Raw genomic sequence first — 107500 nt, 5'->3', positions numbered from 1 at the left:
TAGCATCAGACTGATGTGAATGGGAACAATGAGATATAAGATTGGGGTGGTCTGGATTTCCAAGGTACATTTTTAATGTCAGATACGTTGGGGGTTCAAGAACCTGCACTGAAGCCTGCAGCGATGACTGACCCTCAGAACTACCTGAACACCGAGACATCGTTTGGTCAGGCATTTGAAATCCGCCACATAAAAAGTCTTTTGGTATGTTCCAATGTCCTTGGAGCAAATTAAAGTTGTTGCTGTTGTTAATCAATGATGAAAGTGGTTGTGGCGTGTCAAAGTGGAGCTCCGGATATTCAGAAAGCAGTTTCTTTGTTTCACAAAGATCCTGCCTCGTGTAACATTTGATTTGTCTGGAATCCTTTAGACAGTGCTCCATCTGGGAAACCTCGTATGACTCTTCCATTATAGCACTTCGGATTTGTCTGGAAATCTGACCGAGTCCATCGCTGTCTGGTGAAGGTATGTATTTATCGTTGTGTTTCCGGTAAACAGACAGTCCTATTGCACTGCTGGTGTCTTCAGACTGTGTCGCTCCACTGTCGTCACTGACTGATACCACATCCACTTCCAGCTCTTCCTGGCTTTCTGCTTCCTCTTGTTCATCAGCAGACAGTGAAGGTTCGTCTTTGTCGTCATGCCTTTGGACCTCCAGGTGACAAAGCCTTTCTAGGTCACTCTCACTTGCAGAGAGACTTTTAATGTGGAGGCCGGAAATCTTCAATCGTTTTGTGGACTGGGTTTCTGCCCCTGACTTGTCTTCGTCAGATGTTTCGTTTTGTGGATCTAAGAAATGCATTTGTTTTCTTTCAGTTGGAGTACCCGAACAGGGACGTCTTTTTCTAGAACTTTCTGTCCATGTCATTAATGTGTTTAATCTACTGTCAGTCCTTTCGACATCGAATATGGATATAAGATCTGATGTGTTGCCCGCCTCTGTGCCACTGGAGCAAATGGCTGTCCTTTCTGCTGTTGGCAGGTTGTCAGAGTGCCAGGTGACAGCTGGCGGTAATGGTGGGGACACCACAATGACACTGCTTTCATCGGATGGAGAAAGAGCGCGTGACTTGCTTCCGGTGCACCTCACTACGCCTCTCTCTGAGGAGGTGGTGTGGCTCAAACTGGTCCTGACCATCGTTGGCTCACATGGCTTCCATTGTATTTCTGTGGTGCGTGTCTCTTGTGGCACGTGTGTGCGTGTTGATGATGTGGAGCAACCGCCCCTGTTGCTCACAGTGGTGTGGTGAAGCGGGTTGTTGATGTCACTGGTCCAGCAGAACGAGTCTTCGTGTCTTCGTGTCAAATATGCTTTCGTGATGTTGTCGGCATCAGCTGCGCCGATGGAATGTATCACCTGCAATGGTGATGGGGTTGAACAAAAACCCGATTTGATTTTATTTACAGCGCTTCTTTCCCTTTCCAGCTTCAAACAGCTGCTGTGCGAGGCAGACAGCAGAGCTTTGCAACAGGAATAAACATCACTGACGACTCTGTCTGATTTTGCCTGCGCTGTGCAGAACGCGAAACAGGTTTGAGCATCAGGCTTCACAACTCTGTCCCTGACGTGGATTTCCCCGGGCCTGGCCCCAGAAAGAGGAGCCGAAAGGCTGCCGAGATGTGAACAACAGCGACACTGGTCTGGAACCTTGGCGCCACTGACAGCTTGTGAACTTGGTCGACGGTTGACCTCCTTCAGAGGCCTGGTGTGGACCAGGCTGCGGTCCGAAGCAGTCAGTTCTTTGCCAAGGTCTGACAAGGACTGACATTTGCCGTGCGCTGACCTCCCGTCTCCTTGACCATCGGCTGACGACGACTTCAGAAGCGGGGCGCTGTTGACCTTAGGAAAGCGGGACGTTCTGGTCCGCTGAGTGTACGTGTTACACGTTTCGCCGAGCGTCGCAGACGCGACAGTTCGCCACGGAGCGTGGTACGGCGAGTCGTCCCTGTGAAAGGAATGCCCAGACTCAGCTTCCGGGACACTGGCACGGTGTCGGGGACAGGAACTGGCAGCTCTTCCGGGGGATGCGCGCTGGGCACGGGCGTCTTTCTCGGTGTCTGGCGGTAAGCGGGGTGGCGCCTGGCTGCAACCACGTTCTCCTCCGTCCGCTGTGGGCGTAGGGCGGTGAGCGTGGGGGCGGGGGTGGTGGTAGGACAGGAAGTAGGACGGGTGCGGGCGCAGCGGCAGGAGATCGGCTTGTCGCTTCAGGCTCTGCCAGCTGGCGGCGTGGGGAGGAGTGGTGGTGAGGGTGGGGGTGAAGGTGGAGGCCCCGTCCGCCGGAACCTGCATGGTCCCGCCCCCAGCAGCAAGCAAAACGTCTGCACAACAACGACAGCGATGGCTTTGACACGTTCTGGTGAGGTCATGGCTGGTTCTGGAGTGCTTGGTGTGAGGAATGCCTCGGGCAGAACGTTTAATTCTCGTCAGTTGATTTATTGGTCTGTTTGTCAGTCAGCCAGCCAGCCAGTCGGTCTATTTGTCATACGTTCAGCGTTCATTACAAAAATGGTCCAAGAAATTTCAGATCAGCACAATATAATACAGACACACCGGAGTCAGCATTATCTGTTCCTTTTTTCAGATCAGCACAATATAATACAGACACAGGGGCCAGCATTATCTGTTCCTTCCGCTACAAAAACTATATAGTGTTCATCTCGATGGGCCATTTCCAAGCTTCAAGGCAGTCATTCAGTGTCGTCAACATGTTTTCACTGGAGATATTAAAATATCCCCCAATAAGATGTCCTACTTTTCTACTTTATGATCCGGCTAAATCTAGCAGGAATGTTATGTTTTTAAAAATATTTCATTTGTTTTAGCTCATACAGCGGAATCCCAAAATCGCCAGTATTTTCTCCCCTCCACTAGACTTTCAGTGGTGGTCTGGATGCTAGTCATTCGGAATATGCGATAAACCGATGTCCCGTGAGCAGCATGCACTTTGCGCAGGTAAGAGAACCCATGGCAAAATTCTGTAGAAAAATGCACTTTGATAGGAAAACAAATAAAATTGCAAGCAGGAAAAAACTACCAGAAGTGGGGGCGCTCTCGTGTAGTGACGCGCTCTCCCTGGGGTAAGCAGCCTGGATTCAAAGCAGAGAAATCTGTTGTGTTTTTATGTCAGCTAAGTGGTTCTTTTCAGGGTCGTAGAATTCTGTTTATCATGATAAACGTTTCAAAGCACGTTTCGATTGATACACGAGGGGCTGTAAAGTCTCCACATTCTGTCAGGGAAGTATAAGCAGTGAACATCGTAACATCATCTACTCCTTTTCCTCTCTTCCTCATCCATTTTCTGGAAAGATTAAATCGGAACACCTATCATCACTTACTCTTCCACTTGGACCATACCGTTCTGTTGTGAAGAAATGAACCGTTGTTTTGTTGTCTTTGTTTTCTCCTCCGTTAACCACCTCCAAACAGTCATTCGGATGAGACGATAAACCGAGGTCCCGTGTGCAGCATGCACTTAGCGCACGTAAAAGAACCCACGGCAACAAAAGGGTTGTTCCTGGCAAAATTATGTTAAAAAAAAAAAAAAAAATCCACTTCGATAGGAAAAACAAATAAAAACTGCACGCAGGAAAAACTACAAAACAAAATGGGTGGCGCTTTAGTGTAGCGACGCGCTCTCCCTGGGGGAGAGCAGCCCGAATTTCACACAGAGAAATCTGTTGCGATAAAAAGAAATACAAATACAAATATGTGCGGAAAATGTTATCGATAATCTACAGGGCGCATAATTAACTGTCAACATCCAAGAAATCCCGGAGGAGGGAGGGGGGTAGAAAGGAAATCGCGTTTCTATTCGTATTTTGTCAGAAAAGCGGTGGGGGGCGGGGGGCGGGGGGGGGGGGGGGGGGAGACGGAAGAGGAAAAGAAAAAAACAAAGTTACGATCGACAAGAAATGGGAAGAGTGGAATTCAAAATAAGTCTTACCTCCAGTTTGATGTTTGTTGTTTCGCCCACGTGATGACAATCCTGACATGGTATCAATTGTCAGCACTGCTTCTGGATCCACTGACCACGACTGCTGTGCTTCTCATTTTGTCTGTTCTTCAGACGAGAAACAACGGATATTCCACTTAGTTTGGAATCCATTCGTTTTCAAAATTTCCGAATATTTCATATAGCACTAGTGAACTGATGTTGAATTGGGTCAGTATTAAGTTTTTCACGGCGTCAACGGTTCTTCGTTTTGAGTGATGGCATCGCTGCACGGGCTTCTTTCGTGTGCATTTTCCGAATGCACGTGCAGAGAAAATTCTCAGTATCAAACGCCACATGTTTTACTCGGATTTCTTGTGCGAACAAGACGCTGTCGGGATCATCTTGGGACTGTTCAAAAAGTTGCTGATAACGTTTGCAACGGAGGAATGGAGAAATGTTTTCTAACCTGAAGGAGAACACTAATAGTATTCCTACCTGGGGGGGCCGGAGAACGTTTTGCTATGAGAAGGGAAAACGTTTTTTCTGTTTGAGTTTTTCTTGACGATAAGGAGAAAAGGGAGAGAAAAGCGTGTTCCTACTTGAGGGGAAAAAAAGAGAAAAAGAAAAGAAAAAAAAGTCCTCCTTTGTTCGCAAAAACATTTTCTGTTTGAAGGAAAACCTGATGTCCTGCGATCCAACGTTTGTATTATGTTGTATTGTTTTGTACTGAAATGAACTATATTGTATTTATTGTATTGTGTTGCATCGTATTGTGTTGTGTTGTACTGTATTGCAGTGTGTTGTATTGCACTGTACTGTATTGTGCCGTATTGTATTGTCCTGTATTGTAGCGTATCGTATTATATTACGTCGCGTTGTGTTGTATTGTACGGTCTTGCATTGCGCTGTATTGGTATTGTGTAGTTTTGTGTTGCGTGGTGTTGTATTGTATTTTGTATTGTATTAATTTTTCATCATAACAGATTTCTGTGTGTGAAATTCGGGAGGCTGTCCCTTGTGAGAGCGCGTCGCTTCAGTTCAGCGCACCCTTTTTGGTAGGGTTTTTCTGCCTTCAATAACAATACTTATTTTGCAATTAAAATGAATTTGTCTACAGATTTTTGCAAGGTACAACCCTTTTGTACCTGTAGGTTCTTTTACTTGTGCTAAGTGCATAATGCACATGGAACCTCAGTTTACCGTCTCACCCCGAATGACTAGCGTCCAGACCACCACGCAAGGCTTAGTGGAGGGAGAGAAAACTCTTCCTTGGTGAATGCGTCACTACGCGTATCAACACTCTTTGGGCTTTGAAGCGGGCTGCTTTTCGGAGAGGAGATATATATGGAGACAGAAGAAGCGATCAGTTGTCGGGTCATGGTAGTCGGTTAAACGTGTGGGGTGTTGCTAATTATTGTCATTCTGTATGTCAGCCGTAACGCTGGGGACGGCGAGTTTAAGTGGAAGTGACCATGCCGAAAACCACAAGGTATCTCCTACACTGAGCACGTCACGAACACTAAGGTCCGACAGAAGATCACCCAAGCCACTTGGGCCCACGATGACCTCACAACCGTCATCATGAGGAGGAAGCTCAAATTGTGCGGACACGTCACAAGATCCGACAGGCTCTCAAAGACCATCTTGCAGGGCACCGTACCAGGCAGTAGGAAGAGAGGGAAGCAAAAGAAAATGCGGCAGGACAACATCAAAGAATGGACAGAATTTCCCAGAGCTGCGAGAGACAGGAACCGATGGAGAGAACAGGTCTGGAAATCATCTGCGGTGCCCCGACGACCCTCCACTGGATTATGGGATGGGTGAAGGTGAAGGAACCACTGCGGGTTTCTGGTCACCGTATGGCGCCCCAGTGTTCGTTGTGTATCAACGTTACAGCAGACGGGCGTAATAGCCGAGTGGCTAAAGCGTTGGACTGTCAATCTGAGGGTCCCGGGTTCGAATCACGGTGACGGCGCCTGGTGGGTAAAGGGTGGAGATTTTGACGATCTCCCAGGTCAACATATGTGCAGACCTGCTAGTGCCTGAACCCCCTTCGTGTATATATGCAAGCAGAAGATCAAATACGCACGTTAAAGATCCTGTAATCCATGTCAGCGTTCGGTGGGTTATGGAAACAAGAACATACCCAACATGCACACCCCCGAAAACGGAGTATGGCTGCCTACATGGCGGGGTAAAAACGGTCATACACGTAAAAGCCCACTCGTGTGCATACGAGTGAACGTGGGAGTTGCAGCCCACGAACGCAGAAGAAGAAGAAGGAGAAGGAGAAGAACGTTACAGCAGCGTCACGTCGAGCAAATACACTGACAACGTGGCAGAACGGACAGTGAACTGTTGATTTGCAGAGACCCACACTTTGACACACACAACCGACAAATCTCAAGGAATCTGGTGAATAGTTCTTCAGTGTGACGCCCCCAATGAGTCTTCACAGATTTAAGGGAGAAGAAGGAGGGGGGGGGGGAGATAGAAGAAGAGGTGGTTGTTATACAAACATGCTTTTTGACTCACTTGTGTAAACAAAGTGAGTCTATGTTTTAACCATGTGTTCAGTTGTGTGTGTATGTGTGTGTGTGTGTGTGTGTGTGTGTGTGTGTCCATGGTAAACTTGAACATTGCCATTTTCTCTCGAAATACATTGTCTGCCAATACCAAGTCTGGCTAAACATAGTATGAAAAACATACCAATAACAGGTTGTAAGTCTCCCGAATTAGCCGTATTTCCCAATCATTAACGGTTTATTTCGTTGATATGCGTTCCGCAATCCGAAAATTCTAAAAGCCGCTTCCCACTGAGTTTGGCATACTAGAAGGTAGGTTGTGTTCGAAGACGACGACCTCGTTTTTCTTGTTCACAATTAAAAGAAAAGAAATAGAAATTCTGGACAGAACACATACAGTGATACTAACTACGCCATCAACGTGTTTACTGCATATAAATATTCTAAAGTAGACACTGAATAAACTGGAATGAACATAAAAGAAGAATTGATCGTTTCTTTCAGCCCATTTGCAGACTGGTTCGTCAGTGCAGATCTGAAGTTTTACCATGTGTTGCGGTGGGCTTAAAGCGATGGCAACGTCTCATTTACCGCCGAAATAAAAGAATAATCGAGATATAATAAAACACCAAAAAAAACATGATTTAAACGACGTTATTTCGTCCTCTACAATCACACCTATTTGTCGCATGAAGAAGAAAACGTTCGTCTAATATCACTTACAGTGAAAAGACGTTAAACTAAAGAACGAACAAGAAAACGTCAGTTTTGCTTTAATCATAAATTCAGTCAAATGACGTCAGATGCGCTGCAGCAGTGGAGATTAGTCTGCTTGCTTCGGAACTGAACATGCACGGTTCGATTCTGCTCGCGTGCGGTTTTGTTGTTTTTCTTCTAAACTTATCTTATATATCACATTTCATACAGAGCACTTTTCAACGATTTTTAAATCTCTTTTTTTTTGTCTCCTCATGATTCCTTTCCTGGACAAAGCGGGAAGCACAAGCGAGTCTTGAAGGCTTTGCCTCTTGTTTATCTGTGAGAAATGATCCATAAGTGACGTCGTGGCTGATGAGTTTCACTAATTTGTGTGTCCTTTTTTGTTTAATACAAACGTGAGACAAAAAGAAATGCACACACACACACACACACACACACACACACACACAAGAAGGAAGAGAAAAAAAACCCACTTTCTCTAGATATTACAGAACCCGCCCAAACTCTATTGAATTCCCCTAACTGCTTTCTGGAAAAGGGAACAACCACCACCACCACCAAAGAACGTTTTTAACTCTCTCCATACGAACGGCGAAAGAGACGACGTTAACAGCGTTTCACCCCAATTACCATCATCAAAATATTGCAAGCGGAAGGCTCTTATACTGAAGAGGTGAATGTTGACAAAGAATACCACAATTCTGACGACGGAAGCTAAAGGTTTGGTCATTCAGACACCCACTGGACATCTGTGTAGAGAAGAAGAGAGGACTGGCCGTACTGAGTGAGTTAAAGCGCAAACCATTCATTTATTCTGTTTGCAGTAGTTTTCGATGAAATTTTGTCTGTCCACACAGAGTGGCTGAATTGTCATGTACAGTTGTGTTCTGAGTTGTTGGGTTATTGGCTTGGTACAGACTTTGGCGACTGTCACTGTCATGTGTTCCAGTCATGTTGAAACTTTGTTGTTGTGTATTTTTTCCAGTCATCAACCAGAAAGCATTTCCAGGTAAGACCCATTCATACAGACACACACAATACTTAAATATGATCATCACCTTTTCCTGTTTATTACTGCTCTTTTTCGTTCTTTTTTTTCCTTTCTTTCTTTTTCTTTAAACTTCCAATCACATGTGACAGATCTAGATCGTACCATTTGCGGAATGATGATTACGTACCTTGTACGCATAAAAATAAATGTTTCGCGAGACAAAGATCACACGTTTTGCAGAATGAAGACCAAATATTTCAAGGATAAAATCACACCTTTCAAGGATAAAATTACACTTTTTAAAGGAGAAAGATGACACCTTTTTCAAGGATAAAATCACACTTTTTCAAGGATAAAATCACACTTTTTTGCCGTCAGCAATGATCTGTTTTGCAGGAAGATGATATCAAACCCCACACCAAGATATCGATCACATATTATCGGAGGGGATGGGGGGTCACATCTTTTGCGTCAAAACGATCACAACCCTTGCAGAATAAAGATTACACCTTTTGCTGGTTAGTGATCATACATTTTGCATGGGGATAGAGATCGCACTCAGTAAATAACGTTTTCAAGAATCTTTTCTCCCGTCACTACATATTCAACGATTTTATCATAGCTTATGCATCACTAGTTAACAGTGGTTTTAAAGTCAAATTGTACAAAACAGACAGTTACCCCCGACATGTGCTGAAGAGGACTTCGCTAGAAAGGCTATGTTCAGAAAACGTGAACTGTTCAATTGAAAACAGACAGTTACCCCCGACATGTGCTGAAGAGGACTTTGATAGAAAGGCTATGTTCAGAAAACGTGCACTATTCAAATGTCTTTGGAATCTGGGAAAAGTTCCCAAGGAGGTCATGGTTTACTATTCGGCGCAGAAATATGGGGCAAGCAACATCTTGATGTTCTTGAAAAGACACATATTTATGTCTGCGTGTAAACGATCCTTAAACCCTTTCACTGCCAAACTCGTATTTATGCAGCAGCTAGGTAGAGGACCCATGTCACAAAATGGTGACCAGATTATGGGTCTGTTATCCATGAACCTACTGTTCTTTATGTTCTGTGGTAGGATAGGCCATATTTTCTACACATCACAGGGAGAACCCCTAGCTATTCTTAGACACCATATTTTCTGTGTTTATGGCACAAGCGAATTTTGCATTCTCAATTGACTGGCAGTGAAAGAGTTAAACGTCGAAATGCAAACTCCAAACAATATGGCACTCGGAGATTTTGGCCACAATCCAATGCATGTGTTAGCAGCCAAAAGATGCACGCATACAGTTCGGGCTCAGTGTGTGCAACATACCAGTGGAAAGACTACTCAGGAAGGCCTACAGCATCTTAAATCATTTCCAAGAGTAGGGCAAAAAGACGTGGGCATTTCATGTCAAGCAATTGCTGTGTGTCAATAGATTTGGAGATGTGTGGCTACGTCAAAATATTAGTGACATTCGACGTTTTCTTTCTGTATCAAGACTGTATGCACAGACATGGCATGATATTCTTGAACCAAAAGACAACTTTAAATTTTACAGTACTTTCAAACAAACCCTCAGAAGTGAAAAATACCTGTACTGTGAAATGCTTTGGTAATCCAACGACACAAATACAAAATTCAGACTTGGTATTTCCTATGTATGTATGTATGTATAATATACACAAACTACGATATGAAAAAGATGTAGCAACGATACATTCATTCATTCTGTCCTGTTCATCAACAACAGATCGAAGATGAATATCACGTGTTGTTTAACTGAAAGGCATATATTTTCAGGATAGATGCAAGTATTATTCAAAAAGCAAATGGCAGTGTGATGATGAGTTATGTTATTCAGTTATCAGGATTCTTGTAGAAAGCGTTCCAGAAAAGACCAGAGTTAGGAGTACAAGAACGGACGGACTGATGAGTGTTGGAAAAAGAGAAATCAAAGTTTCGAGTTTGAAAGTCTTTTGATTAAAAAAATCAAGTCCAGCTGGTTATTTATAAACACATCAGTTCATGTTTGTCATCAGTATGTATGGAAATGATTCCCAGTAGGAAACTTTTTCATTTCGTACCAAATTGAATTGACTGATGTGTTCTAACCCCTTAAAATGAAGGTTTTGTTTATTCAATAAATTGTCCTTGTGTATGTCCTCTCTCTCTCTCCCTCTTCCTTTGCCAGCTCTATAACACCTATCTTCATGACAACCATAAAATAGACTAAAACACGAATCCAGAATATTGCACATATATCTTGTGTACATTTTGACAACATGAATATTTTTGTATTTTTCTGTGTCTTAGGTATGGACATCTACACCACCATGACAAAAAAGAAAAACACACTTCTTTGCCAGCGTACTATATATATATATATATATATTGTCTTAATCAATAAACGGTACATTAAACTCAAACTATTGAATCAAATTTCTTCTGTTCAGCATCGTTATTATCTTGGACAGTATTCCATTTATCAATTATAGCTTTGCCAGCTTCCGTCGTACCACATGACTTACATCATCAATGTCAACAATCTGACACATCGTTTCGGAGACATGGCCTTTCACCTTTCTGAAACGTCACCCTGAGCGTTAGCAGATGGACAGCGGCCTTCAAAAGACTTGGACGTTGCAGACTGACCAGGGATGGACAATATAGTTAGCAGGTCAATCCGTGTTTGGCAAAATACTCGTCTGGAGCATTTTTAGTTTCGTGGAACGTCCGTATGTTCTCGGCAATATCTGTGGGTCATTAACAGGACAGTCCCTCCAGGCATGGTAAAGATATGGTCATGTTGACCTTCCAGACACAGCCTTTTCGAGAGGTTTCGTCCTGACATTTACATGGTCCCTTTCCTGGTTCTGTGAGTATTCCCAGGGCTTGATTTCTGAGCGTTCTGAGACTTACTACGCGGTTCGTTTTTCCGGCGGCGCGGCGCCTGAGCTTTCACTGGTGGGCGAAGCTTGAGGCGCCGAGTTACCAGACTGACTGAAACTGTCCAACAGAGATCGTCTGGCAGCGGGTTCTCGGGACGGCCCGGGCTGCCCGGAACAAGGTCCTACCTGGGACTGTGAAGGGGCCACGGGAGTCACAGGGCTCACTGGGGTCACAGGGTCTGAGGGAGAACGCTGTTTGGTGGGCGGGCACTCGCTTGGAGAAACTCTGCTGTCCTGGGCGTTCCGCTTCCTGGGAGACGGCGTGGTTTCGTCGTACCTGGCCAGGCTCATAGAGGACAGCTGCCACCGCGCCGCCTCCTCCGTGTCCGCTTTCTCGGGACTGTGATGGCGGCGGCGCGGCTCGTAGCTGGAGGCCTGTCCGAGGTCTATGGCGATGGAGGCCATATGGGTCCAGTTGACTATCCGATTCAGCTGTCTCAAACCCTCATCCGAAAAGTTTTCAAGCATCGCATCTATTACGGCCGGTGTCCACGGGTTCTCTGGATCCAGGGGTGCAGAAGTTCCAGCTGTGGCCATTGCGTCAGAAGGGGTGGTGGCGGGGTGTTTGGATCTTGTATTCTCTTGAAACACGGGTGCAGAAGTTCCAGCTGTGGCCATTGTGTCAGAAGGGGTGGTGGCGGGGTGTTTGGATCTTGTATTCTCTTGAAATGCGGGTACATAAGTTCCAGCTGTGGTCATTGCGTCAGAGGAGGTGGTGGCGGGGTGTTTGGATCTTGTATTCCCTTGAAACACGGGTGCAGAAGTTCCAGCTGTGGCCATTGCGTCAGAAGGGGTGGTGGCGGGGTGTTTGGATCTTGTATTCCCTTGAAACACGGGTGCAGAAGTTCCAGCTGTGGCCATTGCGTCAGAGGAGGTGGTGGCGGGGTGTTTGGATCTTGTATTCTCTTGAAATGCGGGTGCAGAAGTTCCAGCTGTGGTCATTGTGTCAGAAGGGGTGGTGGCGGGGTGTTTGGATCTTGTATTCTCTTGAAACACGGGTGCAGAAGTTCCAGCTGTGGTCATTGTGTCAGAAGGGGTGGTGGCGGGGTGTTTGGATCTTGTATTCCCTTGAATCACGGGTGCAGAAGTTCCAGCTGTGGTCATTGTGTCAGAAGGGGTGGTGGCGGGGTGTTTGGATCTTGTATTCCCTTGAATCACGGGTGCAGATGTTCCAGCTCTGGTCATTGTGTCAGAATGGGCTGTAGCTGGGTGGTTGGGTTTTGTAGTGTTCACATTTTCCCCCTCTTTAGGTGGCTGTGGATACTGCAGCGAACTGTTTATATATTGACCGCCTTCAGTTGACGATGGACACCGAGTGGTAAGGTTTCCATATTGACCGTCTTCAGGTGGCTGTTGATGTTGCATCGTATAATTCACATTGTGACCCTTTTCAGGTGACTGTGCATACTGCATTGTAGGATTGACATGTTGGCCCACTTCGCTTGACTGTGGACACTGCTTCAAACCACTTGCACTTTGACCCTCGCTTGCTGACAATAGATGCCGAATTGCGCCGCTTGAATATTGACCTACAGTTGACTGTTGATGGGCATGCACATATTGACCCTGTTGAGTTGATGATGGATACTTCACAGTAGGGTTCACGTATGGACTCTCTTCAGTTGACTTCGGATACTGCATCCAGGTGTTAGTATTTTTACGCCGTGACTGTGAGTAACTCTCTTCACTTGATGATGGATGCTGCACTGTAGGGTTTGCATTTTGGCGCTGTTCAAGTGATAACATAAACTGCACTAAAGGGTCTTCAGTTTGACTTCCTCCAGCTGATGATGGAAACTGCAATGTAGGGTTTATATGTTGAACTTCAGTTGATGATGGAAACTGCATCGAAGTGTTTGCATTTTTACCCCATGACTGTGAACATTGCAGCGAACTGTTTCCATGCTGACCCTCTACACTTGATGATGGATGTTGCACTGTAATGTTTGCATTTTGGCGCAGTGCAAGTGATACTATAAACCACGATATAGATCCTGTAACGTTCAGTATTTCAGGTGTATATAGATCCAATTTAGGGTTTATATTTAGGCAATCTTGAAGTGAAAATATGAAGTCATTTACATATTCGACAATTTCCTTTGATTCAGCTGTAAGGTTTATAATTTGGCGTTCTTCAAGTGATGACACAAACCTCTCTATAGATTCTACAATTTGATGTGTTTCAGCTGATAAAGGATGCCGAAATGTAGGGTTTACATTTTGGCGCTCTTCAAGTGATACTACAAACCTCGCAATAGATTCTATAACTCGATTTGTTTCAGCTGATGGATACTGCAATGTAGGGTTTATATGTTGGACTCCAGCTGGTGACGGATGCTGCAATGTAGGGTTTACATGTCGGACTCCAGCTGATGACGGATGCTGCAATGTAGGGTTTACATGTCGGACTCCAGCTGGTGACGGATGCTGCAATGTAGGGTATACATGTCGGACTCCAGCTGATGACGGATGCTGCAATGTAGGATTTACATGTCGGACTCCAGCTGATGACGGATGCTGCAATGTAGGGTTTACATGTCGGACTCCAGCTGGTGACGGATGCTGCAATGTAGGGTTTACATGTCGGACTCCAGCTGGTGACGGATGCTGCAATGTAGGGTTTACATGTCGGACTCCAGCTGGTGACGGATGCTGCAATGTAGGGTTTACATTTCGGACTCCAGCTGGTGACGGATGCTGCAATGTAGGGTATACATGTCGGACTCCAGCTGGTGACGGATGCTGCAATGTAGGGTTTACATGTCGGACTCCAGCAGGTGACGGATGCTGCAATGTAGGGTTTACATGTCGGACTCCAGCTGGTGACGGATGCTGCAATGTAGGGTTTACATGTCGGACTCCAGCTGGTGACGGATGCTGCAATGTAGGGTTTACATTTCGGACTCCAGCTGGTGACGGATGCTGCAATGTAGGGTATACATGTCGGACTCCAGCTGGTGACGGATGCTGCAATGTAGGGTTTACATGTCGGACTCCAGCTGGTGATGGATGCTGCAATGTAGGGTTTACATTTCGGACTCCAGCTGGTGACGGATGCTGCAATGTAGGGTTTACATGTCGGACTCCAGCTGGTGACGGATGCTGCAATGTAGGGTTTACATGTCGGACTCCAGCTGGTGACGGATGCTGCAATGTAGGGTATACATGTCGGACTCCAGGTGGTGACGGATGCTGCAATGTAGGGTATACATGTCGGACTCCAGCTGGTGACGGATGCTGCAATGTAGGGTTTACATGTCGGACTCCAGCTGGTGACGGATGCTGCAATGTAGGGTATACATGTCGGACTCCAGCTGGTGACGGATGCTGCAATGTAGGGTTTACATGTCGGACTCCAGCTGATGACGGATGCTGCAATGTAGGGTTTACATTTTGACGCTCTTCAAGTGTTAACATATGCTGCACTAAAGATTCTATAGTTTGACCTCCTTCAGCTGATGATGGAAACTGCAATGTAGGATTTATATGTTGAACTTCAGCTGATAATAGATGCTGCTGTGACTGTGAATATTGCAGCGAACTGTTTCCATGCTGACCCTCTTCAGCTGACGATGGATTCTGCAATGTAGGGTTTGCATGTTGAGCTTCAGTTGATGATGGAAATTGCATCGAAGTGTTTGCATTTTTACTCCGTGATTGTGAATATTGCAGCGAACTGTTTCCATGCTGGCTCTCTTTGGTCGATGATGGATGCTGCACTGTAGGGTTTACCTTTTGATGCTCTTCGAGTGATAACATAAACTGCTCTAAAGGGTCTTCAGCTTGACCTTCAGCTGATGACGGATGCTGCAGTGTAGGGTTTATATACTGAATCTCTTCAGGAAGGTTTGGATAGTGCAGTGTGTCGCTTACGTATGGACCCTCTTCAGTTGACAGTGGACAGTACATCGTGGGGTTTACAAGTTGACTTACACTTGACTCTGGATTCTGCCTCAAACTGGTTGCATTTCTACCCTGTGACTGTTGACACTGTAGCGAACTGTCCACATACTGACCCTCCTCAGTTGGTCGTGTTTGTTGCCTCGTGCCACCTACACTTTGACTGTCTCCAGTTGCCTGTGGATGATGCGTCGTACTGCTTCCAGCTGCACCCTCTCCAGCAGGCTGCGGACGCTGCATTGTGCTGCAGACTGCACCAAAGGAATGAGGAGGGTGCCCTGATGAACATGGACTGAATCCAGCTGTGGCCGAGTCGTTTCTCCTCACGCGCGTTGAAGAGCAGACTTCCACACGTCAAGTAACCCAGACCTAGTGCAAAACTGTTTGAAACGTGCAAATGACTTCGGTATGTTCCGTCCTGTAAATGTGGTCGGATCCACTCCACTGGCGTTACACTCCAGGCCTGTGTATTGACTGACCTTCTCCTGTCCTGTCCTGTCCAGTGAAGCAACGTTTGCTCATGTCCGCGGTCCGTCTTGCTTGGCACCTGCACGGGCAGACTGGGAAAGTGCTTCAGAACATGTCAGCAACTAAGGCTGTTGGGCATTTTCGTGGTGTGTTTTTCTCCTTGTCACATAATTAACCTCTCTCTCTCTCTCTCTCTCTCTCTCTCTCTCCCCCCCCCCCCCCCTCTCTCTCTCTGTCAATGAAGAAGATGATGATTATCATGATGGTCATGAGGCGCAGAAGAACTAGTAGTAGTAGCAGCAGCAACATTATTATTATTATTAGTAGTAGTAGTAGTAGTAGTTAGAAGTATGAGGGGGAGGAGGAGGACACACTGCGGTTTCCAAATACACATATTTCTTGGTGTATTCGTTCATGACACGATTCTTATCCATATGCCCCATCGGCACTGCCCTCATGACGTTCACCCGAAGCTCCACACAGGCTACATAACCACACCCATGACGAGCCCCGGCGGTTCACATGGTGTGATACAAGGGACGTTCGATAAGTATCTGATAGCAGTCACGTGGATACACTTGCACATAAGATGACTATTCCATCTTATCAGCAAATTTCACGCATCTTTCCCCATTCTTTCAAATCACATGTCCATGGCGTCAGCTAGACCGCCTTAATTTAGGTATGCCCAAAAATCGCCGCGCCCTAAAACGGCCAGGAAAGCTCGAGCATCTTCACAACTCTAGAACTGCCTTCCTCTCAACTGCTGCTTAAAACCCTTTCAATTCTGGAACTATTGTGATTTTTTTTTTTTTTTTTTTCAAAATAATCATCTACCTCAAATTTTTTTTTTAATCACAAAAATTAAAAGCCGGTATGTAAAAGTGTACTGATGTTTTCTGGGGAAGATAACTTATTTGTAGAAAAACAACAACAACAGAAAAACAACAGAATATTTTTTGGAAAAAAAGAAGAAAATTAAAATTTATTCATTTTACAGGTGAAAAATAGTGCTCATGTATAAGCAAATATATTAGACACAGCAACACCGGTGCAATTATGTTGTTTCCTGCACTACCATGTCGTTTTAAACATAACATTGTACATATCCAGTCACATAAATCCACACACACACACACACACACACACACACACACACACCTGCAAACACTATCACACAATATTACGACACAAAAACTCCGAGTCTGTAAACAATAGTTCCACTGAAGCTTTCATCTGGACCGGGCTGCTTCACAGCCGGTGATGAAAACCCCAAAATGAAGGATTCAAGCTAAAATATTGGGTTTTTTCTATACCCACTTCTGACACGACCCCGCCCCCTTCCTGTTGATGCACCTGGTAGCATGTAATCATCATCAGGATAGCCAGAATCACTTCAGTTGATCAACAACACCATTACTTTCGTTTTCGATCACGTTTGCTATTGTCGACGTTGTGTGGAAAAATCAAACAAAATTCTAGCTAACTCTTCTGTACTGTACGTTCTGACAGCCATGTTGACACACTCAACAGCTTTTCGCATTAAAAAACACCAAAAAAAAATTGCATCGAAATCGGGCCAAAACGTGTCGAGGAACAGCTTTGTACACCCATCTGGGAAGTCACCATTAGCAAGGGAGGTAAACGTGTGCAAATGTGTGGCTGGATGCCTAATTATGCAGTTACCCCTAAACCGCGGATATAACCGCAGGAAAGAGTAGAGATTGGTATCAGTATCAGTATCAGTAGCTCAAGGAGGCGTCACTGCGTTCGGTCAAATCCATATACGCTACACCACATCTTCCAAGCAGATACCTGACCAGCAGCGTAACCCAGTGCGCTTAGTCAGGCCTTGAGACCTCCCCCCCTAACCCCCCGGCCCACCCCCCAAAAAAACACACGCCGGTTCACCTGACAAACACACATGCATAACACGGATATGCAACAAGCATGCAGTTTCACAGATATGAAAGCACGATCAAATACACATAAACGTACATGAGCACACACACACACACACACACACACACACACACACACACACACTGATTACCCTGCACCCCCCCCCACCCCCCTACCACCACCATCCCCCAGTACTCGCCCACTGATGATCGTTGCATTACCCCCTCCTTTTCTTGAATTGGTAAAGAAGAAAACACCGTGGCACACATTCACACAGACACACACGGCCGACGGGACACACACTCACACCGCAGACACAGACAGAGACAGACAGACAGACAGACACACACACACACACACACACACAGAGACCAAGCTTCGTTCTTTAAGTAGGTATGTTACAACATACCGTATCCATTTAGTGCAGATGAGCTGGCTCAGTCATTACTTGTCAGGACAGAAAATGCTTCAATTGCCGACGTGCAAGAACGTGAGTATTGCACTCAGTTTTCATTGACCTTTGTCAGAAAAGCCATGACTACAGCACAACATGTGTAGAAATTCAACGTTGGGTGTAATCAAAATCTGCCAGGTGCAAGTCGCTCGGATCTTCACCAAATTGATTGGCGAGCTCGGCTACAAAATGTTTTTGACTGTGGAGGTCAGAGGTCAAAGATCTAGGTCACAATGTCGCTGACGAATTAATGGGAAAATAAAACTGAGACTTCAAGACGCATCATGGAGCTTGAGCTTGGGATTTTCACCCAGTTTCCTGGATTCACAGTTGGCGCAAATGGTCATGAAAGTGTACATACCAGGTTACAACAACATGCTGGCAAAAATACCCTATTCAAAGGAGATAGTTCGCTCAGTTTTTACTGTCCATTTTCCCACCGTCGAAGTAAACATTTCTGAAAGCTTCCTTACTCCAGCTAAATCACAAAAAAATAGAGAAACAAAACAAAATAAACAATTCGGATCATAGAGATAGACAGAAAGATATAAAAGAGATATGATATTATTGAGGAGATGTGGGAGGAATGAGGCAGAGAGTGGATAGCAATGCGCATATTTCCAACATTATAACTGAGTCGTTAAACGTTAATTTAACCTCTCACCTTTTCACTTAAGTGCGTTGTTGAAGGTTACATCATGTACTCTGTGTTGGCGGCAGCGGTTGCGGTGATAAAAGGCGCACTGTGAAAGACATGTCCTCGACACTGAGGCGAGAGCTGAGCAGTGGTCACTGCAACGTCTTTTCACTCACTGTCTGCTGTCTTCTTGCACTGGACATGACGTGTACGGTGGTGGCCGAATGGTTAGTGAGTCCGTTGCCGGGATTCTCGCCCGAATATCCACGAGTTCGATCCCCGGTTTGGACGCATCTGGTGGGCTTAGAGGTTGAGATTCCCCCACCCCCCTCCCCTCTAATCTCCCGGGTCAAGTTATGTGCAGACATGTCAGTGCCTGAACCCTCTTCGTGTTTGCAGGTCAAAATACGCACATTTGAGATCCTGTAAATCATGTCAGCGTGAAACAAGATCATACCCAGCACCCACACCCAAGAAAACGGAGTATGGCTGCCAGGCATGCATCTGCTCAGCAGATGAGGTGTAGCATATATGGTTTGAGGAATGCAGTGACGCTTCCTTTAGAAACTGAAACTGGGTAGTTGTATCCATGACAACGGCCATGCGGTGAATGTCAGAATGTATGTCCATCAGTATGCCCACAAAGTTAATACATACCTCTCTCATTCCCCACAGACATCAATTCATGACATACGCAAAACAAGCACAAGCAGATTTTCTCCCATCCAAGTCCATTGTTTTAAGTTTTTGGAGTCCGTCATTGCTCACTGAACAGTGTATACAGAAGACTGGTTACTGAAATTCATTTTTATTTTCAATAAGGATGCGATAAATTTAATCAATTCTGTCTCTGTGTTGTAATGATACATGCATGTTTAACGTTATTTGGTTATTAGATGCATTGCTTTATTCAGTTTGTGGATCTCAACCGCATGCAGGCTACGATAATTCCAATTTATGATTTGGGTAGTCGTTTTTGTTTGTGTTTTTTGGGGTTTTTTCTTTTTCTTTTTTTGCCTCCTTCCATTTTCATCCATTAGTTTATTTGTCCTTCTTTAATCTTCAACTATGAACAATGCGCACACATATATTTTCATGTATTCCTTTGCTTGCGGCATGAATTTGCACGTTCTCTCAACAGTTGATAATTGCACATGGTTTACCATTTTCATTTCATATATACTGTGTGTGTGTGCGTGCGTGTGCGTGTGCGCATATGAGCAAACATGTGTTCGTACGAATTGTGGGAGCTTGGTTTGAGTTGGTGGGATCGACCAAATGCATGTGTGTATGTGTGCGCACATGCTCGTGTGTATTGTATCTGAATATATCTATGCTTCTGTGTATTCAGAGAGTGGAGTCTGGGTATATTTTCGTTGCAGTAATTATTTTAGTTTACATTTTATTCTATTACAATTTGTTTTTCTCTTTTATCTATAAGTTTCCACAATGACATTGTTTTAACACAAATTTTAATAATGAATATAAAAAAAGAAAGAATAATATTCCCTACAATATGATCACAGCTGTAAATATAGTTGAAAACTTTAGGTATCATATATTTCTCTTCAAAACTAACCTTTTATGTAATTAAATAAAATTGGCACTGAAAGGGTTAACAAATCAAGCTCAAGGGTTTCAGAAAGGGTTTCTGCCAGTCTGAAAATGTTCCAACACCTGTGCAACTGTCTTTGGAAAATGGCACAGGTGTCACATGTAATCTGCACAACTATCCTGCACCAATCCCCATACCAGTTGCCTTTCCGAACATAAAGTGCATTACGCATTTGTGATGTGTGTGTGGTGCATATTTGTAATTAATTTGCACTTGAGATCAACACCGATTCCTGGGAGGGCCTTGCAGATGACCGCAACAGATGGAGAAGCACTCTCAAGAATCAGCTACGGATTGGTGAGGACAAACTGTCAGCTGCTGCAGCAGAAAAGCGAGCTCGCAGAAAAGGGACGGCAGCCAACAGACCAGCATCAGCTTACACATGTGACCGCTGCGACAGAGACTCTCTCTCTCGCATTGGTCTCTATAGTCACAGGCGACACTGCTTGGTCCAAGCAGACAGCCCAATTGGACATTAGGTCGAGTATACTCTATCCATGGTCAGCCATGACTGAAGGAGGCCCACTACTACTACTGCATATGTGTGTTTGTAGGCTGGAAGATGGGATTATAGGGGTGGCCGCATGTGTTTGCCTTAGCATGCATGTGTGTGTGTGTGGTTGGTGACTGCTTCAGGGAGGGGCTAACAGGGGAGAAAGTAAGGGGGTTTTCATGACCCATTAATGATCCACTGATTATCATTTTGTCATGAACTGGTCAAATGATCTGTCATAAGCTGAACCAAATAAAGTTTTTCTCTCTCACACAGACAAGTTGGACCTTATTTCAACATACCCTCTTCACAATCTTGGTGTTTGAATACTTTATAGATCATTGTTTGACACCTAATTGCATATAATACACAATTCATGTACAACTGCCCCATACTTTTCGTACTATAACTTCATTGTTGCAGCAGAATGAACACATAAGTCTAATAGGGGAGAAAGAAAGTGGTTTTTCATGACCCATTAATCCACTAATTTTGTTGTGAACTGGTCAAATGATCCATTGTATGCTGAACCAAATAAAGTTTCTCTCTCTCACACACACACTTTACAGAAAGAAATTTCTTTTTTTAATTGTATGTACATGACAAAAATGGATGTTTTTAAGAGTATCCAGATGCAGTTATTTCAAGCAATGTATCTTGTCATAAAAGATGATATTTCAGCTTGTATGAAATAACAAGAAAAAAACCCAAAATCTGTGGAACACTGAGACCTATCAATTAAATTGTACATTGGACAAAGCACTTATGAATCACATATTTACATATGCACATTTCAAAACTTGGGGCAAACTGATTTCATATTGTCGCGACACACAGGAAAAAATGGAAACAAGTAAATGGAGCATAAAAATCTTTTATTCTAAAAAAAAAAAAAAAAAAAAAAAAAAAGAGAGAGAGAGAAAGAAAGATATAAAACTCATGGCCCATGTCTGTGATTTTTGCTCTTCAAACCCAATTATCTGTAAGATTCTGGAACACAGAAACTCACTGAGGCTATTGCACACATCAGTAATATAATATACAACAATGGACCTTAATCTCCAGACAAGTTGGACCTTATCTTTAAACATACCCTCTTTACAACAATGGAGTTTGAATGCTTCATTAATCATTGTTCGACACCTAATTGCATACAATACACAATTCATGTACAACTGCCCCATACTTCTCGTACTATAACTTAACTGTTGTAACAGAATGAGCGCACATAAGTCTAAACATGAACAGACACAGACCACACAGCAGCACAGAGTATAGGATGCTGTACATGATGTATGCTACTGCTCAAGCATGTACCTGGAACATCAAACAATTTAGGTCTATTAAATCTAGCTTAATAAAAAAAAAAGAAAAAAAAAAGGAGATTTAAAAGAAAAGAAGTACATTAATTAGGCTGAATAAGAATAAAAAATCAGAAATTGAACACTAACAGTCAGTACTTTTCACAATGCCAACTAGACCATCCATTTATTCAGTTCATCTCATCACAAAGTACTTTATATATACTGGGAAGATTTCTCCTTGAAAACAGGACAAATGGTTCCCTTTCCACAGCTAAAATTTCAGCATTTTCCTGGAAACTGACCAGGTTTCTTTCTGAGAAAAGAATGAAAATGTGATCTCCTGTCTCTTCCACAGAAAAAGAGTAAATAGTTTTTACTTCACAAAAGGAACAAGATTTCTGATATTAAGATAGAAGCCTTGAAGTACATACCCAGTCAACACCATGGAAAAAAAAGAAAGAAAAACAATAATGCAGTTAGCATACATAATTATGGACAAGAAAGGAAATTTTCTATCTAAAATTACGTTTAATTACACATACTTAACCGTGACCCAACTAGTGCAGACTCCGGCAGGGGTCTGACATTCCTGTCCTGTGCAAACTACTATCCGCCTATGCGGAGAAAACGAAAGTACTATGGCTGATAACCTCCCGGAAGTAGGTAACCTCCCCTTTGTCCCCCTGGCTAGCGTCCTCTTTTTCTGGCAGCCATCTCGACACCTGTTCCTGTGCACTTCATACGGCTAAGTTTTTTTTCGCATTTTCTATCTATCGGTTCTTTGGCGTTTCTGTTTTGTGTCCAATTATGTATTCAAACAGGTCGCAAAATTATGTGGCTTGATTGGGAGATCGGGCTAAAATTAAGACACGATCGCAATCGATTCGCGATCACTCTGGGCCCTCTACCTCTGCCTCTCTCAACAACGCCAACCCCACGCCACCTCCACACTGAATTTTTTCATCTTACCAGGTGCCAACAAGGAGGGGTGAAAAAAAGAAAGAAAAGAAGCAGTGGATGGAAAGAACTCTGGCTTCACATTCAGTAACACTGTCAAATCCACTGGGGTAGGGATGGGGATGTTACGTATTTGAAATAGCGTGCATTCTCCAAACTATTTAAAAAAAAAAAAAAAAAAAAAAGAATCTTATTCACCATCAATGGAATTGATTTTCAAAGTCCCAAAATCACCTTGGTAGATTATGACATGTAATATTTTTCAGAAATGATTGCAAAGGACTACTCGAACATGACACACTCACACATACATCAATCATTGTTCCCCCCCGCCCCCAACATTACACTTTGTAATTCACATGCACTGAAAATGAACAAATCAATCTTAATTACGTTTAGACATATAATACCAAACACACGTTGCTAAACCCCCCTCCCACCCCCCCTCAGGGTCCTATGACATAATGTACATCAGTAATCAGGAACAAATGCTTTGCTCTCAATGTTACAGTAAATAGTGAGAGTGCCTTGTGAGTGAATGTGTCCTGTAAGAATGCGTGTCTGCAACATTTTGAATCTATGGGAGGGCACTAGGGCCTGTTCAGACTTACACACACTGCCAGGAAAAACTTGGTTCAGCGGCGTCTGATGTTGTTGTTTTTTTTACCTGAATACAGCTTTGTAACTAACCTTCAAACATACACCATACACAGAGCAAGCAATCTTTTACATGCAAACATGCTGGATACAGTCCACAGATACACTTTATACTTTGATCCCTCTGAAACTAAGGTGATAACTCCGCATAACTTACATCAAGCTGACTTTCTACTCTGTACATGGTACTGACTTTACCATTTTCCTCAATAAATCAGGAATAACCCTCCTTCAATCTAGCCTATACATAGCATAACATCTTTACAGAAACCAAACGATATTTCAAGCTTTTACTCGGGGTTCACCCAGTTAATCAATCATGGATCCAACACATATAAGAAAATATAAAAAGCAAATCTGTTGAGGCAAACCTGCAAAACAGCCATTCATGGTTCACACATTCTATGAGAAAAAAAAAAAAAAAAAAAAAGGAGAAAAAAGAAAACAATAATATTCAGCTTGGTCTGAAAATCTATCTTAAAAATGTTTGAGTAGTATTTTACAAGCTCATGAACTTGTACCTTCCATTATGCCTTTTGCCAGCTAGGAAATGCACTCATGCACCAAGAGGGGGGGAAAAAAAAAGAAAAAAAGAAAAAAAAAAGGCATTGCATTTTCGAAGGTTCACACATTTTCTCAAGTTAATTTTTTCCAATACCTTACTTATACCCATTCTTTTCTCGACATTTTCAACCTGTTACATATTTTTGTTGTTGTTGTAATCATTCCACATCATTAATAATATAAAGGAAAAAAAAAAGAAAAAAAAGAAAAAGAGAGACAAAAAAACCCAAAAAACCCTCCACACAAAGACAGACCAGACCAGACCCTATGCTAAACTAACATGCACAGCCTTCTTTGGGCTTGTTCTGGTCGTTGGACAGCTTGATCTGGTCGGGAAAGTCATTGTAGAGCTCCACCTCGCTCTCCTGGGCCAGGGCGTTCTTGGCCACCGTCTGGAAGGCCTGCTCCACGTTGATGGCCTCCTTGGCACTTGTCTCAAAGTACGGGATCTCCCCCTTGCTGCTGCACCAACCCTGCGCTCGCTTGGCCGTCACCTGGGAAGGAGGAAGAGAGATGATAATAATTTATGATTAGTATTTACATAGTGCTAAATCTTGAGACAAGGAGTCAATGAAAGGACAGAAAAGTAGAAAAATTGAAAAAACTTAGCCACAAATGTAGGACAGGTCTGGAAAACCAATGGCTGCCGTAAAAAAGAGGACGCTGCTTCTGCTAATGCAAGGGATGTAAACTACCCAGGGAAACTATCTGCTGCAGCTTCTTTCGAATTTCTCTGCATAGCAGACCAGTAGTTTAGACAGGACAGGAATCCAGACCCCTGCCGAAGTCTGCACCAGTGGGTCACGGTTATGTATGTGCAATTAAATTAGTATTTATATAGCACTAGATCTTGACAACAGAGACAAATCAAAGCTCTTTCACACCAGTCGAGTCACACATATGCATAACTCTAAACTGGAGGGGAAAAAAAGAGAGAGAGAGTGACAATTATGTGAAGAGCAATCGGCAAATATTTAAAAAGGAAATTTTCAGACCTTTATTCTGGTGACAGGATTCGTAATGGTAATTGTAAAAAAGCACACTCACACGCTGACACATCTACATAAAAACACACACACTGACACAAAAACATGAACATGTGCACACATACACACACTAATACACACACACACACAAGCTGATACATGCACAATGAAACACACACAAATTTGGTTATTTTCTACATAAACAAGACATCTCATAAACACAAGAGAAAAAAACCATTTGTGGCAGCGTACAAAAATCTTGACACTGTTACTAACACAGTGATCATCCAAGACAGACCATAGATACACCACGGCTAGCAACCTACCGCTCTGTTTTCCAAATCAATCTTGTTGCCAATGACTACAAAGGGGAAGTTCTCAGGATCTCGTGGACTGGCCTGGATCAGGAACTCGTCCCTCCAGCTGTCCAGAGCTCGGAAGGTGTTGGGCATGGTGACATCAAAGACCAGAACACAGCAGTCAGCCCCCCGATAAAAAGCCACACCCAGACTCTGGAACCGCTCCTGACCTGCAGTGTCCCATATCTGAAATCACACCAGACATGGATCTAGAAAATACAAGAATTTGTTGGCTGAATTTTTGATTGTGTACAATTTATGATTGTGTGTTATGACTTGTGTGTGTGAGTGCACGTGTGTATTGTGTGTGTCTGCTGTATGCACACAAAATACGGTTGAAATTTCAGAAGTTTCTACTCTAGAGATTGCCCTCCGCCAGTGAACAACAATGATACAAAATGATGAGGACATATTTCACTGCAGCTTTTGATTGGTCTGTGCACAACTTCAAAACACAGGACAAAAGCAACAATGCCAAACTTCAAGACACTGCAGGTCACCGATGTATAAACAACTGCTTCCGTGAAACTGTGCCAATCCATATGTGCAACTGCTTGTAAGGTTGTGAATTGTTCAGAATGGATATCTTTTAATATTCTGGATGAAATCTGCTTAATATACTTCTTACCTTCAAAGTTAGACAATTTTAGAAATTATCTTTTTTAGAAAGATCAAGATAACAGTAAACCTCCAGGTTTCAGAATTTTTTAAAAAGGGGACAAAAAATGAAGAAAAGCAGGAACAGAGAAGTAAAAAGTTCATTCTAAGAATACGCAATCAAAGGACTGGCATTCATGTTATTTGTTGTACAGTTAGTGGGACGGTTGAGGTAGTGATTGTAGTGGTTATTCTTTTTTTTTTTTTTTTTTTTTTGCTGTGCCCAAAGTAGTTCAAAACATTTAACAAAAACACTGAAAAACAAACCTGCATTGTGACTAATCTGTCATCAACCATAACTTCTTTAGTAAGAAAATCGGCACCAATGGTTGCCTTGTACTGGTTGCTGAACTTTTTGTTGACATACTGGTTCATCAGGGATGTCTTGCCCACACTGGAAAAATAGAAGCAAATCTTAATGAATATTCTATACCCAAACGCAAAGCTGTCTTCAAAAGAAAAATTAGCAATAGAACAATGGAAACAAATCATAGATAACAGAACACTCTATCAATTAACTCCACAATCAGAGAAAACTGCATGCGACACAACAGAATAAAAAACAACAACCCCCCCAAAAAAAAAACAACAACAACAACAAAAAACAAAAAAATCATGACAAGTTCCAAAATGATAAAAATTAGTTGACATTTTTTTTTATAACAATCTTTGTTTTTTGGGTTTTTTTTTTATAAATCATACCATTGTAGTAACAGAGATGAATAAGGTGTGTTTAGTTATACAGATCTTTGAAGCTGAAGTGTGTGTGCATTCAGGAAATTCCAATTAACAGTAAATCTTGTAGACGAAACATTTTAGTAAAATCCTGGCCTTTGTTGTCATTCAAAGGCCAGAGACAATTAATGAATTATAAACAATACCTTTATCATTATATAGTTTGTCAACTTGTGAAGTCTCAAGTCCATTTCTGAGAAATTGTCCATGTTTAATGTTTACTTTATCCAAATCCTATAGCTTATCAAAAACAAGCACATAGTGTTACCCTTAAAAAAAAAAAAAAAGAAAGAAAAAAAAAATGTGTGTGTGTGTGTGTGTGTGACTCAAAATCATAAAGCACACATGATTAATGAACAATGATGGCTGAACAAACACAAATCAAAAGAAATTAGAAAGAATCAATAACTCACCCACTGTCACCGAGTATAATAACTTTCAACAGAACTTTCTTTCTGGATGCCATTCTGATACTTTATTTGATCTGAAAAGTCAAACAAATGAATCAATGAAACAGGAGGAGCATACAGTATATGACACCAAATAAAGCTTTTACTTAGTATCTGCATATTTTGCTTTCAAATATCAAGTAATTAAACTGTATCAGTAGTAGTAGTACTAGTAGTAGTAGGATATGGACAAAGTAAGCTTGAAGCTTTTCAACAGTCCCTTCTTTGTTTTATTACATATTTTGTTAGAAATTTATTTTGGTTCCATGCTTTGTTTTCAGTTTATCTATTCATCAAACTCTCTAAAAAAAAAAAAAGTTCTGAGTTTTGCAGAACCGTCCAGTTGATTCTTGAATGAGTTAGCAGATGGTGCTTGTTTTAGAGGCCGTGGCACTCGATTCCATATGTTAGTAACTTGATTACTGAAGCAAATCTTTCTTCTAATAGTATTTGAACACTGCACAATTTGTTTTCCATCAGTATTTCTTATGGAACTGTACTGAGGTGGAGAGAAGAATTCACCCCAAGACACATCAACCACCAATGAAAAGTTTAACATCACCAATGAAAAGTTTATATTCTCAATGAGATTACCATGTATCCTCCTAGCCTCAAGGGAAAATAATTTTAAGCAAGTTAATTGAACATTATGTCATGTGCCTTCATTCACGTAAACGTTTTGTGGCTCTTCTCTGTACTTTCTCAAATGCAACGGATTGTCACTTCTGAGAAGGACACCACACAGTGTTTCCATACCTCAGTGTGGTCACACCAGAGCTTAAAATATTAAAACTAAAATAAAGATCAAGATAAGTAAAAGTTCTTTTGATTATTCCAATCATTTCTTCTTCTTCTTCCACATTCCCCTGGTCATGCTGTCAGATGGTTCATCTGGTCTGCAGTGCAAAGTCCACTGTCTTCTGCAGTGCAGCATGTGGGTCCTAAGAGCTTATCAAGTTCCTCTGCACAGGGCCAGGTTTTCCTCCTCAATGCACCAAAAGTTGGGCAGAACTGAAGCAAATGCTCTGGTGTCTGCAAACGCATGCCGCATGGGCATTCATCAGTAGTGGGCAATCTCAGTCTGATGAGGTGGGAAAGAAGCCTACAATGTCCAGTTTTCAGTCGGAAGAGGACTACCTGCTGTGCTCTTTTTATTGACCAGATAGTATCCTCTTCCGATCCAGCTTGGTATTTGTTTCTCCATTGTTTTCTGAACTGGCTCTTCAAGATTGCTCGTGCTTCTCTATAGATATAAGATAGGATGGTCAGTCTGTTCATTTTGCTGCCCACCTCTGACAGCCTGTCTGCCTCCTCATTTTTGCTGACTCCACAGTGCTATGGGATCCACTGGATGGTCGAATCATTTGATTTGCTTTAACTATGAATTGGTCCATGTTTGATTGCACTTCAAACATTTTTACACTAGTGAGCAAAAGGCAATCTAAATGTAAAAATGTGTTTCAATCTGATTTGTAAGCTACAGATGCATGAAACAATTTGAGTTTGGAAGGTGTGGCTGTAAAGTGTACAGCAGGAGGGAGAGAGAGAGAGAGAGAGAGAGAGAGAGAGAGAGAGAGAGAGAGAGAGAGAGAGTATAGTAGAGAGAGAATAGTATAGTAATACTGTACGACTGGGTTTCCGGAAAATGGAAAAGAGGCGTGACCTGACCACCACCTCGATGCTGGCTTTGCTAAACTGTGCGAGTGCGACACGTCACAAATAAAATTCGCCCACCAAAACGTAGCTTTTCATGATCAGAAAGTTGTGATTGTGTTCTCTGTCAACATATTAAACTAGCAGGAACTTTCAATATTCTCGTTCCGTAGAATTCCACTGATAACAACGGGCGTATGCCTCAGTTATATTGTGTGGCTGTGGTTTTCACAGCTGATAGTAACTGCCACACAAATACGTCCTTTCCAGCAAACTGGATTTCTGTTTCAAACAGAAAAAGTAATCAATGAGTAAACATACCATTGCTATTACAGATGTATATTTTGAAATGTACTCACCGAAGTCACTACGCTGTTTACCACTGTCGTGTTTTGATTTATTGACCACCCGAGTCCCAAGATCTCTCAATATGGCGTAAAATCTCGTGACCACTTACGTCATGTAGTCCCGTCATGCAACTGAACTTCCGAAAACATTGAGCAGACGAAATTGATCATCCGCTAGCCCAGAGAAGAGATGAGATGGTCGCCATCTCTCGTTTTAACTGACAAAGTACGGACTTGTGTGCAGAATTAACCCCCATTATGTCGGGTTGGAAAAGGCTGCTCGAGATGGATTGCGAGACTGACTTACGGTGGAAAATACTGCTTGTAAAAATGCCAGAAAAAAAGAAGCCATTAATTTTTTTCAATTTATTTCCAAGAGACAAAGAACGATGAAAGATTGATGCTTTAGTAGCCATTTCAACAAAAAGAAGCAGAAAGTTTTAGTTGAGAATCTTGACCGATTGATTCAAGGTAAGCTAAAATGATATTTTCCTTTTTTAAGGCGAATAAATGTACTTTGTTCACCAGAAAACTGCTGACACAAAAAGTACGACTGAACAAAGGGACGCAACTTGTGCTGTCCCGACTTGCCTTGTGACGAGTAAAGGGTTAGAACTGCGTCTTTTTGCAATGTATCGACCAATGATCCATCTTGATGTTGAACATGGCCTTTGGTTCCGTCTATAGTCTGATCTATGCATACTTAAATAGGACATTGCAAATCTGCTCTCCCTTTCTATTTCAGTGAATGTGTGTGCGTGTGTGTGTGCGTGTGTGTCCATCAATAAATTTGTATGGCGCATTCAATTTGTCTGCATGTGTGGGGTACAAGCATTTCTATTATTCAGCTTGTGTTATTTTATTTTTTGTGGTAATATAGCCATCATTAGATACACAGATGATGACAATGCTCTTCATGATCTTTTCTCATTCTCATTCAGCCTATTTGCAGGAGGTTGAAAGTTCACCACCTGGTACAAAAATGTTTATGAGAATTTGAATGTTCAAAAGACACACACACACACACACACATATATATATATATATATATTATAGGAATCTAGCCATTGTTTCTGATTCCATTATTAAATGGAACATCTGAGTCAATATCAAGGAACTGTTTCAAACAAGCGGACATTCCATACCAACACCGACAGTTAACAAAACTGCCATTGTATTGGGTACAGATGCTTTGTTCTCCAAATCTGTTGGTCCTGGGTTCATTTCTCAGATCTTTTAATGACTCTTCTTATCTTCGATATTGTGTATTGGTATGGTAGATTGTGTAAAGAGTATAAGTGTTCTTGACAGGATGGTGAAGTGTGTGGGAGAGTGCTGGTTGAAAGGCAAAAGAAGTCTGGCTGAGTCAAGTTAGTGTTTAACTGTGAACAAGGTGAGAGTGATTTATATCAATTTAACACTAGCTCTGGCAAAACATTCATGGAATGGTCAATACCAGAGACATGTCATAGGTTTGTGGGTGCATGATTATGACTGTACTTGTGCTTCACTTTCTTTTCCAGTTGTTTTCAAGTTCTACGGATAGACAGTTAGTTATTCAGCCCTAACATGGCCCAGTGTGGTCGGCAGGGCTATTAGCAACAAAGATAATTAACAGATGTATGATGTGGCACTGTACTGGGTGCATGTCACTCTGATGACTACCAGCATGAAAATCTGTGTATTTTTTCCTTTTTAAGTAATTTGGTCAGTATGGAACTGCAGTCATATATTCTCAGATTATTTTTAATTCATTTATCAGTGAAGCTGAAACAAAATCTTAAAATTATTTCCTAACTATATACTGTCCACTTATTTTTATGTATGTGTTAAAAAATCTGTTGAATACACTGGCCACAGTGGGACACATAACAGAGTTTCTGATGTCATTTTTAAAGTATTCTCTTGGGACATCGCATAATGGAATGCACTGGCACTAATCCCACACTGCTCATTCCGAGTCCCCCATACACAGCCACACCTGGATTCGTCTGTCGCAGTCCTAGCATCAGCAGTTCACAGGGAACTAGCAATATCAAGTCACCAGGAGACCACTCACAAGGAGGCCCTGCACCACTTCTATGTCACTTTGGTGGTGTTCAGAAGTGCCTGCTCTGATTTAACATACTTCAGAGTGGACACTTATCACCACATCCCTTGAACAGTCTCTCATGAATCCATCCACACCTAAGACCTTGACAGGACTCACCCAAAGCATGGAAGTGGAGGGGGATAGGAACTGAGGTCACCATGAGAGCATGGCATGAAAGACCACAGAATTTAGGACCTTTTTCCCATTCTTTTGAAATTAAAAAGAAAAAAAGATAATGAAGGAAGGGGTAGGATGTTGATGACGGTGTTGCTTTGGAGGTCCTTTTTTAGATGTGGGACTACATGACAAGTCATTACTCTACGCTTCCTATCATAAAGATACCCTGGCGTTGACCAGACTCTAGAGATACAGACATCCGCAGTGTTGGTCAGGAAATTTGAGCAATGCTCACAAAGATGCACTCATGAAATGGATGATACTTGATTGTGTGGTCTTCCCATTTAAACCCATATCACACTCAACTCTGGGTGGGAGCTGGACGAGAGCTGAAAAAATCCCTACTTCCCTTGCAAATCAAACCAACGACCTCCCAGACTTCAGTACATGACGTTCACCACTTCGCCACAATGGCTGGTCGGCTACATTAGAATTAAAATTTTGTTTTGTGCCACTTGCTTTCTTATCAGCCAGGCAAAACAGCAGGTTTCCTCTTTTACGGAGTGTTTCGACTAATGTTTTTTCTACGTTATACAAAGATTGCATCATATTTTCATACAATTTGGACAAGAATTTTGCCTCTCCACATCACCTCAGAACTTGTTTAAGGTACCAAACATGTACTGTAAAGGAGCTCTAAACATCATTGACTTTTCACATACAAATTATGAACAAATCTATGAAAGCTTGCTCTCTCTCACACACACACACATGCAGAAAACAAACCAACCAGACTGTGACCAATCATTTTTTCACACAACATTTATTTCAAAACTTCTCGCGAACGGCTTCAGACATGGGCTTGATCCTTCTCTGATAGTAAAACAATCTCATCTCCTACGAGCAAAACCTCAACAGGAACTAATCCAAATACTGGTATCAGAAATGGAAGGGACCAAAAAAAACGAAAAAAAAAAAAAAAGAGATTTGTATACTGTGTGTATGCTCAGTTTTTAATTCAAAGATAAATATTTAGGAAAATACAAACTTCTACTTTTTTGTTTTCTTTCTAACATGCATAACAAATCCTCAGAATATGCCTAAAATACCATTCAAGAGAACTGATGGGAAAGCAGTTCTGAAATCATCCTATTTCAAATGTTGTATGTTCTGAATAACATGCTGTGATAATGCTCTCTGACAACATGAAAACATTTAATCTTTACAATTACTAGTACAGGCATGAGAATGCACGCTTAAAATTCATACTTTCCTTATACTTTTTTTTTTTTTCCTGTTTAGCTTCAAATGCTTGATTTCAAATAAATTGTAATGAGTAATACTAATAATCAGATCCCCGCCCCTCCCCAAACTTCACAGAGTACTACACTTACACTGAATCAGTGTCTCTGGTGATGCTCTGCATCAAGCTGTTTGATTCTCATGCCTGCTGCTAGTTCAGGAAGTCCACGGAGTAAGAAGTGAAACCACAAACCTCTTTTGGGCTACAGAAAAAGGATACTTTTTCACAATATTAGAGTTCAACATGCAAAGCTAACTTTACGCAAGCTGTAGCACAATTACTGGTGCACACAATAGTAATTACAATACACAACAAAAACAGGGGGGGAAAAAATGACTCCTTTTGTCACTGCGCAAAGACAACATGAGAAGTTGAAATTATGACTGTTAGATCATTGGCAAAGCTTCCCTTGCTTTTTATGTTTTGTTTTCCACACAAACCAGACAATATCTAATGACAAAGATAATGTCAAAGTGCAATAGATATCTGTTAATAACCAATGAGGAAAACAAAAGAATCTGGTTACAGTTTGTGAAAAAACAATCCATGATGAAGACTGATTCAATAATGTACCAAATTTTCATACATAGTTATGTCAACTGAATAATAATATCAGTAATTTTGTGTGTTCCATTTAACTTTTTTCTCTCCATATTTACTTAAGATCTTCTGGACTTCTTCATGAGCCCTGATTAGGTGTTTCCCACAATTTTTTTTTCTATCACTTTATATATATATATATATATATATATATATATATATATCTATCTATATATATATATATATTAAAGTGTTTCAGTGAAAACTTTCACTTAACCATATATATATATATATATATATATATATATAAGTGTTTAGTGAAAACTTTCACTTTACCACTTACAAGTGGATGGGGAAAACTTTTAACAACAGCAGAATTGTTGCTGACAACTAACGGTTAAGAGAACCAGTAAAAGCACCTATCAGACCAAACTGTCCACATATCAACAACAAAGTGAACTAGTTAAACCACACCATATGCACTTATGATTATAATCATAATAATAATAATGCTGATAATCAAGAACCATAGACAAACACTGAATACATCTTCCTAAGAAATTACAAATCAACAACTATCTGACATGAACAATCCCTGTGTTGAATTACGATCTCTATCTCGCAAGACAACGGTCCACAGCTGACTGCCTGCAAGACCCATAGGTCTGTGTACAAAGCAAGTGGTCATGGGAAGGTGCATGAAACAGATTCTATGTTGTGTCCACTGGAGTCCATCTGTATAATAAGTTTGAGGTAATTATACAATTGTGAGGATTCAGCAACAAAAAAAAGAAGAAAAAAAAAGACAAGAAAAAACAAACAAAAAAACCCCAACAAAAACCTGAACTGATCCACATTTTAACCTTCACAATTGAGACCTGAATGTTCAGGGTGGATTAACAATTATCTCTTGCAGCTGGTGGTTCATACTAAGTTGTTGGATGACACATTCCTGGCCTTCCTTTTTTCTTCTTCTTCTTCTTTTTTTTTTTTAACCTTTGTGTCACAAATTTGTATACAAAACCATTATGCAAATGGGCTCTAGTGGATTATCGAAAATATCTGACAACAGCACTGCAGTCATTTATTAATATTATCCATGAAAAAAGGGTGCAATCAAGACAGAGCATTTAATGCATACAGAAAAAATCATGCAAAGCTTTTAGTAGCCATATAGTTTTTGTTTTTTTTTAATAATATGATCCTGCTACTTTTTATTTTAAAAAATCTAATTAACATAAACAAAAATACATTTCATTATGAACTGAAACTAAGAACTCATTTGAGAATAAAGTCATTCTCATTTCATCTGCATTTCGAAAATACATAAGGTGAAGGAGGAAAGACAAAATTATTTATCTCATTTAGCATTATTATTCAAACAACAAAAAGCAACCACAATAAAGATCAGTAACTCTGAAGAGAAAAGAAATCTGAACAGACCTACGAAAGCGATGTGGGGAAGTATTAAGAGGGGACCCGAAAAAAATAAACCACTACTGTACTTCACAATTGATAAAATGAAACATAAAATGTCTTTGTACAATGTCGCACAGTGGTCCTGTAAGGAGCTATATTCCATGACCACTGGCTGAAAAAGGCTATTTTATTCAAAGATAGAGAAACAATCCCCACAGAAATCCTCTCAAGACATTACACAGGAAGGACCATCAAGGCCATTTCCTGTTGTTTTCTTTGTTTTGTTTTGTTTTCTGTCATAGAAGCCCAAGTAAACATTTAATGTTGACCTCAGGCCTTTGATTCGTGTCATTGTCATCAATTTTACGCAGGCTCAGCCAGGATCTGGCTTCTGCAATGAAAAGTGGGCAAAACACAGTTTGCGTCAACTTCACGATTTCCTGCTCTTTCACATACAGATTGCCGACATCACTGGAGATGCCGCTGAAAGTCACAGAGAGCTTAAAAATTAAGCAGATATATTACTTTGTCGTTTTCCCATATCTCCTACAAGAAGTCACTTGCTTGTGAGCAGACAAGCTGCCCAATGATTCATCAAGAGTACAAATTTGTACCAGTGTATACCCAGAGAAACTGGAAGTTTCTCACATGGACTCTTTAAATACTCACCACCTTAATCTTTGTGAGAAGGAGCCTTCTTCCTCAAGTCTTTTTATTAGAGAAACCAAGCAAAACTGCATGTGTGTCATTCACTTAATAAATTTCAAATATAAACAAATAAATAGATAAATAAATAAAAGAAGAAAAAGAATACTCTTCTTTCTTTCAGGCTTGATGAAAGTCTGCATCCATTTAACAATCAAGGAAAGTAGCCATGAATTCTGGACTGGTTTGATCCTAAGTGTCACCATCTATATAGTCCATAAAGACTTTCCCAAACTTTTTTTCCTACCTGCACCTGTTCTCGTTCATTCCAGCTTGTGATCCTTATTTCTCCCAAAGTTCTGAGCACACAACATGTACTGGTGTGTATCTTATCTTCCTTTGTTTCCTGATTGCGTGTCACTGCACTCGTTATCCTCAGTTTGAGTCTCTGCACTCATGCAGCCTTACATACTCAATGGCATTTTGCTGCTTTTTTTTTTTAATTTTTTTTTTTTAATCCAAATGAGCTGGAGTCAGCATTTGCTTTTTTTAGAAACCAGATCAGGTCTGCCCAACTTTCCACATTCCAAACGCCCTGCCATGTCTGTTTAAAAAAAAAAAAAAAAAAAAAAAAAAAAAAAATCACCATCATAAAAACAGGAAATGTACAAAAATAATACATTTCTCTCATATAAAAAGTCACTCAAAAATAAACCAACACTGCCATGCACACATACACACAGTTGCTTGCTTCCTGTCCGTACATGCTGTAATGCATGGGAGGGTAGTGTGGAGAAACGTCCTCTCTCCAACACTGTCGCTTCCACATCTTTGGCTTTTTGGAGGCTTTCCAAAGTGGTTCAAATATTTCTGCTGGAATGATGGTGGCCATTTTTCATGAGCTCTTTTCCATCCACTTCTTCGTGGAGTTCGTAAAAAAAAAAAAAAAAAAAAAAAAAAAAACTCCAGCAAGAAAAACCTTGACATGCACCCAACAAAATTTGCACACCATCAACAGTGAAGATAACATGCTGTTGATGGGGTGCAAGTTTTCCATGAGAAGCGTTCCATGGGAAGTAAAAAAAAAAAAGAAAAAAAAAGTGAAAAATAAATGCATATAAAGGGCAAAACCACCCTTTATAAGACAGCCTGCCCACACAGTATGGTGTAGACAACCTGAGCACGTCAAAAGGGACTCAGCAGGGGGGAGTCAAAAAGTGGACAACCGCGTCCCCGCGAACAACGAAGGTAAAAGGTCTGGCCTACCCACATCCCAACAGCATACTTTTAGCACTGCAGCAGTTAGTTGTATCAGCTGTGAGTTCACCTCGCCACATGATGCAGTTCCGGAACAAATTGTGGTGGGTGAGGAACTGGGCAACAATGAGAAAACAATTGCAGCACTTCAATGTCAACAGGTGCAGCAGCACCACCGTGAAGTTTGTGTTTTTTGTCTTTAAGTAACACCACACCATGCTGATTCAAAAGTCACCATCAACATGACGCTCTGAGCATCTTTCTGTAGTCTTTTGTGTAAAAGTAGAAAAGTTGCGTCACCAAACTCTCCCGCTTGGCGTAAGAATCATTGTCCACTGCAATCGTTGCTCCTAGCTGTTGCCTACGCTCATGTTTTGTATGGGTTTTCAGTAAAAGACAGAGGCTTTGAGAGTTAACCCCAAGTAAGTCTGTTTTAGTATTTTGTATTGAAATCAGAAGTACCTGCCACCCATGGTAGATGCCATGCCAGTGTGGTTTGCTGGAAAAAAAAAAAAAAAAAATCTTTGCCTCCTTTTCACCTTCGTAATGCACAAGTATCAGCAGTCTGCGTTCTACTGAGTGATGAGGAAGCCAGTTACCAAAACGTCAGTGGGTCCTTGACAAGCAAGAACACCGACAGCAAACCACACTGCAGGGGGCATCTGCTGACCAAGCTGTGATCTTCTGGTGCGCACACTCCTGCTCTTCTTTATCTAAAGGAAAAAAAAGTATTCACTAGAAAAATTTGGCCAAACAGAGCAAACTGATAGGCCTAGTTTGCATCAGTTTGACATGATACAGTATATGACACCAAAAAAAGTATTCACTAGAACGACTCCAAGTACTGAGGCTGCTTACAAATAGAAGGGAAAAAAATTATCAACAAGAGCAATTCCATGTACTGTGTATGCTGAGGCTTCCGCCAAATCTATTGGCAGTCACGGTACTGCTCCATAACTCGGCGAACTATTCCTAACAGTGGCAGAGTCGGAACGAAAGGCTGCGAACTCAACAGTCATGGTGAAGGAAGACATATATTTCTTTATCACTGAATCAAAACATCCACTTCCTGATGGTCTGATCCCATCTTCTCCCCTCCTCCTCTTGGAAGATGGTCAACCAGTCACACAGCAAACTGGCCTACTACCAACAAATGTGCTTATCCATTCTTCAAGTAACAACCAGTCACAGAGCCCTGTCAGTCTATCCTGCAAACCGGCCTACTACCAACAGAAAGTGCTTATCCTTTCTTCAATTAACAAAACAAAATATCAAAGAAACAGGAAGTTGTTCTTCAATGCAGGGAAAGAAAGGAGCAATGAATTTACTGCAGCCATTCTCCTTAGCTATCAACTTTCTTCAAGACTTTCAAATTTAAGGCAACAGCATGGACGAAAACCCAGTGCCTTTTTAGCCCCTCTTTCTTATCAGACTTTTGACTTCTGTTCCAAATCAGACATTTCTCTTTCACGTTATCTTTTCATTTCTGACCAGGACCTCTAACTGAAGAGACTCAAAGGAGTTGATAGAATGACAACAGATCCTGCAGAAGATTTTTTTATTTATATCTTATATATACTGAATATGGGTAAAACCAGTGCTCCAAACTAACTTTTTTGTACCAAAAAAAAACAAATTCATAAGGGTTTAAATGTTACTGAGCAGAGCACTGACACAGCTTGGCCAGCTGGGTGGTGATGTTCAGTAGTAATGCCCCACTGGATGCATGAGAGGGCAAGTCATGCCACCCAGTCATCAGCACATTTTGTTCCTCCTTGAGTCGCTACACAAATCAGCAATCAAATCTGTTGTGGAAAAAAAAAAAAAAAAAAAAAAAAAAAGGCAAATGAAATCCCTGGACGTCTAATCCAAGTTTGATGAACTTTGATTTCCTCCTGAAAATAGCAAAATTGCTTTGAGTGGTAATACCATTTTCAAGGAAAATATGAACTGAATCTTTGTTTTGGACTGCAGTATGTTTTGTGTGTGTGTGTGTGTGTGCGTGTGCATGCGCATGCACGTGTGAGTGCATGCATGCTTGCTTATTGGCTTCTCCCCCTCCCGGCTGCCATTTGTTCGAGTAGTTCACTGGTCAACCCCACCCCCCTCACAGTCAATGCAGGAAAACCCTTTCTCTCCTGTGTCGTTACAAGGTTGATTTCACAGCCTCACAACGCAGACCAAGAGAAAAGACCTTCCCTATCACTTGGTCACACTTGGAAGGCAAACTAAGCACTGGCCTCAGTGCCGTTCTGGCCCGACTCTGAGTCGACAAAGTCGCCCTCCTCGTTCTCCTCCTCCTCCTCCTCAGCCTCCTCCTCGTCCTCTGCATCCTCATAGATGTCAGGCTGCTCCTTCTCCTTCTTCTTATTGTCTCCTCCAGCCTTGGAGCTGCTGCTCCTTTGACAGACAGAAGGACATGATTAGTTCCCACCCAATTCTCCCATTCAGGATCGGTCTTTTTATTCTTTTTTTCTCCTTCCCATTTTTCCATTAAAATCTTGTCTGTTTGTCTCAAATGCATAGTGTGGAAAGTTGAAAGGTACACAGTTAAAATCAAAGCAGTTCAGACACACAAAAATCAAGAGTTTTGATCAGGCAGAAATGTTCAATATCAGTCCAGGGTGAGATCTAAACAAATATATATATATATACATATTTCTCTCATTTATATATATGACGGTAAATTATGTCTGACAAGGACAATCAGAACAGAAGAGGAGGCAAATGATGATATTACTATCTGGGCTAGAATTTAATTATTGTGGAGAGTGTCTTGCCCAAGTTACATGCCCCACTGTCTCTGCCAAGAGGGGTTTAGGACCATTGGCTATAGAATGATCCCCAAAGGCCGACAAGCCCCCAAGGCTGCAGCACTAAGAGCCAGAGCAATCTTGCCTCCTAGTTTGAGAGTCACTGTCCTTCTTCTTCTTCTGCGTTCGTGGGCTTCAACTCCCACATTCACTCGTATATACGCGAGTGGGCTTTTTACGTGTATGACCGTTTTTTACCCCGCCATGTAGGCAGCCATACTCCGCTTTCGGGGGTGTGCATGCTGGGTATGTTCTTGTTTCCATAACCCACCGAACGCTGACATGGATTACAGGATCTTTAACGTGCGTATTTGATCTTCTGCTTGCGTATACACACGAAGGGGGTTCAGGCACTGGCAGGTCTGCACATATGTTGACTTGGGAGATCGTAAAAATCTCCACCCTTTACCCACCAGGCACCGTCACCGTGATTCGAACCTGGGACCCTCAGATCTAAAGTCCAACGCTTTAACCATTCGGCTATGGCGCCCGTCGACTGTCCTTCACAAAAGACTAAGCTGTAAATGAATTCCGACTGCAGTGTAGAAACCACTAACTGTACAGCTCTCATTTGGATTACAACTACGTCTGTACTCACGTGGCAGAAGCATCCACAGTTATTCCCCGGCCTTTGGAACTGGCTTTGGCCCCACGACCCCGGCCGGGTCGAACGGTGACCCGGACAGGCCTGCGCACCAAGCGTGCACCCCGCACACTGTAGAAACCTCTCATTGGCGGCTGGTAGTGCACAGGGCAACAGAAAACAACACAGCGTAAGGTTCCACATCATACAGTACAATGCTGTTTACACAGCGTAAGGTTCCACATCATACAGTACAATGCTGTTTACACAGCGTAAGGTTCCACATCATACAGTACAATGCTGTTTACACAGCGTAAGGTTCCACATCATACAGTACAATGCTGTTTACACAGCGTATGGTTCTACATCATACAGTACAATGCTGTTTACACAGTGTAAGGTTCCACATCATACAGTACAATGCTGTTTACACAGCGTAAGGTTCCACATCATACAGTACAATGCTGTGTACACAGCGTAATTACAGTGTAAGGTTCCACATCATACAGTACAATGCTGTTTACACAGCGTAAGGTTCCACATGATACAGTACAATGCTGTTTACACAGCGTAAGGTTCCACATCATACAGTACAATGCTGTTTACACAGCGTAAGGTTCCACATCATACAGTACAATGCCGTTTACACAGCGTAAGGTTCCACATCATACAGTACAATGCTGTTTACACAGCGTAAGGTTCCACATCATACAGTACAATGCCGTTTACACAGCGTAAGGTTCCACATCATACAGTACAATGCCGTTTACACAGCGTAAGGTTCCACATCATACAGTACAATGCTGTGTACACAGCGTAAGGTTCCACATCATACAGTACAATGCTGTGTACACAGCGTAATTACAGTGTAAGGTTCCACATCATACAGTACAATGCTGTTTACACAGCGTAAGGTTCCACATCATACAGTACAATGCTGTTTACACAGCGTAAGGTTCCACATCATACAGTACAATGCTGTTTACAAAGCGTAAGGTTCTACATACAGTACAATGCTGTTTTGACTGATATGCATGGGCATAAAACTCGCTTTTTCCACACACTGTCTGTACCACATTTTCCAGTGTACGTGGTGATAACGTACATACTGCTGAATTTAAAAGGGAAAAAATTGAAAATTGTATACACACATCTGATTAACTACATCTGTTTTTAACAGAAGCTTGCTTTTTCATCTGCTGGTACAGTTTTTGCCATTCTAAAGCCTTCACCTGAAGCCATTACTGTTTAGCGCTTCCCTTTATCAAGCATACAGCTAATTAAGAGACAGAGAAACAAATCCAAAAAGAAAGCTCAAAATCTGTTCATTTACCTTTCGTTCAACACATTTTTTCACCCAAAACTGGTTTTCAATTTTTCAACCGGATGTGAACAATTCCTAAGTTTAGGCACAGTCTGAGTTATTTTGCGCACTTTTTTGTGTTCAAGTTTTGTTTATGATAGCTTGAAATTTTGTTTCACTACTCAAGAATTAAACTGTTGCATAATGCATAGAGCGCTTTCGATCCTGACAATGATGTTGAGAATGACCGCTGGAAGCACTGGCATGTGAAGAGATTTGTGAATGATCCATGCCAACCTTACGTTTTTAATTAAATCATCTAAAAAAAAGAGGAAATTTTCTATCTAGCAAATCGACTGCGATCACGCCTTAATTTTAGCATGATTCCCCAATCGAGCTACATAATTATGTGACCTGGTTGGAGACATAATTTGACAACAAACAAGAATGCCAGAGAATCGACAGACAGGCAGAAAATAGGAAAAAACTTAGCCGTATGAAGAGCACAGGAACAGGAGTCATGATGGCTGCCGGAAAAAGAGGGCGCTAGCTAGCGGGACAAAGGAGAGGTTACCTACTTCTGGGAGGTTATCGGCCGTAGTTTCATTTTCTCCGCATAGGCGGATAGTAGTTTGCACAGGACAGGAATGTCAGACCCCTGCCGGAGTCTGCACTAGTTGGGTCATGGTTAAGTATGTGTAATTAAAAAATTTTTTTTAAAAAGACTGCTAGACTGCACAAGTGGAAGTGAAAGGGTGAAAGCAGAGGGTAGAGTGAAAGCAAGACAGGACTCACAGCAAAGCCACGTCCTGTGATCAGTGCTGGGGGCCGGCCGCGCAGAGGGCGGGTGGGCATGTAGCTTCTCAGCGGACCCATCCCCCTGCACACAGCGAATGCTTCTGTCCAGCAACCTCCCCCCACATGTGTTCACACTCCTCACCTTTACACCACCTCCTCACTGCTTCTTAACTGTTAAAGAGTCCACTTCTGAGCTTCATGTGATGAAGTTTTTTGTGGTTGAACCCCTCCCAAAGTACATTTAGTCATTAGTGAGGGTTGAAGTCTTGAGAAATTTGACCTATGCAAAATATGCAATTCTGAGGGTGAACTCTGAGACAAACAATATCACTGGCCAATCACCACATGCATTAATCATCAACACTGTGCATGGTCTCCCAGTCTTTTTGCTTTTGACTTTTCATACAGCTCTACTAAGTAGTGTCCAACTCAAACAAACGTTCGATGCTGCAAATACTTTCCTGGGCAAAATAAATCGGTGCACCTCATTCACTACAACAATCATTTTCTTTATCTTGGAAACAGCATAAAAAAAATAAAAAGTTCCCATGCACAAAATTAAACAAAATTAAATTTATCATTGATATGTGTTTGGAATATCCTAGAACTCTTGCAGCCTGACAGGTTATGTGCAAGTTTAACATTTTTGTTGTTTTTTTTCAGTAAATCAACCTCTTACATCGGGAACTGTGACTGATTCTATCATTACAGATTAAAACTAAAAGCATGGTGACAGGCAACAGGGGAAAGGGGAGAGGTGCTGACCTGCGAGACATGGCCATGACCTGTGGTGAAGGCCCTTCCCTCCCTCTCCAGCTCCCAACCACCACTCCGGCAATCTCCAGCTGGCCTCCTCGGCTGTCCACTGGACTGCGACCTGAACACCAGACATGTCTCCGCTCATTTAGGCATCGCGCACAGCATCTCAAACTGTTCTTCCCACTATCTTCCATCATTACTGACACATGTATCGCACCTATATTCAGTCAGAGACCACGGTCCAAAGTGCTTTTCACACACAGTCATTTGCACAACAGGCTGCCTGACTATTCTCCATAGTTATTGCTATCGATACTTAGCAGTACCTATCTTGGGTCAGAGACCAGGCTCTAAACGCTTTACAAACATGGAGTCGCTTGCACAACAGGTTGACTACATGTTTTACCAACTGACAGCTGCCTTTAGGTGCTAACAGTCATTTCCTCCGTCATTCTGTTGAGCTTTAATAACACACATGCACACAAATGTAAATGAGAGTGGATTTTGATTCAGAATTTTGTCAACAACAACCCTTTTGTTACCTTTTTTCTTTTCATGTAACAGGTGTAACTTTTTCTGAAAGTATAAATATTGTACAGATAAAAAAACAACCACCTAGAAGTGGGGTTTAAGCTTGTCTCAAATTACAACTTTTGCAAGCCATCACACCCAAGTCCCAGTAAAAAAGAAAAGAAAAAAAAAACAAATTGTGTGCTGGAATGTGAATGTTTCGATCTGGGCAGGCAAAGTGTTTATAAAAAAAATAAAAATAAAAATAAAAAAAAAAATTCTGATTTTCAACTTCAAACAGAGAAATATCAAAATGGTCTTTCCCTACTTGAAATCTGATGATTTCTCTTCTTCTTTTTTTGTTTGTTTGTTTATTGTTTTTTGGGGGGTGGGGGGTGGGGGTGGAGGGAGGAGGGGGGACGTTGTTTTGTTTTGTTTGCAATTGCAGATAACCATGAAACTTGTGAGATTCAATGACAGCAAGTACAACAGAATATGGTGTGTGACAAAGCACATACCTAGTATTCCCCGACCACGGCCTGGGGACTTGGGGCCCGGCGGAAGCAAGGGACCCATGGGCCCACCGCGTCCTCTGTACATGGGGTCGGGTCCTGGTGGCCCGTAGGGTCCAGGCCCCGGAGGCCCGTAGGGTCCGGGCGGGTAGTGGGGGCCCGGGTAGAGTCCTCCTGGCAGCAGGGGCTTGGCAAAATCCACCCGCAGGTTCTCCAGCACCGCCTGCCTGAGCCGCTCCACGCGCATCACCTGCTCCATCTGATCCACCACCACCACCACCACTCAGGTGTTAAACTCACCCACCCACCCACGGAAACAATGTGTTTTGATAATGCGGTGAATCGCTACTGGTTGATGAAACCGATCCGAAACTCAGAACAGAGAACAGAGTGCAGCTTTATTCCTAAATCAAATGCATTCTAGAGTCCATGTGTGCATGGCATGACACCTTAAAATACTGTTAAAAAGCATGTTATTACGTGTCCCATTACAGTGTGACATTTTGGGGCAACAGCCATAAAAGTCATAACTGCTCTGAATAAATCAGAGTGGTTGGCATCCCTGATAGGGTCTCTCATGCAAACAGACTCTCTTTTCTAATTAAAAGAAAAAAGAAAAAGAAAAGAAACAGAAGTGCGTGTGTGTGTGTGTGTGCGCGTGCACGCGTGTGTGTGTGTATGCTGTTCAACATGCAAGGATGGTGAATGTTCCTTCATGGTTGATACTTTTTCTCGATTGTTGCTTCAAATGTGTAACATGTAATTTGTGAAGCGCCATGAGTGTTTGGTTGTTATTCTAATTTTCTTGATAACTGTTGTCAATTACTGATTTTTTCTTTTACCGTTACATTTAATTTGTGAAGCGCTGTGAGCCTCTCTGTGAGGGAACAGCGCTACAGAAGAGCACCTCACTACTTATTGTTATCATCATCACAGACACAGATCCACCCCCTGACCTGGCCGTCACAGATGTCAATGAGGGGCGTGTTGTTGTTGGCCTTCAGCAGCTTGAAGTGGAAGAGCTTGCCATCAAAGAAGAGCCAGGGGCAGCACATGGGGGCAGGGATGGGTGCGCCACACACGTCGTTGGCCGCCTGGGCCGTCTCCACGCCCGACATGAACAGCGAGGCCAGCTGCACTCCACGTGGGGTGATGTTGGGCAGCTGGCGAGGACAGGGCAGAAATGAGGAGTTACTCATGAATGCCATTTCATTTCACCATTTCATTTCAGGTGGGGTAATGATTCTTTGTGCAAAAATCGATTTCTTTACCATTTCCGCTTGCAAGAAAAATGCCAGTGTTACCACAGACACACAAGCACACAGAGGTACAATCAAAACAGGATTATACAGTAGTACTTTAATTCATAATGTTGTTTTGTATCCATGTATACTGTCATATATAAAAGCTAACAAAAGAAATCAAAAGACAGACTGGTGGCTGTGCTCACCTTGAGGTCCTGCATGGTCTGCACGTCATGCAGCAGAGGGGACACGGCCATGGCCAGGAAGGCGTCCAGTTCATGTCGTTGCAGCACACGCCCAAACTGCACCATGTACCTGCCACCACCACACACACACACAGAGCCAGTGCATCAGTTCATGCCTTTGTGTCCCTCTTAAACTGTAGCATTCTTTTTGCAAGTAATGTCATTTGTGAAAACATTTATCGTAAAGCGCTTTGGGCTCCCTCATAGGAAGAAAAAAAAAAAAGAAAAAAAAGCAGCTCAACAAGCATCCATTATCATCACTATTATCAGACACCCCCCCTCCCAAAGTTCAGAGTTATGTATGCATGTGACTGACTGGCGTGAAAGTGCTTTGATTTGTCTCTGCCATGATTAAGCGCTATATAAATACCAATTATTATCATTATCATCATCTCACCTTAGCACACAGGCCATCAGCAGGCGGGGCTGGGGAACGTGCTGCGTGTTGAGGATCAGCGGCGTGTCGCTGTGCATGATGGTCAGGAAGGCACGGAGACGCCGCGTCTTGTCATCGGCGTTCTTCCCCAGCCACATGCGCTCAATGCTGGGCGTCTTCCAGTCCACGGGCTTGGCCACCGTCACCTCGAACGACGGGCGGGTGGCACCCCGCCTAACCGTCCACTCCTTCACGGCCACGTCAAACGACTTCTGAGGAGCTGGCTCACCTGACAAAAGAAACGTGGACCCATCTCATTTTGCTTGGCTCTGTGTGGTGGATCTCAGTTTTTTTATATACCACACACATGTATCAGTGAGATATGAGGAGTTTTTGTTTTATACTTATAGTTTGGTGTCCTAGACTTACCATGTCAAACTGATGCACACCAGGCCTATCTGTTTGCTCCTCTTGGCCATAATTTTGCAGTATACATTTCTCGCTATTGAGACCGTAAATGGACTAATGGACTGTAAAATACTGAACTGTTCATCTTTCCCCTTGTAAGAGTTCTCGTGCACAATCTTCAGTTTGATGCCTGTAAAATACAGAACTATTCACCTTTCTCCTTGTAGGAGTTCTCGTGCACAATCTTCATTTTGTTGAGATTGAAGAGCACAGAGTAGATGGTCTGTCGGACTGGGCGGTACAGGTCCACATAGGACGGCAGCTCTCGGCTTGTTTCGTCTTCCATCGTCACTGGCAGTTTCACTTCACCCTGCAGAGACACACCTACACCTTCCAGTAAATGGGTATATGTGTATGAAAATATGTATCTGTGTGCATGTGCATGTGCATGTGCATGTGTGTTTGCATACATGCATACAACAGATGGAGATAGTGAAGAAAGAGTTTGGCGAAACTAGGAACCAGGATATCACCTTATCCTTCATGCCCCATTATTCTGAAGTCTTATTCTACATTTACACAGCCCAGTTTTCAGATGTGACCCATGCACTACATGTGCAATATGGTTTTAACCAAATAAAATATGATTAGCTGGCAAACTTCCTTCTTCCTTCTGTATGAAATTTTGCCAGAGACAAATGTCTTGCTGCCGATGGTTCTTTAGTCAAACTTCTCTCACTCACACACACAAGTACACTACCTGTGTGAGGAGCTGGTAGATCATGGGATGCATCAGGCCCTTCTGGTGACGTTCGCTGGCAATGCGGATGATCTCTGTGGTCAGGGTGGGCAGCTTGAAGTCCGTGCCTGGGAAGGCACCTGGAGCTGCTGCCTTGTTCCCTTCCCCTGGATACACACAGGCCCACCTCTTCATCACCCCACAACGTCACACAATGCATCCCATGTCTTGTTAACTCATTCTACCCCACCTCTACATCATCCCACAACATCACACAATGCATCCCATGTCTTGTTAACTCATTCTACCCCACCTCTACATCATCCCACAACGTCACACAATGCATCCCATGTCTTGTTAACTCATTCTACCCCACCTCTTTATCACCCCACAACGTCACACAATGCATCCCATGTCTTGTTAACTCATTCTACCCCACCTCTTCATCATCCCACAACGTCACACAATGCATCCCATGTCTTGTTAACTCATTCTACCCCACAGCTACATGCCTGTTACAACTCCCGGGGACCAGCTCTACATGAGACCATTACTGTACACAGCAAGGTGGTTCACAAAAACTGATGGGTTGCTTATTTAACTGGTCGAACAAAGCTTTATTTCCATGCTTCCGGAACCCGTAAAAGGTTCAGCTTAGAACACCAACTGTACCAAGCAGGAATAAAAGAAATTAGAATAGTGTACAGTCTGTTGGTATGAGAATACTTGTACCTGGTCCACAGGGGAAGTAATTATGCTGCAAGTTAACTCGTATCTCGAGTAAAATGAGTTAAAATATGTCATCTTCAAATACATGCTGTATTTGTATAAAGTTTCATGTGCATAAATTCGCAAACGGCAATATTCCAAGCACATGAATATTTATCACCAGGTACTACACCTACTCTGTATAAAATCTACTAAATCAAATAAGACACAATTGTATCAGCCCTTTTTTTCAAGTTACACGCTTCTGCGTTCACTCGTATGCACACGAGTGGGCTTTTTTACGTGTATGACAGTTTTTACCCCGCCATTTAGGCAGCCATACTCCGTTTTCGGGGTGTGCATGCTGGGTATGTTCTTGTTTCCATAACACACTGAACGCTGACATGGATTACAGGATCTTTAACGTGCGTATTTGATTTTCTGCTTGCATATACACACGAAGGGGGTTCAGGCACTAGTAGGTCTGCACATATGTTGACCTGGGAGATCGTAAAAATCTCCACCCTTTACCCACCAGGCGCCGTCACCGTGATTCGAACCCGGGACCCTCAGACTGACAGTCCAACGCTTTAACCACTCGGCTATTGCGCCCGTCAAGTTACACACACATTCATTACCCATTTGGCTGCCAAGGAACAGGTGGTGAAAGATATGTCACAGCAGTTTCATGACATTCTCAGTTTGAGCAAGTTCTCATTACATTTTAATAAGAAAGTTTTAAGGTATGCAAGAGGCCATGCAACTGTACAAGTGTAAGTGTATACCTGTTAAATAACTACTGTGTGTGTGTGTGTGTGTGTGTGTGTGTGTGTGTGTGTTCTTGTCATGGTGTAAATTTTGATGTAAAAGACAACAGGTGTCTTCAGAACAATCAACGCAAGGAAAAGAAAAGAAGGAAAAAGGCAAAGAAGATGAAACAGAAAAAGAGGTTGTAAATGACAGATCAATTTGACTTTATCACAGTTTAGTGGAAACATGAATTGTTGGTTTACAACACAGTGCAAAAAAAAAAACAAACATAAAAAAACAACTATACAGCAGAGTGTTAGAGGCCAATTAAGTGCTCAAAGTCAACTGTTATTTTTGTGTTAGAAGTACAAAGCCACACATAGCATGTATCTATAAGGAACTCCCTGAATAATAATAAACAAAAACAATTACAAGAAAACAATTTTGGGAGGTGAGCTCCACATTATGATCAGAAAAAAAATACTGCCTTCTAGTCAAAGTTAACTACAGCACAAGCCCTTCAGTACAAAGCCACAAACACATACAAGAGAAGCAAAGTCTTTATGACTCATGTGTGATTCCCACTAAATTTGCAACACACACGCACACACACAAAAAAAAGATGTCTGGTAAGCCACAATGCTCTTTGGGAAGGTCACAGTACTGTTATGAAATAACTCTGGAATGGAAGAAGTGATAGATTACACGCTGTTATGGAGATATAGTTTTTAGGTATGGGGCAGCTGGACAAAGCTGTACTGTACATTTCCTTTCATAATGTATCAGGTGTCAACCAGGCCTGAGAGATACAACAACTGCAGTGTTGGTCACAAAATGTGAGCAACACTCCCAAAGACGCATCCACCAGGTGGATGACCCTTGACTGTGTGGTCTGTCTTCCCATCTGAGCCCATAGTACCCTCAACTCTGGGTAGAAGCTGACCAAGGACCGAACCCTCCACCCAAAGCAAGAAAAAACAACAAACAAAACAAAACCTTCACTGGAGTACCACAGTCCTCTGACTTGCAATTCCACGAAGCTAATCACTAAACCAAGGTGGCTAGTGATAAATGCAACATCTCCATCGACCATAGAAAGTGATAGCTTGATAGGTTTCATCAATACCTATCACCCTGCCTGGTTTAGTTTCTCTACCACAGATGGTGGACCACTGTTGCTGAAAAAAAAGGCCAACGTTAAAATTACCATGCATCCACACAGAGAACTGAAACAGGGTTATTACACAAACTCACTTTATATACACACATGAGCCAATAAAAATCAGGAGAAAGTATAAATGGTAACATATTTGTTACTTCTTTTAGAGTTTTTAGAGACACACTTTATGTACATACTAAGTCAATAAAAACTGGATGAGATACAAAGTAAAACAAACAAAAAACAACAAAAAAAGTGTTCATAACCTGGCTATAAATGTATAAAACTGATTATATGTGAACTAATAACCAATTAAAAGGAGACAGCTTTTACTGTTAACTTGAATTCATGCAATTTCTGATCAATTTCAAACACTACCAGCATTACTTTGCTCAAACAATTTCCCACATCTAAATCAGTTTGTGATAATTAGGTGCAATCATGAATCCACATTCACAAGCAACTGTTTTCATGTTATGTGTATTAGCCCTGCTAAATGAATGGTTGGTGGGGTTTATGGCTTACCTTCTGACTTACACAGTATGCCTGTTAGTCGGAATTTTCTTTCATGTTGACACATGGATTTGCCACCAATGTTCTACTTCCACTCTGTATTTTGTCTACCTCAACACCAGGAATAATCGGGGTGGGAGGTGGGGGGAGGGGAGAACCATGTAATTATCATCAATAGTCGACTGTGCATGAGAAATTGAACTGAACACTTTCCAGACATCATACTCCATTGTTTTAAAGGCAAACAAACGTGTGACTTCCAAAAACAAACATAGACGTTAGTAAATAACTCAAAACCCACCAATAATGTCAAATGAACTTCTGATCAGTTAAAAATAAAGCACCCTTCTGCACAAGTTGCAAGAGGCCCCTTTTCTGTTTTCTCTTAGATTTGCCATTGGTGATAATCTCTTCTTGCTTCCCCTCTTCAGCCTTCTGCTTGCCAAGTACTGTGGCAAGCCCCAAATGAGTTGTTTTTTGCAAAGTTATCTTTGTCATCGCACCTGAGCTTCCAGAGTCACCGTAGGAGTCCCCCTGAAAAAAAAAAAAAGAAGAGGTAAATTTGTAAGTACAATACTTATCTAACTATAAACAATAATACTTATGCAAATGTGCATACATGCAAAATGTGAATGTTTCTCCTGACATACCGTTAATGATCAAAACAGCCCACATCCACATGCATTTAACTTTTCACCGTTTGATATAAAGGCAAACGTTTAAGTCACATCCATTCACATTTGAACCATGACATAAGCACAATACCCTTGCCAAATGCTTCACACATAAAGTGATAAACCAACAGAAGACAAGAAAACTAAAGAGCACTAAATTATGTCATCTGATAAATCAAAGCACAGATCTTTCCCTGTTAATTCAAGCCTCTTGTTTTATTTGACATTTCTGTTTTCTTCTTCCAGATGAGGCCATTTCTCTTCACATCTCTGCTCTGTCACTCCTCAGTCTGAGCTGGCTGAAGAGCCTGAACTGACAGCTGTCGAGGAGAACTGGCGGTCACTGTGGAAATTTACTTTTATTTCTTTACTTCTTCTTCTTCTTCTGCTTTCGTGGGCTGCAACTCCCACGTACACTCGCATGTACACGAGTGGGCTTTTACGTGCATGACCGTTTTTACCCCGCCATGTAGGCAGCCATGCTCCATTTTCGGGGGTGTGCATGCTGGGTATGTTTTTGTTTCCATAACCCACCGAACGCTGACATGGATTACAGGATCTTTAACGTGCGTATTTGATCTTCTGCATGCGTTTACACATGAAGGGGGTTCAGGCACTAGCAGGTCTGCACATATGTTGACCTGGGAGATCGTAAAAATCTCCACCCTTTACCCACCAGGCGCCGTCACCGTGATTCGAACCCGGGACCCTCAGACTGAAAGTCCAACGCTTTAACCACTCGGCTATTGCGCCCGTCTTCTTTACTTCTATTTTGGCAGAATCAGAAAACGTATGAAAAAAATTCCGGTTTTTTCCCCCCCACTATTTTACCTGAGAATATATTTTACCTCCAAATGAAACAAAAACTAACAAACAAAACAAACTAGATATTGTTGTTTTACACCACTGTACTGCTTATTTGTAATGTCCAGTGTGCACCAAACAACTGCAAGAATGATTCCAAAGAGCTCAAAATAAAAGATTCTGCCATCATAATGTGTTTATCTGTTATTACTATTTGAGGTTTATTTTCATAAACTAACATTTGATGAACATAAGCCAATTTTTAGTTATTGTTACATATATGATTATGAACCATGGGTGTCACACAAGCAGCAAGCTAAACGAGAGCAGGTAATGAATGGTCAACACCATCTGTGGGATCAATCAGTAAGAAGGCAGCAACATGAAGTGCAGCTCACCTGTGAGCGCTGGCCATTCTGAAAGCTCTGGTTGGGGTACACAGCACCAAGTCTGGACACACCTGGCACTGGAACACACAGCACACGGGACACTGACAATGTCTTCTAGAGGCAACACCTAGCTCTTGCATACATTTTGCAAGGTGTTTTGAAAATGGGTTTATACGGAGCTGACTGGCACACAGTGGCAAAACCCATGTCTCGTTCAGTTTGGATAGATCTGTGTAATGTTGGGAAGAGGAAAGATTTAACATAATTCATCACAGATGGCTTCACACTCACTAAATGACTATCAACTGATCAAGTTCACTATAAAGAATTGTTACATAATCTAAATGTTCCGCTTGGCAGAACTACTTAAGCAAAGACAACTCAGTTCCCTGTATTCTTCTAAAAAAAAGAAACTCACTTTTGAAACGAGGACGGTACTTGAGGAAGCCTCCTTCTGTTCCATTGAGATAATACTGGACACACTGTTTGAACTTGTTGATCAGATCAGCTTTGTTCCCTTTGGAGTTCCTTAAAAAACAAAAACAAAAAAATAATAATAAAAGATTAAAACTGAATATTTCTGTCATGAATTATCAAAGATACATTAAAACATGTTTACTAAAGTTGTACTGCTACAGACAGAGTTTGGGGAAGCACTGAGATAATGAAAATAATAAAATAAAAGATTGAAACTGAATATTTCTGTCATGAATTATCAAAGATACATTAAATTTAAAACATGTTTACTAAAGTTGTACTGCTACAGACAGTTTGGGGAAGCACTGAGATAACAGGGTGAGACACAACCAGAAACCTGACTATACTTCTGTAGCTGCTGGACACAGAACAAAGAGGAAACAAAGAAGGAAACCATCCCATAAGTTGAAGCGTTTGGCCTGACTGACGGACTGGGACTGGAGGTGAACATGGGTTTCCTCCCCATCAGGCAAGTCTAAAAAGGACCAGGTGGCCACTGGAATGAAACACTGTGACTGTGCATCCCTTGTCCTGGGGAAACTTTTACTCTAACTCCTTTTTTTTCTCCCAGGTTTGTCTGGCTCCTCTGTTGTCAAAAGCCCAGATGCTACAAAATCTGTTCTTTCGTCAGTTTTGGCTAAGCAGGTTGAAAAGACTGGGGTGAAGTGGAAAGCGGGAGATCTCTTTTTTCTGCAAGAGATTATGACGTTCTTCCAAAATAAACTCATCTATCTATCACTGAATATTTTTTCCCCAAGGAAAATTACACTTAAAACTTAGATTGTCTTCAAAACACAACCATTCAACCAATGAATTGAATAATATTTATGAAGATTCATTTCTCATAGGTAAATGAACAACATACTATTCAAAATGACACAATGTAACATTAACAACCACATATATATATATATATATATATATATATATATATATATATATATATATATATATAAATGCATCATGTCATGTTTAAGAAAATATATAGACAAAAAACGATGACGATTTAACGGACAATTTCATAACTTACCCAAAAATCAGTTCTCCGACTTGATCAAGGTTTTCAACTGTTTGCAAGTTGCGGACAAAGTCACAGGTTTTTTTGATGGTCGCAGCATCCAGTTTGACAGGGGCACGCTGAAACACCAAGGTACATGTGTGCAATTACTCTGGGGGAGATATAGTCAGGCTTGATTGTTGATTTTCACCCTCAGTTTTAAATCATTATTTATATGATTACCTAATCAACTTATCTGGCAAGTGAACCTAGTGGATGAATGAACAGATGGATGTGGAGAGAGAGAGAGTACAACCTCTTTAGTACAAGTCTACAAATGTTTTCTTCTCTTATGTTAATTACAAATAAAATGCCATACGATGTAGCAATCTTACCAATCAAAATCTTACCCTGAATTTCAACAAGGATCATTCTGTCAACTCAGCCAGTCACAACACAAAGTTTGATAAAAAAAACAGGGTCTAACTGACAAGTGTGACATGGGACATCTATTGAGCTTCTAATTTTCTATTCTGCCACATAATAACCTTTATCTCTGACCTTCTCCCCATGTTTAACTTTTACCAAGTAATTACCCCCATCATCATAAATGCGGTGACTGGAGTGGAAAGCCTATATAGGTTCAAGCACGTATACCTACCACCCTAACAATGTAGTTCCTTTCGTACTTCCAGAGAAAATTCCAGGGTTAATCCTGAAGTTATACACATGGGTCAAAAATGAGGGAATAACAGAAGAAAAGCCCTTTTGCAAAAGTTTTTTTTTTTTTTTTTCCAAATGACTATGTTACAAAATTCAGGCTGTAGATGAACACAACACATTGACAAACACTGTAACAACTGATTGGCAAGACTGGACATTAGCAACTGCTGTATACAACACATGCAATGATGTATGCATTTGTATCAATGTACACACATGTATGTAAAAATGTATATTTTGTAATGCACATTTGTACCTTTTAAAATTTCTTAGTTAACACACACACACACACACATTGACACAGAGTGAAGTACACACAGGTTTGAAAACGGTACCTCTGTACAATGTATATTTTGTAATGCACATTTGTACCTTTTAAAATTTCTTAGTTAACACACACACACACACAGACACACACTGACACAGAGTGAAGCACACACAGGTTTGAAAACGGTACCTTGGGTTTTGGGGTGTGACCAGGAAACTGACTGCGGAACTCCTGCAAATCTTCATCAGTCAGGATGTGGTTTCCTGCATCAGTCAAAATGAAATAACTTTGATGAAGTCATACGACTCATACATGTACAATGTCATTTTTCTGTTAGTGAACAACACACAGGCAGCAGAACAGAGACAGATGATGGGGAGAGAGAGCTTGAGAGAGAGTGAGATATTAATATTTCATTGACCATTCAGCAAAGCGGGAAATAATTTCATTTACTGATTTAGCGACATTATAGTCCTAGAGATGCCATACACCAGCACCCACACCCATGCATGTCTAACACATGCGCACACTCACTTGACCAGATCATCTCAGGATTAATCAATGTTATGTTCAGAAATCATCTTTTTTTTCTTCTTCTTCTTTTTTTTTTTTTTTTTTACTTACATTGCTTCTGCAATATATCTAGTTACATTAATTTTGATTTAACTTTTTTGTTGCTGAAAACATTATTGCAGTATTTGTACTACAAAGCTTGCGGTTTCTGTATATCCAATGGAATATAAAGTGTTCTTCATATTCATAATCATTTTTGCAAAATGCTACATGATATTGATATTATCAATATCATTTAAAATCAAATATTCTTCATTTTAAAACCATTGCTTGAAGTTAATCCAATGACCCTCAGTCTAAATACTATCAAGATGTCTGTCAGTCCCTGTCATTTATTTGTTAAATTCATATTTTTTTCTGCCTGAACAACTGAGAAATTATAATATATCAATCTCCCCCCCCCCCTCCCCCCATATGCTATATGATGAATGCTCCATCTGCTCTGAACAGAAAATGGGTTGATCTAAAACCATACAGATACAACCATAGCCAGAACCTTGACTTAGCCAAACAATACACAAACCATTTTCTGTCAGTCTTCTGTATACTGTATGATAGCCAGTTAAAATACCAGAGTCATGCTACAACAAAAGCATTTCATATACAACTATGTAATTGTATGCATGCATATTCTTGACAATAGTAATTTAATTTCTGTCAATACTTAGTAAATGAGAGAGAGAGAGAGAGAGAGAGAGAGAGAGAGAGAGAGAGAGAGAGAGAGAGAGAGAGAGAGAGAGAGAGAGAGAGAAACAAAACTAAAGAAATTTTTATGATTTTAATGATGAAATATCAATATAATATGTTCAAACGATACCTTATCAACACATATTGATAATCACATGTCTACAGATTATTAAAATATCTAATTACCATATTGTACAGAAAATTTGTTTGGTTTTATGTGATCACAACCTGAATGCATGCACACATCATTACATGTACATCACATGCAAATATTAACTTAAAGTAATTAACCTTAACTTTCCGAAGGATTCATGTCTGGCCATAATCCAATCACTGCATCTAAAAAATCAAGACCAAGAAGACTGAATGCAAAATGCGCTTCTGCTGTTGAGCTTTGTTAAAATCACTGTTGTCTTACCAAAGTTGATAAAGATTGAATGCAAGGCCCAAACTTGACAAATCATAAAATGAAACTATTCCATGTCTGATTAAGACTGGAACTTGGAAGCAAAAATAGCTCTATACTATGGTATCATGCTGATCAGCTGTTATGCTGTGCTATGGGTGGCCTTGACCTTAACCTTGAATTCCACAAAGGTTCTTTATCTTTATGGCTGATCAAACTGGGGTGGGGAGGGAGGTAGATTTTTCTGTACACCTTACCAAAAACCTAGTATAATTTCTTTACTTTGTTTCCTGAACTGATTTAACAAATTACCATTCATTTTAATTTTTATCATGGAATAAAAAAACAAACAAAAAAAACACTGATCACATATAAAATACTTTTGATAGCTGGATTTTTGTTATTTAAAAAAATCAGATATTAAAAAACACCACATTTATTTCCAAAGAGAGAGGGAGAGAGAGAGAGAGAGAGGGAGATTTGATTTGAAAATCATTTATTCTAGTTCAAAATTCACACACACACACACACACAGGGACTATTAGGTACACAAATATAATACTGCACAAAAATCCTGTCAAGCAGGTTGGGTTTTGCTGCTGTTCAAGAATCCAACAAGCAGATGTAGTGTGTCATAGACATGGATTTGCCCTAACGCTGTGCAACGTCTTAAAGTAATCAAAATTGATAGCAGGGTGTTACTGGTTTGAATTCAGTTACCTCTCCTCGAGAATCAAACAGAAAATGACATTCATGACGTACACTCGTACGACGCGGACATTCCTGCACACAATACTATTACTAATCGGCCACCACGACTCACACAAAACACACACACAAACACAGAGGAAAATGTAAATCCTGCTAAATAACTCCCTGACAGTGTCTTGAACTATCATGCATACCATCTCAAATGTGATGATCGTTTTGTGTGTGATTGCTGCTATCTGAACTCGATATCATCTTCTTGTGACTTCTACATGTTTTTATTTCTTTCCACTTTAGAGAACTGGAAGAATTTCATTCCCACATCATTTTTCAATTCCTTGATCATGTGAAGAGTTGTTGCAATCTACAAGACATCAGCGAACTCACAGCTCTGAAAGCATCGACAACGCTTACGATCATGGATGTGCAAGTTTGTTTACACGTTGCGTATTACCAGAATGGTGAACGATCTCACAATCCATTGCGTGCGACGTCATTCGCTCGTTCCCTATTGTCATAACTCAATTTGAACTAAAATAAACAGCTGTTAATTTTGATTAACAACACACACACACATACACAAAAAGAGAAACCCCCCAAACAAACAAAAAACCCTGTAAGTATCACATTTAAGTGGTTTTCTTCAACTCCGACTGACACAGTTACAGTATCAATTCTAGTACTATCATCAAACTTATCATTTATCATGGCACTTCATTCTGATCGCAACTGTTCCAATTTCTTTTCTTTTTTTGTACTTAATCAGAATCTTTTTTTTAAATTTCATGTACTGATGCAGTGATGTATGCTGTGTATTCAAGGGTTTTAGTGTTTTTGTTCTACCGCAACTGATTTACCCTATGTACCCTCATGACTCAACAGTTAGGAGATGTGGGTAATTTTGAGTTAAAAGGCATCAAAAGAAAAAAATAATCAAAATCAAATCTGTTATATTTCTACAGTATTTTCATATAATTTCTTCTTCTTTTTTTTAAATTTTTAAAAAAACTTTCTGCTTCACCTGAGATACGGCTTTGGGAAGCAATGCTTGGAACTAAAGCTAGCTACATGTTATTTCTATTCTTTTCCTCCCAAATTATCAACATTGTGATCTATTCATACCTGATTCATTTTTTTCATCTATTTATGGTAAAACTTTACTGCCACACCAGTAAAATCTAGAAGCAGAATCATTACAAATAAACTTCTTTAAAATCTTTAAAAGTTATGTACTCATAAAAATTAGACAAACCTTGGCAATGACACAGACTGATGAAATAAAGGTTTTAAAATGATCATTTGCCCAACTGTTAAAAACAAAAACATCAAAAAACTCAACAAGAAGTAAATTTCAGTAAACAGGTTGGGGAGAGAGAAAGAGGGAGAGAGAGAGGGAGAGAGAAAGAGAGGGAGGGAGAGAGAGTGAGAGCAAAAACCTAATGTAGTCATCACTATCTGACATATTATACATGTTTAATTTAGCCTGAGTTACCATGGTAACTTATGATACAAATTGAAATTTCCGTGGTAACTAAAGATACAAATTCAATCTATGGCTTCTGAAACTTAAAAAAACCCCACATGTTTAAAACTTTAAACATTACTGCTAACATAAACGATAAAAACAAAGCAAAAATAAAAGCCAAGGAAGGAAAAGACTGAGAAGGGGAGGGGTTCCAGTTATAATGTTGTATCATTATATTATAGATGGTTGGATGGATGTCTTCATCTGTATAGAAAGTGGTGTCAGAGTGTGTGTGTGTGTGTGTGTGTGTGCGCGCGCGTGCGTGTGTGCAAATGCATGCACATGTGCATGTGCATATTGATCCACAAAAACAAATGATAAGTCAGAGACTGGATTGTGTGTGTGGTGAATTCTTGTGCTGGTGTTCTCAGGCTGTTTCCTGTCTGACTCACCAAGAAGTGCTGCAAAGATGCAGAAACGGTTGGGATTGAGGTTCAGGCACTTAGCAATTTCATCCATGATGTATTCCTTTGTCTCCAGAGAACCTTTGTACGTAAGTTTCAGATTGTTGGATGAAAAATACCTGGGTGGGTCAAAGATCGTATACACAGATTCTTGTGCAATTATGCCCTGCAAGTTGTGCTCGCGGCAAAAGCCAATGACCTCTTGATGATGGTCATCCATAGAGCACGCTACTGTCACACCCAAATGTGCAAGCGCCATCCTCAAAGCGCCTTGGACAAAAACAGGAGCACTCCACCAAACTTTGGGCGGTGGGGTGCCTTTGTTAACAATGTGACGAAGAACGTAGCGCACTTTGTCTTTCTGCTCCAGCTGATGCGCAAACCATTCGTTCATCTTCTCTTTCTCCAGCGCACCATTGAAAAAAACAATCAACTCCATGTTCGCATTCTGGCAAGCCTGTATCAGACTCGCAAGGAATGCAGTCATGCGATTCCATTGTCCTCCGCATACCCAGTCCGAAAAGAAGCCCCCGTACAGTCTGTCCAAGCAACTTTCACCATCAACAACAAGACAAAAACGTCCGTTTCCGCCATTTCTCCCAACACCACGCCTCTTCGTCTGTACAAAGCCCCTGGAGATTTTTAGCAGGTCCACAGAAACACAAGCACTTGAACAGTCTGTTTCTAGGAACTCCTGAAAATCTGCAATGCCCATCTTGCTGTTTGCTGCCTAGCGCTTTACACCGTGATCATAATAATGCACAATTGATTGCAGCGTATGGTGCGAGCACACGAGGCCGAGTACGTGAGGTCACGCAAATACAAGACGTAATAATTCGCCAGCCCTGTCAGCCAAGCATCCACACATGTGGCTGGATGCGCCGGTGATGGTCACGTGACAGCTCCATAGTCACTTGCCCGTATGATATCCCAGGCATCATTTCGAAAACATGGCCGACGCGGCAACATTTCAACCTGGGACTGGTGTAGCTCCAGCTACCCTTGTCGAGTTATCAGTCTCCTGTCGGTAAGAATATGTGCTTTTATTTTTCTTTAACATATCACCTTTATTAATAGAGCATAATTGTGCGTTTTCATACACAGATTTTGCCATGACATTAGTTTATACCAAGAGTAGGAAGTGTGTTCTTGTTGTGATCGTCTGCTTCTGGGATTGTTTACAAGTTGGGCAACATGCAGAAAACTTACACAAAAGTACGTCTGCAGCAATGAAGCATCTTTTCTTCTGCTAGATAAGTTTTGAACGGAAGGTAGCAGATTTTCGGAAGTTTTAAAACTCTGATTTTTGTTCTCATGTATAGTTAATATTTAGAGAATATAACTTGTTTTCAATTCAACATGCGGATCTTGTCCTAATTTCGAAATCAAACATTTCATTGCGCAATGGAGCAGAACTCGTTGATAAATTTAGTAACTGACAATGAGTGTGTGCATAGAAAAAGCACAAGCTCTGTGTACAAGTCTGTTTCAGTGTTACTATTACTGTTAGGGTGGCTGAGCATATGCGGCCATATGTCTGAATTATTTTCTCAGTTCTGAAGAACAGGTGTGATTGGTAATGGTAACAATTAAATAGCATGTTGCACTGCAGCATGTTGTCATGCAAACATAAGCTACTTTCCAAAATGTTAACTCTTCTCAATCAACATCAAAATTTCAGACAGAGAAAAGAATATGGTCAAGAAAGTGTACTTTCCACACACACTTATGAAGTGCATCACTTATATGCACTGCTTTATTTGAATATGCATATACATACTCGTTGAGAAGCTACAACTGTCACTTTTGTTTTTATCAGTGAAATGTATTAATGTCCTGTTATGTCACCATGGACAAATATATAATAGTAATACATAATGGGAAAAAAAATCATAAACAGTATCATTATTTTTTACTGATATGATTGAGTCTGCACTTCTTTTTTTTTTTATGAACCTCAGCTGGTCAGAAACAAGGATGATAAGATTTATGACATCAGAAGCAGAATCAGAATACCATTTATCTTGTAGACTAATTAATTGTGGTGAAGACAAGTAATGGTCTTCAGCTTCTTCAATTGACAATCCACAGAAGTTAGTAGAATAAAAAACATGAGCACATATGGTATATGATCTCTTGTATTAGTAATTGGCATATATAATGTAGACAGTTTTCAGTGTGTGTGACAAACAGAATGAGTTGATACCTAAATATCCATAAACAGGGTTTAAGTTTTATGTCAGTTATTGGTCATTGATGCATAACTATTATGAAATGACCCATTGATTTGGCAACCAGTTGGTCATTTGATTTTTTTGGTTTTTGTAAAATCAGTCATGCTAGGTTATGTTGATTTCTATTATTCAGTTTTTTTTCTGCTGCAAAATGATCCTGATTGCAGTTTCAAACTCTGAAAACTGAAAATATAATTGTCACTGTCATTGCTCTGCAGTTCGACATCAAGTAGACAAACATTGTGAACAAAATCAAAATTTGTACCTAGCTGGGAAACAAAATGAGGTACGTTTATGGAAAGGCATCGTCACCTGAGCATTGTGGTGGAATACAGTACCAATTATTTTTTTTAATTTCCCACCAGTCTTCTCAACTAGGGATGGCTTTGATGCATGTGGAACATTTCCAATTTTTGCGATAAGAATTCATCATTCGTATTGTGGAGCATGCCGCTGAAAGGAGCTGCCCAATTTTGAGAAAGATAAAAATTTATGAGTGTTCTGAACAGCTGTTATCTCCTCTTATGCAAGGATCTGGAGAAACTGAATCTGAGAGATTTCTTCAGCATTTGTAGGCAACTGATGCTTTTATTACATATATGTTATGCACGAGTGTGGCCCTTTTGAGTAAAATTGAGATCAGATCAAGATGCATACAAGTGCACTTTTGTGTGTATGACTTTTAATTTTTTGTCATTTGAGTAGCCATATATACTTTGTTTTCAAGGTTGGTTCATATTTCCATAACCCAATATGCACGTGCTGATTTAGATGACATTATTTTGTGTACTTGGTATTCTTCCTGTATATATATATATATATATATATATATATATATATATATATATATATATAATATAAAGAGAGAGAGAGAGAGAGAGAACAGAATTAAACACAGGTCTGCACATTATGCTGTCATGGAAATTTTAGAGACACTTCGCAATTGTGAAGGTTTGGATTTCCACAAAGGAGTTTAAAGTGCTGTCCCAAAACAAAGACTCATGTCTTTGAGCTGTACTGCTTTGCTTTTGCTTCTTCTTTTTCCTTTGTATTAGTTGGACCATATATATGAACCTTTGCTACCCAGAGCAGTCAGCATAGACCAGTGTGTCTGCATCGCCAAGTAAAGTTTTCCATGTGCATCATGACACAGCAAACATTAACACATCATCTCTACACACCCTGCCACCCTCAACACTATTATATTACTGTCACATACCAACAAATTATGTGATAGACAAAGTATGTTTTCAGTTACATGTTTTGGGGTGTGGGATGTCTTGATTAGGGCACCCTGGTAGTGGCTGGAATAAAGGATTGTTTTTCTGACCCATTGATTTTTCAAATGACCCATTGAATTTGTGGTGAACTGGTAAAATGACCCATGGTGTCCTGAACCAAACCTAAACTCTGCAAAGTTTTTGTAAACTTTGATTCTTTCATTGCATGGTGCAAGATTTGGCCAGGTACGTTGCGCAATCAATATAAATGGAAAGAAACTTGTGGCCTTGTGACATGCACATGTTTAATCTTCATGATGATCTATTGTCTGTTTTGTGTGTGGATGACTGGTGGGTGCTTGCGAGTGAGTATGTTTGTTTTAGTTTGGCAGATAGATGGGGTGGTGGGAAGAGAGTATAAGTGTTTCTGGAACTGTGCCCATGATTATTTGTAATGTCCCCTTGTGCAGAGCTCTTCATTGTGAAATGGACTCTAAACATTGCCATTGTCACTCTCAGTCTCAGTACCTAACCATCAGCATGAATTACTAAAAACTAAAATGATCACTTTTAAAATGACATTATAGTAATTATTGCTCTCTCTCTGTCTCTGTCCCTCCCTCTCTCTCTCTCTCTCTCTGTCTCTCCCTCTCTTTCTTACTCTTTTTCCCTCTCTCCCTCATTTTTCTCACACACACCCCCCTCTCTTCCCCCCCTCCCTCTCTTTCTCTCTCCCACCCTGCCCCCTCTGTGTTCATAGTCATTGTCTCATTTTATCTCTTGTCAGAGTGTCTATGTCTTGTCCTCTTTGCTTTCATAGTTTTCTTCATGATGTTGAGGGAAATCTTATTAAATGAGAAAGATAGAGAGAATATAGATCAGATGTATTTTGCAATACTGGCTCTAGCATTCAAATGAGTTACAATCTCATCAGTCATCAGTTTCAAGATGTCTGTTGGTCGGTCGGTCAGTCTGTCTGTGTTTTTCTTTACTCTACAACTAAAAGAACACATTCTTTCACTGTTTAGTATTTGAGTGGCTAACTGAAAAGATTTTCAATTCTTTTTCAGAAAATTGATTGATGCAGATGTGTTTTCAAAGTCTGATCCAAGTGAGTATTTAGCTATTATGATTCATCTGTTTCTTTCTCTCCCTCTCTCCCTCTCCTGTGTTTGTATTGCTTGTGTGCACAATATGGATGTGTGCGCATGTGTGTGTGTGTGTGTGTGTGTGTGTGTGTGTGTGAAGTTTTCACAGATGACAGATGTTCACAAGGGATACAGCTATTTTGTGTGTGCAAATTTGTCAGGTATACACATGCTCTTTCTGGGCCATCTGGTTGCTTCCCCACCTTAAACTACTTATCTGGCACATAGACTGTGCTGTAGCATAGCAAAAAAACCCAGTGTGACAGTTAGAGGAAAGTGTGGGAAGATATATATGAGAAGAGATGGGTCGGTGAAACAGAGAGGATTGTAGGGGGATGTGTGGCGGAATGGGGGTGGTTGAGGGAGAGACTGTGTGAGGAGAGATGGGAGAGGCAGTGGACAGAGGAGTGTGGTAGTCAGCGTAACATGTGTTGTGAATAAATCTTTTCATCTTATACTGTTACGATATTTTCCTGTTCTGTTTTCTGTTAAATCTGCCTTAGTTACAAGCTTAGAAGTTAGAGTTTGCTTTAGCAATTTAATTGCTGTAACTTCTATATCGCTCTGCAAAATAAGTTACTATTGTATTACCAGCAGTTATAAGTTAAAGTATGTTTACTGCAGGTTGGTAAGGAAGTGTGGCAAGTAGTTACTATAAGTAGGTAAGTGTGGTATTCTTTACATTCACATATTCTGTGCGTATTCAAACCATTGATTTGATGTCCACAGCATTTGTATATGTAAACGCGCACACACACACGCATGCATGCATGCACTCCAGCACTTATAATAGCAATACTCCAACAGCATAACAGCAGCAATAGAAGAAGAGAATGAAAACCACTGCTACCATCACCAGTTCACCAAACAACAATAGTGATGACAAAAATAATTGCAGTGATATAATTATAACAGTTGTCATCATCACTGATGAAATATGAGAATACCAAGAACAGAACTTTTTGTGTTCTTTTATTTTACGCTTGTTTAGCTAACAAATAATGTAGAGATAGATTATTATGAGCTTCAGTTATTCTCTTACTGGATATTGCTTCCAATGTTCCATTCATTGCAATCCCATGCACATATGTGCCTGTGAGGAAATATGACAGCAAACTGCTATTATTGCATACTAACTTAAGATACAGATGATGCCAAATTGTTTTTGTTTTGTTTTTTTTCTTGAAGATAACCATGATTGTATGTTGGAATATGTGTAGTGTATGTCATTTTCTTCTTTATTTTGTAATATTTGCAATTTTCTTCTTCTTTTTTGTATTTATTTATTCATTTATGTATTTATCATTTCTTTTTTTTTTTCTAGTGGTTGTGCTCTTCATGCAAGATGCTGCTGTCAGAGGCTGGAGAGAGGTGGGTCTTTTTTTTTCTTCTCTTTGTTCCTGTCTGTCAGACTGCCTGTCTTTCTTGTTTTCCCTGTCTTTTTGGCTTTTACATGTATAACTGTTTTTACCCCACCTTGTAGACAGCCATACTCCGTTTTCAGGGGTGTGCATGCTGGGTATGTTCTTGTTTCCATAACCCACCGAACGCAGACATGGATTACAGGATCTTTAACGTGCGTATTTTATCTGTTTGCATATACACATGAAGGGGGTTTGGACACAAGCAGGTCTGCACATATGTTGACCTGGGAGATCGGAAAAATCTCCACCCTTTACCCACCAGGCTTACTCAGTTACTGAGATTCGAAACCCGGGACCTTTAGATTGAAAGTCCAACACTTAACCACTCGGCTATTGCAACCATCTCTTCTTTCTGATTCTCCCCTCTCCCCTGATCCCCCACCCCTGCCCCTCCTGTGAAGAGCTGGTTCATAGAAGTATTAATTTTTGTTCCATTTTGAATAGATTGTTGAAGATGTAAGGCAGGAAATAGCCATCTGGGGATTTTACATTGACCAAGAAATGTCAGACCTGTGTAATTGTGAAGGTATCATTTGATTTGATCATTGGAACGGTGTGCGAAGAGTGGTGTATTGACTGTTTACACAGTCATGTGAGTTCTTTTACATGTCCTTAGAGTGGACACTGCACATTCTCTGTGTTTATCATTTCATCCTAAAGGTCATGTGAATATGCTTAAGACAGCCAGAAGGATGTGATAGTTGTTTGTAAGTGCCTGTGTATAATCCCGTTCTTTTTTATGTAAAAAGATATGATGTTTAATGTATTACACATCTGTAATCTTGCTCTTTGATGTAAAAAAAAATGTAATTTATGAATATGTTGATATTTTTTTCTTTCCAGTTCGGACGCACAGAAATCATCTGGAATAACTTGAATCCAGATTTTGTCAAGAAATTTGTGCTGCACTACTACTTTGAACAGTCACAGAAGCTGAAGTTTGAAATGTAAGTTTGACAGGTGACTTTATGAGCACTGCAATTACGTAATTGTAGCAAGTATAGTTACTGCAAGTGGGTAAGTGTAGCAAGTATGGTTACTGCAAGTGGGTAAGTGTAGTAAGTATAGTTACTGCAAGTGGGAAAGTGTAGCAAGTATAGTTACTGCAAGTGGGTAAGTGTAGCAAGTATGGTTACTGCAAGTGAGAAAGTGTAGCAAGTATGGTTACTGCAAGTGGGAAAGTGTAGCTAGTATGGTTACTGCAAGTGGGAAAGTGTAGCTAGTATGGTTACTGCAAGTGGGAAAGTGTAGTAAGTATGGTTACTGCAAGTGGGAAAGTGTAGCAAGTATGGTTACTGCAAGTGGGAAAGTGTAGCAAGTATAGTTACTGCAAGTGGGTAAGTGTGGCAAGTATAGTTACTGCAAGTGGGTAAATAAGTGTAGCAAGTATAGTTACTGCAAGTGGGTAAGTGTAGCAAGTATCATTACTGCAAGTTGGTAAATTAGTGTTGCAAGTGTAGTTACTGTGAGTGGGTAAGTATAACAGGTGTAGCTATTCAAGGGGGTAAGTGGCAAGTATAGTTACTCAAGTGCTGAAGTATCGCAAGTATAGTTACTGCAAGTGGGTAAGCATAGCAAATATTGTTAATGCAAGTGGGTAAGTATAACATGTATGGTTACTCTGTGTCAGAGCATCAGAGACATGTTCTGAAACCCTGGACTTAGACTGAGAGACTTCATATATATACAATTGGGTGGGGTTTGCATTCAGTGCATAGAAAGACCAGTGCTTTGCAAAGGATGCCTGAAAGATGATATTACATTTTGAAAGAAAATAAAATGGAGAAATATTTTGAGAAAAAAGAGGGACAGTAAATGTAGACCAGACCCTAATTGAAAGTTACACATATAATGGTTGAGGACGCAGAGTGATGCAAGCGAAGTAAAAGTGTGAAAAGCCTAAGTTGTGTGCTCAGCTTTATCACAATTTAGATATTGCCAGGCAGGCAATCACTGATAATGGTGCGTGTGCATGTATGTGTGTGTGTATCTGGTGTGCATGTGTTTGCAGGCATACATGTATGAAATCTTTTCATTTCAACTGTTCATTTTCAGACCGTAATTTGAACTGCTTTAGAGGTTGTGAGGTGGAATTGATTAATGCAGTGAATTACAACAACAAAATCTGCAAATGGTTTTCTTTCCTTTTTTTTTAATTTATTTTTTTCTTATTTCTGTGTGTCAGAGTCCTGAAATATTTTCATCTGATTTTTTTATATATTTTATATACATGTGTTTATTGGAAAATATGATTGAAGGTGTGTTCTTTATTTTGTAATACAGAATTTTTTTTAACCCAGAAATAAATGTGCCTTTTTAGTTTTACTTTTTTTGTTCCAGATACGATGTTGATTCTGAAAGCCCTGACCTGAGCAAACATGTAAGTTTTTTCTTTATTAATGTCTTTTTCAGTTTTATTTTTGTAGGAGATTTGCAAGCTAAATTTTAAACGGTATAATTATGACTGATTTTAACTCACTCAGTACGGCCAGTCCTCTCTTCTCCTCTACACAGACCCCTCGGATGTCCAGTGTGTGTCTGAATGACCCAACCTTTAGGTTCCGTCGTCAGAATTGTGGTATTCTTTGTCAACATTCACCTCTTCAGTATAAGAGCCTTCCTCTTGCAATATTTTGATGATGGTAATTGGGGTGAAACGCTGTTAATGTCGTCTCTTTCGCCATTCGTATGGAGAGAGTTAAGGAGTGGTATCTGTCCCATGTACTGATTCTTCTAGAGTGGTATATTGCACAGTGCATGAAATATAAAAGTGATTATTTGTTCTTGGGTGGTTGTTGTTTTTCTGACATGTACTGATTGCTTGTGTAATTACTTCTGATTCTTTGATGTTTGTACTTGTTGAGACTTTAATCTGTTCAGTGCCAGACAATAGTGTAAAAAAAGAAGGAAAAAAAACTGCACCAGAAAACCATATTGTGTGGGACTTTTAGGAAGTAAATTCTCTGAGAAAAAAGAATGAAATGTTACATTTGCTGTAGTGAGACACAGTGGGCTATGTAACACTAACAGCGTGCGTGTATCTTTCCAGGACTTCCTGGGAAGAACTGAATGCACTCTTGGAGAGATTGTGGCATCGAACAAGCTGGTCAAACGACTTACGTAAGCTGGGATTTATATTGGTTACAGCTCTTTGTATGCACGTAATTTGGGTTGCTTTAGCTTATTTGTTTAACTTTGCTTGACTTTGTTTAACATTTGCAGCCAAATGGAAAATTCTGTTGTACGGATGTTCAGATTGTCACACAGAGATGCCAATTGTTACGATTTCGCTGTATTTTTTTACGGTTCGATCGCAGTTTGTTCCAACATTACGTCAGTGTCAAATTCATTTTTGACTACATAGCATGGTCACATGCTTTCCTGGTGTAACATTACCAAGACGATCTAGACCTATCGATCACGAGGCCAGGGCAGTCACTACTAATCTTGGTCTCAAGTGATGATGCTCAGCTAATCGTGTGCATGTTTAATTTGAAACAGCATTGAGTGGACCAGTCAGGTTAAACGTTTGCTTGAACAAGAGAGAACGTGGTTTAATCAAGTTAGTCTCGGTCAAACAGTGTCTGTGCCCGGTGGATTAAGCTATGGAGTGTAAGGAAGCAACAGGCTGATTTGGTTGGGAGTCCCAGTGTTCCTGCCAAATTCAGAATGTTCCTACCAAATTTCCTGACTGTTCCTTCAAACGCTCGACAGGGGTTGGCATCTCTGCACCTGAGCCTTTTTCAGCTGTAGTTTGTTTCTGTTTGTTAGACCATGTTAGTGGTAAAGTGTTATTGCTTTCATGGTGTTAGTTTTAAGTGCTAGAAGTAAAGCAGTATTACTTTCATGGTGTTACTGTACGTGTTTGTGGTAATATCACGTGTACAGTAGTGCTGTTATTGCCATTCCTGTTGTTTTCATTCTTTGTGTCATCTTGTGGAAGATAGTTGAATCACTGTCTAATCACAGGCTTTTTTTTTCTCTCTTTGTCATTTCTAAAGGTCATCTTGATGATGTGCGTTCACAAAGAGTGAATGAAAGAGAGAGAGAGAGAGATGCATATTTGTTAGAGAGAGAGAGAGACTGAAAGACAGAAAGAGAATGTGTGTGTATGTGTGTGTGTGTGTTAGAGAGAGAGAGAGAGAGAGAGATGCATATTTGTTAGAGAGAGAGAGAGACTGAAAGACAGAAAGAGAGAGAATGTGTGTGTGTATGTGTGTGTGTGTGTGTGTTAGACAGAGAGGAAGAAAGAGAGCAAACCTGAAACCTGTCTCTTACATAAGTGACTGCTTTGTATTCCTCCACAGGGGACCAAAGAAAGACAGTGGTTCAATCATCAGTAAGTATAATGTTATGTAATTTTTTTCCTCCTTGTTGACTCACTTGTGTAAACAAAATGAGTCTGTGTTTTAACCCGGTGTTCGGTTGTCTGTGTGTGTGTGTGTGTGTGTGTCCGTGGTAAACTTTAACATTGACATTTTCTCTGCAAATACTTTGTCAGTTGACACCAAATTAGGCATAAAAATAGGAAAAATTCAGTTCTTTCCAGTCATCTTGTTTAAAACAATACTGCACCTCTGGGATGGGCACAAAAAAAATAAATAATGAAGCCTAATTATATGCAAACTGCATTTACTGTTATATTTATATTTTTTGTAATCTCTAAACTTGGCACTTTGATCTGATATTCTGACCCAACAACAAGAGCAGTCATTATTATCATTTTTTGTTCAAACAGGAACTTCTTTTGCTAAGCATGGAAGTTTTATTTATTTAGCAAACGTTTTGGTGCAGATAGTAAAAAATGGAAATTACTCTGTAATTAATGCTAGGGGACTTAATTTGTTTTAAACTGATCTTTCTCATCTTAAACATTACATTTTGAAATTATACTCAATACATAAAAAGCTTGTGTGTTTTACTCTCAGTCACAAGTGAGTCTTGAAGGCCTTGCCTCTCTTGTTTCGTTTTATGTGACGATATACAGCTTGTGGTCTCTGTCTGTCTGTCTGTCTCTCTCTCACGTTTCATCCGCTCTTGCCTTCTCTTTCTTTCTTTCTTCTTTTTAATTCTCTGTATTTGGTAATAATGTTCTGAAATTGTTAGCTCAGGAATAAATTAGCGTATGAATACATTTTTTGGGTTTTTCGCTGAAATTGCTTGCCATATCATACTTTACAAATAAGCATACACATACGGTATACACACTTATATATTTTTTGCATAATGTGAGTGTTTGTGTCTGCACATGCAGACACACATATATAGTATGTAAAAAAATAATGCTTTCACACATAAAATCATGCATCTGCATTCTTCTGCGCACACACGAAACACACAGACACGCTCAGACACAGACACAGAGACACACACAGACACACACACACACACACACACACACACACACACACACACACACACACACACACACACACACACACCCATGCACACAGCATCCGTGTACGCACAAACCAGTCTGAATCTACAGAACAGTTGATGTCTGCACCTTCATGCAACAGTACTTTTATTTCTGCATTAAAGAGATGCACGGCAGCAGGGGCAGATTGGAAGACTAGGCCCTGCTTAAAATCTCAGTCCTTGAGTTGATTTAAGATCTGATTTCTTTATTTCTCATTCTAAGATTGCCGGTCTGTCTGACCCTCTAATCTGTTTCATGGTTCCACTAATTACTTCCTGAACCCTTTTTTTTTTTTTTTTTCGGTTATCCATGTCTCTCTCAACCCTCTTTGTTCATCCCTGTAAGGCGTTTGATGTATTTGCTTTGTTGCTTTGTTGCGATTGATGTTTGGTATGATACTGTATGTACTAATGTCTTCTTGTTAACCTTTCAGTTAGCGCTGAGGAACTCAGTAGCTGTAAGGTAAGTCTGTGTCTTTATTTCTTTTAGTATGTTATGGCTTTTGCATGAAGCGTTTATAGTTCTTCATGCTTACAGTGCTTTATATGCGACCGTTTTAGAATATTCTGAATAAACTTGGTAGTTCATTTCTTCCCTTTAATGACCGTAAGCAACCACTGTAACCAGTAAAATTTGCATTCATGCCATACTTTCTGTTAAATACAATATATATGTTAGAAATACCCCATTGCTCTCCAAGAAAAGTGAAATGTGATAAACTTTTAAAGTCCAGTTTCCGTATTTCATTGTGCTATTTTAGATTGTTGGTCTGAACTGGTAACTATTCAGATTATATCCAGTCGTGTCGTGTTGGATGCATTAGTGTGGAGCTCTGCATTGGAGTGAGCATGTGTGTGATGTGTATGTGGGAAGGGGTGTGGGGATGACTCTGTGTGATGTGTGTGTGGGAAGGGGTGTGGGGATGGCTGTGTGGGAAGGGGTGTGGGAATGACTGTGTGTGATGTGTGTGTGGGAAGGGGTGTGGGGATGACTGTGTGTGATGTGTATGTGGGAAGGGGTGTGGGGATGACTGTGTGTGATGTGTGTGTGGGAAGGGGTGTGGGGATGACTGTGTGTGATGTGTGTGTGGGAAGGGGTGTGGGGATGACTGTGTGTGATGTGTGTGTGGGAAGGGGTGTGGGAATGACTGAGTGATGTGTATGTGGGAAGGGATGTGGGAATGACTGAGTGATGTGTATGTGGGAAGGGATGTGGGAATGACTGAGTGATGTGTATGTGGGAAGGGATGTGGGAATGACTGAGTGATGTGTATGTGGGAAGGAATGTGGGAATGACTGAGTGATGTGTATGTGGGAAGGGATGTGGGAATGACTGTGTGTGGGGTGGGGGGTAGTGGCTCTTTTTATTTTCTTTCTGCATATTTGTGACACAATGTGACTTTTTTTTTTTTTGGTGGGTAACATTTTTTTTTTTAATATCTTAGTGCCTTTTTTATTTTTTTATTTAGTGGCATTTTTCTTATATCTGTCATTTCACACACACACACACACACACACACACACACACACACAGGAACAAGCAACAATGCAGTTCTGTGCCCACAAGTTGGACAAGAAGGATTTCTTTGGGAAATCGGATCCATTCCTCACGTTCTCCAGGTCCAATGAGGATGGCAGGTAGGTGTCAACATGACCGCACTGTTCTCTTGTTCTGAGTTTGTTGTGTTGTGTTGTCTGAAGGCACAGAACTCGGCCTTCGGTGTCTTAACCTGTAATGTCCAGTCCATGCGTATGTTTGGTCATCTCTTTCCTCCTCTTCCTCCTCCTTCAGTGTCTAATCTTCTTCTTCTTCTTCTTCTTATGTCGTCTTTATTTCATTCACTCACACGCAGATGCTCACATGCACGCACATACAGACTGCTTCTTTTTGGTTGACATGGAAATCCTCTTTTCCCCCTTTCCTTTGACCTCTCATTGTGATTTTAAGTGCGGTGAGTTGGGAATGTTTTGGACAGGAGCTGGGGAAAAAGTAGGGGCCAGTTTATTTGATAATGATGATGATAATAATAGTAATAATAAATGAATAATGCTGATGGTATGATGATAAGGATAACGATGATGATGAGTACAATGGTGATATTATGATAATGATATGATAATTAGAATGATAATAATGATTTGTACAATTAATGTATATTTGAATAGCGTTCTTTCTCTCTAAAAGTTGAGGGTGGTTTAACTTGAAAGAAAAAGTTACAAAATTCATGAACCACTCATGACCATTCTCTCTCTCTCTCTCTCTCTCTCTCTCTGTGTCTCCCCAACCCTCTCATACCTTATACATATAAGGTGAGATGTCAGGCATGTGGCAGTGTTGAAGAATGAAACCAAGAGTTCTTACACATCAGTTTTGAAAAGATGAGGTTTTAGTGAAGAACAAAGACAGAGTCAGATGAATGTTGGAGTTTGTTCCAGATCAAACATGATATCAAGGAAAAGATCTGCTAAACTGGTCATTATTATTGACTCACTTGTGTAAACAAAGTGAGTCTATGTTTTAATCCGGTGTTCGGTTGTCTGTGTATGTGTGTGTCTGTGTGTCCGTGGTAAACTTTAACATTGACATTTTCTCTGCAAATACTTTGTCAGTTGACACCAAATTAGGCATAAAAATAGGAAAAATTCAGTTCTTTCCAGTCATCTTGTTTAAAACAATATTGCACCTCTGAGATGGGCACAAAAAAATATAAAAAGAAGCCTAATTATATGCAAACTGCATTACTGTTATATTTATATTTTTTGTATTCTCTAAACTTGGCACTTTGACCTCTTATTTTGACACAACAACAAGAGGAGTCATTATTATCATTTTTTGTTCAAACAGGAACTTCTTTTGCTAAGCATGGAATTTTTATTTATTTTGCAAACGTTTTGGTGCAGATAGTGAAAAAGGGAAATTACTCTGTAATTAATGCTAGGGGACTTAATTTGCTTTAAACTGATCTTTCGCATCTTAAACATTACATTTTGAAATTATACTCAATACATAAAAAGCTTGGATTTAAAAAAAATTTTTTAAGTGTATCACAAGTGAGTCTTGAAGGCCTTGCCTCTCTTGTTATTTTATATATTTATTCATTTATTTATTTATCTGTTCAGCTTCACAGTGGTGCACAGAACGGAGGTGATAAAGAGGACGTTGAACCCCACATGGAAACCTTTTGCCATTTCTGTCAGAACGCTGTGTAATGGGGACTACGACAGGTGAGTGCTTCAGTGTTGTGCTGTGCCGCACCGAGCACTTTTGATACAATGCAAAATAATACAGTGTAGTGCAATACAATACAGTCAGTACTACAGTACAATGCAATACAAAACAATTTGGTGTCATATACTGTACCATGTCAAACTGATGCAAACTAGGCCTATTGGTTTGCTCTGCTTGGCCAAATTTCGCGCGGCTAACGGTGAAAAGACGAGCCGTCTTGCCCGGACCGCTCTTAGCCAAACACCTCTAAAAGCTATAAGCGCTGAATCATTCCTTTGGCCAAGGCTGACGCCTTTTTCGGCTATTAAGCGTACTCATTTGGCCTTATTTTGCTGCATGCGGCTTGTGTTTATTGTATTCTTACATTCTGTGTACTTGATTTGACTCGGCCCCCTTGATTCGTTCGTTTTTCTCTACCTGTAAGTTGATCCTGTCTTTCCTTTCTCTGTTGGGGATCGGATTTTCGCTGGGTGCCTAAGCGCGGGTACCATGCCTCGTATGCCATCCTACGAAGGCAGGAATCATGAGGCTGGGATTGAGAAAACAGTTCAATACTGCAATGCAATACAATGCAACACAACACAACACAACACAACACAATACAACACAACACAATTTTTAAGCTGTTGATGATGTGTACAAACTTTTTGAGCTCTGACTTTGTGGTTTTAAATCAGCCTGAGTGGGACTTACTGTCATAGGGTTTTATGCACTTGAATCTTGAATGTCTGCCTTTATCTCTGTCTCTCTCTCTCTCTCTCTCCCCTGAGGCATGTGAGAGTGGTGTCTGCTGATAGTTGTGGACAAGGTTTGACAAGAAATCAGTGTACAGTGAAAACTGTTCATTCTTTAGTTTAACGTCTTTTCACTGTAAGTGATATTAGACGAGGGTAGGAAAAAAATCGAGGGGGGTGGGGTGGGAATTACTGTGTACGCATGCGAGTAAGTGAAAGAGTGTGTGTGTGTTATATATAGAAAATGATTTAAGTTGTGTTAAAAAACAACAACAAAAAAACAAAAAAAACAAACAAACAAAATAACAGTATAACATATTTCTAATGAAAAACTAACAACTATAACAGTGAACCAACTGGACTATTTGATAAGGAGTTGGAAAAGTCATACATTAGCAATGGACTGCTGAAGATCGTCAACAGTGAAGATGATTTAAGTTCAGGGATTTGAGACTTAACATATCGCAAGTGAAAACTGTTTTGTCTGCAGGTGCATCAAAGTGGACTGCCACGACTGGGATGCGGATGGAGGGTGAGTCATGCATGCTGCTGCTCTAAGGCTTTCTTATTTGTATGTGTATTTCTTTTTATCACAGCAGATTTCTCTGTGTGAAATTCGGGCTGCTCTCCCCAATGAGAGCACGTTGCTATACTGCAGCATCACCCTTTTTTTTTTGTATTTTTTTCCTGCGTGTAGTTTTATTTGTTTTTCTTATCGGAGTGGATTTTTCTTCGGAATTTTGCCAGGAACAATCTTTTTGTTGCCGTGGGTTATTTCATGTGCACTAAGTGCATGCTGCACACAGGACCTCGGTTTACCGTCTCATCCGAATGACTAGCATCCAGACCACCACTCAAGGTCTAGTGGAGGGGGAGAAAATATTGGCGGCTGAGCCGTGATTCAAACCAGCTGGCTCAGATTCTCTCGCTTCCTAGGCGGACGCGTTACCTCTAGGCCTGTACCTGTGGAAATCCTTAGTTGTCCACAGAGAGAGAAAAATGGTGAACAACAAAAGAAACAAAAACAACAAGAGAAGAATGGTAACCCCCACTCCCCCACCACCACCCCCTTCCTCCCCCTGCCACCAAACCCAGCCCCCAGCACACATGCGCATATGCTCACACAGACATAGACACGAACTTCAACATCCATATAAACAGTGAATGGTTTGATTGAGAGTGGGAGCGTGTGAGATACATTTTATATTATTTAGTATACACTAGAACGAGGAAAAACCATCACTATAAATGCACACATATTAACATTTAAGTGTTCTTTTCATGGTTGTTTTCTCTCTTTGTTTTTTCTTCTTCTTTTGAATTTTTTTTTTTTTAATCAGTGATGAAAGTTGCATGCAGAGCACAAACAATGTAAAGAGAGAAACAGAAAGAAAAATGTGCTTAGTGGACTTGCATGCAGCTGCGGGAAATAACAGATAATAACAGATTCCTCTTTTACTCACTCGGCACGACAAGTTTTCTCCCTTGCTTTTCCCCACAGACAGCCCATTTGTAAGGGTTTGAAAAAAAATTACAAAAAATACAAAATACAGAGTAAGAAAATGAAACTTTCAGAACTGGTTTATTACGTGTTCAGCTGTTACATAAAAAAAAAAAAAAAATCAAATTTCTCATCTTATTTTAACAGTTTTGCCATAGGTAGAAAATACTGCCAATTCTTCACCCCAAATCACCATACCCATGCTCGCCTTCTGCAAATTCACTTTCTTCTTCGTCATCATCCACCTCTTCAATGTCCGACCCTTCAGTTTGCAGCATTTCGAGTACTTCGGCAACACTAAAACGTTGCCGTCGCTGCCTTGTTCACTCCACAACATTTTTAGGAGAGCCCGCTTTGCTAACAGGCTGGCATCCTAGCAGACGACCAGTCAGTGACTTTGTCAGTGTGTGTGCGAGACGGGCCACACATGGCAGGCTGGCCAATCATACCATTCGATTGTGGAGTGACCCAGAATAGCGCACTCTGCTTGGTTAATCACAAAATCATGTGTACAGCACGTGATGGATTTTTATTTCTTGAAAATGCTATTCCATTCCGTTGTCTGAAACCGAATACATTTTATGTAGGAATGCTCACGCATTCCTTCGTCCGGAGAGAGTTAAGTAAGATAAAGGCACAAAACATCAAGCTATTACAACTCAGTGCTTTCCACCAGCTTCGTATTGATACTACAATTCAACATATTCAGGGACATTTTAGAGAACGAGAATATGCTGAAATTTGTTTTTTAATTTTAAAATTTTTAGACAAGAGTTGATTCAGCAAGGTTTTATGGTAGATTTTGCAAAAAAATTGAAGAAAAAGATAGTGAAACAAATATTTGCTGGTGAAGTTTTGCTCTTCAGATCAAGGACTTTTCATTTTTAGGTTTGCACTTCACGTTAGGCTACCATGAATCATACATATTGAATGTGTGTGGGTGTGTGTGTTTGTGCGTGTGCATATATATTGAGTAAGGTTTTATCATTTTGCAAACTGTCACCTGCTAAAAGATAGTGATACATATATTTGCTGATGAAGTTTTGGTGCTCAGACCGAGGACTCTTTTCTTTTTAGGTTTGCTCTTCAAGTTAGGTTATCATGAAAGTGTGTGGGTATTTGTGTTTGTGGAGATATGTAAATATATTTCTCATTCTCTTTTTGTGTGTGCATATATACATATATATTTCTCATTTTAAAGACATTGTTTTTTGATTTGGGCATATATTTGTCACACTTGCTGCTGTGTGAGTTGTAACGGTGTGTCAATGTGTTGTTTTACAGGCATGACTTCATTGGAGAGTTTAAGACCACGCTTCGTGAGTTGTCCCGAGGTCCAGGAGAACACAACAGATACGAAGTAAAGACAAGTTCCTCTGTGTGTGTGTGTGTGTGTGTGAGCATTTTCATCCTTGTGTGAGTATGCATGTGTGTGTGTGGGGTGTGTGCACAGGTTCACTGAACATGGCCCATTTTTATTCTTATTTTATTTCAATCATTTGTCTTCAGATGTATCTTTCATATTTTTTTATATTGAAATGTATATACTTATTTGTTTATTTTGTTTCATTATTTTTATACATATGTATATATATATATATAGAGAGAGAGAGAGATAGATAAACCTAGGGTAGGCTATCAAGGCCTGACCAGCGTGTTTGGTTTGTGAGTAGGTCATAACCTGACATGTTTGGTCTTAAAACAATCACCTTTCATCTGCAGATCAAAGAAATGTGTATGTGTATGTATATATATATATATATATATATATATATATATATATATATATACAAATGTGTGTAAGTGTGTTCAATTCATCTTCCATATGCAGATCAAAGAAATGTGTATGTGCATATGTACACAAGTGTGTGTATGTGTGTTATGCAGATTAGTTTTATGGTAGTTTCATATCTTCAGAATAACTTAGTGTGGGTGAGATCAAGAACAGAGACATGTCTGTGTCTGTTGCAGTGCATCAGTGCCAAGAAAAAGGCGAAGAAAGGCAGCAAGTACCAGAACTCTGGAGTGGTGAGTAGCCTGAACCATGTATGACATGTAATTATTGTTAATATGAGCATTCGTTACGCCTGATCTTAAAGTAAGCCCTAGGAGTTTACAAAAACAAAAATCAGAAAGGAAAAATTGAATTATTCACACACACCTCCCACACACACACACAACACACAGAAGCATGCGCGCACGCACACACACAAATCAAAGTATACAGTCATGAATAGTACACAAACAAGAATACATCCTACAAATTCTGAAACTCTCAAACCCACTCAGTCACTGAGAGTCCTTTTAGTTCATACTGGAAAGGGTTAAGCTGTTGAGAATTATTCAGGAGGGGAACAGGTGGGTCTTCAGACTGAATTTCTTCTTCTTCGTTGCTCATGGGCCGCAACTCCCACATTCACGTGTATGTACATGAGTGGGCTTTTACGTGTATGACCGTCTTTACCCCGCCCCGCCATGTAGGCAGCCATACTCCATTTCCGGGGGTGTGCATGCTGGGTATGTTCTTTTTTCCATAACCCACCGAACGCTGACATGGATTACAGGATCTTTAATGTGCGAATTTGATCTTCTGCTTGCATATGCTCACAAAGGGTGTTCAGGCACTAGCAGGTCTGCACGTATGTTGACCTCGGAGATCGGAAAAATCTCCACCCTTCACCCACCAGGTGCCGTTACCGAGATTTGAACCTGGGACCCTCAGATGGAAAGTCTGGTGCTTTAAGCACTCGGCTACTGCGCCTGTCAGACTGGGTTTAAAAGTGGTTTGCCTTGTCCCCAGGAACTTGTGTCAAGCAGGCTCACCTGTGTGTGCTTGTAGACTCTGCTGCTTGTCAAGAAAGCGTTCATTCCAATGCTTGGTTTGTATTTCAGGTGGAACTGTTGTCATGCCGGATAGAGAAAGTCTACACCTTCCTGGACTACATCAGAGGAGGGTATGTCTTTTTTTGTTTTTGTGTGTGTGTGTGTGTGTGTGCCTTCATTTTTTTGCTTCTTCTTGTCCTTCTCCTCCTCCTCCTCCTTTTTTTTTATTCTTCTTCTTCATCGTCATCTTCTTCCTCCTCCTCCTCTTCTTCCTATCATCATCATCATTATCATCATCATCATTATTATTATTGTTATTATCATCATTATTATTAATGTCATTAGTTGTATGAATTGTTCTATTCTGCAGGACCAGAATGCACTGTACGTTCTCTGTGGACTTCACGGCATCCAATGGAGATCCCAAGTCCCCCAGCTCCCTGCACTACATGAACCCTTACCGCCCCAACCCCTACGCCACCGCCATCCAGTCTGTGGGACACATCATTCAGGACTATGACACGTAAGATTGTGTTTAACTGCACGTAGTTTGCCGTGACCCACTAGTGTAGGCTCCAGGAACAAGCTTTATGCACACCACATAACAACACACATGCATGCACATGCGTACGCACGCATGCAGTAACAGTGAAACATTCCAGTTCAGGTTCTAGTGTCTTGGCCAATGTAATTCAGTCCATCTTTCAGTCAAGTGGACTTGAGTTCCTTATTTATTTAGTCTGTGTGTTTGCGTGTGTGCATGCATGTGTGTGTGTGTGTGTGATTTTTTTTTCAGGGACAAGTTGTTTCCTGCCCTGGGGTTTGGTGCCAGACTGCCCCCTGATGGAGTTGTTTCCCATGAATTTGCTCTGGTGGGTGCCTGGTGTATTTCTTGTTTTGGTGTCATGTACTGTACCGTGTCAGATTGATGCGTACTTGGCCCATTGGTTTCCTCTGTTTGGCCAAAAATTTGTGTCTAACTCTGTAATAAGAAAACCTGCTGTTATCATGCTGTCTGCTCACCAGTTAAACGCCATTTCCAGCCAAAGCTGATTGCTCATTGATAGTGGCAGCCATTTCTTGAGTTAAATCCATTATCTTGTTGCTCAGTCTTTGCCAATCTTTTATGCATTCAAAGTGTTATTTGTTTGCATACTTATTGCTTCAATTTTCTGGGGATTTTTTTTTTTTTTTTTTGTCTCAGAATTTATCTCATTTATGTCGTTTGCGTCAGTTCTTGATGTTTAGTTCTGTGTTCTGCGTCATTTTCACCTCAGACCCGGCTGCCCTTTTTCATTGGGACTCGCATACTTTGGCGGTGACTTGTTCTGGTCACTTGGCCACTTCCCATTCCCATGAATTTGCCCTTTGTTAATTTGTCAAAATCATGTACAGATGAAAGATATAAAAGCTTAACACCACAGCCCACACCGGAGCAGTTAACAAACCCAGACAGAAACAGTCACTTGCCACACATGTAAGGAAACAAGCAGCAGCACCTGAGAGCAGTACTAAGCCCAGACTGATGTACACAGTAGTCAAAGTTTCTTACAACACACACAGCAAGACAGACGAGGGCAATGGCTTTGCCAGACAATAGGTAATGAGGGAAAGGCATGAGTAAATGTGTGTGTACTCACAAAAGATTGATACGGTACTGGAAGAAAAATAACCTGTTGCAAAGACTGGAAGGCCAAAAAAAAAAAAAGAAAAAAAAAAAGAAAAAAAAAAAAGGAGAATGGAGGCCCCAGTTAAAAAAGAATACACACACACACACACACACACACACACACACACACCACACCACACCACACCACACCGCACCACACCACACACACACAACACACACACACACCCACACACACACTCACTGATGTGACAACACACAACAGTTATTGTTTTTCCTCTGCCTTTCCAGAACAGAAACCCCCAGAACCCATAATGCCAGTGCATCGAAGGTGTGTCACACACATACACAACACAACACAACACAACACAACACACACACACACACACACACAACACAAAACAACGCAACACACAAAACACAACACAACACACACACAGCATTCATATTTTTCCCTCTGCCTCACCAGAACGGAAACCCGCAGAACCCATACTGTCAGGGCATCGAAGGCGTGTTGCAGGCCTACCACAAGACCCTGCACTCAGTGCAGCTGTACGGCCCCACCAACTTCGCCCCCTGCATCAACCATGTGGCCAGGTGAGCACCTTGTTGTGTTGAAAGTTAGGATTATCTTCCTTGAAGCTCGGGGTGATAAGAAACTCTAGGGAGAGCTGGACAGTACAAGGTCTTCAGAGAAGAAGCCCCCCTCTCAGTCAAGTGTTTCAGCCCTTAACTCCTTACACTCTAAGGGGGCGGGGCCGGGCCACACCCAGGTCATGACTTTCTGGATGCCCTTGTATTGCTGCCTTTTTTGGTTTTTGACTCACTTGTGTAAACAAAGTGAGTCTATGTTTTAACCCGGTGTTCGGTTGTCTGTGTGTGTGTCTGTGTGTCCGTGGTAAACTTTAACATTGACATTTTCTCTGCAAATACTTTGTCAGTTGACACCAAATTTGGCATAAAAATAGGAAAAATTCAGTTCTTGTTTAAAACAATATTGCACCTCTGGGGTGGGCACAAAAAAAAAAAAAAAAAAAAGAAGCCTAATTATATCCAAACTGCATTTACTGTTATATTTATATTTTTTGTATTCTCTAAACTTGGCACTTTGACCTCTTATTCTGACACAACAACAAGAGGAGTCATTATTATCATTTTTTGTTCACACAGGAACTTCTTTTGCTAAGCATGGAATTTTTATTTATTTTGCAAACGTTTTGGTGCTGATAGTAAAAAAAAGGGAAATTACTCTGTAATTAATGCTAGGGGACTTAATTTATCACAAGTGAGTCTTGAAGGCCTTGCCTCTCTTGTTTGTTTTGTTTCGAACCCGCGCCTCCAGGGTGGTCGCCACTTCAGGACTGAGTCACCCTTTCTGGCAAACATTTGAAATCACTGAGCCATCGTATGCCTTGCTTGAGTGGGGAAATTTAACTGGGGGAATATGGAGGGCTGTGGAGGAGCAACAACAGTCAGAGCCACAGCAGATGACAGTCTAGTTTCTGTTTGTCTATTTTTTAAGTTATCAAATGTATTCTTTGTTACGCACGAGATGTGTTTACCTTCTTATTTGTCCAAACAACACCACAACAGATGCGTCTGTGTCAGGCTGGAATAGTGACCCGGTGGTAAGGTGTCTTGCTTAGAAAGTGAGGGTCTGAAGATCTGTGAGAAAATGGGTCTGAACATTGGTGGGGTGGGGGGGCGGGTAGCGCAGTGCAGTGCAGCTCAGCCCAGTGCAACGCAACACAACACAGCACAACACAACACTATAGTTGTTTTGAGTTTCCTCATTTCTTGTGGGCAAGATCCACCACGCTAGATGTACTGTGCCAAGACACTGCCTCAGGTCATGAGTTGTATATATTGATATGATTGTGTGTGTGTGTGTGTGTGTGTGTGTGTGTGTGTGTGTGTGTGTGTGTGTGTGTGTGTGTTAGATTTGCGAGAGCTGCCACGGGTGGAAACGATTACTTCATCCTTCTGATCATCACCGACGGCATCATCACTGACATGCCCCAGACCTGTGAAGCCATCGTCAACGTGAGTCTGCAGAGGGGACAGTGAGAGAGAGGCAGCCTAGAGTGATAGAGTTTGAGTGTTGTGTAGTGTGTGATGAATATGGGCCTTCTGGAGTGATAGTGTATAATGACTGTTGTTGTGTTTTGTGTGACGAACATAGATAAGTGTTTGAGTGTTTAGTTTCAAGTGCAGGGTTATGCATGCTAGCTCTCGTTTTAGTAGTTAAATGCATGTTTAAACATAAATATTTACAAGTTGTACAGGGCAGTTGAGCATTTTTTTTTTTTTTACTTGAAGAGGTGATAAATAAATGATGATGCTGATGATTATTATAATAATGATTATCATTGTTGTTATAACTTATTATTGTCATCAGTAGTGGTAGTAGTACAGTTATTATTATTATTAGTGTTAGTTTATTTGCAAAGTTCTTTATTTTTTCTGGTATACCGGTTTGAATGACGTTTTGCAGACATCAGTCTGATGGCTTGAAGAATGAGTGTTGTTGTTTTTGTCAAAAGCCATGACCATGTTAAATATGACACACTGATAATTCTCATTATTGGGACATTCTTAAAAAGTTTTTTTTTTTTTTTTTTTACTATGTTGTTGTGTTTGTTTTGTTTTGTTACTCTGTGTATCTTTTGCCAATGTGTTTTGTGGAGTGTATGCATTACATGAAAGAGTATGACGCAAACTCAGACATGGTATTTTGCTCAAGGTCTTTCGTTCAAGGCTTTGCTTTGTACAGAGCGTTGTATTTTGCCTTGTTTCGTGAACTGAAAACATTGAAATCAGAAGTTGTGCGTGTTTCTTTCTACCATGACATTTGTTGTAACGATGGAATGACCGGTTTTCAGGCATCCACTTTGCCACTGTCCATCATCATTGTTGGGGTGGGCGATGCAGACTTTGAAGGTAAGATGTTCAGGAAGTGGATCCCCAAGCATACAGTGGAAAGATTAGTTATCATAATAATGATAATAATGATGATGATCATGATAATAGTAATAATGGTAAGGATAAGACAAAGAATAAGAAACATGATGATGATTATGATAATAGTAATGATGAAAATGATATAACAATAAGGAGAACAATGATAATAATGAGGCTGCTGATAATAATAATAGTAATGATGATGATAATAATGATATTGATGATAACAGTACTGATGATAATTATCATCATGATGTTGATATTGATTTTGATAGTGTTAATGATGTATGTAACAAAAATGACAGTGATATTGATAATGATATTGATCATGGTGATAATAATAATAATACTATTAATGATGATACTGATATTGATAATGGTAATGATAATAATAATATTAATAATAATAAGAATAGTAATAATGTCGATAATGATGATACTGATATCGATAATGGTCATGATGATAATAATAATAGTAGTAGTAGTAATAACAAAAATGACAATGCTATTAATGTTATTAGTATTGTAAACTAGTGGAGTGATGGCCTAGAGGTAATGCGTCCGCCTTGGAAGCGAGAGAATCTGAGTGCGCTGGTTTGAATTACGGTTCAGTCGCCGATTTTTACCCATTGCGCAAGCAGATTCTCGTACTTAGGTTGACCACACAGCACTGGCTGGGCTGAGGGTGAGAACAAAATGCTGGCTACTGAAGCAAGACGCTGTGTCATACAGTGACGTCATGCTCTCACTTGGTTTTTCTACGACACACTGACATCTCATGCAGGTGTTCTCATTTTCTTTTTCTCAAGCCCTAAATCTGCACTGCTTCTCTGAAGCAGCATATCCCAGATAGCCAAGTGAATTATCATTAGTTCATGGTACTTTTCTAGGCATTTACAAGGAACTTTAGCCTTTAGGAAAGACACTTCATATTCCTCGCTCCACCCAGGTTGAATGGGAACCTGACTGGCTTGGGACGATAAACAAATAGCAGGAGAAGATTGGGCCCCGCCTTCCTAAGCTGACACTTAGACACAGTGGATATGAATTACTGCCTTGATGGCCATAAAAAGCTATTGGTCCTTTAACCTTGATAGAAAAGACTGTTTTAATTACACATACTTAACCGTGACCCAACTAGTGCAGACTCTGGCAGGGGTCTGACATTCCTGTCCTGTGCAAACTACTATCCGCCTATGCAGAGAAAACGAAACTACGGCCGATAACCTCCCAGAAGTAGGTAACCTCCCCTTTGTCCCGCTGGCTAGCGCCCTCTTTTTCCGGCAGCCATCATGACTCCTGTTCCTGTGCTCTTCATACGGCTAAGTATTCCTTTTTAAGGTATTCTTTTGTTGATTTAATCAGCTGATGCCAGAGTCGTTTGTCTTTTTCCAGCCATGGAAGTGCTGGATGGGGACGAAGTCCGCCTGTCATCAAGAGGCCGCTATGCTGAGCGCGACATTGTTCAGGTCTGTTGCTCTCATTGTCTTTTAAAAAAAGAGAAAATGGTGATGCTTTCACTACAGTGACGTGCTCTTCCTGGGAAGCCTGAATTTCACACAGAGAAATGTGGATGCTAGTCATTCGGAATGACGGGCGCAATAGCCGAATGGTTAAACCGTTGGACTTTCAATCTGAGGGTCCCGGGTTCCAATCACGGTGACGGCGCCTGGTGGGTAAAGGGTGGAGATTTTTACGATCTCCCAGGTCAACATATGTGCAGATCTGCCAGTGCCTGAACCCCCTTCGTGTGTATACACAAGCAGAAGATCAAGTACGCATGTTAAAGATCCTGTAATCCATGTCAACATTCGGTGGGTTATGGAAACAAGAACATACCCAGCATGCACACCCCCGAAAGCAGAGTATGGCTGCCTACATGGCGAGTTAAAAACGGTCATACAGGTAAAAGCCCATTCGCGTATATACGAGTGAACGTGGGAGTTGCAGCCCACGAACGCAGAAGAAGAAGAAGGAAGTCATTCGGAAGAGACAATAAGCCGAGGCCCCATGTGTTGCATAAACTTAGTGCACATAAAAGAACCCATTGCAACAAAAGGGTTGTCTCTAACAAATTCTGTAGGAACGTCCACTTTGATAAGAAAACAAATATACTTGCAGGCAGGAAAGAAAAAAAAGAAAAAAAAAGATGGTGGTGCTTTCACCATAGTGATGCACATTCCTTGGGAGAGCTGCCCGAATTTCACACAGAGAAATCTTTCGTGATAGAAGAGTACTACAATGCAATACAATACAATGCAATGCAGTTTTATTAGAATACAGTGCAGTAGAATACAAAACAATACAACACAGTACAATACAATACAATCCAGTGCATTGCAGTGCAATACAATACAATACAATATAATTTGATAGATCTTTATTCATCCATTTGGAAATTGATTGTGCATCCATAGGCTGGCCACACACCCAACGCAATACAATGCAATGCAGTGCAATGCAGTACAGTACAATACAATAGTGTACAGTACAGTAGTGTACAGTACAATACAGCAGAGTACAATAAAGTACAATTCAACACAGCACAGCACAGCACAGTACAGTACAATACAGTACAGTACAGGACAATAGTGTACAGTACAATACAGCACAAAACAGTAAAGTACAATTCAGCACAGTACAGTACAGTACAGGACAATAGTGTACAGTACAATACAGCACAAAACAGTAAAGTACAATTCAGCACAATACAGTACAGTACAGGACAATAGTGTACAGTACAATACAGCACAAAACAGTAAAGTACAATTCAGCACAGTACAGTACAGCACAGAACAACAAAACACAATACAACTGGTGTGTGTGCAGTTTGTGCCGATGCGTGACTTCCTGGGCCGGGGGGGTGACGACACGGCGGCGGTGCAGGCGCGGCTGGCCAAGGAGGTTCTGGAGGAGATCCCCGACCAGTTCCTGTCCTACATGCAGCGCCACAACATCAAGCCCAAGCCCCCCCTGCAGCGTCGCTCCACCATCTCCTCCGTCCACTCCCTCCCCGTCTCCGAGCAGTGACCTGTGGGCATCCCTCCCTCCCCTCCCCTCCCTCCCCAACCCTGTCTCCCTCCCCGTCTCCGATCAGTGACCTGTGGCACCCCCCCCCTCCCTCCATCCCATTCTCTGAGCTCTACCATCCCTCCATGGAACTTATGTGGATTGATTTTATGTCTTTTCACTAGGAGTTATTATTGGACAAACTGTTTTTGTCCTCTTGCTTGTTCTCAGTGTAACGTAACACAGTGCGTTCAGGTGTGGCTATGTCACACTCCCTCCCTCCCTCCCTCTGTGTCTGGAATCAGTGACCTGTGGCATCCCTCCCTCCCCCCCCCCTTCCTCCCTCCCTGTCTCAGAGCAGTGGCCTCCCTTCTTCCCTCCCTGTCTCAGAGCAGTTCGTCCCTCCCTCCCTCCCACTGAACATCGACCTGTAGCATCCCTCCCTCTCTCCTTCCCCTTCCTGTGTGTCTCCAATCAGGGAGAGCTGTGGCATCCCTCCCTCCTTCCCTCCCTCCCTCCCTGTCTCTTACCTCTACCATCCCTCCATGGAAATTTGTTATTCATCGATTTTTGCATCTCTTCACAGAGTGCTATTAGACAAACTTTTTTTTTTTTTCTCTCTCTCTTCCTTGTCTTTCACAAGGTGGAAAAAGTTTTGGTGTGGCTGTGTCATGTCTCCCTGTTTTCGGAGCAGTGACCTTTGGCACACACAGAAGGCAGGTGGAACCCTGCCTTTCTCCGGCTCTAGCCTCTCTCCTATCCCCCTCCCCCCAGAACTTTGCTGTTCATCGATTTTACGTCTTTGACCTCTCTGGTACGCAGTGGTATATGCATGCACTCAAGGCCTGGTTGGCACGTTGGGTTATGCTGTCGGTCCGGCATCTGCTGGGCTGATGTGGTGTGGTGTGTGTGAGGATTTGTCCCAAGCCAGTGATGTGTCTCCATAAGAAACGAACTGTAGCTATGTCTTTTCACTATCAGTGATGTTACATGAACTTTTTTTTCCCCCTCCTCCGTGCTGTCTTTTTTCTCAGCATGGAATAAGTTGTGGGTGTGGCTTCGAGTGGAGCCTTGTCTTTGTCCGGTTGTCGCTTCTTTCATCCTCCCCCCTCCCTCCCCACCTCTTCCCCCTCTCTCTCTTGCGCTCTCTTTCTCATCAACCCCTCCCTCCCCCACCTCTTCCACCTCTCTCTCTTGCGCTCTCTTTCTCATCACCCCCTCCCTCCCCACCTCTTCCCCCTCTCTCTCTTGCGCTCTCTTTCTCATCACCCCCTCCCTCCCCACCTCTTCCACCTCTCTCTCTTGTGCTCTCTTTCTTGTCAACACCTCCCTCCCCCACCTCTTCCACCTCTCTCTCTTGTGCTCTCTTTCTTGTCAACACCTCCCTCCCCCACCTCTTCCACCTCTCTCTCTTGTGCTCTTTTTCTCACCCCCTCCCTCCCCACCTCTTCCCCCCCCCTCTCTCTCTTGTACTCTCTTTCTCACCAACCCCTCCCTCCCCACCTCTCCCCCCCCCCTCTCTCTTGTACTCTCTTTCTCACCAACCCCTCCCTCCCCCACCTCTTCCCCCCCTCTCTCTCTCGTACTCTCTTTCTTATCAACCCCTCCCTCCCCACCTCTTCCACCTCTCTCTCTTATGCTCTTTTTCTCATCACCCCCTCCCTCCCCACCTCTTCCCCCCCCTTCTCTCTCTTGTGCTCTCTTTCTTATCAACCCTCCCCTCCCCACCTCTTCCCCCTCTCTCTCTTATGCTCTTTTTCTCATCACCCCCTCCCTCCCCACCTCTTCCCCCCCCTTCTCTCTCTTGTGCTCTCTTTCTTATCAACCCTCCCCTCCCCACCTCTTCCCCCTCTCTCTCTTGTGCTCTTTTTCTTGTCAACCCCTCCCTCCCCACCTTCCCCCTCTCTCTCTTGTGCTCTCTTTCTTGTCAACCCCTCCCTCCCCACCTTCACCCTCTCTCTCTTGTACTCTCTTTCTCACCCCCCTCCCTCCCCACCTTCCCCCTCTCTCTCTTGTACTCTCTTTCTCACCCCCTCCCTCCCCACCTTCACCCTCTCTCTCTTGTGCTCTCTTTCTCATCAACCCCTCCCTCCCCACCTTCCCCCTCTCTCTCTTGTACTCTCTTTCTCACCCCCCTCCCTCCCCACCTTCACCCTCTCTCTCTTGTACTCTCTTTCTCACCCCCGTCCCTGCCTCCCCCCACCTCTTCCCCCTCCCTTTCTTATGCTGTCTTTTTGTGGTGTGGCTGCAACCAGTCTTGACTTTCTCTTTTGCTGTCGTCTCCCCCTTCCCTCCTCCCCACATCCTCACCCCCACCCCCACCCCCACCCCCAGCACTTTCTCCCTCTTCCGTGCTGTCTGTTTCCAGCATGGAATACTTATTGTGATGTGGAGAGGGCTGAGGCAGACTGACTGACATATTGCTGTAATGTTTTGCTCGTGAAACCTGGACTCTTGTGATGGGCTCATGGATTGTCTTTAATGCTGGTTTTCCCTGAAGTCTCTCTCGGTCTACTCTCTACTCTGAGGTGTGTCATGTATTTTCATTCACGTTTTTTTTTTCACCCCCCATAAATCATTCCATGAACTTTTCGTGCTCCATGTTTTCTTCCTTTTCTTCATATACTTTTCACTCTGCTCTTTCACTTGAACAGAATGATATTGTCTCGAATATTAATCTGGAATTTGTCTAATGTTAAGCTGGGATTGTTTGGTTCCATGCAAGTTTCCACCAGTTTTGTCTTGTTGGTTATATATATGACAAGTGTCTTTTTCTCTGGATGTTTTGTCATGGATGGAAATTGGCTGATAGCTTTTGTTCCAGTGATAAACTTACTGGAGAACAGTTTTTGTAGCAGTGGTGGACTTGCTGAATCCTCTATTTGGGAAAGATGTGATGATCAGATGTGTGTGCAGGATTTTGATGGTGAATATAGATAGATTCCAGATGTGTGTATAGGATTTTGGTGGGGAATATAGATAAATCCCATTGGTGTTTTTTTTTTCTTTCCTTTTTCTTTCTTGTTTTTTGTGCCCTAGAATTGTGGGCATTTTGTTTTCTATATTTCAAAGATGATGAATGATGATAGGGGTGATGGAGACACGGATTTGAGGTCCATTTCTGCTTGGAACTACTTGACAAGACTGCATACTCTCATGATATGTCCTGTCATCACCCATACTGAGAGATAAAGACACCCGAGGGATGCAGACACCTGCAGTGTTCGTCAGGAAATTGAGCAACACTCCCAAAGACACACCCATGAAGTGGATGACCCTCGACTGCGTGGTCCCAGTCTTCCCATTTTGAGCCCTTTGCACACTCAGCTGTGGGTAGGAGCTGGCCACGGGCTGAACCTTCCCCCCCCCCCACCTCTGATGGGACTGGAACCGTCATCCTCCCAGTCGTCAGTCTGCGACGTTAGCCACTTCCTTGGCTGTTAACCACGTGTACTGCTGCCACACGTCAGCATAACATGGTGGTGGTGCTGGTCAGGAGTTTGTCTCGGTCTCTTTCCATTGTAGGCGGTCTGAACTCGTGGTCTTCTTGTGCATCTTGTTTCCAGGCTTTCCTCATCCTCGTTTCTGTACCCATCTTTCTCATCAGCATTTTTTTTTTTTTCTTTTTTAGATATATTTCACAACCTCAGTGTTTCAGAAATTTAGACACGTTTAAATCATAAAATTGTCTGGTTCCCGCAAAAACAAGCTGTGGTGTCTGTCCATACTTGTTTGTTTTTTTTCATGAGAAAGAGGCATTGTCCATTTTTGTAAGGTCACAAAAAAAAAAGCACTGTCATAAGAAAATCTACATTTTAAGTTGTTGTTTGGCTTTGGAGAGATAAAAGGCAGACACAAAGGTAGATGTCGCACCTTGCTGTGTCACCCTCCAGATCATCAGCCAGGTCCTCCCAGGACAGGAGAACGAGGGAGTGAAGGGCATAGTGCAGGTGACCGGCCCACAGTCTGCTGGCGCACCTTGCTATCTTACCCTCCAGATCATCAGCCAGGTCCTCCCTGGACAGGAGAACGAGGGAGTGAAGGGCATAGTACAGGTGACCGGCCCACAGTTTGATGTCACACCTTGCTATCTTACCCTCCAGATCATCAGCCAGGTCCTCCCTGGACAGGAGAACGAGGGAGTGAAGGGCATAGTACAGGTGACCAGCCCACAGTTTGATGTCACACCTTGCTGTCTTTCCCTCCAGATCATCAGCCAGGTCCTCCCTGGACAGGAGAACGAGGGAGTGAAGGGCATAGTACAGGTGACCGGCCCACAGTTTGATGTCACACCTTGCTGTCTTTCCCTCCAGATCATCAGCCAGGTCCTCCCTGGACAGGAGAACGAGGGAGTGAAGGGCATAGTACAGGTGACCAGCCCACAGTTTGATGTCACACCTTGCTGTCTTTCCCTCCAGATCATCAGCCAGGTCCTCCCTGGACAGGAGAACGAGGGAGTGAAGGGCATAGTACAGGTGACCAGCCCACAGTTTGATGTCACACCTTGCTATCTTACCCTCCAGATCATCAGCCAGGTCCTCCCTGGACAGGAGAACGAGGGAGTGAAGGGCATAGTACAGGTGACCAGCCCACAGTTTGATGTCACACCTTGCTGTCTTTCCCTCCAGATCATCAGCCAGGTCCTCCCTGGACAGGAGAACGAGGGAGTGAAGGGCATAGTACAGGTGACCGGCCCACAGTTTGATGTCACACCTTGCTGTCTTTCCCTCCAGATCATCAGCCAGGTCCTCCCTGGACAGGAGAACGAGGGAGTGAAGGGCATAGTACAGGTGACCGGCCCACAGTTTGATGTCACACCTTGCTATCTTACCCTCCAGATCATCAGCCAGGTCCTCCCTGGACAGGAGAACGAGGGAGTGAAGGGCATAGTACAGGTGACCAGCCCACAGTTTGATGTCACACCTTGCTATCTTACCCTCCAGATCATCAGCCAGGTCCTCCCTGGACAGGAGAACGAGGGAGTGAAGGGCATAGTGCAGGTGACCAGCCCACAGTTTGATGTCACACCTTGCTATCTTACCCTCCAGATCATCAGCCAGGTCCTCCCTGGACAGGAGAACGAGGAAGTAAAGGGCATAGTGCAGGTGACCAGCCCACAGTCTGCTGGCGCACCTTGTTGTCTCGCCCTCCAGATCATCAGCCAGGTCCTCCCTGGACAGGAGAACGAGGGAGTGAAGGGCATAGTGCAGGTGACCGGCCCACAGTCTGCTGGCCTGCCCATGGCCATGCCTACCATTCCAGAGTTGCCGTATATGTTACTGAAAAACGTGAAGATTGATGACAGTTTCCAAGGTTATGGCAGCGGATTGTTTGTTAGGAGCGGAAAAAAAAATCAAATTTGGTGATCCTTTTTCACAGGTGGGAAAATTTAACTGGCAGATAGGAAGTTGTAATACAGTGTGCGCATGCTTGTAAGTCCATAAGTGGCTAAGGAAGAGCTGAAGTTGAGAGAAAGTGTGCAGGACTGCAAAGATGGCCAGCTGTCAAGAGCAGATGGTGTTGACTGTTGAAGAAGATAGAAAGCAAGCCTCACATCAAAAAAAAAAGTTTTTTTTTTAAAGGAAAGAAAAAAAAAATCAGCACTTCAAGGCCTTCAGTAAAGAATACAATGAACAGTGGTCATGTATAAGTAAATAGATAAATCTATGAATAAACAAGTAGATGAAATAACAAACAAATACGTATGGACTTAAGCTACATACCTGCACAGCATCACATTTGTAAGAAATGTGGTGTGTTCCAGAATATTTTTGAAAAGTTTGGTTTGTTCCTGTTTTTTGTTGTTGTTTTTTTTTTGTTTTGTTTTTTTTACATCATGTGTTCCTGATGGTAAGATTTTTAGGCAGGTATGTATGCCTTGGGCAGGGGAGCTCTTGGTGCCAGTCACTTCCAACTGCTGTCCTTACCTTGTCTGCTGTTCCGTTTTGTCCTCCATCCACCTGTCACCTTCATCTTCATTCGCAGGCTGCCACTTCGATGTACACTTGTATATACATTGGTGAGCTTACACACTGACCGTTTTTAACCCCACTGTGTAGGCAATCATACTTTGTTTTCAGGGGATGGGGGGGGGGGGTGCATGTTAGGTATGTTCTCGTTGCCTAGAGGTAACGCCGTCTGCCTAGGAAGCGAGAGAATCAGAGCGCGCTGGTTCGAATCACGGCTCGGCTGCCGATATTTTCTCCCCCTCCACTAGACCTTGAGTGGTGGTCTGGACGCTAGTCATTCGGATGAGACGATAAACCGAGGTCCCGTGTGCAGCATGCACTTTGCGCACTGTAAAAGAACCCAGCAAAATTCTGTAGACAAACCCACTTCGATAGGAAAAACAAATAAAACTGCATGCAGGAAAAAAAAAAAAAAAAAAATGGGTGGCGCTGTAGTGTAGCGATGCACTCTCCCTAGGGAGAGCAGCCCGAATTTCACACAGAGAAATCTGTTGTAATAAAAAGAAATACAAACAAACAAACAAAACCCACTGAAAGCTGACATGGATTATGGTATCTTTAATGTGCATATTTGATCCTCTGCATGCATATATACCTATACATGAAGGGGGGTTCAGGCACTAGCAGGTCTGCTCATCTGTTGACATGGGAGATAGGGAAAATCTTCACCCTTTACCCACCAGGTGCTGTGACCAGGATTCGAACCCGGGACGCTCAGATTGAAAGTCCAGTGCTTTAACTGCTCAGTTGTTGTAACTGTCATCTGTAACGTAGGACTATGCTTTTTGTCATGGAGCCATTCATTTCTTCTTCTTCTTCTTCTTCTTCTGCGTTCGTGGGCTGCAACTCCCACGTTCACTCGTATACACGCGAGTGGGCTTTTACCTGTATGACCATTTTTACCCCGCCATGTATGCAGCCATACTCCGCTTTCGGAGGTGTGCATGCTGGGTGTGTTCTTGTTTCCATAACCCACCGAACGCTGACATGGATTGCAGGATCTTTAACGTGCGTATTTGATCTTCTGCTTGTGTATACACACGAAGGGGGTTCAGGCACTGGCAGGTCTGCACATATGTTGACCTGGGAGATCAGAAAAATCTCCACACTTTACCCACCAGGCGCCTTCACCATGATTCGAACCCGGGACCCTCAGATTGAAAGTCCAACGCTTTAACCATTCAGCTATTGCGCCCGTCACCATTCATTTCATTTTGTTTTGTCTTTAACCCCTTGGTTACTGTTGATGAGTACACGTGTCAGTGAAGGGCTGTTGGCTCACTGAGATCAGACTGAGGTTACAGGTCTGGGTTCCATTCACCATTCTTTTTGTTTGGAGTTCTTCCTCTTGTGATGTCATTATTTTTCATTCAGTAAAATGAATTGCACCACTCAAAAGTTGAAAAGGAGGAGTTCTTGGACTTCAGGTTGATGCCACACTGATTTCATTTCACCATGCTTCTGCACTCAAGGGTTAAAATACAACTTTTTTTTTTTTTTTTTTTTTTTTTTTTGTAGAAGCACATCAAGAATTCTACTTACGTTCTCAGGAATGACAAACATTCTTCCATTAAAGCCCTCTGGATGTATTAAGTCCTATGTATGTCTGTTTTTTTAATCCCCCCAAAGTGTGACCAGTCTGTGTTGGGCCTCATCTTGTGGATAATCCAATCCTGGGTGAGTCTGACCACCTACATCACTGGGTTGTGAGGAGTGGGGGTCATCTGTGGTTGTTTTTGTTTTATCGTTGATCTGCTGATCTGAACAAAAACTTTGTTCAGTGGTTGTCTCAAGGCCTGACTAAGTGCGTTGGGTTACGCTGCTGGTCAGGAATCTGCTTGGCAGATGTGGTGTAGCGTATATGGATTTGTCCGAACGCAGTGACGCCTCCTTGAGCTACTGAAACTGAAACTCAGTGGTTGTGTAGAATATCGGTGACCACCTTACTTGAATATGTAAATGAAAAAGATTGGAGGCTAAACTGAAACTGGTGACTTAACCTTTTTGTTGTTGTTTGTTCTTTTTTCTTCTTTTCTTTTTGAAAAATGTAATTGGACATTTTTGTGTTCATGTCATCCGCACATTGCATGACAGAATGATAATGTTTGGATCATGCTTACAGCTGCTTATTCCTTGAATTCAAATGATTGTTTTGACTTGTAAAGGAGTGTGTGAATCGTGTTTACAGTTGTTGATTCTTTGAAATATAACGATTGTTTTGACTTATTAAGGCTTTGTATCATCCCAGTTAAGCCCAAGGTCATTTTCGATATATTTTTATTATTCTTAGATTCTGTTTCTTTTTTTCTTTCTTTCTTTTTGTGAACTTCAAGCTTATTACAAAGTGTTTATGTTTTTATGCCGATCTGTGATTTTGTACTGACAAATTTCTTCAATCTTTGTGATGTCATGGGGAGTTTGTGTGCTGTGGGTTTTTTTCCTGCCCTGACCATTTGTTATCCGAGTGATGCCTTCTTGATTTCGTTTCAAGTGGAAAACTGTTGAGGATGTTCTTTCCACATGTTTTTATACATACATATATCCTTTGGATTTGCGCTGTGTGCATGTGTTTATGGTGGTCTGCATGTCCATTCGTCACATGTTCCAGGCTGAGAGGATCTGTTCATGTCAGCAGAGGCAGAGCTTTTCTGTCTGAGAACAAAACATACAAAGCCAGAATGTCTTGGCTCTTTTACTGACGGATTTTAGCTAATAATCAAATTGATGTTGTTTCTGAAACAAAGTGGTGAATGCATCTTTCTGTGAACTAAACCTCAGTTGTTTTTATGAATATTGGTGACTGGAGATATGAAAATTGCAAACATCGGCTCCACAGCTGTTTTAGTGAGTCTGTTTTAATCAGATTTTAACCTAAAACATGTATGGATTTGATGAACTTTCTAGCTGAAATTTGGTCATAGGCACAATGGCCTAATGCGTATTTTTAGATAGTTTCATTGTCTGCTGAACAGAATGATCAGAAATGGGGGTTGGGGGCGTGTAGATGGTATGCATGGGTGAAGAATGTGATTTTTTCCTCATCTGTCACATAAGTTGACTTTCTTGTTCAGTTTTTGTGGGATCCAAGCATAGGTCAGTGTGGATTAGATTGCCCTCCCTTAGTCGGCCATTCTATCCTTGAAAATGTTGGCTATATATGATGAGATTAATGTGTGTTTATATAGCTCTTATTCTGCAGCTCAGAGTGCAGTGAACAATATATATGCATCCATGTGGACAACAGTAGGACAAGTGTTCTTTCCCACCAAAACGCAATCAGACATGCATCCTCTTCACACTGAGATGTCAAGTCTAAAGTTTTTATTTATATATGATAAAAATTAACAACGTGTTATCACTCAGTATCAGTATGTTAGAATTAAAAAAAGACTAACAGATACTGTTTTGGACAGTGACCTCGCCAATGAGACAATTGTCATTTTTCAGGAATAAAATGATCAGACATTCTCAACTCCTTATCATACTATATCCGATGTCTGATGCCATTGTACACCCCTGCATATGGTATGAATAAGACACAGGGATATGATTGAAATGTGAAGATATAAACTTGCTAAAAGATACATTTACCAGAACAGTGTCACATCACTCACAACAATTCACACACCTCTCCCCCTCCCCATTTACACATTGATGCACACACACACTTGCGCAAAGATAGTCTGGGGGGAGAAGGATCTATAGTGAAAGATAATGTTTGAACAGTGTCTGATATTTTGTAGCAGAGATTTTCAAAGCCTATGGCCTAAGAGTGCAATTGCTCAGAAATAATGGGACGTGCATCAGTAAATACGCATGTGGAAGAATGCTATATTTTGTAGAGATGTAACTGGGAAAATTGCCACGTCAAACGTAACTGGAAAAATGGCCACATGATGACAAAACAATGGCCAGAAATGGTTTTCAAAATGTGCAAGAACCCAGCAGCGAAAGACTTGTAAAAGAAATGAAGGGCTTAACGCCTTAAATCTTCTCTTTTATTGTCAGATAAGGGGGCAGTAAAATATGGTGTCTCCACACATCAGTGTGAGGACATTGCCTAAATGTCATATCAAAAAGTGCAATATAGGTACCAGTAATTACAAAAAAAAAGAAAACAAAAAAAAAAGAAAGAAAGAAAAAAGCCTCCATGCTCTTTTTTCTCCAACATAAGATCTGTTTTTACAATATTTGCTTGTTTTTGGCTTCTTGTATATACATTGTATTTATATATTTAAAAAAAAATTCATACATTTAAATTGAGATTTTTCTTTTTACTCTATTTTATGGTACTGGAAGTTGTACAGTGTAAATATATAAGGCGTTAAGTGGCATAGCCAAGCTGAGAGCAAATTGATGCATTTTGCTTCATGTGTGATATCTGATGGTATATTGTTTATTTGAAGACAAGCAGGCATGCAGCCTCTCCAAATTTCTTTTGCATGACAGAATCAGGTATTTGATTTGAAAAAAAAAAAGAAGAAAATCTGCCCACTTCAGTTATTTTTTCTTTTTAATTGAAGAAGAGGGCATTGAGAGATCTGTGGTATAGTGAGTACCATGATATTTAGATCATAACGCAATTATTTTTCAACATGTGACTTTCAGTTCAGGAAACAGTTTGTTTCAGATGCTGGGGAAAAGTATTGTTTGGATTGATATATATCTGTTGGAAACACCCCAACACCTGCCCCTCCCTATACCCCTTCTTCCCAGCCTTTTTTTTTTTTTTTCAGTTTTGTTCTTGGTGGTGTTTTTTTTCCAGCAGGAATTGTACATGAGCCTTGGAGGCTGTGGAGGTAGTTTTTTGTTGTTGTATCTTTAAAACATTTTCTTTCCCAAAGTGTGTAAAGTTTTTAGTCAATGAATGAAGCTTACTCAATGCTTCCCCTCTTTCCTGGCCTCCCACCCCCACCCCCACACTCCCAAAGATATGCTTGGTTTATTTGTGAAACAAAGTATATCCTGTTGCGAATTGCCCATGAGATAATTGCCATGACTTGTCTTGCTTTCACAAGAGAATTCTGCTGTCGTTGAGTGATGAAAATATTCACAGCAAATGGGAAATGAAGTTCTCATAATTATTGTGATGTAAAAAATTATCACACGGATATGTTGCATACTGTGACACGTGCTGTAGGCTTGGTTTGGAGGCGTGTGTTTTATTTGTGTGTCATTGTTGCTCAAACTGTAAGGTTACGTAAAAATTGAAATAGTGAAAAGGTTTTGAGCATGAAATCAGATGAAGGTAAAAAGTAAGCAGTGTAAAGGTGCTCAACACATGTCAGGTTTGTGTATGGTTCTGAACATACATTAAGGCCAGAATATTGTTAATAGGCATGTCGTAAAGCCAGTAAAGCTGCCAAGTTTTATTACTTTTACTTCTTCTTTTTTTTTTTTTTTGCTTCACATTGTTTTCAGTATGGCAGTAACTCTTGTAGTTTTTTTTCCAGGATTCATGTTTGAATTATTTGGACAGTTATTTTATTTTTCCTTTTTTGTGTTAGTTGATAGTTTGCTGTGTGCGTCCTTCTTTAAGCAGTGGAGGTTTTGGGAAAATATGTGTGTGTGTGTGTGTGTGTGTGCGTGCATGCGGGTGCATGTGCGTGTGTTATACACACAGTTTGCAAGCAAAGCATTTGCTAAAAGAGTTTACTGCCAAAGCTGGACACCGGCACTCTGCTTTAGCATAATATATGTAGAAGTTTCCTCGGAAGACTTTGAAAGGATGAATACACATTTAGAAGTCATGCATCAAATAGCTTTGTGGCAAACAACAGTTTTTTAAGTAATATAAGTCTTTAGTTATTCATTTTCTTCTGTTTCTTTTCAGTTCATTGGTTTTGTCTGTGTTTTGCTTTGGAGGGTATGTTATAGAAATAGGGAAAAGGAACTGCCATGTTATTTTTTATTTTTTTTTTTTACAGTATTTCAGATGTGACTGACACTGGTGGTTCATAGTCCATGCATGGGTTGGTCTGTGTGTCGGGAGGGGGGGGGGGGGTGCTGCCATGCACTTCCCTCCAGTGTAACTCTGTACGTCTGTGGTATGCTAGCTGTGCAGTGTATTGCACTGTAATGTAGCATAGCATCATAGTGTGTACAGAGCAGCGTAGTTATTGAATATAGTTATTGTTCGAATCACATTTTGGGATTTGTGTGTATATATATATATATATATATATATATATATATATATATATATATATATATATATATATACACAAAGAAAGAAAGACAGCAGAAAAACTGCTAGGGAAATCATAGCATGGTTTAAAAAAAAAAATTATTTATTTATATTTTTAATATATTTTTATATATTTTTAAGAAGAGTGAGATTAAGAAAAAACAACCTGTTCCTTAGATCAGATGGCAAGTGGATAGAGAAAACACATTCTGTCAGTCACAAAATGATAGATTTCGCATTGTTTGATAGTTCGTAGTGTTTGTATTGTGCTTTTACACATGGTTCCCCCCCCCCCACCATCTCAAAAGAAAAAGAAAAAAAAAAGGTTTTATCCATGGTGTTTATCTTTTCCTCTTATTCTTGTTCCTTATTGCTTGAATTTTATGCTTGAAAATGTAAGCAATGGTTTAATTTTATTTGCCTGATGCCTTGATCACATGTAGCTTTCAGGGAAGAATATATGCTTCATATATATATCCCGTAGTCAGAGCTTTAGAGTTCTGTGCATTTGTGGTGATCAAGGCATCAGATGGGTAATCCTGTATGTGTGTGTGCACATGGGGCGACAAACAAACATGTAGGTGCGTGCATGCATGCACACACCGTGTCACGCACACACAGTGTCACACACACACACACACACACACACACACACACTGTTCACATTCACATACAATCTGTTGTTTTTTGTTTGTTTGTTTGTTTTTTTAACAGTATTTCATAGTGCTTTATTGTTATTGTCTGGACTCCTTAAGAATAATATTTACACATTAAAGGTAAACTTTTCTCTATATGTTCATCTGTAATAGGTGAGTTAATGATCATGAACATACTCGTATGTCAAATTATTTCTTCCTGTACGGAATACACTGATATTGCTTTTTGACATCATATGTAACATAGTGTATGTAATTTAATAATCATGATTGTTTATACCAGTTTTTATTGAAACAATAAAAGAGTCATTGATACTATGTTGTTTTTTTGTGTGTGTGCATTTAATGTTCACTCACAGTGGTATCTGATGTGTGTGTGTGTGTTTGCAGGAGTGACTGTTCTGTCACAAAGTTGACATCAGTAACTATAGTGTCTGGTATGTTAGAGTTGCTGCATTCCTTTCGGCAGTTTTTGACGAGTGCCACAATTCTTCATGGAATGGTTTCAGTTCCGGTTTCTCAAAGAGATGTCACTGCGTTCCGACAAATCCAAATACCGTAAAGTTCGGTCTATTGAGCGCACTGGTATATAAGCTGCACCCACTAAATCTTGGAAAAAATTTAACTTTATACATACATAAGCTGCACTGGCTTATAAGCCGCACTTATTTCTGGTACCGGAACACATACTGATACTACAGAAAAGCTGTCAATACTGTAGGTTATGAACTGTAGTAGAACTGAATGCTGATCTGAAGGCTTTAATATGTGCGGATTTGATTTATAAAACGTGAACAGTTAGCACACTATCCTGAAGCTCATCCAAAAATTCATGGACAGAAATCATGATTTTGGTGAGGTGAAGGGCAGCTAAGAATAGACGAGAACGTGACACTCCTGGGATCGTTAAAATCCTCAAATAAGCCGCATCATTGTATAAGCCGCAGAGGTTGAAGCTGGAGTAAAAAGTCGCGGCTTATAGACCGAACTTTACGGTAATTATGCTTCACCCCATCTGCTTAACCAGCAGCATAACCCAACGCACTAGTTAAATTTGAATGCATGTATATGATATTTGTGTATCTATCAGAGAGGATTTCTTCTACATAATTTTGCCAGAGAACAACACTTTTGTTAACATGGAGTGCCACGTGCTTGGTGTGCACAAGACCTCGGTTTATCATTTCATCCAAATGACTGGATGCTCACTTTGATTCTCCAGTCAAATCTTGGAGAAAGGGTGAGAATGGGATCTGAACCGAGAACCTTAGAGAAGTAGACTGGAACTTACAGCTTTTGTTCTTTACCAGTCTCCAGCACCAAGACAGACTACAGAAAGAGGATGGAGTAGCTGTTTGCAGATGTCTTGGCCTCTTTTGTTGTCTAACAGCAGCCTCCTCAGCAACACACATTCCAGAGTTTTCTTCCCCTCCACGACACCTTGAGCGGTGTTCTGGATCCTAGTCATTCTCATGAAATAATAAATTGACGTCCTGCATGTAGCGTGCAATTTGTACGTGTTAAAGAACCCATGACAGTAAGAGTTGTCTCTGGCAAAATTTCATAGTACATACCACACGCATTGGTAAATGCATGCTCCCATTTGTGTTCGTTCACTTGAGCACACACAGAAACTTAAGTGCACACACATGTGGAAATCATGTGCACACACATTCATGCATGCTTAGGCACTTGCCTACATAGACTTTTCACACACACACATTGACATTAAAGGCTTTCAAACACATGCATTCGCAACAACACATCCGCAGCCATACCAACACACACATACACTAACGTGCATACACACACTCACTCACTCACGTGCACACACACACACACACACACATATGCACATGCACATGAAAGTGGAGTGATGGCCTAGAGGTAACGCGTCCGCCTAGGAAGCGAGAGAATCTGTGCGCGCTGGTTCGAATCACGGCACAGCCCCTGAAATTTTCTCCCCCTCCACTAGACCTTGAGTGGTGGTCTGGACACTAGTCATTCGGATGAGATGATAAACCGAGGTCCCGTGTGCAGCATGCACTTAGCGCACATAAAGAAAAAAAAAGGCAACAAAAGGGTTGTTCCTGGCAAAATTCTGTAGAAAAATCCACTTCAGTAGGAAAAACAAATAAAACTGCACACAGGAAAAAATACAAAAAATTGGGTGGCGCTGTAGTATGGCGACGCGCTCTCCCTGGGGAGAGCAGCCAGAATTTCACACAGAGAAATCTGTTGTGATAAAAAGAAATACAAATACAAGTACAACACACTGTGAGTCAGAACACCGAGTCCCTCCTTCATAAACAAAAAGATGAATGAGCATTGTAGCATATAGAATCCTCATTGAAATAAAAAAGAAAGTGACAAACACATTATCAACACATACATTCTTTCAGTGATGAGTTCTGACAAAGGCTAGGCATGAGTGCTTGCACAAGAACAACACTGAAGTTTAGAACAAGTGCAAAAGGCCAACTGGTTCAGTTCAGTTGCTCAAGTAGGCATTACAGCATTCGAACAAATCCATATACACTACACCACATCTGCTGCCAAGCAGCGTAACCCAATGCGCTTAGTCAGGCCTTGACAGGGAAGAAAAAAAAAGATAAAAGATACATAATGAAATAAACAGATAAGTCATCAAATTAATGAATAAATAAATTAGAATAAATAGGCAAACAAATCTAAAAACAAAATAGATATAAGTAAGCAAACAGATATAAAAAAAATTGTTTTCATTTAATTATTTTTTTACACTATGTCATGCAACACATAATCATGATAGCATGGGTGTATCTAGGGGAATACATCCATGACGATGGTAAACATGCCAACCGGAATGTTTGCCTGAATGCCCTCCCTTGCCAAGATGGCGGATGTTTCAAAACTGCGGTTCGCAAGAAGCCTGAAAAACCGTCTAAATGTTCGTATTGTTACCTATTTTTAGTTTAGTGATATATTCGTCATTTATGAAGTATAAGATTCGAGGAAAATCTGGTGTTCTCTTTTCTCACTTTTTTTCTCCTGTGTTTCTAATTTCCACAATGTTTCCCCTCGAGACGGAATGAGTTGTGTTCACAACAGGGCGTGGACGTTCACTCTGCCAGGCACACAGAGGTGTTGAGGGGAAGAAAATATAATAATGTGGATTATTTTTGCGGTAATGTCCTATTTTAGCACCCAAAATATTACTCTTATTGGTTTCATTTCTCATGGTTTGTGGAACTGAAAAAGCAAGATGATGGCAGACTGGCACGTTAGTTTAGTGACAAAATTCGCGCACAAAATGATATAGATCTAGTCGAAATCCACTGAAAATGGGGTTACAACATCTATTAATGGTAATATCGTTTCATACATGTACAATAATTGCCGGTAAAACAGGTGCAGTAATTTTGGATGCTAATAAAGTGAAATAGGACTTTACGTTTGGAAACAAGATTCATTTTCAGATTCTGGCAGCCCTGTCCACGGCATACTGTTAGTCACTTTCAGCACACCCACAGTCACACATACTGTATATATACGCAAACATTTGCACACATGCAGACATTCAATACTCATTCACCAAGTACCATTCGCGTTTGTAGGTACGTGCACACACACACACACACACACACACACACACACACACACACACACTTGTTCATATTTGTTTGCACAGTGTCATGCAACATGTGTGTGTGTGTGTATACTATCATATATATATATATGATAGTAAACATGTTCACCCAGACGTTTTATTAAGTTGTTAAAAGTAATGCCTTGTTTTTCTTTTATATGACAAATATATTTGTGTAAGCAGGCTCTGGGCTGCCCCTACACACAAGGAGCAGAAGACTCCTGGATCACTGAGTTGGTGTTTAAACCTGGGGAACCCAGAATCCGTCTCCTGCAGTGGCTTCTGTCCAAGTATGTTGCTCCTCAGTGTTACAGATGTTCTGCATGTGTATGTGAGAAAGAGAGAGAGAGTGTGTGTATGTGCCAGACCAGTTCATTCAAGTTATGGTGTATTTGAAATATAGAACTTTAGCATTGACCCATAAGACTTTATATTGACCCATAGAAATCTGAACACTTGCTGCTTTTTCTCCAAGATGAACAATGCTTTACTTTTAGGCTTATTCATATTGCCTCTACAATTGGAAATTCAGAAACTTTTAAAAATTTTTTTTATCAAATTATGTTTTTGACTGCAGAATGTTTTGAATATGCTTTGTGACTTGTGCTTGAATCTTGGCGGAAAAAACAATAAAAAACACACACAAAACCCCATACCTATACTGGTATATATTTGTAATAAAATTTGTTATTACAAATGAAATCAAAATATTTGATACAATGGTTTTATTTTATGTTTTGTTGATTTTATTTTTGGCATTTCATAGGTGATTACTTCATTCACATTATAGCATACAACTTCGATTTACTTTTTGTTTAGAAAAAACAACAACATGCAAACCATTTCCTGATTCTGTGATTCGCATTCATGTTCTTCCTTAAACATTGAACAGGGCTTGTGGCTTGCATCATGAAATACTTGGGCACTTTGGTAAATTTATGCTGGCAAAGTTGAATGCAAGATCAGTTTTCAGTAGTTTCTCTTGTGTGGCATTCAGTTTCTCTGGTTTTTCTTCTGGAAAAGGGTGGTTTTGTGGTCAGGGTCTGAATGGTTTCCCGAAGAGATCTGTTGCACAGTGGGTTTTTTTTTTGTTTTTTTGTGTGCACCCTTTCACTACCATATGCGACTTAGTCTGCTAGACAGTTAACGACCATTGGCAACTTCATTTTGACATGAAGGGGTCATTTTAAACGGATCATTTTTCACATTGAAACAAAGCTTGACAACTGCTGCTAACTTTCCGATGTAATAGGAAATGGACTGACTGTTCCCTCTTGACCAAGTTTGAAGCGAAATAGTCCACTGTTGTTTTGACAAGAAACCAAATAGACCATTGATACATGTAACAGGAATCACTGTAAAGTAATCTGAAAACTCTATACTATACACATCAAAATGTGTCTGTGATTTTGCAGGTACAAGTTTTCCTTGTTAATTGAAGTTTGTAGTCCTGAATACCAAAACAGTGTTTGTCCTCCACAGATACGACTTGATGGTAGGAGAAATGGTGGACAACTCGCAGGCAGCTGTCACAGGTTCCAGAATGGATTCCAGAATTCAGAGTATGTTGTTTACACAAATTGCACTTTTTTTTTTCTTTTTTTAATGAAGTGCTTTGATGATGTGCATCTTCACAAAGTACTTAAATAAAATTACTGCAGACTGCATTGCAGAGACCCTTTTTATTACTATTATTATTATTATATTTTACAGAGACAGCTGGCTTTGGAGGTTATACTTTGTTGTCATCAGCATAGTTATTTGATGCCTTTGATTTTTTTTTTCAAAAACTTTTTTTTTTTCGTATAAAACTTTTGTTTCTGTTTGTTGCAGTTTATGAAAAAATTCAGCCTAACACTGATTATTAGTCATTTGTTTGAGTTATTGCTCTGTCTGGTATGAAAAATGGATGATATTAAAGTGTGATATCTAATCTTTTGTTGATGCAGTCATAAACCTGTATCAGATTAATTTGTATGGCGAATCTGATTGCTTCAAATGATTTACTAAAGGTTATGATATTGATATGTTTATTTTGTTTCTAAAAGACAGTCTCTGTCCGTATTGAGGAAGAGATTTGCGGTTGCCAGTAGCTGTGGAGGAGGAAGGTGGCAGAATGGATTAGACGTTGATCTGGAGTGATGACGGGCACAATAGCTGAGTGGTTAAAGCGTTGGACTGTCAATCTGAGGGTCCCGGGTTTGAATCACGGTGACGGCGCCTGGTGGGTAAAGGGTGGAGATTTTTACAATCTCCCAGGTCAACATATGTGCAGACCTGCTAGTGCCTGAACCCCCTTCGTGTGTATATGCAAGCAGAAGATCAAATACACACGTTAAAGATCCTGTAATCCATGTCAGCGTTCGGTGGGTTATGGAAACAAGAACATACCAAGCATGCACACCCCCGAAAACGGAGTATGGCTGCCTACATGGCGGGGTAGAAACGGTCATACACGTAAAAGCCCACTCGTGTGCATACGAGTGAACGCAGAAGAAGAAGAAGATCTGGAGTGATGGCCTAGAGGTAATGCGTCCGCCTAGGAAAGCGAGAGAATCTGAGCATGCTGGTTTGAATCACGGCTCAGCCGCCGATATTTTCTCCCCCTCCACAAGACCTTGAGTGGTGGTCTGGACGCTAGTCATTCGGGTGAGACGATAAACCGAGGTCCCGTGTGCAGCACGCACTTAGCGCACATAAAAGAACCCACGGCAACAAAGGGTTGTTCCTGGCAAAATTCTCTAGAAAAATCCACATCAATAGGAAAAACAAATAAAACTGCACACAGGAAGAATTAAAAAAAAAGGGTGGCGCTGTAGTATAGCGACGCGCTCTCACTGGGGAGAGCAGCCCGAATTTCACACAGAGAAATCTGTTGTGATAAAAAGAAATAAAAAAAATCTGCCAGTACAGTGTCTATGAGGCCTGGGTTCCATTCCCCCTCTCTCGCCCTTTCTCCCACGGACATGACTGGAAAAATAAACTGAGCAATCAGTCCTTCAGATAAGACGATAGACCAAGGACCCATGTGCAGCACACATGTGGCGTGCTGAAAAAGAACCCATGGCAACAAAAGGGTTGTCCTCTGGCAAAATACTGTGGAAGAAATCCACTCTTGATAGCTGCACAGATACATACCATCTATATATGCGTGCACTTGAGGCCTGACTAGCATGTTGGATTATGCTTCTGGTCAGACATCTGCCCAGCAGAGGTGGTGTAGCACATATGGAATTGTCTGAATGCAGTGACAACCTCCTTGAGAAACTGAAACTGAAACTATAGCTGTGGAACTTGTAGGCTGTTTAGTGCAGAAGTTCCGTTCTCCGACTGAATGAAAACCTCAACGACGGGCGCAATAGCCGAGTGGTTAAAGCGTTGGACTGTCAATCTGAGGGTCCCGGGTTCGAAACACGGTGACGGCGCCTGGTGGGTGAAGGGTGGAGATTTTTACGATCTCCCAGGTCAACAAATGTGCAGACCTGCTAGTGCCTGAACCCCCTTCGTGTGTATATGCAAGCAGAAGATCAAATACGCACGTTAAAGATCCTGTAACCCATGTCAGCGTTCGGTGGGTTATGGAAACAAGAACATACCCACCATGCACACCCCCGAAAACGGAGTATGGCTGCCTACATGGCGGGGTAAAAACGGTCATACACGTAAAAGCCCACTCGTGTGCATACGAGTGAACGCAGAAGAAGAAAACCTCAATAACACAATTATTGGACAGACATTTTTTAGAGAAGTTGTGGAAGTTGATTTTGGTAATTGAGGAATTCACTTACTAAGTGGTCTGTTTCAATGCATATCCTGACAGAGTAGAATGTAGATATTTTGTCAGAATGTTGTTTTTTTGGCTCTTCAGGGTTGCTGTTTGTGGCTAGCAACTTGGGACTCTGCAGATATGATGACGTGGACATCATTAGGGTAAGATTATCTCAGTTATTTCAGTTTTACTGGAACATTTTTAGTTACACTTGAACAACAGGTTTTTATACATTTTATTTACTTGCCTGATTGATGTATTTCAAGTGTATTATAGTAGGGCAAAGATGGCTATACTCGTACACATAAAAGTTGAACATGTGGATTTTGTGAGTGATTGTGGACATAGCAACCCATAAATGGAGAAGGAATCAGTAAAGATGATCCTCAAAAAAAAAAAAAGATAAAAAGGTTTTTGGACAGAAAGTAGCTGTGACATATCTGTTTTTAATGCGTTGTTCTGTCCGAAGTCACCAAAAGTCCCAGGTTTGTGATAAGAAACTTTTGCATCATTAACTTTTTTTTGTCTGAAGTCATCAGCTGGTTTATTACCAATCCACTGGGAGCGTTTGTACCCAAGCATGAGGAGGTTATTTTGGGCACATGCTTTTTACAGCGTTGCTTGAGAAAGACTACAAGGTGTGTGTGTGTGTGCGTGCGCGTGTGCGCATGTGCTTGTGCAGGGTGTGGATTCCTCGACGCCAGGTGCTGTGAACAAGCAGATAGCTTTCATGGACCGGTTGCTGGACATCATCATGATCCACGACGCTGCCGAGGACCCTATGACCAAGTCCCTCCTCAGTCCTGGGGTTGTCAGGTGATTGATGCCTGCGTTGATATCTACGTTGATATCTGCGCTTATGTGTGCGTTGACATGTACGTTGATGTATATGTTGATATGTGTGTTGATATACACACTGGGTTCGAATCACGGTGACGGCGCCTGGTGGGTAAAGGGTGGAGATTTTTACGATCTCCCAGGTCAACATATGTGCAGACCTGCTAGTGCCTGAACCTCCTTCGTGTGTATATGCAAGCAGAAGATCAAATACGCACGTTAAAGATCCTGTAATCCATGTCAGCGTTCGGTGGGTTATGGAAACAAGAACATACCCAGCATGCACACCCCCGAAAATGGAGTATGGCTGCCTACAAGGCGGGGTAAAAACGGTCATACACGTAAAAGCCCACTCGTGTGCATACGTGGGAGTTGCAGCCTATGAACGCAGAAGAAGAAGAAGAAGATTTACACACTGATAAGTACATTGATATGTTTGTTGACATGTGCAT

The 107500-nt window shown here is 41.2% G+C and overlaps 4 protein-coding genes across 4 annotated transcripts in view; 2 read left to right on the top strand and 2 right to left on the bottom strand.

Annotated features, from left to right (window-relative positions):
• Nucleotides 1–23270: 23270 nt before the first annotated feature.
• On the bottom strand, nucleotides 23271–29341 carry LOC143284908 (ras-related protein Rab-7a). Its single transcript, XM_076592046.1, has 5 exons — nucleotides 29259–29341; nucleotides 27211–27281; nucleotides 26330–26456; nucleotides 25373–25591; nucleotides 23271–24554 (listed from the first exon to the last, which is right to left on the bottom strand). Exons 2-5 carry the CDS (start codon nucleotides 27261–27263, stop codon nucleotides 24336–24338), a joined length of 618 nt encoding a protein of 205 aa, XP_076448161.1. The 5' UTR covers nucleotides 27264–27281; nucleotides 29259–29341; the 3' UTR covers nucleotides 23271–24335.
• A 2918-nt stretch (nucleotides 29342–32259) lies between these two features.
• Nucleotides 32260–59508, bottom strand: LOC143284907 (constitutive coactivator of PPAR-gamma-like protein 1 homolog). Its single transcript, XM_076592045.1, has 16 exons — nucleotides 58663–59508; nucleotides 54561–54634; nucleotides 53414–53520; nucleotides 52325–52434; nucleotides 51916–51983; nucleotides 50543–50573; nucleotides 46931–47076; nucleotides 46384–46540; nucleotides 45784–46051; nucleotides 45348–45456; nucleotides 44854–45060; nucleotides 43904–44156; nucleotides 42882–42993; nucleotides 42114–42198; nucleotides 40031–40170; nucleotides 32260–39019 (listed from the first exon to the last, which is right to left on the bottom strand). Exons 1-16 carry the CDS (start codon nucleotides 59387–59389, stop codon nucleotides 38848–38850), a joined length of 2766 nt encoding a protein of 921 aa, XP_076448160.1. The 5' UTR covers nucleotides 59390–59508; the 3' UTR covers nucleotides 32260–38847.
• A 116-nt stretch (nucleotides 59509–59624) lies between these two features.
• On the top strand, nucleotides 59625–87311 carry LOC143285221 (copine-8-like). The gene is made up of 21 exons (XM_076592468.1): nucleotides 59625–59701; nucleotides 63199–63239; nucleotides 64601–64647; nucleotides 65544–65647; nucleotides 67041–67080; nucleotides 67750–67820; nucleotides 69008–69039; nucleotides 70553–70581; nucleotides 71653–71756; nucleotides 73239–73343; nucleotides 74572–74613; nucleotides 76867–76942; nucleotides 77554–77610; nucleotides 78475–78536; nucleotides 78776–78928; nucleotides 79202–79277; nucleotides 80502–80629; nucleotides 81973–82075; nucleotides 82915–82972; nucleotides 84389–84462; nucleotides 85823–87311. Exons 1-21 carry the CDS (start codon nucleotides 59625–59627, stop codon nucleotides 86021–86023), a joined length of 1680 nt encoding a protein of 559 aa, XP_076448583.1. The 3' UTR covers nucleotides 86024–87311.
• Nucleotides 87312–101679: 14368 nt separating this feature from the next.
• LOC143285220 (uncharacterized) overlaps nucleotides 101680–107500 on the top strand; it is a 14541-nt gene continuing 8720 nt past the window's right edge. Inside the window, exons 1-5 of the mRNA XM_076592467.1 lie at nucleotides 101680–101743; nucleotides 102626–102732; nucleotides 103925–104004; nucleotides 106311–106372; nucleotides 106894–107027. Coding sequence (XP_076448582.1) covers nucleotides 101690–101743; nucleotides 102626–102732; nucleotides 103925–104004; nucleotides 106311–106372; nucleotides 106894–107027 — 437 coding nt within the window. The 5' untranslated portion in view covers nucleotides 101680–101689. The remainder of the gene's footprint in view (nucleotides 101744–102625; nucleotides 102733–103924; nucleotides 104005–106310; nucleotides 106373–106893; nucleotides 107028–107500) is intronic.

Source organism: Babylonia areolata, chromosome 8 (genome assembly GCF_041734735.1).
Source record: "Babylonia areolata isolate BAREFJ2019XMU chromosome 8, ASM4173473v1, whole genome shotgun sequence".
NCBI lineage: Eukaryota > Metazoa > Mollusca > Gastropoda > Neogastropoda > Buccinidae > Babylonia > Babylonia areolata.
Note: the sequence above shows the minus strand (reverse complement) of the source record. Positions and strands in the feature narration are given on the sequence as shown.

Bases quoted from the DNA above. Each gene is read 5' to 3' on its own strand.
- LOC143284908 (XM_076592046.1), bottom strand. From the start codon at position 27,263: ATGGCATCCAGAAAGAAAGTTCTGTTGAAAGTTATTATACTCGGTGAC. The intron at 25,592-26,329 runs GTTTGTTTTTCA...GTGTGATTTCAG, and splicing joins ACAGATTAGTCACAATGCAG to ATATGGGACACTGCAGGTCA. The intron at 24,555-25,372 runs GTAGGTTGCTAG...CCTCCTTCCCAG, and splicing joins TTGATTTGGAAAACAGAGCG to GTGACGGCCAAGCGAGCGCA.
- LOC143285221 (XM_076592468.1), top strand. From the start codon at position 59,625: ATGGCCGACGCGGCAACATTTCAACCTGGGACTGGTGTAGCTCCAGCT. The intron at 74,614-76,866 runs GTGAGTCATGCA...GTTGTTTTACAG, and splicing joins GACTGGGATGCGGATGGAGG to GCATGACTTCATTGGAGAGT. The intron at 80,630-81,972 runs GTGAGCACCTTG...TGTGTGTGTTAG, and splicing joins TGCATCAACCATGTGGCCAG to ATTTGCGAGAGCTGCCACGG.
- LOC143284907 (XM_076592045.1), bottom strand. From the start codon at position 59,389: ATGGGCATTGCAGATTTTCAGGAGTTCCTAGAAACAGACTGTTCAAGT. The intron at 54,635-58,662 runs GTGAGTCAGACA...TGACTGATGCAG, and splicing joins CATCTTTGCAGCACTTCTTG to GAAACCACATCCTGACTGAT. The intron at 42,199-42,881 runs GTCAGCACCTCT...CGCTGTGTGCAG, and splicing joins GTCATGGCCATGTCTCGCAG to GGGGATGGGTCCGCTGAGAA.